We start from the raw sequence: 144,179 nt of genomic DNA on the forward strand, positions 1-144,179 counted from the left end.
CAAACTATGTAAAAGTTGACAATCAAAATACCCAACGTATCAAAATACAGGGAGGAATCACATAGGGTTACGAGTCGTCTCCACTACTCTTTAATGTCTACAGTGAAGCGTTATTTAAAGAAGCGCTCTCAGATTTAATAGAAGGTATATCTATTAAAGAAGAAAAAATTGTGAATAACTTACGTTTTGTAGACGATATTTCACGATACAGTAATAATTATGGATCACAACAATAATTATCAGAACATACTGCTGAACAGTATGCTGTGTTAAATACGATTAAAAATTAAAGTTTTTATATTGTCAGGATATAAGGTTAGAGCTATAATTAAGCATACTCCTGTGTTATGTGTTCTCTATCTTCTTTTTGACTAAAGAGCGTGGACACTAAAACAAGTGCACATAAATAAGCATTTGAATTTTTGGTGTTACAGAAGTATCATAGGTTTAAAGGGTGTCAAACGTGGAAATTAATAATAGGATGTGAAATGGAGCAGAAATAATATTAACTATCAAAAGCGGACAACTTGTGTACATATTACATGTGGTGGGAGGGCATAAACACTTATTATTACAATTTATTGTGAAAGGAAAATTCAAGGAAAGCGAAATATGTAAAGATAAAGAATATCCTGGTTTAAGAATTTGAGGGAAAGGTTTTAAAGTAGTGCATAACTATTTAGAGGGACAGTCAACAGTGTCCGTACAGTCATGTTGAGTTCCAGCCATGGAAACAGTACAGTGTTCGCAGTCATGTTGATTTCCAATCTTTCCTGATAGAAGATGGTACTTAAAGAAGGAAAACTACCTTAAGAAAGTATTTGACAGGGTCAAATTCAAAAGTGTTACCCACTTATTGTATGCAAGAAAGATACCTCTAAGAATAAACAAAACTATCGAAAAGATCTACTAGAACAACACAATAAAAGTTAAAGTGGAAGAAGAATTAACTGACCCAACTAATGCTGGAATTGGGATAAGACAGGGAGTTTTCCTGAGCCCTTTATCGTTAAACCTGATCATGCATGAAATAATAAAAAATTAGAACGAAAAATAGGATACCAAATGGGAGAACAACAAATTAAAACAAATTAAAATACAACGTATGCCAATTTAATCTTCCTTCGGGAGCTGCTGTTCAAATTGGCGTCAACCCAAATGTTTTGTGCCAGTATGTGTGTCTTCTAAACAGTCGGGAATAATTGTCGTCACCAGCAGCTTCCTACCCCTCATTATTCTACAGAACGTGATCGGTCATTAGCAAATATTCTTTGCTAGAACAAAGATATTTGAATATTGTTCATTGTGATATACCGCGCCCAATAGTGTAACAAAATTAATTTTGTAAATTTGTGACATTTATTAGTTTGGTAAGGACTACTTCTTTATAGGTACTATATACTTACTTACTTACTTAGTCCTAAGCCTTTCTACCGTTAGGTGTAAGGCAGGTGGAGTTAAGTTTTGCACTGTTGTCTCCATGCTTTTCGGTCTTGTGTTAGATTTCGTGCACTTTCCCATGTCAGTCCTTTCTTCTTAACTTCTTTTCTGATTTCGTCTACTCAACTAACTCTTGGTCTTCCTCGTTTGTTTTTTCCTTGCACTCTCGTTTCAAACACTCTTTTTGTTTTCTTTCATTCGGCATTCTACACACATGCCCGAACCATCTTAGTTGCCCCTCTACTATTTTTTCGTTTATGGGTTCTAGTTTTAGGTTTTGTCTGATTGTTTCGTTACGTATTTTGTCTGTCCTCTTTCTGTTTGCTATTTTTCTCAGAAACCTCATTTCCATAGCATTGACTCGAGTCTTTACCTTCTCCAGTATTTCTTTTTTCCCCAAAAATGTTGTTTTCATAGTGTTAAATAAGCTTCCTGTTCGTCCCATTCTCTCATTTATTTCCATGTCTTGTTTACCTTTGATTCAATTATTACTCCTAGGTATTTAAAATGTTCCACTTGTTCTAGTTGTTTTTCGTTTAATTGTATTGCGTGTGTCTTTCTCTTTTTTGAAATTACCATTGTTTTTGTTTTCTCTGTATTTATTTTCATATTTATGTTTGACAGTTCTTCTTCTAGGATTTCAACGTTGTTCTGTAGGTCTTCTCTGTTTTCTGCTATCAAAACCATGTCGTCTGCAAATAGAAGCTCTGATAGTTGAGTCTATTTTATTTGCCAGTATCCTAATGTTAGTTTTCTCATTCTTCTCTTGGCTTTCTTTATTGCTTCATCCAGTACCACTGAGAACAGTCTGTTTGACGCCTTGACTTGTAGTAAATTCTTCGGATTCCTCGTTGTTGGTTCTCACCGTATTTGTATTATTATTGTACATATCCTTTATAACATCAATTGTTATCCTGTCAACTACTCTTTTCTTTAATGTCCTCCATACGTCCTTTCTTTGTATTCTGTCAAACGCCTTTTCCAGATCAATAAAGCATATATGTATTTCTCTATTTTTATTGATTACTTTCTCACTTACTTGTCTTATTGTGAATATGTGGTCTTGCGTGCTTCTGTCCTTCCTGAATCCACATTGTGTATCTTCCATAGTTGGTTCTATTTGGGTTTTTATTCTTGTTTCTATTATTTTTGCGAATACCTTTCCAGGAATATTTAATATAGTAATACCTCGGTAATTATTACAGTTTCTCTTGTCGCCCTTTTTGTGTATTGTAGTATAATGTCTTTCTTCCAGTCCTCTGGTATTTCTGCTCTCTTTATGATATCATTAATTAGTTCTTTCATGCTGTCCACTCCATCTATTCCCATGAATTTTATCATTTCCGGGGTGATGTGATCCTTGCCTGGTGCCTTGTCTAATTTAACTCTTTCAATTGCCTTTTCTAGTTCCTCTGTTGTTATGGGTTCTACTTTTTGTTCTTCATTTATTTCTTGTTATCTCCACTATGTTGTCTACGTCTGTCTGAGTTAGCTCTATGAAACGTTCTCTCCATCTTTCCATTATTTGGTTTTCTTCTGTTATTACCTTTCCATTCTTGTCTTTTATATTCGGCATCATGTGTTTTTTTTTGTCTGAGCTGTTTTAATGCGCCATAGAAGAGTTTTTGATTTCTCTATAATTATTTATAGTTGTTTTAGAGCTGTTTTAATGCGCCATAGAAGAGTTTTTGATTATCTCTATAATTATTTATCATTTTTAGTCCAAACTTTTCCCATTACCTTTCTTTTTCTTCTTTCACAGTTATTTTAACCTCTTTTCTTTTTTCTTTATATGCCTCATAATCTTCAGGGCGCTTTGTACTTAGATATCTCTTCCATTTTTCTTTTTTGTTCTTTACTTTCCTTTGTATTTCGTCCGTCCACCATTCAGTTCTCCTCATACTATTATTTGCTATTTTTGTCTTCCCGCAAGTTTCCTCAGCAACTATGAATAAGTTGGTCTTAAGAGTTTCCCACTTTTCTTCTATACTTGTAGTTTTTACCCTACCTTTCAAAATATTGTCTAATTTTTCTTGGAATATCTTCTTATATCTTTCTACTTTTATTTTGTAGCTTTTTACTTTTTCATTTACTACCTTTCTCCTCTTTTCTTCCTTTCCTTTTGCTGTTCTCATTCTCATTATTACTAGATGATGGTCACTGAAAATCTCTGAGCCTCTTTTCACTTTCGTGTCTTGTACTCTTTTCCATTTGTTGCTACTTACCAAAAAGTAATCTATGATTGATTTTTCATTTCTGCTTTCTTGTACTCTCGTGTATTTGTGTACTTTTTTATGTTTAAATTTTGTATTTGTTATAACAAGTTTATTCTCCATACATATTTCTATTATTCTTTTACCATTTTTGTTTAGTATTTCTTCTCCTTCTTTCCCCATGCATTCCTCAATTCCATTGTTATTATTTCCGACTCTACCGTTTAGATCTCCCATTACAATTATAATTTCTTCCCCATTGTCAATTTGCATTTGGAGCTCCTCGAAAAATTTATCCTTCTCTTCCTTTTTTGCACCTTCATTTACTCCGTAGGCTGTTATTATTGTCCATATTTCCTCGTCTATCAGTCATTTTCAGCGATAATATTCTCTGGTTACCATATGTTTCTTCTATAATGTATTGTAGTCTATTCGGTGCAATTATTATCCATACGCCTTCTTTTGCTCTCTCCTTTGCATCAGCTCCTACCCAAAATAACCAATATCCTTTGTGTATCTTCTTAAAACCCCTTCCTATCATTTTCGTTTCTGTTATTCCTAATATTTCTATTTTTTGTCTGATCATTTCTTCTACAAGTTCTACCTATTTTCCATTGATGCTTCTTACGTTCCATGTTCCCATTTTTAACTCTTCTTTTTTCTGCGGTATATCTTTCATCTTCTTCCTATTTTCATCCTTGTTTACCTTTGCATCGTGCTTTTTCCTATCGTTATTCCTATTCGTCGCCTTGGTCGTCATTGTCAGATCCTTTCCGTTGCTTTGGTCGTTATCAATGTTCCTCTTGTGGGTGTCGTTTTCTAGTTTTTTGGATATTTTTCCAGTTCCTTTTTTATTTTGTTCCATCTCCATTCTTCTTGGTTTACTAACACCTTATTGTAACCAAGTTTGACGTCTTTGCCTTTCTCTTTTTCGTTTTTTACAAAATTTCTTAGGTGTTTCTGTTTTTCTTTCTCTTCTCTAGTCAAGTCATCATTGATGAATACTTTCTCTCCTACGACCTTTTTTAGTTTATATTTTTTTGCCATGATCTCGTGTATTTCCTCTGCATTTCTTAGTTCTATTACGCATGTATTCTCGCCTATTTTTATACTGTTGTAGGTGTAATATCAATTTGAAGATGTTTATTAAAAAGTCCTTTTATTCTTTCTTTTAGTCTGCTTGGTTCATTTGTATCCATAGACCATTCATTACAATGTTGTTTTTTCTTCTTTTTTTTTATTATTTCGACTGCTTTTTTTATTTCTGGTAACTATCTCCTTATTTCTGAATTCTCTTTTCTTATATCCTGATTTTCTTTTTTTAATTGTTCGTTTTCTATTGTCAGTTTTAGTAGAGCTTCGTTTGTTTTGTTTTGTTGGTCTTTAATTGCTCTTATTTCAGTTTTTATTTCTTTCTGTTCTTGCTTCATATCATTTTGAGTTGTGTTCATTTTTTTCATCATTATTAATAACCGGTCCAATTTCTCAGATTCAGTTGTTTGGCGTTTTGTAGGAGTTCTTGGTGTTTTTTTGCTGTTTACAAAAAAATCTATATTTTCCCCCTTTTTTTCTACCTTCATCTGTAGAGTATTCGTCGCTGTCCATTCTTACAATATTTTTCTTGGACTTTTCTTGTTGTTTCGCTGTGTATCTCCTTCCCTGTCCTACATCGCGAAAAGTGTCGTCGACTAGTCAACCCGTCGAATCTCCGACCCTTATCGGTGTTTATATGTGGGTCACTTCTACCGAGTTACCTTTCGTTGTAAGTCCCGTTTTCCGAGTTTTCTTACAGCCGAAAATTAAAACGATATTTATTCACCAACGCCACTTTGCCGTCGATTTTAGTGTGTGGTCACCTTTATTATAGCGAACCGTAATTACTGTTTGGCACAAAAACGTTACATACAATATAAAAAGTTAATATGTTAAAGTTGATAATACTTAAAACTTTTACTTTAACTTTAAACAATAATCTAAGAATTTTAAACTTTTCCCTTAATTATATGAATTGAATTATATTTCTGAACCGCCCTCGTCTTCAACTCTTCTTTGCATCTATAGGTATAGCGTCTGCCAGATTTTTAATTTAAATATAAAGTTTACATACCCAAATTCACAATTTTTCCGAGAGAGCACTTAAACCTACTTGCTTGTAACAGGTGACCACACACACCTTCCTATATACTACTAACTACACTACTACGTATACTATATACTATTAGGTCGAAAATACGCTTATCACGGCAGTAAAATATAACTTAAAGGATTTTAAATTGTTAAAAAACTACAAAGATTGATGTTTGATGACGACGAAGGTGACTCATAGGACGATTTTGATGATAAAGAGAATACAGATGCAGAATATGAAGTCGAACCCGTGTGGACGATTCATGTACCGAGCAAAAAGCTAGTGACAATGATGATTACGATGGATCTAACACAGATGATAACAACTTTTTTTGGAAGAGAGAAAAGTATAGGAAAAACTCTCACAAAAAAAAATGGAATACAAATCTCCCATCACAAAGAGTTCGTTTAAAACAATATAATCTTATTTGCAAGTTACCAAGTGTAATAGGTGCTGCAAGAATGGCAAAAGCTCGTTTGGAATGCTGGAGTTGCATTATGGATGACGAAATATTGCGTATTATTGTACAAAAGACCAACCAATAGATAGATATGACAAGCCTATAGACATTGTTGAACTGAAAGAATTTATAGGTCTCTTATACTTTGCTGGTGTTCACAGAAGTAACAGACAGAGTGTGGAAGACCCGTAGGGATCCTACGGGGATGGCATTGAAAAATTCCGACTGGCCATGAACATCATAAGATTTAAGTTCATTACGCGTTGTATGCGATTTGATGGTCGTACTACCAAAAATAAAAAAAAAAATGACAAAATTGCAACAATTCGTGACCCTTTTACAATGTTAGTAAACAATTTACAAAAATTCCATAGTTTAGGATACAACGTTACAATTTATGTGAAATTGGAAGGTTTTCGGATTGAAAATTGGTGGATGTTGTTCTGCGACTTTGCCAACCTATTTATCAGACAGGACGAAATGTTACTGTTGATAACTGGTTCACCATTATTCTATTGATAGACGAGTTACAATGTAAAAATCTTTCTTACGTTGCCACGTTGAAAAAAAATAAAGTCGAAATTTTACCTGAATTCGTTCCAAATAAGACAAGAGCTAATAATAATTTCAGAAACGCAAGATATGTCATACATGCATTGGACAAAGACGTTTGACTAAGTGTAACTGCAAAAAAATGTAAAAAACCTATTTGTCTGATTTACATAGGTAGCTTTTGCAATATTTGCACTCAGATTTTTACACAAATACCACAAGATGACATAAAAATGAGGAAAGGGTGTTATACAGAACTTTATGCTTTTTTACGAGTACTACGTCAAATTTTAGAAAAAGTTATTTAGTTACCTTTTGAGCAAATAATTTGTATTCGAATGTATTTTTAAGTTTTTTATGTACTTACGTATATGGATAATATGTAATAAATGCGTAGTATTAAAATAACTTGTTGTTATTGACAATAAGAGACGTAAACATCCTGGTAATCAATTTGATACACCGCGCCTATTTCTTTTGGTTTGAAGACCGCGCCCGATGGAAGGTTAATGAAACCACTAAAAAACTTAACATGCTAATTTTAGTGATGTAGTTTACATATTAGCCCCCACACTATCTAGCTACAGAAAGCTCGAAACAGAAGTGGAAGAATATCAAGTAAATAGAGCAAACAGAGCAGCAGGATACCTAAATAGAATAATATTGAGAACGTAATGAACGGCAGAATTTACCGAACAGTCATCAAACCAATAATGACGGCCCGAGAAAAAAAAAACAAAAATAGTGCTAGAAACAGCAGAGATGAAAACACTTAAAAACATCGATGGTCGAAGACACGTTGGGACGTGGCTAGAAGTACAGATATAAAATATAGATGCAGAGTGGAGAACATCAAAGATTAGGTAAGACAGAGAAGAATAGAATGGAACGATCTTCTTCTTCTTCTTTAAGTTCCATCTTCTATCGAAGGTTGGAAATCATCATGGCTATGCGGACTCTGTTGATTGCCGCTCTAAAAAGTTCTGCACTATTGCATTCAAACCATTTCCTTAAGTTCTTAAGCCAGGATATTCTTCGTCTTCCCACATTTCGCTTTTCTCGAATTTTGCCTTGCATAATGGAACGATCGTATAAGCCAAATGATAAAAAATAGAGTAGTAAAAACGACAAGAGACGCTTCCGTAATAAACGGACGATCATTGGGAAGACCAGGAAAACGATGGAATAAAAAATTTCTGAAGACACATTGAAAACAGACAGAGCTATGTCTACACAAAAAGAATATTTTGATAGTAAACGAACAAAAATCGGGCATGGTACAGAAAGAAGAAAAAGAAGACAAAAAAGTTTCTAGTATTTTTTTGCTTTTGGTTTACCGGATTTATTTTTTTGTATTTCTTTTATCAAAGTTCTTCTTAATAATTTTCATACTTCTTATATAACTTATAAGTCTTAAAAGTAGTCAGGTATTCGATATTCGAACTACTCGTCTCTTATTTTAAAAAATATATAAAATTTAAAAACATATGTACAGTTATTAGTTTAAAGTAATATCTTTTAGTGTAGGCTGAAGAGATTTTACGCTAATAGCAAAGTGTCAGGAAGTAAATCATCGGAATTCCATCCCTTAATCTCATGCAAGATACCGACTTTTTTCTCCTCCACTGGCCTCATCTATAATCCTTTAATGATGACACATTACTTATTTATACAGCATTTAATGACAAACTCGGTATATTTATTGCCAGAGATGTTTACAGATTGTCACAGTTATTGCATTCTAGTAGACGAACTTTTCAGGAAGGACCGCCCCAACCGGGAGTTTTCAGGGCGGTTCGACTGGAGGTGGGGAGAATATTTGGCTCAGCCTACTAGCTTAAGTCGCTTTTCTTTCAGTTTTTCAATTTCAGCTTTAATGAAAGCGTACGAAGATTTCCCGAAGATAGTAGAGTTCATTTAAATACGATCAGTGTTTGTGTGCTTTGTTTGTGTATTAAGTGAATAAGAAAAACATATCTCACAGCAGGAACTATTGGTTTGTACATTTTTGAATCGACTAAATGTAGTTTTTTTAGTAAAAACATAACATAAAGGTAGAACAGGAACATACTTAAAAGTGTCAATTTATATTTTGAAAATCACACTTTTAATACTTCTAAAATTTTGAGTGTTTCTCTTTTATTTATTATTTTTATTAAAAATTTTTATAGTAATATTTACACAAAACGTATACAGTGTGCGGCAACTTAAAAATATCTCGAGAACTAAAAGTAACTGAATCATGAAAATTGGAATGAAGGGGTTTTGAAGAGTGACCTATTTAATGAAAATAGTTTCATCTATTTGCTACTTCTAGTAATATCAAAAGCTGCTTGTAACTTCGTTTTTTTTTAATAACACACCCTGTACATTTTTTAATTTTAGAAATATTCACCTTATTCTGAACAGTTTTTGTTAATACTTCCCTATATCTTTTAAGAACCGGTTTTGAGTTATAATGGTTTTTATATGATAATTACACTTTTCTACCATGTATATAAAGTTCAATATCCTCTAATATAATTTTAATAAAAGCTTAAATTTCTTATAAACTTATTAACCAGATATAGCATTATCTTTTGCAGTGTAAAATTGCCTTTTACATTATACAGGGTGCTGTCAAAATTAAAATTGGCATAAAACTGGAATCCTAAATTTTCGCTCAATTCCTTTTTTCAAATGGGACACCCTGTATGTGATTCATTATTTCATTTTCATATTGTAAGTTAAACATTGGATACTTAAACGATTCTTTCAAATAAAATAGGCACTAGCTTATTACTGTAATAAATGTTCAAAAGGTTACCCATTAACATCGAATCATTTATGAACTCTTAATATGATTTTAATTAGTAGCTCTTGATATTGATTATTTATCTATTTCGTTAAGAACTTTATTTATTTTAGCTTTCTTAGTAGTGACACATTCAGAGAACACCTTATTTTTAACATATCTTTTAATATAGTAATCTAACGGTGACAACAGGATCTTGGTGACCAGAGAAATAGATCTTTATTAGTTATCCGTCTATCGCTAAATATTTTATCAAGCAATGTGCCGATTTCTCGAATATTGTGAGCCGGTACTCCTTCTTGTTGAAACCAAACCTCGTTAGCTTTGTTATTATATAAATCGTGCAGTGCTGAAACAATTACTTACCGAAAATGTTTCAGTAACGCTCTCCGTTTAAATTTTCCTCATAAATCATGAGAGTGACTTCTTCTTCTTCGCGTGCCATATCAGAATTATCCGAAGTTGGCGATCACTATTGCGAAGGCTTCTCGATCTTCTGCAATATGGAATAATTGTCCTGCATTTGATATCTGTGTCCATTCACAAATGTTTTTTAACCAAGAAACTTGTTTTCTTCTTACACCTTTAAGGATTTTCCTTACTATATATCCCAGATAAGACATTATTCGATGTTTAACAGTCTTTAGCAGTTCTCTATAAGTTCTATCAGCTCTATCAGTCTATAGCAGTTGGTACTTTTTCGTTAGTTTTCCTTGCTGTCCAAGGTATTTTTAGCATTTCACGGCACAAAAACGAAAAGAATGCTTGAAATATACTATCCCACGTGACCTGAGGAATTTCGTCACTCCAGAAGTGACTTTTATGGCGGATAAATATACCATTTTTTGTAAAGTTCGATTCATCACACCAAATAATTTTTTTTGTAAAATTTTAATATTGGAATTTCATTAAAACCGACTCACAAAATTCTACACGTCTTACATAATCTCCAGGATGTAAATATTGAGCTACTGTATACGAATAAAGAGTCCAATGATGTTTTATTATATTATATTTTATTTTTATATGTTTTATTATATTATATTTTCTGTAAATTGTTCAAGTCGATAACTGTAACAATTGCTCACATTACCGTAAGGATGAATTTGGATTCGCTGCAAAATATCTTAGGATATCTATTTGTAAGTCTTTATTATTGAAGTGGGAGCTTTTACTACATAGAACCAGTTTACTATTAAACATTAACAAATGATATTTTTGTCAAAATATTCCATAGGCTACTTGATAGATAAATTTTTGTGACAAAAATGTATAAAGTTAACTTATTTGAAAACTGCAAGAGATATGCATAAGAAATACTAATAAAGATCGATAGTAAAAAACAAATTTTTCTAAAATAATAAATCACATTCAGGGTGTCCCATTTGAAAAAAAAAAGGAATTAGGGCGAAAATTTAGGATGCCGGTTTCATGCCAATTTTGACAGCCCCCTCTATAATAAAAAAGGCAACTTTACACTTTAAACGATAATGCTGTATCTGGTTAATAAGTTTCCAAGGAATTTAAACTTTTATTCAAATTTCATTAGAGGATATTGAACTTTATATACATTGTAGAAGTGTGTAATTTTCATAAAAAAAACATGTAACGGTTTACAATAGGTATAAGGAAGTATTAACAAAAAATGTTCATAATTCTTCTTCTTGATGTGCCTATCCGTTACGAATGTTGGCGATCATTCAGGATGACTTGCAGGATGGCTTGAAGGAGAGCATATCTGGATTCATTTCGCATAATATGTCCGAAGAACTGTAACTTTCGAGATTTAATGGTGGTCAGTACTTCTCAATTCTTATTCATTCTTCTGAGGACCTTCTCATTTGTGAGTCGGTCAGTCCACGGGATCTTAAGCATTCTCCGATATAGCCACATCTCAAATACTTCCAGTTTTCTGCACATACCTTCATTCAAGGTCCAAGATTCAAGAGTGACTCTTGAAGAAGGCCCCCATCCGATTGAAAATGGATTTAGCTTTTCCGATGCGTGCTCTAATTTCCTGGTTGTTAGTCCATTATTCATTTATTATGATGCCGAGTTGGTTGTAGTGCGTCACTCTTTCTACAGGGGATTGGTTGACGTAGAGTTGACCTTCTGTTATTCTTTTCTTGCTAATTATCATAAGCTTTGTCTTCTTAACGTTTATATTGAGTCCATATTGTTGACCATAATACGTGATGTTCATAATAGCGTGAATATTTCTAAAATAAAAAAAATATGCATGTTAGCAAGGACAGGTATAAGTTAATTTCTTAAAAAAGTTAAATAACGTTCTCCTGTTAGATTTTCTTCAAAAAAAAAGGGCCAATGATTCTGTCATTAATGATCCCTGCCCATACATTTACTTTCTCAGGATATTGCGTGTGTGACTCAGTCATCCAATGTGGGTTTTCTTGACTCTAATATCTGCAATTTTGACAATTTAGGGTACCATGTATAAAAAATGTGGCTTCATCGGAAAAAAAAGATTTTGATAAAATGAAAGGCAGATATCGAGCACACTTTTCTTAATTTAATCTTGCCCAAGTACTTTCGCTATCTAAAGCATCATCAGGGGCATTTCGTCAATTTTAAGATATCCAAAAAGTGCAGAATGTAATAAACATAACATTAAATATAAAACTGTACAAACACTACACTAAACAAGGGCAAACAGTTTAAAATAATTTAAACTATTTGTCAGATGTTGTGCAAAAATAAATGAAAACATACAACAGTTATGTACAAATGTCTATAGATTACATGAATAAACCTCACAAAATCACGTGATACAATAGAATTTATTGCATTGAAAGCACCTGCAACGAGAAAAGGGAGTTTTAGTCTGTGCAAATTTTCTACCGTTATCTGCTGAATTTTTTGCGTAACATGTGACACATCTTCTTCTCACCGAACTTTGCATTTCCTGTATATGGAATGTATTGGTTGCTCTGGATTAGTTAGTCTAGAAAAATCTACCAGTTGACAAACCAACTTTACCTTAAAATATGTGATGGACATGTAACTCCTTCTTCTTGCAGTACCGTCTCCTATCGGAGGTTAGCTACCATCACAGCAATCTTTCCTTTGTTGGCTGCAGCTCTGAACAACTGTATTGAACTGCACCCATACCACTCCCTTAAATTTTGCAACCAGCAATATCATATATATCATAAGCAATTAGATCTCTAATTTTATTTTTGCTGATGACTATAAATGTAGTTTTTGATACGTTTACTTGTAGTCCAAATCTTTCACTTACTTCATTTACGTTGTTTATTAGTTGCTGTAAACTGTTACAACTGTTTGCAAAAATAACGGTGTCATCTGCATAGCGGATGTTGTTTAGGCATTCTTCATTAGATAGCCTAGTAGTAATAATTTTTATGAAAACTTTGTATGGATGCTGAAGTAAGATTCTTCATCATTGTCCGTTTTATGTCAACTGCTGAACTTAAGCCTTTTGTAAATAACTCCATTGCATCCGATCTTGGGCACCTTAAATCCAGTTGTGCTGAAGACGCTTAATATCGCCTTCTTGGAGGACCTCTATTACGATAAGAATCGTGTCTAGGTTTTCATTCTGAAGTTTTTTGGTCCCTCTTCCATCTCTGTCTCTGGCAACATGTCCTGCGTAGTTCCATTTTAGCGTCTCAATTCTTTTAGTTGCGTCCGTCACACCACTTTTTCATCTAACTATTTGATTTGAAACTCTGTCTCTGAGGGATATATTCAATATTGACCTCTTCATTGCTCTCTGTGCCACTTGTACCTTATTGATTGTTTTGCTGGTAAGAGTCAATGTTTCTGCTCATACGTTAATACTGGAAATATACATTTATTAAGGATTTTCCTTTTTAAGCACATGGGAATATTTGATCTAAAGACTTCTCTTAGTTTTCTGTAAGCTGCCCATGTTAGTACTATTGTGCTGTTTAACTCTGTTGTTTGATTATCACTTTCTAATTTAATCTCGTGGCCCAGATACTAATAGGTATGAACTTGGTCAATTTACGTTCCATTGGTTAAAATGATTTTAGCCAGTACAAGGTTGGTCATGTGTTGTGTTTTGGAAAAGTTAATTTTAAGGACAACTCGTATACAAGAGCTCTTAAGGTCTTAAAGAAGTTGCCAGGCATGATCTACCTGGTATGTAATAAGGACTATATCGTCTGCAAACCTCAAGTTATCCAGAAACTCCCCATTTATGTTGACTCCAATATTTTCCCAATTATTGTTTCCTGTAGCACTCTGTAGTAAAGTGGTGAATAATTTAAAAGATATGGTGTCTCCTTGCCTAATAACATTTTCCAAGAAAAGTGTATTCGTATCACCATAGTATATATATATATATATATATATATATATATATATATATATATATATATATATATATATATATATATATATATATATCTATATATATATATATATATATATATATATATATATATATTGATATATATATATATATATATATATATATATATATATTGATATATATATATATATATATATATATATATATATATATATATATATATATATCAATAGATTGTTTCACTATTTTATTTTTCTTGTGTAATTCCTTCAAAAATGCAGGTATTGTAAAGGGATTTTAAAGCTTTGTTGTTCTTCATACCTGTTAATGTTAATTTAATTTCCTCTTCGGTTATATCTGAAACTTCCTCTGATTCTTGAATTTGTATTGCTTAACTTTCTACCTCTGGAATGCGAGCATCTCGACTATATAATGGTCTGTAATACTCTTCGATGAATTTTAGGATCTCTTGTTATTTATATATGACATGTCCTTGTTTATTTTTTAACTTAAAAATATTCCTCGTTTCTGTCTTCAACTTTCGTCTTTATGCTTGTTTTGTTTCAGGATATTGGTCATTTATTTATTATCGAGGTTCCTTTTGTCTATATATCGGCTTTTGAAATAGTTTTATTTAATTAATGTCTATTGTAAGTTTTTTATGTTTCCTTGTTTACTTGACTTGGCACTTTTGTGCCTTCTTTAGGGTATCCTCCAACATTTCGTTATGTTGTTCAATATTGTGTTCATTTTAAACGTTTTTCTGTAGTTTAATCTCTATTTCTTTCTGGTATGCCTTGCGTTAGTAATTATAGTGTATGTGACATTAGTCCTTGTTAGCATATTTCTTCTTTACTTCTATACGTTTAAGACAATCTTCGCTCTAACAATTTTATGGTCAGATCTGGTTAAAAATTGAGTGAACAGTTTCGTCTTGGACAGATTCTTTGAGAAAGAAATCTATGAGTTTGACCCTTTTTATTTCTATCGCTACATCCGTGAGGTCCAAGTACTAACTCCGAATCATCCTGCTTGTAGTCTCTTTTGGCGTTTAGTTACCTCTTGTATCGCAGATTTAACGTCATCGTACAACCATTCAACTTCTTAGTCTGTGTGAGCACTCGTTGGTCCGTATACCTGGATGATCTTTAATCGAATGTTTTCGTTTACTTTGTAGATAAGATATATTAGTATATGGGCCAGCGTGGCCTTTTCATTTCTGATATGTCTACCCAAGTGTTTTTTATATACTTTTGGCTGCTAATTACGGATTCCGAGAGTGAATTTCCATCCTTTTGGTCAAAAAGCAATTAAATTTTTATAAGGTTCTAGCTCACAAACTAAAAGAACTAGAAAAAATGTTCAAATTCTTCAAAAATACTGAAGGTATTGTCATTATTTTTCAGGAACGTTATAAAGGAGTTTAATGGAGAATAAGTCACTTGAATACATTAGTGAGATCAATTCTAAGCTAAGAAATGCAATCATATAAGTAAATATTTTATGAGATTTATCTTTAATCATACGAAAGAGTTAATCACTTTATATATTGATAAAATATTTTGTTACTAACTTTATTTTATTCATAGTTATTTAATAGATTATCAAGAAATGATAATATTCATAAGTAGGTAGGTATAACAGATTTAGCTTGGAAATCTGGATAGGTGAATTTATTATCTCATCTAACTATCTTCATAGGTCTCAAAAAAATAAGAAAGAATTCGTTTCTATCCTTTTCATTCCGTGTTACTTTTACCAGACAAATCTTTTAAATATTCTACTATTCAAAAAAGGAAAAAAACACAGTCAGAAAACTACAGAGATATAAACTTTTTAAATGCTACCCTAAAACTTACAACTAATATTTTACAAGTACTAATAAATCAGAGGATAAGTTTAGCAGATGAAGAAAAGGGTTTTCGTAGTGGTAGATCGTGTATAGATGCAATATTTGTTATAAAGGAAATTACTAAAAAATCACTACAGTATAATTCACCAGCGTTTCTGTGTCCGATTGACCTACAGAAAGCGTTTGACAGAGTAAGAATCAAAGATGTAATCCATCTTCTGTATTATAGAGAATATTCCCTAAACATCTACCAAAACAACAAAATGGAAGTCAGAATAGATGGACAACTTACAGAACCTATAGAAATCGGCAGCGGAATAAGACAAGGAGACTTATTGAGCCCCATACTCTTTCATTTAATCATGGATGAAATCATCAAAAACGGTAACAAAGCAAAAGGACACAGAATGCGCAGACGATACAAAGAAGTGAGAGATCAAGTACAAAAAGCAAATAGATTAGCAGGATGCCTTAATAACAACATATAGCGAAACAGACACATTAACACTGACATGAAGTAAAGAATTTGTAAAGCCAGTGTAAGACCAATAATGACATATGCCTCAGAAACAAGACCCGACACAGCCACAACGCAAAGGCTACTGGAAACGGCAGAGATGAGGGTACTGAGAAGAATTACAGGAAATACGCTGAGAGATCGAAAGAGAAGTGAAGTCATTATAAGAAAATGTGTATAAATTAATGGACACAAAATAGAAAAAAAGAATGGAATAACCATATAAGCAGAATGGATGAGACCCGTGTCGTCAAAATAGCAAGTGATAAGTCACCAATCGACAAAAGAAGTATCGGACGACCGCGCAAAAGATGGAGTGACAACCTTCCATAGAGGTATTATTCTACCAATGAACAAGCAGAATTGCTTATAAAGAGGAAAAAGACGAAGAAGAAGAAGAAGAATATTTTAAATGAGTTTTGTCGCAAATTTAACAAGAATGAAACTTCCGACATCAAGTTTTTTCATTGGTTGTTCATTTTCAGTCCAATATATTTCATCAGAGTCAGTAAGCTCCAAATAGCTTAATTCTAAGTCTTCTGAGCTGCTGTTACTGGCAAAATATTTTAGCTTTGTTTAATGCTATTGGGATTAATTTTTTTTTGTAGTCTCCAATTTTTTAAAGGTATGTTTTCTGGCTCTCTTTTTATTATTTTGTTCTTTTTTAATGTCTTTGTAAATCGGCGTAGTTGTCAATACTTTGTAAGATCTGATTTTTCTTTTCCGTGTTTTTTGATCATTTTTTCTGATTTGGGAAAGGTTTTAGGCCTTACCGGCTGATAAACTGCTTAGAGGGGGTATTTTTTAATTTGCTGGTAGACGGTTGTCGTTCTAAATTTAGAGATTCACCGTTAAAGGACTCTGCTGTACGCTGCTACTTTTTCTGCATTAAAAAGTTGTTATTTAAAGCAGTGACGATTACAGTCAAAGGAATAAAATTACTGTCATCGAAAATAAGTTTCTTTTAGGGGAAATATACCCGTCTTTTTAAATCCAGAAACATAATTTTTAAAGGAATATGCTAAGTGGTAAACTTGACCTAATATTTCTGGTATATTATATATTGTACAGCGCTGACTGGGATGATTTGTAAGTCAAGTTTTACATGCAGTATTGTAATGATTTTTAAGTGGACCATAAATGGTTATGTCTAAAGCTTATGACTTAAATGAAGCGAAAAATTAATCAAAACTACATGGTTTTCTTTTGACAGTTTTATTGCTTCCAAAGAAATATGGTTTTTGTGGTTATCGATAACTAAAAGAACTGTTATATCTTTAGACGGATTTGTGTGGGGTATAAAATGATTTAACTATTGCACAATGCACAAATATTTCTGTTAAAATCCATCCAGTGGTGCATCTGCAATACTTCCATTTGAAGCACCCTTAACCCTGGGTTAATCTGGTACTTAGTTTTAGCGACTTATGTCTGATGGGGTCTGGTAGATCCAACTATCTGAAATAGCTCCAAAATTATATTGAAAATTGCATGTTTGTTTTCTTTAATAGAACAATACACTATGAAAAACGTTATGTTTCTAAATAAAAAAATGAAAAACAAGATCAAATTAATCGGTAGCATTATCTATGGCTTGTCCGTTTTTGCAATCGTTACATGTCAAAACAGAATGCGGAATACATATTGTTTTTTACCTTCAACACAAAAATATTGCAATTTTCTATCCCATTTTCGTGGGCACATTTCGCATCGTCGTTTCTTAGGTTTTTCTTTACTGTCTTTAGGCACACCCCTACTGGTGGTACGTTTACATAGTGAATTTCTTCTGATTTCTTGTTGCTCGTCTATTAGCTCCTTTCCAAGTAATTTAATAAAAGCACGCCTTATAATTTTATGATCGTTTTTGTTATTTTAAGCATTATAACGGCAGTATTTAAGAGGGAGAAAAAATTATAAGTGGCCATCTGCGACAATTTCTGGATGCATCATATGTTGCTGATAGCTGATCGACAATGTCTTCACCTCCCTTTGTTAGATTATAAATAGTAACTATAAATGGCTTTTTGTTTGTTCTCCTGTATTCGTATCAATGAATCATCATGGTGGAAAGTGGAAAAAAAATGACGTTTTTGTTTTTGTGCCACATGTAACTCACTACTAACAAATCATTCTGGAAACCAAAGATACTAGATGGATCTTTTGTAAAAAGTAGACGTGGCGGCAACTCCTTGTTTTTTAAATAGTTCCCACCGAAGTCAATCGGTGTTCAAATAAGAGACTTATCATAAGAATGTAGCTTGTAAACTAATTATCAAAGCATAAATTACGACCAGTTCATCACCTTAGTACTACAACTAGGTAACTCGAAATAATACTATTTTGAGTTATCCCATTTAAACAAATCTCCATGAATTACTGTGTTGAATGCTACAACTCGACAACTTCCAACTCAATTATTTGTGACGTAGTGAGCCGGTGCAACAAGCAGGTACATTTCTGAATAGTGTAACGCTGAATGCTACAACTGTATAAGTTATCTAGTTGTGCAGGTAACGGCTCCTCAGTAAGACGAGTTATCTACTTGTGCAACTATTGTGTTAGGTAAACACGATAAACACGTGAACTAAGCTGTTACTTTGTGGACATAATTTTAGTGATAATTATGGGGTCCAGAGGAAACGAAATAGTGGAAGCTTTTCTGAAAGATTTAGGATTTAACAACAATACAAAATTCTCAGATGAAGCACGACTGGATATTTTTCGAAGATATTCCGCATTGGAGACTTATGAAAGAAATCGCGATTTTATTCACTGTAACACAGACCAAATAATAAAAAAGAGTATAAACATGATGGAGTCAAAAAGACAATTCACTGTGAACTTTTATTTACCACTGAGCAACGAAAAGATCTAAGTCTGTAAGACCATGTTTTTGGCTACACTTGGAATTCGTAAAGGTGTTGTTCATATCGCCATGAGAAAGAGAACGGCAAAAAATACGAGTGAACCCAACAAAAGAGGCCGATACGTAAAAAAAGCTACTTCGGTTGAACTCTTAAACGGTGTGAGAAACTATATTAAAAGCTTCGCAGTTGTTGATTCCCATTATTGTCGCTCGGGAACAAAGAGAAAATATTTTGATCCATCGCTTGACATTACAATTATGTATTCCTTGTATAAGTCACTATGCACTGAAACTAATTAAGTCGCGGCTAGCATGTCTATGTATAGAAAATTTTTTACAGAACAGTACAATTTGGGCTTCCATCGCCCAAAGACAGATCAATGTCGCATATGTATGGGATACAATCGTAGTGAAAATAACAGCTGTGAAAATAAAACAAACTATGATCTTCACCTTATAGCAAAAAACAAAGCCCGAGCCGAAAAAAGGAGGGACAAAGAGCAAGCACAAAGCTCGAACGGGACATCTCTGAGCTGATATTTTGATCTGCAACAAGTTTTACTGTCTCCGATGGATCCTACCAACAATGCTCTGTTTTATAAACAAAGATTCAAATCCTTCAATTTCACAATATATGACGTTATTTCAAAAAAAGGCGACTGTTTTTTTTGTGGACCGAAGTAGAAGGAAAAAGAGGTAGTTGTGAGATAGCAAGCTGTCTATATCATTATTTTTCCTCTCTGCCTCCATCAGTGAATAACATTTCCTGTTTCAATGATAGATGTGGAGGGCAGAATCTCAACAAGTTTGTTGCTGCAATGTGCTTGACCGCTGTTTAGGAACTTCCAAACTTAGAATCCATTGATCTGAAATTCCTAGTTGTGGATCATAGTGAAATGGAATGCGACTCTGCATTCTACCATCACAACAAAACAAAAAAGAGTAAGTAAAGTGAACTGGCCTACAGATTGAAACTTATTGCCCGAAGTGCTAGAAGAAAGCGTGATGAGCCATACAACGTTCATGAAATTACTTACGAAAAAATACTAGATTGGAAATTGCACTGGAGCAACACATGGTTATCAGGAAGGAGGACGAAAATCGAAAACCCATTAGCTGGCAAAAAATAAGCTGGTTATATTTTACAAAGAGCAGACCATTAATCATACGATTCAAGGAGCAGTTTGACGAAGAGTTCAAAATACTCGATTGCAACAAAAGAACGAGGGCCAATAAATTATCTTTAGCAGATACAATATAGCCGTTATACAGCTCCGTAATTCCTATTTCAAAGAAAAAATAAGGTAATTTAAATTCCTTATTTGCATTATCCCCTCCAGCACTACCGTTGGAATATCAGTCATTTTATGGAAATTTGTCATACCAGAGAGATACCAAAAGAAATGAACAGCAGGAATCTGAGAGTTCTGAAGATGACTGAGGTACTTATTTTTATTTTCTGAACTTTTCAACTATTACACTTTGTTGAGAATAAAAGTTAATCATATGGGTTTACTTTGCAAATTCAAATATAAATAATTTACATAGTGCAACAACTAGGTGTCTAATTTTTTTCAAAAAACCGACAACATTTCTAAAATTTGATATTCCCACTTCAGAACTACATATTTTTGTAAACCTATAGTAAAACATTGATAATTATAATATACAATGCCGATCAGATATGATTTGTTAATTTTAAAGCAAATTTTAAAACTGGTTTTCTAAAGAATGTCTTTTTCGAGTTACCTAGTTGTAGTACTAAGGTGACGAGTTTTAGTTACTGGCTTAATTAGACATATAACGATGCCGTCACCTCTATTGTTCTGCTAGAAAGGTCTCTCAGGCTGGGTACCGACATATTCCTCCCTGTTTAACCTGTAGAAACATCTAGCATCAAAAAGAGCACTTTCCTCGAAAAGGTTAAAGCTTTCTGTCGATGGTCAAATACACACTTGGTGAAAATGCAGTTTCCAAATTTGATACAAATTGACCAAGTATCTCTCTAATCTATCTTGTTTTTTCGCTAGGCACGACTTTCGATGTCTTCAAAACGTAAGCAGGCTGAGAGAAATTAAAATCTACATAAAGCCATAGTCTTTCTTAAAATCATAACTCCTGTGTCATCAGTTTCCCAAATTCTTGTCCAAATTTTGTCGACGAAAACGATAAAAACCAACTAAATAAAGAAGGAAAGTTAAAGAACGGAATTCTTGATGATTTGTTTCTTTTACTTTATATTTTTTGTTTCTGAGTATGCTAAGGACTTTTACTGAATCTTCTTGTTGGTGTAAATGAGAATTTTACTGATCATATTATCAGTTATAAAATACTTCCAGCACGCTACTGGTGACTTGCCATTTCGATTTTGTGGTCGAACGTATGGCAAATGTGTTACAATATTTTTTTGTCTACATGTCTTGACGTTAGGACGAGATATTGTTTGAGTTTTGTACCACATTCGTCTTATTGTCTCTTCCAAAGTAATATAAAGAACAATGTGCATTCTCATCAATGGATCCATTACCATTAGGTTTATCTGTCTGTGCGCTTTCTACTTCATCCGGTTCAGAATCCACGTCATTTTCTCCGTCTTCTAATAGGTTGTTTTTAAATTCAGAATCATCAGCTTCAGATCCTAAGCTTATTATACCAATATCAGAGTCACATTCTTTATAGAGAACTAAATGCTTGCCTTGTTTATTTTCCTAATCTGCCATTTTATATCTGTAATATAATTTTTGTTATAAAAGTATCAATTATTAGATAAAAAGTAAAAGAGTCAGGGCCATATTCACCAGCAATAAATAAATCTACAAATAACCCTTTCTGAATACTGTTCTAAAGCTAGTTTCTTGTGATATTTTAAAGTAATTACTATTTAGATGGGAATAAGCCACAATTAAAGGTTAAAGTACGTTTATTGACGTTTCGATTTCCACTGCGGAAATCGTTCTCAAAATACCATTAGTTTGAGAGCGATTTCCGAAGTGGAAATTGAAACGTCAATAAACCTATTTTAACTTTTAATTGTGAGTTATTCCCATTTAAATAGTTATTACAAATAACCCCACCAGATGCAAGGGTTAAGCATGTGCTCTTTAAAATCTATTCGCGAAAAAATTAGAAGTGGCAGAACTATGTTACCATTTCCATTAATTAATCCACACAAAGTTACCTAAGTGTCTCTTTCTGTGAAATTTATTTACTCAACTTGCTTTTGACCCTTCATAACTACGACTTTTCCCGCTTCTTCCACCGTGGATATAGCAGTTTTGTCCATGTTGTATATTTTGCTAGAACGAAATATGTACTTTTCCACTATTTGCTTTAAATTGGTGAAAAAATGTTGTACAACAATTTTATTAAAACTTATTGCTTTTCCTACTGAGGTAGTTTTCCCAACTCTAATTGAATGAGTATTTTTTTTTGGAAATTTTGTAAACCAACGTTTATTTGAATTTTTTGACACACCGTTTGTAATTTAGTTTGGGGTATAAAATGCTGCAAAGATGTTGCTTTTACTGTCAACCCATTGTTTTAATGTCATCAAGGACCTTAGAAGTTATCTCAGTAATAGTCTTCTGACGAGGCATTTTGTTCTAAAGCAAAACAAAATTTCATCTAGTTTTACTCATTTAAGACACGCACTCATTTAAAACACCTACAAAACTTTAGAAATCGTGCACTGTGGTGCCCATACAAAAAAACTTTAGTCTTGCAAAAAACTATTTTTGGCTTTCCTTCTTGAGGTGTCGCAGCGAACTGAAACATCAGAAAGCACCTGTTTGGGCGTTGTGTTTCGTTAATTTTGAAACAGGCGGTGCAACGTTTTAGCTCATGTATTCAGAAAAACGGGATGGCCACTGTAGAGACCCTGACCACTCTAGAGCACTCTCCCCTCGTTGATTCAAAAATTTAGTTACTTAACTCCCAATTTTAAAGCAAAATTATATTTTTTCTATTGTTAAAGTAAATGAGTACTCGTATATCCTAAATTATAAAATATGTGTCATTCTTAGGTTTACTTTTGTATTTATTATTATTAAGTGTTGGTAAGTTCTTTTTAGTAACTTCGTTTTGACCCCTTACTGCATGATTTTTTATTTTTTTACAAAAAAAATATATGAATACAAACTTGACTTTTGACAAGCAAAATTACCGTAATCTTGTTTGACGACAAACAGGATTACGGTAAAGATATTAAAAAAATCCAGAACCAATTATCAAAGAAAATTTTGTGATTTATATGTCTTGATACTGTTTGTGTTAGCCGAAGAACTACATTTGAACTCACCCCCAAATCAGAAAAACCATCGGGTACAACATTAGTTTGGCTTCCTGCAAAAATTTCATAATCGTAGGAAAATCCGCTGACTCCACTAAGGACAAACGCCTTGTGGTCCCCTGTGTATTCCCATTTGTGGGGTTTTTGCAGATTATATTGTTTTATCGATGAACGCGCCTTTGTTGGAATTATCTGCTCATCTATGGCTAAAAATTCCTCTTTCGGAACTTTGAGAAACTGATTCCTTAGTTGATTTAGTAGCGGTTGGATTTTAAAAAGTCTATCATGACCAGGATTACCATCGCAGCAATAGCATCGCTATTGTTGGCAAAATGTAAAAAAAGTTTCATTTCTTCCCATCTGTTGCACAACATAACATCTGAGATGAATCGGTGATTCAGGCTGGAATTCCAGTAACTTGTAGCGTTTGGCAATTGCACTATTGACATATAAATATAGGTTCCTATGAACTGTTCTAGCTTATTTTTAGAAAGATTCAAAGGTGTTTGAGGTATTTTTTCCACTGAATGTAATATAGTTTGACAAAGTATAACTTTGATCATCTCATTTGTTAAAAAAATTTAAGAATGCGTAAGAGGAATCCGCATCTTGCAACTCAGGTGGCAGGCCAGTAGAACCGAGAAATTTTATATCATCATCTGACGTCACCAAATTTCCTTCTCTCCAGGTTGGATGATTTATATTTCTATTCTTTATTATATTACGTGGTACTTCATCCAAAGTAATATCATCTTCACTATCCGAACTGTTTTCTAAATCCGATTCTGGAATAATAATATCTGATTCATTATTATCTATTACATCAGCTTCATAGTCTGACTCTGCGGCTAATATAATAGGAGAAATATCATCTTCTGATAGCCCTTCGTCTTCACTACCATCTGGTATGTCCACTACCCCAAGATTCTTACCATAGAAGTTTTTAGGATCCATTTTCTAAAATAAAAAAAAAAAAATAATACCTAGTTCACAACGCATATTGTGCCATATATGAGAGTTTTGCACGACAATGCATAATGTGGCATATATGGCACAAACATATTTTTCATCAAAAAGTACAAAAATATAATGAAATACAGTATTGCCCAAAATAAAAAGTACTGAAACTGAAACATAGATGTCTCTTTGTGCGCGCTGTCATATTTAAATTAACTAGTATAATCCTATCAAGTAATCCTTAAACAATTAATTATTAAGGTCTAATTGTTAAAAATGGTGTTAAGTACAGAGGAGAAAGTGTTTCTTGTGGAGCATTATTTTCGCTCATACGGAATCGGCCGACGTAATAGTGCAAATCTGCAATACGTATGTGATCAATTCACACAACGGTTTAATAAACGTTCTCCAAGAAATTCTGTAATTTTGAAGGTTGTTGAAAAGTTTAGAAATACGGGTAATGTATTGTGCCAACGGAAAGAAAACTCAGTGCGTCCTAGGCCTTAGGAAAATCCGAAAGCCAGCCAGACAAGGATAGCGTTGCATCTTGGCTTAAAACGAACTTCCTTGCAAATAATCCTGAAGAAGCTGGCTGCATTTTCGTGTGTGATTCAGGTACATAAACAATTACATCCCAGGGATTATTACAGTAGAGTGGAATATTGTGCCAGAATTATTGCATTACAGTATGAAAATCCTGAATTTTTGAAAAATGTATGGTGTTCAGACGAAGCACATTTTCTTGTCAGGTCATGTAAATCGTCGCACAAATCGATTTCTGGGCTTTGTCAGACCAGATTAAGTTCAAGAAGTTGCTTTACATAGCGCAACAGTGAGTGTCTGATGTGCAGTTCGGGACACGAAATCATTGGTCCATATTTTAACGAAGAAAATGGTAGGCATGTCACACTTAATCAACAGAGGTACCTACAAAGTTTAACATGCTTTATACCTGATCTACGTCAATTTTGTCGTGCACGTAATTTGGCATTTCGAGACCAATTTTTCCAGCAGGATGGGGCAACTTGCCATACTGCTGTCGCAGTTCGTCAATTTCTTCAGGGACATTTTCCAAACAAATTCATTTCACGACTTACTAACTGCCCCTATCCTGCACATTTTCCAGACTTAACATCTCCAGGCGCATACATTTGAGGCATGGCTAAAACTGCCGTTTTTAAACGGGCACCACAAACCATCAATGAGTTAAAGCATTGATTATAAACCACCCATAGATACCTCACTCTTAGGTGAAAACGAATTCAGTGTTAAACTCCGCCCACTTACACCTCTTGGCTCCTCACGCCTTAGTACTACCTGACTGTATGGTGGCGACATTATTGAAATATTTGCCAAGATTGAAAAATAAATTTGAGTTGCCTGTTTCGGCCATTGTCTAGTGCAATAGACGACAATATAAGGATGGCATTCAGCATTTTCACAAATAATTGAATAATAAAAACGGTAGAGGTTTTAGAAAAATTATTTATTTATCAATACAATACAAAAAATAACAAAATATAAAATACATAATAAAATTAGCAGTGATAAATTACATCTCATTTAAATTACTATTTTGTAACTTTGCAAACAAATTAATTTCCAGAATTGATGCAAACTAAAATATTTCAAGCTAATATACAGAATTTATTTGAAGATTTAGTTTATTCACTCACGGTAAAATATTGCAAAACCTCCTAATTTTAAAGAATCGCTTTATTCGCTGGATTTACTTACATGAAATTTGGCTTACGCCTAGGCAAGATGTCAAAGAAAAAAAGATTATGCTTTTGCACTATGGTTCAGTATCACACCTTCTCAGGAGTGAACAAATATATGTTCAAGATAAGTTCGGAAGTGCCTAAAATCAGTAATTCTAAGCAACTTTTGTTCTATAGAGTTTTTTGACTAAGTCAATACTTTTCGGGTTATTGAAAAATAGGTTCTGATTCGTCAAATTCCATGTTGAATATTTCAACGTGAAATAATAAAAAAATGAAGCACTTTTCGACGAAAACTTATTATAACTTTTTTTAAAGTGTTTAATAAAGGTTTATTTTTGTTAAGTTTCTAGCATCAAAAGTAAGCAAGTTTCAGAAAAGCAAAACCTACATTTTTTTAGGCTTTGTGATTTTTGGTGTCACTAATAAATTAAGTTATTTTGAAAATAAGCATTTTTTTCATAATTAAAAAAAATTGTTAAAAAAATATGCCCTTTGAACAAATAAAACTTACAGATCATTATAAATAATACATTAGTAAAGTAATTTGTGAAGCGGTAACGATTAATTTGATTTAAATGCTAATTGGGGGCTGATTTTCCCGAGTTTTTTGACCAAAAACAGGGACCAACTTTATTTTGAGCGTAACGCTTACTTTTGATGCTAGAAACTTATTAAAAAACAAAAATGAATATTTTTTTGAAAGCTTAAAAAAAGTTGTACTGAGGTTACCATTTTTTGGTTATTTCACGTTGAAATATTCACTTTGAAATTTGACAGATATGAACCTATTTTTCGTTGGTTACAACTTTGCTTCTACTGGGTCTAGAGAGTTCGTACATATACAATTTTTTTTTCTATTTTTTAAAAGCTATATTTTTGCTGAAAACGCTTTTTTTTTCGATAAAATACATACTTACTTTTTGAATTATTTGCACAGAACCATTTAAAAATTTGTTTTTTTTTTGTGTTAAAAAATGAACATATTTACTCGCAAATAACTCGAAAAGTATTAAATTAGTTAAAAAATTCTATATGACAAAAGTTGCTTAGAATTACTTTTCTTCTTTCGTATGTTTTCTATATGTATGCTTTCGGTAGGAGAAGAAACTTCGACAAGAAGAAGAGGATATAAATTTTGTTCTGATAGTAACATTGTACTACAAAAATTGACAATTTATCTATAAATGGCAATATAGAAGTCAATTATATTCTGTGCAAAATAAGAAATTGTATAGAGGTGAACTAAAATCAATATGATCTACTGTTTGATCGCATACTTTTTATATTTAAAAATTTTCTGAGGACTTTCTGGAATTACGTCATCGAGGTTTTAAAAGAAAGTGTTGGTGAGTACCAAATGCAATCGATTTTGACTTTGACAAAATACCACAAATTACAAACGTTAAAAATGAATCATGTAAGTACATATCTTGATAAAATGAGAGGGAATTTCCAACATATAAATAGTTGAGGGCCATCTGCCTAGGAACAATAGGTAAAAGCTGATAAACGGACAGGATTAGAAAGTTTAAAACATCACTAATTAGATCATATTTCAAAACAAAGTAAATAAGTACATTTGAATGTTACTTCTTTTCAAACTAAGATTGTAAAATTAAAATTTTAGGAAAAAAATATTTATTATTTCTTGTTCTCAAGAAGTACTTTCATTATTGACAATATCGAAACATTTTATTATTAAAAGTCGAGAACAATTAAAAACCACGTTCATATTTATATGAAAGTGCTATAAAAATGAAGGTGTATTACTCTTTTTTTAGCAAACTTGGTATACGACTTGTTCACTGAAAGCCGTGTAGACAGTGAACATTATTTCTCTCTTTCTGATTTTCAAAAACTTTAATTTTTTTAAAATATTCTAAACCTGCTTTTAAGTTTTCAGTTGACTTGTTTAAAGTTGACATTGGCTTTCTGTCTGGATTACTATCACTACAATATTTGTTGTTAAGACCATCAAAAATATTATTTATAATTTTCAAAAATATGGCAGTATGAGGAACCGTTTTGGTGTGTAACTGTCCTACAACTATTGCTATTGATATTGCTGAGGCAACTGAGTTGGAAAAAATTTGTACTGCTAACTTTACACGCATTTTTTTAAAATTATTAGGGTTTATATGAACGTCTGTTATTTTCAACAGGCATTGTGCTCTCATATTGGTTCTATCGATGTTGTATGTGTATTCAATATCTTGCTACGATATTTGTTTAGTATCGGCAAAAAACGTCAACTTTTTGTTAAGAAAATTATTTCTTAAACTCTTTAATAAGTGGGGTGTATCAAACACAGTGATATTTCTATTACAGGCTGATCCTTACATGCGCCTAACAGCTTAAATAAAGCTATATTATTAGATGCTTAATCACACACTAACACTTTTGGTATATACCCAATATTTTGTAATTTTGAAACAACTTCAACTACAATGTTTTTTAAGTTGTCGCTATGTATTGGACCAACTATAATAAAATAACAAATCGGAATCTTCCAGTTATGTAGCAAGCCGCGCATCATGAAAACCAAACCTGTGTCGGCAAGTTTGTTTGTGCTCCCTAAAGCACCTTAATCTTAAAACCCTTCTATAATATCATCTAATTTATTGTACTCCAATTGTTTTTTCAAAAAAATTTCATCAAACATTAACACACAAATTTTTTCCCACTCATCCATTGTCTCTGCTTCTTTCTTCAACTTGTCAATTAAAGAAGTGTTTAAACCAGTTTTTAATTTTATAACACGCAACCAAGTTTAAATTGTTTTTACTGAAGGTAATATAAAGTTAAGAGATCTAATTAAAAATTTGTAACAACTAGTTTTCATTATATTATTCTGGCCATTTATCTTTTTCATTGTGACTCCATTTTGAACGAGTTTTGTGTGAAAACTGCATATTAACAAAGTGTGCAGGTATTTGCTTTTATTTTTTAACAGTATCTGTAACATGAATTTGGTTGCCGATATTCTGTTTTTTGTTGTTCTTCTACAAAGCTGACTGTTCTTCTGACGGCACTTCTTCTTTAAAGCATTTACTAGATACCCCAATTTTTAACCTTCTCCGTCAATTCAGTTTCAAGTTTTGTGGGCAAATTAATTTCAAAACTGGAAATATCACTGAGACTACTACTTGATCACTTAGGCGATGGAAGTGACCTAACCATACAATCGCCACTTGTAGATCTTTTACGTTTCGTTCCGCAATAAACGTATCTAGAGCATACTGGTGATGTATCACCTAAAGTAGGTAATCATTGAAATGTATGTGTAATTTTAATTAAAGCAAAACAAGCATCTCCATTATTTCTGGAGTGATACTAACAACGCATTCATATTTAAAATGTCTCTTTTGATTTAATTGTAAAAAAAATATATAAATCACTCAATATCAACTGATTTTATACAAAATATATTTTAATAGTATTATTCTCATTGACAAAGCGCATTAGGTAAACATAAAAATATTTCTAAAGTTGAGTACTCACTTAAATAAGTTGCTAACTGTGTAAATTTTAGAGGAACAGCATTTTTCCTTAATAACTTTCTTTGGCCACTTTGGTAAATATGTTCCACTGCAAAATGATGCTGGCAAATTACCCTCTGTTTCAGGTCACTGATATCCATCAATATAATATCAATATTCCCGCAGTTTTTTTGCCAGCCAAATTTTTGTGCGCTCTACGCAGAGATGGGCATCGACACGTCGACTTTAATTGTCGACACAGACGTGTCGACAATGTCGAGAACGTGTCAACAATGTCGACAATGTCGACAATGTCAGCAACGTGTCCATAATGGAAAAAAGTGAGGTTATGTTATGAAATTATTCAGTTGTAAACTTTGAATGTGATCTGATCTGATCAGAATCAAAATGAGTGGCAGAAAACTGAATAAAAACTATGATATATTATCATTCAAAGTATTAAAGATAGAAGGAAAGCACGCGGCTAAATGTTGTGTATGTGGAAATGTGATAAAAAATACAGCTGCAGCAAGATTGCAAAGTCACAGGTAAGAAGAAATATTTTAATTAATTTTAGCTGGATAGCTATAGAGATTTATTCTCTGAAATTGATATTTGTATCGGCTGATAACTAACCCCGTCCCGTACTTTCATTTTAAGAAACGTCTGCAAGTTAGATCGTGGCAATGGTAATCAATCCAATAATGAAATGTCGCATGTTTCGATATACGAAAATACTGGCTCAGACACAGGTTTTACACCTACAGTTAATCCACAAGTGAGTATATAGGACGTATGTCCTACTACATATTTAGCAGGGGCGGATCTAGAAAAAATTTTGGGGGGAACTTTTTGAAATTACATTTATCTATAATATAAAAATGAATCGTAAAATGTGTTCGGAGCCGCATAACTCAACAACGCATGGATCACAATTTCGGTAGTAGTATATTGGAGAAAACATGGCGTCAAAAACCGTATAGCCATCTAACGGCAAGAAGTGAAAATAACGCACTATATATTATTGTAGATTTCTTGATTACTATTTAATTCGAATTCGGAAGGGGACATAAATTGCATCAGTTTTCACCCCAGAATTTGTATTCTGAGGTTTTCACGTTGTTGCATCTGTCCCATTTAAAAAACACCAAGTTTAGTATTTTACGACAAAAAACGGATTGGCCTATTGAATTAAGTACAAAACGCTGTATCTATGCCAACTTCTGTATACAGGGTGTCCGTAGATCCGCCCTTCATATTTAGTCACCTTAGAGTTTCTTTTTATTTTGAATTTTAGAATACAACGAACGGTAGTTACGAAGTTATGGAAGATGGTTCGCTAGCTATTGTGACTGGAACTTCACCTGAAAACATGCTAGATGGAATTATAGAAAATTCATTAGATACCGATGCCGCCTTATTGGAATTGGAAGAAAACAATGGTGTAGCAATTCAAGGCACTCATAGTATTGTTGAAAATATGATGTTATCAACTACTGATACTGGGAGTAGTAATTTGACTAACTTAAGTACTCCAACTTCCTCCAGCACAAGCTACACAAGCACGAATAAAAGAAATTTATTCGCTACATCTCAAGCTAGACCAGCCAAAAAATCAAAGAAAATCACCGACTATATGGACATATTACAAGAGTATGAAGAGGAGAAGATAAGCACTGCACTAGCCAAATTTATATTCGGCTGTAACTTACCATTTACTGTGGTAGAATCACCTCTCTTTAAAAATTTTATAAAAACGATCCGTCCTGCTTATTTAGACAAAATTCCTGGCCGGAAAAAACTTTGTACATCGCTTTTAAATAAGTGCTATGAAGACTGTATTGAGATTTCACGTAAAAAAGTGGAAACCGAGTCAGTCATTTTGTGTGACGGTTGGAAAAACTCATCTACTAATTCTAAAACGGTTGTGACAATGTTGCATAGTGCAGACGGAAAAAATGCCTTTCTTGATGCTTGGGATTTAACCACGGAGTCTGAGACTGGAGAAAAACTTGCCGAAATAATAACAGAATCTAAAAAAATTGCAATAGAAAAATACGATGTAGATGCGTACGGTATAGTTTCGGATAATGCTAGTGCAATGATTAAAATGGGATCCCTCCTCAAGCACAACATGTGGCACTCTACGTGCAGTAGCCACACCGGCAACCTTTTAGCCAAAGACGTGCTGGATAAAAAGTTAGTCGACAATGTGGTCATTGTCCTCAAAGAATTTAAGCAACCAGATTTAGAAAAAATGATAGTTGATAAGGGAGGGCGCAGAATCAAATTGCCGGCCGAAACAAGATGGTGCTCTTACCGAGATTCTTTCAAAAGTCTCCTAGAAAATCTGGTATATATGAAACAAGTAGCCGCTGTAACGAAAAAAAAGATTAAGCCGAAAGTCAAGGAATTAATCTTCAACGATGAATTTGTGGATGAGATTCAACAGAACATAGAAATTTATGAACCCATTTGTAATCTGATCAATGTTTGTCAGAAATCTGACACATCTGTAGCAGATGCCGTTCATCTGTGGCTCAATTTGAATCTGCCAGATAACCTTAAAGAAAAATTGAAACACAGACAACAAATGGCGTTAAACGTGTACGCATTAACTGCGTACTATCTGCATCCGAAATATGAAAATTCCAAGCTTACGTCAGAGCACACTGGTATAATAACTCAGTTCTTACTCAGAAAGTTGTGCAATCAGGGCATAGAAGAATGGGACAAATTTAACACTAAATCGGGTAAGTCTTTCAGACAAAATTATCGCTCTTTTGATTTTTAATATATTAGGTTTACAATTTCAGGAATATTCTCAACACTTTGGGAAAAAGGAGTTGAAAAGCCTCTAGTATTTTGGCGAGTGGTCAAACTGGAATGCCCAATTCTTGCTAAAATGGCTCTCAGACTTCTAAAAATGCCAGCCTCCTCAGCTCAAATCGAGAGACTCTTTTCAAATTGGGGACACATTCACAGTCTGATAAGAAATAGATTAACGTTCACTAATTCCAAGAAATTGGTACATATTTATGTTTCATTAAAGGGAGAGTATCCTGATAAAAATAGTTATGACCTGGACGAGGAAGAAATTGTAGATATGGACGGGGAAAGTACAACTATTTGATGTATTATTGGTTAAATGTTTTCTTTTGTTAAAAATTAGCAAAACCGCAAAATGTTGTAATGTTTTTATTATGCAGTCTCTGCCAAAGCACGAAGAGATTCAACACTGTTTCAGTAATTATTATACTATAACTATTATAATAAAGAGTTAGTAAAATTTAAAAAAAAGTAAACGAAATGTTAGGAAACAAGGTAAGGTTTCAATGTACTGAGATATGTTTGATTGTGGTTTTGAATCTTACCTCGTTTACTGACGTTTAGGTTTACGTTTCTTTTTAATTTTTTTAAACCTTTCTGTAAATGTTACGAGTTTACGAGTAACGATAGAAAATTAAAAATCTATGAAAATTTGTTTTGCTGGTTTTTTCTGGTTTTGCATCTATATGGTAATTGGTAATATTTTAGATTCATTACATTGCATTACTCTATCATGAGGTTTGCACATAATAAATTGTCTCTATATGATTCTATTTAAAATTCATTTACACTTGAAAAACCTGCAATCAAACAATTATGGAATATCCTATGAATTTGACAATCGCAAGTTAATAGTGAGGTTAAAAGTTTCAAAAGTTTGAGATTATTTGGTCTCTTTGCAACTTGTTGAAACATTAATGCATACTTTTTCAATAAGTCAGCGCAGCCAGATTAACCTAAAATTTCAAATTAGTGCGCACGGAACGTCATTCTGATCGTTTGCTAATTGTCGACATACTCGACATTGTCGACATTGGCAACAACTTTAAATCACTCGACATCGACATGATTGTCGACATGTCGACAATCGAATTGTCGACATGACATTATCGACACCGCCCATCCCTGGCTCTACGTCTTTCAGGAAAAATTTAAAGAAAGATATATTACTATTTGTTCCATCGTTTCTTTCAAAACATCCCGCGTAAACACACTTATGAGTTACAGAGGTCATTTTATCTAAAATGTCCTTTTTTTATAAAATTCCGCTATAAATTGTCATAACACTTGTCACAGATAATACACCTATAGGGTAAGTTCGGCCCTGATATTACTCCTACCTCCTCGCAAGTCAGAGACAGAATAAGAAATCTCGATACGTTTTTCGAGTAACGCCATCTAGTTGTTGATACGTCTTTCGGTTACCACAAGGTGAGCTATCTAGTGGGTGGTTTATAATCAATGGTTAAAGGATGCCGTTAGAGCCTTCTTCGCTGACTTGAGATAAGTTCAGTACTGTTTAATTTGGGCTATACTGTACGTAAAAATACTTATATAAATTCTTTCTTGAAGGTCAATCCTTGATGTGGCTATTTTTTTTTGTTCAGACATATTCAGTAGAAATTTCGATTTTTAAATAACAAATTTCACACTTCTTATGAACAGCTGTCACATTGCGGCCATTTGCAAATTTTCATAAAAGTTCACTTTGCTGCATTGAGATGGCGCTCTATTGCCGGTTATACGAAATATATGCCCTATATTGACATTTCATGCATAAATACTTCAAAATAAGGTTCCATCTCTAACGGTTAGGTATAAAACTAAGTATTGATATATATATATATATATATATATATATATATATATATATATATATATATATATATATATATATATATATATATATATTTATATATATATATATTATATATATAAATATATATATATAAATGTATATTATATATATATATATATATATATATATATATATATATATATGTATATTATATATATATATATATATATATATATATATATATATATATATATGTATATATATGTATATATATATATATATATATATATACATATATATTGATTGATATAATATATGACACACCATGCGGTAAGGGGTGAAATTGGTAAGCAGATCCGATTATATCCCAATGAATGAGTCTGCTTAATTTAGTGAAATCAAATTAGCTTTTATGATCTTTATTTTTTATTACAGCTTTCTGTATAGACTATTGTGTTTTAAGTTCATATATTAATATCAAGCCCTTGTCTATAGTACTATATTGAAGATTTTTGAATATCAACATCCAGCTAGTCGAACTCCGAACTTAACCCACGGTAGATGAATGGCCTATTGTGCTGTTTATTCCGATAAAGACGAAACTAATTTGCCTATACACACACACAAAATCTCCATAGAGACTGGACAGACGGATTTCAATTACACGTAAAATATAAATTATGCAACCATATGCACTAATCAAATCATTATGATTTTGAAGCTATGTTAGCTGCATCAACTACTAGACCAAGTTGTTAAGAGAATATACCGTGTACGTATGCAATTATTTCAGTTAATTGCCATTGATGTTATGTTCTTGTTTGGCATAAGTTGTTCGGAAATAATCAATGTGTATAACAATATAAACTGCAAGGCATAAGTTAGGGATATAGCTGAATATTAAATAAACAATAATATAACAGTTATATAACTGTACAAATCAATTAAGTCACTTATCTATATTAACAATTAATAGTTAGTTAGTTTTTTTTATTCAAAGAAATAAATAATTAAATTAAATTAAATTTATAAGTTGTTACTGGGCGCTATTTTTTTAACTGGAATATCTGGGAGAAGTCAATACAAAATGCTTATTGTCTCATGGTAATCGAAACTTTTACTGCGTTATGACATTTAAGCAAAAAAGTGACTTTTTCGTTCATTTTAATACTGTGAAAAACTACGCCTTCTAGATAAAAACTTTCAACAGACGACTTTCTTGGAAATACTTGCTCTTTAAAATAAGATTTTCTATATTAAAAAATGGTTACAAACAAACAATTGATTACAAATTAAACCCGAAAGTGAGCATATTTTCCAATTATTGTTTGCGATTAAAATAAACAATAAAAACATTTAAAACACATTTCCTATTAAGATTTTTTATGTAGTTACTATATTTGCAACAGATGGGCACAATCGATGAAGGAGTTTGTAAACAATTCTATTTGTTAATCCCATTTAAGAGAACAATGGTCATTTTCAAATAACTGTGCAGGTGGTTTTTCAATATATATAATAGATTTTTTATTGTGATTCTCTTTATAAGGTCTCAAATTTACATGATTTTCAAAAATTATAATAATTTTTAATTGTTTACTTACAAATAATTTATGTAGAATGGAGTACCCTTACCATTATATTGATAATATCCAAATGTTCCGAAAGATTTTCGCGGTGAGTACAATTAAACCTGGAGCTAAGATTAATCCTATTTCAAGAAATAATATTAAACTCAATAGTCTTTTGGGTTCAACCGCGTCGATTATCATTGCGCCGAGATTTCGACATCCTCTTTGATATCTTCTTCAGAACTTTTGAGGTCTCAATCTCCCAAGTCCACAGACACTACTACACTGATCAATAACCAATGCATTATTGCCACTGGGAACAGAGGACGGTTGATTTATACCGTCGATAGTGACGTGGTTAGGGTGGAGGTTGGCGTGGGGGTTAGCGTGGTTATGGGCGTGGAGATTGGTGCGGGAGTTGGCGCGTACATTTCTGACAGTAGGATTTTAATTGGCAGGTGAAGCGCCCGATATTTTCTTTATGAGAGGTCTCCATGTCGAAGGTAACCATTTGCCGTTATCTCTTTTATTGAGACAATTTGATTCTGGAGTTCTATGGCTCTGAAGTTTTCAAAATCAATTTTGTGGCCTGCATGAAGATGGTGTTGATCTATTTTGTCAGTGACTCAGAAAATCGACAAAATTCTAACATCAAGAGGAATAAGGACAATATTTACCCCCTCAACAAAAACTTTTATATCTTGTCCGTTCAATCAAAGACAACATTCGAAATGAATAACAGGTATTTTCTGAAATTCCTTGTGCAGACTGCCCGATCCTATATAGGCCAAACAAATCGTAGAATCCAAAATAAAATTTATGAACATTCCATTTCTGTTCCCTATTTCGACTTAATTTCAGCTCTAGGTCAAATACATCTTTATACAGGTCACAAAATTGATTTTGAAAACTTTAGAACCATAACCTCCATCCACTTCTATAAACCAAGAATTATCCGAGAAAACATAGAAATTGAAAAAAGGCCAAATTGTCTCAATAAAAGAAATGATGGCTCTAGGTTTAATTGTACTAACCGCGGAAGGTATATATATATATATATATATATATATATATATATATATATATATATATATATATATATATATATATATATATATATATATATATATATGTATATATATATATATATATATATATATATATATATATATACTCTTGGCAAGGGCTTTAGTGACTAGGTGATTATTAATATATATAGATATATTGGGTTTTGTAGTCAAATACTGGCCCTTAAGTGAAACCCTTTTAGGTTTGCTAAGCTTTCGAGTTTATTTAACTCTTTCTGAAAACATACCTTGTGAGAATTGTAATATAAAATTAGCAGAATTACATAACATTTGACATACATTATTTGATTTTCTTTTTCTTTCAGTCAAAACTTATTACTATGGTTTCCATGTCTCTTCTATTTTTATCTTGATCTTTTATCTGATGTCTGCAGTCTCTTCTTCGATGAGATAGTTATATATACAATAGTTTTTTGCACACATATTTAGATATATCGAATCCGTATCAATTTCCAACGAGATCGAAATGCACAATATACATATTCAATGAAAATTCGAGCATTTACTGGTTTACTGTTCCTCATAGGTTCTTTGTGATCATCCAGAAAAAAACTTACACAGTTTCTAGGATAATTAAAAGAAAAATGGTCTGGAATCTTGCTACTTATCTATAAGTAAATTTAGGTTTCGCTTCTTGATACGATACTTACGGTTTGACAGTGTTATTGATAGATATAAGCGAAAATCCATTGACAAATTAGCACCAATAAGAGATGTGCTGGAATTACTTTTAAACCATTTTTAAGCTTACTTTTCACCGGGTAAGTACCTCAGTCGATAAACAAGTTCTAGCATTTAGAGGTTGATGCAGATTTAAGCAATACATACCGAGTAAGCTGGCTAAATACGACCTGAAAGTATTTGCTTTAACTGACACTAAGACAGCTTACAAGTTGAATTTGGAAGCCTATGTAGGTAGGCAGCCAGAAGGTCCTTATCAAGTAAGCAACGCGGGAGAAGAAGTTGTGTTGCGTTTATCTAATCAAAATATTACAGGTGATATCTGAGTCACCTTATTCCTCTGGCGAAAAGACTTTTTACAGAAAAAAAACTAACTTACTCCTCTGTATTCGGCTTTCACGAATGCTGCGCTTTGTTGTCTTTTTGTTCGAAAACAAGGCTGTACTGGTTTTATCCACATTCCATTCTACCCATGATATAGATGATTCTACTGGAAATAAAAATTAACCTAACGTCGTGACTTTTTATAAAATGATCAAAGTTGCCGTCGACCTGTCAACCAGCTTTGTCAACACAATAATGTTGCGCGTAACACTAGACGTTGGCCGATGGTACTGTTCTACATCTACAGTCTGGTTAAAATTTCCGCAATAAATAATCTTTGCATTTGCAAATATCACTATCATATGAACAAGAAGATATCACGTGTTCGGTTCTTGGAAAACCTGATTTCGGAGTTGATGAAACTTTAAAAAAAAAGGAAGGTCTTAAAATTCAAACATTTAACCCGTAACTGCTACCGACAGGGTCAGCGTGACCCATCAATAGTTTGAAACCGCCCTACCCATTTAAGTTTGATAGTTGGGAAGCTGTCTGTTTACCTATTCTCTCACCAGTTAGTATTTTATAAAAAGGCAAAGTGAGCAGTTTTGTTGATCGTGTCAAATTCGAAATAATTACGTAGTTGGGTCACGGTGACCCGTCTATAGTATTTAAGTAACATAATATTTTTTGGTTATAAAGGTATGTACCTATTTTTATTATTATATATATATATATATATATATATATATATATATATATATATATGTATTTTATTATGTTAACGGCTTGAATAATTTAAATATTTATATCATTTGCTTAATACACATTTTTTGTTTTAGATAAAATGGCTTCTTCAAGTAAGCATTTAACTTTGTCTGAGATGGAAGACATTCTAAACAGTGAAGAGTTTTGGAAAGATTTGGAAGATGCTGATGAAACGACAGATACTCTCCAAGAAGTAGAAAATAAGGAGCAAGCTGCACATAAATTATTTAACTATTCAGGTGAAAGTGACAGCGATGAAATAGACAATGAAATTTACAGTGAACACGACTCTGATAGTGAATTTGAGGTTGAACTATTGCATGAAAGCACCTTAGACAGAGATGATGCCACGAATCACGCTTCAAGTAACAAAACAGCTACTTTGAACATTTCAAAATTAGCTTGGTATGGAAAAGATTCTACAAAATGGGCAAAATAATCGCCAAAAAGGTCCAAAGTAAAATCTCATAACATTATAAGAGTTTTACCAGGACTGAAAGGTTCTACCCGTCAAAATCCACCACTGTGTCCTAAAGAAGCTTGGAGATTATTAATAACTGATGACATGTTGGGAATTATTGTTGAACATACCAACACAAGAATTGACTAAGTATCCTCAAATTACGCTACATTCAAACGACGTAAAAACTCTCTCAAAATTTGCCCCAACTTTCATTGAAAAAACAGATAAAATTGAGATAGAAGCTTTTATTGGACTTTTATTTATGCAAGGTATATTTAAGTCTAACCATGAAGATTTAAAATCATTATGGGCAACAGATGGTACAGGGAGAGATTTGTTTAGATGTTCGATGTCACTTGCACGATTCTTATTTTTGCTAAGCTGTTTAAGATTCGACAATCATCTTACAAGGTCTGAAAGAGCGAAAACTAATAAATTGGCAGCTATATCCAACCTATTTGAAACTTTTGTAAAAAACTCCCAACAGAACTATGTTCCAGGTCCTCACGTAACAGTAGATGAAATGCTTGTACCATTCAGGGGAAGGTGTGCATTTAAAATGTACATACCTAATAAACCTGGGAAATATGGTATAAAAGTGCAGATCTTAGCCGATTCCCAAACACACTACATGTATAACGCGGAGGTCTTTACAGGAAAAATTCTCCAACAGAAACAAAAATCGCTATTTTCACATCCAACTGAGGTTGTTCTTCGAATGATAAAATGTATTGAAAATTCCATCCGTAATGTCACTGAAAATAACTGGTACACATCAATGGAATTAACCAACGAGTTAAGAAAACGAGGAATTACATATGTAGGTACAGTGAAGAAAAATAAAAGAATGATTCCTCCAGAATTTATGGCCGACAGAAAGAGACCTGCTAGTTCTTCGGAGTTCGGATTTACATCAGACAATACTCTGGTATCATATGTCCCAAAAAAGGGAAAATCTGTTGTTTTAATATCATCAATGCATCACTACAGTACTGTTGATCAGAGCACTGGGAAACCCGAAATAATTATGTTTTATAACCAAACCAAAGCAGGTGTAGATGCTTTGGACGAAAAATGTGCAACATATTCCACTTCTCGAAGGACTTGTCGATGGCCTATGGCAATTTTTCACTGTATTTTAAATGTATCTGGTGTAAACAGCCGAAAAATATATCAGTTTTCCCGAGGAAAAGAAATATCCCGTTACAATTTTTTAAACGAACTAGGCATTGCACTGTACACGCCACATATGAAGAAAAGACTTTACAACGTAAATGTACCCCGGAAACTTCGATGTCTCGCAGCGAATATCCTTGGAGTAGATATAGATGACACACCTGCACCATTGCCAATACAGAATATATCTAAAAGGAAGAGATGCGCAATTTGTCCCGGAAAAAAAGACCGGAAAACAAATACATACTGTTTTGTGTGCAAATTACCTATATGTTTACAATGTGCTCTTAAAATATGCCCAAATTGTAAATAGGAATTTATTTTACATTAAATTAGTTTACCGTTATATAAAAAAGTGTTTATGACTTAAAATAAATGTATAAGCTAATGTTTTTTCTTTATTTCAGAATTTTAAAACTGGGTAACAGTGACCCGTCAATAGCAGCTGCGAGATAACTTTTTGTCGGTAGCAGTTACGGGTTAAAGACAGCTACGACAACATGCAAAACTGATGCTTGACATTGAGGAAGATGAGCAGCCAGCCGAAACTAGAACCGTATCCCAAGAAAGATGTTATGTATGTGAAATCGTTCGGGATAAAACCACTAGAAAATTCTGTTTCAAATGTGGAAAATGGTTTTGTGGTGACCGTTTGAAATAAATCTGTATAAACTGCCATCAAAATGAGGTTATGTGAATGTGTTATCACTTGAAAATATAGTTTTGTTGTAATAAGTTTTTGGTTTTATCTTGATAAATACACTTACGGATTATATTTCCATAAGATCATAGGAAATGATCCTATGGATCCTACGGATATGAAAATATTATTAAGAGGCGTAAACTAGAATCTCTTGGACATATAATCAGAGGACCAAGATATGAGTTCCTTCGGCTAATTCTCAACGGTAAAATCGAAGGAAAGAAATGGATAGGACGGAAGAAACTCTCTTGGTTGAGGAATTTGCGGCAGTGGACAGGTTTGACAGCGGACCAATTGCTACACGTAGCGCAAGACCGAGATCAATATAAAAATATTATAAGCATGGTAGTCGCCGACGTTTCGTAGGGATATGGCACTCTAAGAAGAAGATAGGAAATAAACTAAAAGTCCAAAAAAAAACGGCAAATAAAAAATGGGTGACATTTGTCCTCCACGCCACTAAATATGTCATTCTTAGTCACGCCACTAACGGAGGGTAAAACGAAGCTCCAGAGAAACTACAATAGGTGAAAAGTTGTCGACTAGATATGAACTCAGTATGTAGTACCAATGCTTTGGACTATTTACTAAGAAAGTTGTCGGTTACCAGTATAAACCGATTTCTTCTTTTTTTTTCGTGAATGATCAAACCAAATAACTTCTCCTTTTTAAAATCCTTTTAAAAGGATCTCCAATTTTGAAGTTATATGGATGCTGGTATTGTAAAAACAAATCTTATTCACTTCATTATAATACAAAATATTTTTTTTTGAACATAAATATGCAACTAAAACAGTTGTTGAGGAATATACTTGCTTATAAATATGTTATTAAATTTTTACAATCTGTTTATGTCTTGATGATGTACAGTAGTATTTCATAAATAGCTTTTAGTGCTTTAAATTACCAATAAATTTCTAAAAAGTTTATATTTTCAAGGATCCACGCAACAATTACAACTATTTTCGCTGTACGGATTCGTCAATGAGTATATTTGTTGCTTATGTTGAAAGAAAATAAAATTAACAGTTAAAAAAATTGTTTGTAGAACTGGAGATTTATAGCCTCAGTATTTATTTTGGTTAAATGTAGAAATAAAACTTATCCAAAATATATAAAAACGGTAATAAAATATATTTAAAATATTTTTATCTTCGACATCTGTTTATATTTTCTATAGTATTTTGTTATTGATTACTGAGATAAAATTCCAAACTAATATATTTAGAACAAATTGACTAAATAACTTAGGTTTATGCTTTAAAATGATATAAAAAGAAACTAACTAAAAATCTCAATATGTGCGAATAATTCGAAAAATGAAGAAAAATTGTTAACAATAGCCCTTATAAGTTTAAGAATTAATCGTTAGACGCCCAAGGGTGTGTTAAAAATGTCCACCTAATGCTTATTTTCTTGTAAGATATTTATGTTAAAAAAACGGCCCTTTATCAAATGTTATTTTGATTCTACCGATAATTTTGTTTACAATAGTAAACCTACAATAGGATCACAGACAAGAAGTAAAATGTAGATTAGAGAAGGCTAGGAGTGCATTCAACAACATGGCCAAACTCTTTAAAAGCCACAACCTTAATCTGGAGATAAAAGTAAGACTCTTGCGATGTTATATCTTCTCGATATTATACTACGGAGTTGAATCCTGGACACTCACTGAAGCGATGGAGGAAAAACTTGAAGCCCTCGAGATGTGGCTATACTGAAGAATCCTAATGATATCGTGGACGGGCAAGATAACCAACGAGACTATACTACGAAGAATGGGGAAAGAAAGAGAAGTGATGTATACGATTAAAATAAGAAAGTCAGAATATCTGGGACACATAATGAGAAACGACACTAAATACAGCTTACTGAAAATAATCCTTCAAGGCAAAGTATTCGGAAAGCAACGAATTGGGAGAAGAATAATATCATAGTTAAAAAACCTGAGAAAATGGTTCTCCACAACAACAACTAATCTATTTAAAGCATCAGTTAATAAAATAATTATAGCCACAATGATCGCCAATATTCGAAACAAAAGGACACCAAAAGAAGAAGATAATTTTAAAAATAAAAGTAATATCTTGAGTTAAGTGTGGGTGGACACCAAATTCTGGCAGTTTTTCGACAACAAATGGCATTTTATATTACTCCGGAAACAGTAGTACTTAACACAGACACGGCGTAGCAGTTTTCGTATCTAAGTCTATGATGCAGTCGGTCATTAATTTTACTCCAGTATCAGATCGGCTCTTATTTCTCCAACTACAAACAAACACAAGTAAACTAAATATCATACAGATCTATGCACCTACTGCAGATAAATCCGAGGACGAAATTGAACAATTCTACGAAGAAATCAATCAAGTATTAAAATCGACGAAACCACAAGACATCACCGTAATTCTAGGTGATTTTAACTCAAAAATTGGTAAAGGAAAAAGTGACAAATATGTAGGAGAATACGGACTCAGTAAAAGAAATGAACGAGGTGACAGACTACTTCAATTCTACCAGGAGAATAACATGATTGTATCTAATACATTCTTCAACTTACCAAAGAGAAGACTTTATACGTGGAAATCACCCCAGGATAATGGCGAAAGAATAATTCGAAACCAGATTGATTTTTTACTGATAAACGAACGATACAGAAACTCCTTAAAATCCGTTAAAACTTACCCAGGCGCAGATGTCTTTTCAGGCCATAACCCACTAATAGCGCAAATGAGTATTAAACTAAAAAGATTGGAGCAGAAAAGAAGAACAAATCAGATAGACGTCAGTCATTTATGTAACCTGGAGGTAAAGGAGAAACTGCAAAAATGTATTAATAATAATTTGAAAATACTTCATGAAAAAGAAACATCTCAGCCAATGAACAACATTGATAAAAAACGGCAAAACGTAAAAATGGCGATAACAGGTCCTGCGAAGAAAATTCTGACTAAAGAAAAACCAAAAATAAAGCAAAGGTGGATGACTGATAAGATTCTTCTTCTCATGGACAATCGGAGAATAATGAAAGGAAAAAACAAACAAAGGTATAAACAAATACAAAAAGAAATCAAAATAGAAATCAGAATAGCAAAAGAAGATTTTTATAAAAGAAAATGTGAAGAAATAGAGCAATTGCAGGCAAAACATGATATTTTTAATGTACATAAAAAAGTGAAAGAACTTGCAGGTACACAAAAACGTAAGCAGCCAAATACCCTGTACAATGTCAACGGAAACATAATAACAGAACTAGAAGAACAGTTGAAGACATGGAGAAACTATATTGAAGAACTCTTTGCAGATGATAGACAACAATCTGAGCTAAGTAACATACAAGGAGACGAAGGTCCAGAAATAACCGAAGAGGAAGTAATGTACGCACTAAAAAGAATGAAAAATGGTAAAGCCCCAGGTCCAGATATAATACCAACGAAAATCCTTAAACTAATAGAAAAAGACTCAATTCACATTTTAGTTGAACTTTTCAACAGCATTTATACATCAGGAAAAATACCACAAAAATGGCTTTTATCCACCTTTATTATTATACCAAAAAAGATAAATGCCAAACAATGTAGTGATTACCGTACAATCAATCTGATGAGCCATGTACTGAAAATATTCCTGAAAATTATACACTCTAGAGTACACAGAAAACTGGAAATGGACATCAATAATACCCAGTTTGGATTCCGAAATGGACTTGGAACAAGAGAGGCGTTGTTTGCATTGAACGTTATGTCTCAAAGATGTCTTGACATAAATCAAGATGTATTCATGTGTTTCATAGATTACAACAAGGCCTTTGATAAAGTGCGGCATGATCACCTAATCAGACTCCTGACAGAAAAGAATTTAGATAAACGAGACATCCGACTAATAGCAAATATGTACTACAATCAGAAAGCAGTAGTGAGAGTAGAGAATAATTCCACTGAAGAAATTAAAATAAAGCGAGGTGTGAGACAAGGGTGTATACTGTTACCAACCCTGTTTAATCTCTATTCCGAAGACGTAATGAATAGAACACTCTCTGAGCAATCCGTAGGTATTAAAATAAATGGTGTTAGATTAAACAATCTGAGATTTGCCGACGACACCGTTCTGATGGTAGAAACACTTGAAGAGCTACAGACATTGGTGAATAAGATAGCAGACTGCAGCGAAGAATATGGACTATCTTTGAACATAACGAAAACTAAATTTATGGCAATATCGAAATCAACACAAAATGTCCAAAATTTATATTTACACAATGAAATTATCGATCGAGTTAGCAAATACAAATATTTAGGCACTTTTATAAATGAAGACAATGATAGCTCAGCCGAAATCAAAATAAGAATAGAAAAAGCCAGATCCATGTTCACTAAAATGAAGAGAGTGTTCTGCGGAAGAGATTTGAGCCTTGAAATGAAACTTCGCCTGATGAGATGTTACGTATTTTCTGTGCTGTTCTACGGAATGGAGTCATGGACGTTGAAAAATATTGATACCAAAAAATTAGAGGCATTTGAACTGTGGATGTATAGCAGAATCCTAAGAATACCATGGACCGAGAAAGTCACAAATGTCGAGGTCTTGAGAAGAATTAATAAAGAAAAGGAAGTCATATTTACGATCAAAAAACGAAAACTGCAATACTTGGGACACATTACAAGAGGCGAAAGATATGAACTGCTTCGAATAATTATGCAAGGGAAAATAGCAGGGAAAAGGTCCATAGGAAGAAGACGAAACTCCTGGCTAAAGAATCTACGGGAATGGTATAGCTGTAGCAACAACGAATTGTTTCGGTCAGCAGTTTCGAAAATACGTATAGCCCTGATGATCGCCAACCTTCGAACGAAGATGGCACTTGAAGAAGAAGAAGAAGGACATAAAATATCCACCCTTGGTAAAACTTGTTACTAAAGGTTTCTATATAATTTGTCGTTGGCAGGAATTTGTTTAGAGTTGCCTCCCCTTTTAAAGGAATTGAACCCGTCTCTGTTAGAACTGCAGTTGTCACACGCATCTAAGGCTTTGCTTCTTTATTTTGTAGTAATGTATAAGACCTCTTGGGGCTTGTTTATATGTTGTGTTAGTAAGTAGTGAACGCAATTGATTCAAATTGAGCAAGTATTTGTCAGAGCTCGAGTTGAAATTAGAAATAAAGAAGATACAGGATAGTGCTAGTGATTCAAACATTGAGTATGACGATAATGTTTTAGATATAAGCAAGGTAGAACATTGTATTTTACAACAAAGATTTTAAAATTGGTGATTCTCAGAATGACAATGAAGATGTAAATCCAGTGCATCAGTAAATGAGTAAAATAGGTAGAGCATACTTGGTTTACCCTTCAAGAATTAGTAGACAATCAAAGCAGAACATATTTCGAGAACGAGAAGGTCTTCGTAACGAAGGTGCCGTTCCGTCTAATACAGAGTCACTTTTAAAATTTCTCCACGATCACATAATCGACGTAATTATCCGCCCCACTAATGAGGAGGCTAAAAAGAAGAATGTTGAGAAAATCGACAAATTTTAATTACTGGCTTTTACTGGTATTTTAATTTTATTGGGTGTAAATGCGGATACTAAGCTGAACTGTCATGATTTATGGTCAAACGCATTTGGCAGGGCTATCTAAGTTGCCATGAGCAGAAACAAATTTGTAGATTTGTTAAAAGTTTTGCGATTTAATTATAGAGACAAAGGAAACAATGGCAAAAGCAATAGATTGCTCCACTTAGAAATATCTTTGAATTATTGAACGATACTTTACTCCAGGAATGAATCTCGTTATTGATGAGATGCTGTTCCTGTTTAGTCCTGTCACTGTTCAGAGGCCGGTGTTATTTTAAAGTTTTCATAAACAATAAGCCAGGAAAGTAAGGGATTCTGAGTCGAAGGTTAGCAGATTGTAAATCTAGTTACGTTTATAAATGGAGGTTTATTCTGTAAAGGTGAAGAGTACGACACCAGACCCTAAAAATCCAAAAGGTATTGTGAAGCGTCTAGTTGAACTGATAAAGTATACAGACTGCAACGTTACTACATATTGCTATTACACTTCCATAGAGTTAGCGGCAGTTATACTTCTCTCCTATGTCCCTAGGATAAAGCACACAAAAATACTAATTTTCTTATCTACACAACATGATGATGACGTCGTGGGTATTAATGAAAAGAATTATCTAATATACATCTATCCTATAATGCGACCAAGGGTCGAGTCGTCACAATAGACCAAATGGCGAGGAGATATGGTTCCAAGAGATTTATACGAAGTTGACCATTGCCAACTTTCTTTACATTATTAGACATTGTTTCCTTGAACGCATTTTCTTTATTTTCCCTATTTACACTTAACCAACTACAATGCTCCAGGAGCGAGACATCAAACTAATTAAGGCTATTGTTTAACGAAGTTCTAAAAATCTGAAGGGGTTGAATCTTTACACTATAGTGCGATGAAGAGCGTCTTAAGCCAAAAACTTAAAGGCATAAATGGAGCTAAATATGATGATAGACCTCACACTACAAAATCGTAGTATTTCATTTGCGTCAAAGAAGCTATTGCTAAAAATGAAAATATAAAAAAACTATTAAATTCAACCATAGTGTGTGCGAAGTGCAATACATATATATATATATATATATAAAAAAAAAAAAAAGTACTTGTGACTCGTTTGGAACAAATATATAACTGTTTTGGATGGGTTGGAGTCAATAATATTATTGACTCCAACCCATCCAAAACAGTTATATATATATATATATATATATATATATATATATATATATATATATATATATATATATAATCATATTTTCTTATGTTCCAAACGTCACAAGAAATGTCAGGAATTTTCGTTGTCATCTTGAATGATCTAGAACTATTTCTTCTGTTTCGTCTAGGCACTTTTTCTATATGAAATAACTCTCGCGAAATTGTCGCAATAGGAAGATCTAATGCCACTAAAAATCTAGCGCAGTTTTTCCTTTATTATTACCTATTCCCTTTTCCAACCTCCATGAGCTTTCTCTATTCCGGCTGTTCTTCTATCAATATGTGGGGCGTAGGCACAGATTATGATATTCACATTGGTATTGCCTCTATTCAGTTGGACAATCATTATTTTATCACTTCTTCTGGTTAGACTTACTAGGTGTTGCTTTCACTTGATATTCAAAATAATACCCACTTCATTTATTCGATCACTGTTGGCCAAGATATCCAAGATCTCTTGATTTATTACCTTTCCAACGAGTTTTTTGCACACATCCAGTTTAAAACGAGTTTCTTGTACATTTTGTCCTAATATGTATAATAATCTAAAATTGTTACTTCCACAATCATTTTACTATCCAAAATTATAATTTTTTTTTTAGTAATTAAACTTTAAGTTTAAAATTTTGTTCTTTAAAAGCTTGTCTCTATTGTTTCAATTTTTGTTCTAAATTCCTTTAAATATTTCCTACTAAGACTACATCATCAACATATATTAACCCTGCGGTGCACGGGTTATAATTTGATACACGAAGGAACGGGTTGTGTCTGAGAAGCCCAAAAATTAAACTAAGAATTTTTTATGTTTCATTTTGTAACAACAGGTTTGCGTTGCATATATTAGAACTACTACTAAAGACAACTTACATGTACATAAAAAATGAACTGCTATTATAATATTCAAACTAAAAATATAAAAGAAATTACATACTACAATATGGCAGATGTTTAAAGGACACCTTGTACATAACTTATTCAGTCATTTTATCAATGCATATGCGACAAACAGGTACGGTATGTTCTAAGCAAATAAATTTTTTACAGTAGTGACACATTATAGCGAGTTTTACGATCTGTACAAAAAGCACAACGCCCCTTTTTATTTTGCAATTCCGCAGGTGCTTCTACTGGTCCAACACCACTGAGTTTAGCAGGAAGCTCTCTTATATCTCATGCCAAATGAGGAGATTGAGCTTTTGCTTTTATATTGTCCATCACTAACTAAAGACCTAGTTCTTTTAAAAAAAATCTTCTTCTTTTATTTGTTTTTAGATCCGGTGTGTTACTTCTCTGTAACATCACAAATGCATTTATTGCAGCAACATCAAGCAATGCATGAAAGATGACCATGTGCCAGCGTTTTGTATTTCTTGCGACAGTATAGGAACCTCGAAGTTGATCAACGGTGTCCACACCACCTTTCGTAGAGTTATAGAACATTATTGCTTCAGGTTTACTTTCGTCACCCGTTGTCGGATCGATTTGGTCATCATGGTGTAGGGTTGACAAAAGAACAACATGTTTTTTTGGTTTTGGTATATAGGACAATATTGTCATATCTTTGGTAAATCCAAACATAGTTGATTTTGACGGTCTATTGTTAATTAAAAATTCGGTTGGGATATGCCATTTGTTTTTCCGTAGGGTGCCTACAATTGTTAGACTATGATTCGTCAGTAAGTTTTGTGCGAGTTCAATTGATGTAAACCAATTGTCCATTGTGACATTCCGGTTGGATCTGGAGATTGGTTTGCAAAGCCGCTCAACCACATCGTTGACTGCAGAACTGATAGAATATGGACCTGGTGGTTGTGTACCGGCATATATTTCTAATTGATAAGTATAGAACGTGCGAGAATCCACCAAGGAAAATACCTTCAGACAATGGTATAATATTTTTGAAAATTTTCAACTACATCCTCGAATACGACTCTAACTGCTGCAAGTTTGTCTACTTGTGTCCGTTCGTCCCTTTTACGAATATCATCTAGGCGTAAGCACTTCATAAGAAATCGAAATCTGCGGAGAGCCATCGTTGCCGGAAATATGTCAATGCCCGTACCATATCTTTCGTAAAACTCAAAAATTGAAGTTCTACCTCCACGGTAAACTCCAGCTAAGTAAAGCAGACCAATCAGAGCTTTTAGTTCACATATATTTGTTAGCCTCGCATCGGAACTGTCTTTATATCTCACGGACACACGCACGATATATACATTAGTACTTTCAACGATATGTTTTATAATTTTGTCATTAAAAAACAGTTCCCAGCATTCTTTTTCAGTTTTGCAACTTTTCGCTTCACGAATAACTCTAGGAAGTTTTGTTATGATATTTTCTCGTCTAGTTCTAACATTTCGTGATCCGCATATATTATTCCATTTCATTTCATCTTTGGTATTGTAATAAAGATGTTGGTTTGACTTACCTTGTGGAATACATTCTTGTACGTTTAATTCGGTGTCTGATAAATCCAATTCAGACTCTGAGTTATGATTAGCATCTTCATGTTCTAAGTTGCCAACTATAGACTCATCGGAATCGGAATCTTCATAATTTTCTTCCTCGTCGGTTGCAACTTCCTTGTAGAGACGTTGCAAATGTTTTGCCTCTCTCTCGTAAGAATACATTGTTTTGCTAAGCTCTAAAAACAATCCACTGCAAATTTTGTTTTGTACTTTCATAAAAAAAAAACTTACATTAAGGAAAGGGTTGGGTCTGAAGAACGAAAACAGATATATCATCGACACTATTGCTTCAATGCTCATTCGTAACTGAGGGATTATAGCTAGCTATGCCGACGAAAGGTACCTAGACGCCTAGGACCGTACCTCCAGAGATATTAGAAGAACTGAATGGGCCTGACAGACCCAACCCGTGCACCGCAGGGTTAAGCAGTGGGGAAGAGGGAAGACAATCCGTCAGTTTTCATGTTATCTGATCCGAAACTGATGAGAATAAACAAGGACTTGGCACTGAGCCCTGATGCAATCCTACTTTCACATAAAATAGATCGGTATCACCCACACATGTCTTAATACTAGATGTTGCTTGGTATTTTCCTGGACATAGTCCTCAACTGGAATTCCCAACAGAGGATCAGTTCGTTTCTTATACGATTTACCCAGGAGATGACATCATTTCAGTATAATTGTTGCTATACTAGAGAAGGTCTTTTTATTATTATGGCCTAAAAGATTTTTAGACACTTGATGCATAAGTACCTTCAGGAGTAATGTCTTGCATAATCTGGCCAACACACCAACTTATGCAATCTAAGTGTAGTATTACCCCACACCAGCTTGTATTTTTTCTGTACAGGCTGGAATCCCTACTGTAAGAATTTCCCTGTAAGCCAATGTATTATTTTCCTGCCACTTATATGGGATAAAGCATAAGTAGAACAAAATAAACAAATTGTTGATGTAAAGTGCTAATTTTTGCACATCAAGTAATAAGTTTTTTAAAATTTAACGAAAGCTTAAAATTGGTTTTGTTTAAAACTGTTTATAATGGTTCAGTATATTTTTTATTTAATTGAAAATTAAATAAAATTAATGTATTATACTTTTAAATTTTGTTTCAGATTAAATGTGAACTTGCTCCGATGTCAAAATGTTCCCGCTACCCCAACTGGACCCATGTTCCTGCATTGACCATTACAACGAGTGCGTGACACAGAATCCATTCTTGGCCCAAAGACTCTTTAACCCCTATTTTCCCCAGTTTTGGCTGCCGTTTCCCATTAAGATAACCCAGCCCCGTCCAGAAAAGCCGCCGTATTCCTACATTGCCCTTATTGCGATGGCTATATCGTCGTCACCAAAGCAAAGACTCACCCTTAGTGGAATTTATAGGTAACTTTCTCCTATTTTTAAGGCTTATTGGATGATGAACATACTAAGATAAAGGATTAGCTTTTAATGTATTTGAAAAAAGTTTATTTAACAAAATATAGTATGAATTTATTGAAAATTGTTTTCTTGAGATAACAAAGTCTAGAAGAAATCTGTATATAAATAATAAAAACCTTAAACTAAGACACGTATGAAAATCAGGCAAGACAATTCTCAATAAAACAACTAATACCAAATTGAGAAAGAGATATTTGAGAATATTGATCAAAAAAAAATCTCCTGGGTTCTATCTCATAACAGGCTAAATATTAAAAAATTAACAAGGAATGCTGTCACTAAGCCTACATACCTATTTAATGCATAACATTTTTTATCTACATTATAGAACGTTTTCGGAATAACTATTCCGCCATCAGAGAAATCCTAAAATAAGTATAACCACTTTAATTAAAACAAACGTGAAATTAAAAATTAAAATTAAAATTTTCACCAACGTTATTACAAAAATGTGGTTTAACCCTAGATTGCCACCGTTATCCGGTAGTCGCTTGTTGCCAGTCATACGTAAATTTTACGTGTAATGGTTAAAAATGGGAAACAGTTTGTTTTAAGATTTATTCAAAAAACACGCTAATCTTTATAATATAAAAGACAGTAGGTACCTTAAAAAATAAACAAAGACTTCTTCACAGTTTTTCAACACTGTGGACATCTCTTATTTTGATGCTCAGCACAAATGTGCTTTTTGCATATGATGCATTTTACTTTTGTCATCCTTTTCTTATAATATGTACAAAGATAACAGTACTTTCTAGATGCTTCCGCAGCTTCTTCTGAGGTTGATGGCTGCTGTGTTTTCCTCTGTATGCATCAGTAATGGTTGTTCTCAACTGACGGATTAGAGTTGGAATCGTCAGTGTCTGCTTCTGCCATTGCTGTGTTTAGTTCTTACTTAGCTGTAACATAAATTCAAATCTACGTAAAGACTTGTCATTTTTATTAGCTCGGTAAAAATAATGTACATAAATTACAAAACCATTAATGCATGCAATGTTAAGCATGTTATAAAAGAAACATAGCGGCCATCTTTTAGTTTTTCTATTGCAATTTATATTATGGCACATCTGATCAAATGAGTCTGCTCCTTTTTTTATTGAGTTATAATTCATTACAACTTTTGGCTTTTTAGAGATCTCATTTATTGTTGCTTCGTGATGATAGGAGGAAACCAAAATCACCAGTTTATTTGCTTTTGGCTTATAGGACACTAAGCTCATATTTTGATCAAACAAAATAAAGATGTTCCTGGTTTCCTCTCTTAAAAATGAATATCACAAAATTTGGGGGGTAATTCTTTTTTATTCTTCTCCATAGTGCCAATAACAGTAAGTTTGTAGTTTACAAGTAAGTTTGTTACTGGAGGTACACTACAAAACCAGTTATCCATAGTAACATTACGATTTGATCCCTTTATTGACGATACTAAATTTTCAACAAAGTAGTCTGGTATTGGTTTCCCTAAAACTGTTGCTTGCTTACCAAGATAGGGGATGGCATCAATCATATACTTCGTTGAATACACATCATTACTATTTTAATTCCATAACGATCAGGTGTAGAAGGTATGTACATACGAAAAAGACAGTGACCTCTGAAACCAACTAGGTGACGTACGAGCTGGGTTTATAATTGTCCCTACAATTGATTAATAGCATATACCATATTTTTGAAATAGGTGCAAGTCTTTTCTCTAGCAATCTTTGTTCACGTGTATTTTTGTCGTCAAACCTTAGACAATTTATAAGAAAATTAAACCTTGTTCTCGACATGGTAGCTTTGTATATATCACCGCCATACTCACTGTTAAACAATATTTCGCCGGATAGATGGTAATCTTTTAACGCAGCAGACATTATTAGCAGAATAAATAATGCATCTAATTCTTCTACGCACAGGTCTTTTACAGAAGAGTCTGTGGGATTTTTGTAGTTCATTCTTTGGCGACGAATTTCCTTGTTGGTGTGTAAAACGATTTCGTTTTTTATTTCCGTATTAATAAATAAATTGAAGCACTCACGGATATTGAAAGTATAACTTGTGATTTGTGTGGGTCCTGGCTTTATATGTACAAGCATTACACATAAAAACCTGCATGAAGACAGCAGCCCTAGAAGCTCTTGGAGAAGTGGACCAAAAATACACCCAACAAACTACGAAATTAACCGAAGACACACTAACATGCATAAAAGAGAAAAAAGAACTTCATATAAAATACCTGAACACAAAAAACTATGAGGACTTGGAACTATACAGAAAAAAAATAAAGAAGTGAAAAGAAAAGTAGCAAATGAAAAAAATTAAAGATGGGAAAAAACATGCACAGAGATAGAACAGCACATAGGAGGAACGAGAAATTCAGAGTCATGGCGCATCTTAAAGTCGCTCCAAAGAAATAAGACAGAGAAAATCAAGATCGGTTAAATCAAAGAAAACGAATGGCAAGAATACTATAAAAAATTGCTAACCGAAGACCGCCCCAAATTTAAACAATCAGAAATAGACGGAATAGAAATCTACACACATGACGAAATCGAATTAAGCCTAGCTGAGGTAAAAAGAACGATCAAAACTTTAAAGAACAAAAAAGCAGAAGGCCCCGGCGGAATTCCAAATGAATTGATAAAAAACGGATCGGAAAAGTTATTCCGTATGATACATAAAATGTTTGAGAGAGCACTGAATGGAGAAGACTTACCGGCAGAATGGACCCAAGCATATATGACATCAATATACAAGAAAGGAAATAGAAAAAACTGCGAAAACTATCGGGGAATCAGCATTATATCATCTATAGGCAGACTGTATGGAAAGCCCATAAAGGAAAAATTAGAAATAAAAATACAAGATAAAATCGGAGAAGACCAGGCAGGTTTCACAGCGGGGAAAGCATGCTTAGATCACATTTACACGGTCGAACAACTAATAGAAAAAAGAATGGCCAAAAATAGATCCGTCCATCTGGCTTTTGTTGATCTTAAGAAGGCATATGACTCAATACCTAGAACCAAGCTATGGGAAGCAATGGAAGACATCGAAGTTCCACGAAGATTAATAAACGCGGTAAAAGCACTCTACAAGAATAACGAAGTAGCTATCAAAACGGGCAATAGAATATGCAGGCCATTTAAGACGACAAAGGGACTACTACAGGGTTGCTCCACATCCCCCACCCTGTTCAAAATATTCCTGGAAAAAACCCTGAAACCATGGAAAAGAAAGTGCGAAGGAATGGGTATACCAGTAAGGAACGAATATCTATATACGCTAAGTTTTGCCGACGACCAAATAGTGATCGCACAAGACGAGGATGACCTCAGTTTTATGATGAGAAAACTGGAGCAGGAATATACAAAGAATGGGATGGAAATAAACCTAAAGAAAACTGAATACCTAACAACGGAGAATACAGAAATAAAACAGCTGGAAATAGACGAAGGTAAACAAATCAAAGGAACAGACAAGTATAAGTATTTAGGTTTCATAATATCAAACAAAGGAACAACGGAGGAAGATATAAAAAATAGACTAGGACAAACAAGAGACTGCATACGAAAATTGAACCCGGTACTATGGGATAAGAACATCAGCATGAAAACAAAGGAAAAAATATATAATACCATGGCAAGAAGTATCCTCACTTATGGGTGTGAAAATTGGACAATAAATAAGAAAACCAAAAACAAAATAAGAGCAACAGAGATAAAATTCCTAAGGAGAAGCTGCAGAGTAACAAGAAGAGACAGAATAAATAAGATGGAGATTAAGAGGAGAATGGGAATGAACTCCGACATAATAGACTACATCGAACAGAAGAGATTAACATGGTACGGACATGTCAGAAGAGCAGACCAAAATCGGTGGATAAATAGAATAACAGAGTGGAGCCCGATAGGAAGAAGAAAGAGAGGCAGACCCCGAAGATCTTTCAGAGATGAGGTGGACGAAGCAATGAGTAGAAGAAACCTACAGGAAGGGGACTGGCTAAACAGGAAAAATTGGAGAAAACGGTTGAGTGAAGGAATACAGTGAAAACTGTGGAAATCCTTGTATATATATATGGATGGAGCATCATTTGGTTTAACAAACGGGTCTAGACTTGGGTTTTCTGAATCAGCGTCTTGCGCTGGAGGAGGTGTGACTATTTCTTCCAAACTGAGTTTTGAGCTATTTTGTGTAGACTGGGTTGTATCTATATTGATGATTGTTGTACGGTTGGAGTGTTTAAGGGGTTAGTTGGAAGTATTTGGTAAGGTGTGGATTGCGAAGATGTTTGGGAGTGAGGAGTTTGGTTATAACTTTCAGAAACTGATTCTTGGGTTGTTTTGCAATTTGCTGCAGTATGGCCTTGCCTTTTACATGAAAAACATACCAAGGAATCTTGTGACAAAAAAATCCTATAGTTGTTGTTATCATAATTAATTAATATAGATTCAGGTATTGAGGAAAGTGGCGGTGTGATAAAAATTTGTCGTCTAAAACTATAAACGTGGCTGAATTCCGGCAAACCGGCACTTATCTTGAGAAATAACATGGGAGACATGGGTTTGAGGCCCAGTTTTTCAATTTCTTGAGTTAGTAAAGCATGCGGAATATTGGGACAAACGTTTGACAGAATTAGTCTTTCTGCTGGAGTAATGAGTTTGCGTGCTTGGACTCGTTGATTATTAATTTCGATAAACCCTCCATATTTATTCATAAAATGTTTAACAATGTTTTTGTTTGCAAGGTACATACACACTCTGTCGTTAGAAAGCCGTGAGGAAAATAGAATATTTTTGGGCTCGATCAACATTCCTAGTGGAATCAGGTAATCTTGAAGTTTTAGGTTTTCAATGGCTGGGAATATAATAGCTTGATCTTTGGTAGGGAATTGTTGTTCAATCACAGCAGATGAATAAGTTTTAGTATTGTTTTCCTTTTGGGAGCTTCTGTAGTCAGAAATCCCGTCAGTTGGATTTAACATCTTTTCTTTATAATTTAAAATTAATTTAGACCTGAAATACGGACCTGTTTTACTTGTTTAGAGTTTTTATATGAAGCCGACTTATGATAAATACAATAAATTCCTGTGAAATGACTCTGTTTTATATAATTTTAAATAGTACTTACAAGATGGAAGAGAACACACTCCTATGCACTTATATTGATAAAATAAAAAAAATTTAATCAATAACTACTATATAAATAACTGTTTTTATTTGGAGCTGACAAATTCGCACTAATTAGTATACCTGTCAGGACCGAACTCTCTGATATCTTGTTCTATAAAAGCGAAAAATCCGGATCATTTAAACTGTCATCCAGGTTCTCATCGTCTGAATCTTCTACTGCCACATTATCCTCCTCAAATTTGCTGTCATCGGTTAGTTCTTCTAGCATTTTCCAAAAGAATTCGGGATCAGTATCCGCCGAAATTTTTTTCAATTATTTACTCATAATAATGTAGCACACAAACAAATTGGTATGGTACAGAAAACCTAGAAAACGTACAAAATAAAGACTAAGAAAATAACATATTAAGAAAAAATCCTTACTTTTGCCAGTTATATGCTTTCTCGAAGTTTAAAATGTATCCGCTTATTGCCAGGGCTACATCAAATGAACGTACAAACAAATTTTAAATTTATCACCACTCGACTGGTACGACACACACTCCGTTACGGATCTAAACATACTGACAGGAAGAGGATAGTTCGAAGAGAGCATAGCTAGCAGATGAGCTTAATCAAACAGGCGGCAGAAGTTTTACGCCCTAAATTTGAAATCGTATACGTCAAATTTACGTACACTCGCAATCTAGGGTTAATACTTACTGGATTTACATGTTTAAAGCCACTAAATATGTTAGTAAAAACCCTTTTCCGTCGACCGTCCATTTATGATCAATTTTAACACCCTCAAAATCATTGATTAATGACCCCTATTAATGAATGATTTTCTATTAATGAACGATTTTATTATAGACAACACAACATACTCGTATATTGCTTGCATAAATTAATTAAACGCTCTGTGATTGGCAGTGACCTGTGGTGTAAGCAACCAAACATATACCTATTTATATTCCCACAAAAAATTAATTTAAAATGAAGTAGCCGCTGTTAGTACTATCTGTCATTAGTGTCATTGTATGTCATTATTTACTTTATTGTTTAAAATTCTGACTATTTGAAAAATCAAAGGATGGATATTGACGAAGAGTTTAATTTAACTCCACCAGAATTTCTTCTTCTATCACAGAATTTACAGAGGTCCAAGAAGACTTAAATATAAATTTGTCAAAATGCTATACAGCAGATAATCATTTATCAATATCTTCCTATAATTTCAGTAATTGCACCATTTCGAATATTAATGTTTACTATAATAAAACTACCACTAAGGAAACTTTGAGTAAAGTAAATGAAAGCTGAAAAAATTGTTGTTTATCGTTAAGTAAATAAATATTTAAACTAAGATATCTTTATTTCTGAAAAGTACGGTCGACGGAAAAGTTTTGTAACGAACTCGTGAATTAAAATGGCGATTAACAATCTCGAACATTAACGCGCTCGCTTTGCTCACGCGTTAAAATATCTTAATTGTTAATCGCCCTTATTAATACACTTATTGGTTAAATAACTATTAAATGTAGTTACATTAACTTTGAGTAAATAAAAAATAAAATTAGTCACATGGTAACGTAGGAGTCCACTGGGGTTGCTAGTCCTTAGATGAAGTATCTGTGATGACTTGTTAACAGAAACTAATTAAAATGACATGTTACGATGGAAGTCTCAACAAAGCAGTCAATGTAATCGGAGGTATGTAATGTCAGTATTAAACCACATTTTTGTCATAACTTGGTTCAAATTTTAACTTTCACGTTTGCTTTAATTAAAGTCCTATTAAAAGGCTCTGTCGTGCAGCCCGACAGGGTTTTTATATAAATATGTCTTTTATAAAGAAACTTTTTAAATTAAATTTTTTTGTGATACATGGATTATAGACAACTAGAGAAATTTAGTTTCCTTATGTTATTTAATGCATCATTTATACTAAAGATGTTCCAAAAATGTGGCGGAAGTCATAATGATTAAAAATCCAGGAAAGACGCCAAATGAGGTTTCATCCTTCAGGTATATTTTATTATTATTTGTACTTTCAAAATTATATAAAAAGATCATAATGAAAAGACTAAAGATCATCATCGAAGCAACGAGATTAATAACACCACATCAGTTTGTCTTTAGAGAGACTTATTTAACGAAAGATTAGGTACATAGAATCACCAATATCAATGAAAATGCGCTAAAGAGAAATCAAATCAGTTCAGCTATATTTCTGGATATGACCCAAGCCGTCTATGAGATATGGCATGAAGGCCCTATGTTTTAATTAAATAGTGCACTACCGAGGTGGTATTCATAATAATTATTAGAGTCTTACTCAACTAAGAGACACTTCAGAATAAAGCAGGAGGATAACTACACAGAGATAAAGGGAATCAAGGAGGGAATGCCGCAGGGAAGTGTGCTCGGCTCAGTTCTATACTTATTGTACAGGTAGAAAATGGAACAATCGCAACATTTACGGACGAGAAAGGTGTTCCGGCAGTGAAAAATAATCATGAAGAAACTGCAAGAAAACTACAATCTTCAGTAAACAAAATCGATGATTGGGCCAAAAAATTGAGGATAAAATTTAATGAGATCAAATCAGTGCATGTAAATTTTATTAATATTAAAACGCTATTTGTACCTATAAAAGCCATAGTAAAGCTTACTACCCCAATAAGTGTATCTTTTAGACTTAGATATGTTGTCATCCTTTAGAAAACCACAGAGTTCATAATTATACCCAAAGTAGGACAAGATAACCATGAATTAACATCATACAGGCCAATCTCCTTACTATCCATAATCTCAAAGGTGTTTTAAAAATTTCTATACGAAATTCTACTACGAAGAATTAACCTTATAATAGAACAAAAAATATTACTCTGTCACACCAATTTAGATCTCGTAATAAACACTTTAAGAAAACATTTCCTATACAACTGGTTAAAATATTGCAGTCATACTAACCCCAGTGAACATGAAAAACGAGTACTCTGAGTTAAAGCTAATAAATGGAACTATGGTGGGCCTAAAAAAGAAATTCTAGAAATTTAGAAACGCTCCAAAACCGAATACTGAGGAATGATGTAGGTACTCCTTGGTATTTTCGAACTGACGATTTATATAAAGACCTTAAAGTCGAATTAATTCCAAATGAAATTAGAAAAGTCGCCAGGATACATAAATAGAGGCTCCATAAGCATTCCAACCATGAAGTACTTCAGTTTCTTTTCAACCAACCCCAGATGTGAAGGCTCAAGAGGACTAAACCGTTCGAGCTTGTGTAATGTGTGAAGTTGTGCATGGCTTAGTTAGTGTTGTGCATTGTAGAAACAACAAGGACGTAAGCGGTTAGTGAAAAGCAGAGTCAGTGCTGTGGTGTATACCACAACAAAGAAGTGGGCATTTTATGTAAAAAAAAAGCTAGGATGGACCAGATGACATCTAGCTAACAAATAGGATAACAGAAAAAATGCTGACTACTCTTGTAGATTAGGTGTATTCTTATTGTTGAAAACAAAATCAAATAAATGATACCCAGATCCCTGTTGCAAATACTGCGAAGTACCTGAGTATACATCTTGATGCGAGACTTTGATGGAAGGTCCATATAAAGAAAAAACGAGAGCAAGTTGAACTAAAATACCAAAAATTGTACGGGTTGCTTGAAAGAGACTTAAAGCTCTCCATAGATAATAAATTGTTGATCTATAAACAAATACTTAGACCGGTATGGTCATACTGTGCTTATCTCTAGAGTTGTGCCGACACGAGCAATATTTTAAAGATACAACACTTTCAGAATAAAGTATTAAGTAGAAGTGTCGATGCCGCTTGGTACGTTAAAAACAGCTACAATCACTCATACACAACTTGAAGATGGAAACTTTTAATTAAAGAGAGTAATCATAAGCAAAGATTGCATCATGATGTGAATAGGGAGGCTCTCCAACTCCTGGATAATATAGAGTTAGTAAGAAAACTGAGGAGGGTGAAGCCCTTCGAGTTAGTGTAGTAATTTGTTCAAAAGCAGAATATAGTGCGGCTTAGTGCACACGAGTGCTTGTATAAATAATTCCTCTAAGTAAGAAAGACCCTGTATAGACATTATTGAATATAGCTATAGTTTTAATTATTTATTAGTATTAATTTAGGACGGAACAGAACTACTCATTGGTTTTTCTGATCAGATTACAGTGAAGAAGACACATCTTAAGAAGCGTTTTAATAATAAAAAAATTTTGTTTTTGTACATTCATATCGTAAAGTTGATAATAAATGAGATAATTCAACAATTATGCTTTCTTTCTCTAATGTTTCTGCTTTAACTCGAAAATAGTCGACCGCAGAAAAAAAATTGAAAAAAAATTGTAGGAAATCGCATTTGCAACACTTTCAGTCCCTGCCATTATTGTCGAAAAGTTGAAAATAGCGAAGATATTGAGCAAAAACGTTTCTCCTTTAAATTCAAGAACACCGCAGTAAAATTCAGTTCCCCTTAAGGTTAGAGTAATAAAATATGAAGTAGCTCGCCGGGCAAGGTTAGACCTTTTGTTCGTCTAACCCGACTACAATACATATATATAAAAAAATTTCGAGAACAGATTGAGAAATTACATTGAGGAGATACTAGAAGATACAAAAGCAGTATTTAAATCAAGATCAAGTAAATTACCATATTTTCGTAGTGAGAAGGGTAATAGAAAGAAGATTGGAGGAGTGCGAAGAACTCTTTTTATCCGCTTTAGATCTAAGAACAGCTTTTAATACGGTAAATAGGAAGAAATATGGAGTTACTTAGAGAAGAAAGTCTACCAGTAAAACGTTTAAAGTGAAAATACAAGTACCAGTAAAGATACTAAAGGAATTTTAGATAAAGAAAGGAATAAAACAGGGAGATAGTCCGCTTTTATACATAATTGTAATGAACAACATAATCAAGAGAATATGACAAAATTGAGATAATATTGACACAATTATAGTCTATAGGAAACCACATCCGGCAAAAGTTGCGATCTCTATGCAGACAGAGAGAATAAAAAATTATAATTCATTGTGCGATATACTGCTACATTTTTATATATTTTTGCTTACACAATTTATTAAGTAAATGCCTGCCCTTTTTCATTATCATCTAGTCATCTGCGTCCAAAGTTGAATATAGGCCTCCCCCAATTTCTTCCAGTTGTATCGATTTTGCGCTTCCTGCAGCCAATTTCCAGCTATTATTTTGACGTTGTCTGTCCATCGTGAAGGTAATCTACCTCTGCTTCTTCTGTCTGCTCGTGGTATCCACACTGTAATTTTTTGAGTCAATCGCCCGTCTTTTATTCTGGCCACATGGCTCGCCAAGTTTCACTTCAACCATAACATGCGCTCTATGAAATCTGTGACGTCTAGTCTGTCCTTTTTCTTGTTTCTCTGTTTCTGAGATTCTGAGAAATTTAGTGTATTAATTCTCCAACATAAACTTTAAGGTGATTATTTGTGACTAAATAAGATCACATCACAGGGTTATGCTTCAGTTTTAGTTTTAGTGCAACCTAGTAATAGTTGTTTTTATTTCTTGGTCTCTGTGTTATCCAGCAATTTCTCATAAGCTTGTTCGAACCAATATCTCACTAGAGACGTTAATTAAATGTTATATTGTAGTACTTCTCCTCAAACTTTATATTATCCAAAGAAAATGTTGTTAGACACTAAAGTGAAAACAACAGCAAAATGGCTAAACTCAATTAAAATTTTTTTGGGGAGAACTCATGGAAATGTTAAAAATTAATAACGTATACTTTCCAATGCCTAAAATTGTGGAGGGATGTAATGGGGTAGTGATGCGTAACATATAGACCCTCCCATTAAAAATGTGAACCTAACCTGCTCGTATGGTGATCTAAATCATGGTCATTTGGTGCATCCTGCTAGATAACTAACAAGGCTCTGACATTTAAGTGTTTACCGGGATAAGCAATCCACCCATCTCCTGGCCAACGGCTTCGGGCAGATGAGCTGGTAAGTGGAAGGGCACTCTGTTGTCTTGAGATTGGGAAATTGGTCTCGAAGGCGGAAGAACTAAGAAAGTGGTCAACGGCATCAGAATGCAGAAGAAAACGAGAAACCACTGCATTAAAGGTCACTGGTGACATCTCTAGTAAAGCTATCATGACAAACACAACTATTGTGTAAAGTAAAAAACTTCGAGTTGAACAATGAAATATGTACCTGGATGTAAAAACAATGTATCAGACTGGAAAACTTCATATTGCCATTTAAGAAATGAACACACTTAAAGTCGAAATAATCATATATCCTCAATAACGTCAATATGACATCAAATCTTATACCCGTTCCTGAAAGATTTGTAATAATTTAACTGAATACTACTCCGGTCAAATTAAATATTTTACCAAGTGTATGTCCCAACCAAAGCTATACAGCAGAAGAAGAGGCAGAGCAATTTTACAAGTTGGTGATAACTTTACTAAAATTAAAAAAGAAGATATAACTATATATTAAATATTATTATATTAGGAGATTTCCACAGGCAAAAGACCACTCGGACGTCCCAGAATGCGATAGAGAGATAAAATCCAAGCAGATCTCCGGAAAATGAACATTCCATTTGACCCTAGGTTGATGAAAGACCGAACAAATTGGCAAAAAAAAGTTGTACAGTCAGCCAAGACCCACCCAGGGTTGTAGCGCTACGTGATGATGATATAACTATTATTATGAGTAACTTGAACGTGCACTATGACCTCCTGCATCCTGAGACTAAGGGGAACATTTTTTATTATAGAATCTTAAATGTGCATGCACCTATAGAGGAAAAGGAAGACGATACCAAAGAAAAATTCTATGAAGAACTAGAAGCTGCCCAAAGAATGACATCAAAATTATTTATGGTGATCTTAACGCAAAAATAGGAAAAAAACAACAATACTTACCAACGATAGGTAAGCACAACCTTCATGAGGTATCCAACGACAATGACATCAGACTAATAATCTAGCAACTTCCCTTAACATGGTCATTTCTAGCACATGCTTCCAGCAAAAAAATATTCATAAGGGAACGTGAAGATCTCCAGATGGGGTTACAGTAAACATGATCGATCATGTTATTATTGACTCTAGACATCACTCAGACGTAACAAACGTATGCAGCAGACGAGGGGCAAATGCAGACTCGGATCACTACCTAGTGGAAAGTAGAATAAGAGCCAGAATCTCAAACATTAAAAAAGAAAAGAAAATACACAGAATATATAAAAGAAAGGCTAGAAAACAGACAAAAGCACAAAGATATAAACAGAGAATTTAAAGCGTGTAAAAACATCATACAAGACGCGGCCAAAGAGACCCTGGGTCTATAAAAAAGCTCAAATCAACAAAGGACAGTGGTTCGATGAAGAGTGTCGTAACATACCAGAGAGGAAAAATAATGCATATCAACGACTACAATAACGACATATAACACAAAAGGCAGAGGAGGAATATAGAATGCTAAGGAGGGAAGAGAAGAAAATAAATTGCAGAAAGAAAAGGGAACACATAGAAAAAGAACTCCAAGAAATGGAAGAACCAAATAAACCACCAGAAAACACAAAATTCTACCAAAACAAAAGTAGAAAAGAATTTAAACCAAGAACAATGATGTACAGAGACAAAGAATGAGATATAGTAACTCAACAGAGTGAAATACTACAAAGATAAACAGAATTCTTTAAAGAAAAGTTTGAAAAAAACGAAGATCCACTATTTGATGGAATTATACGGGATCAAACAGATACAAGAGAAACAACCTGCCCTTCAGTAGCTGAAATGCAAGAAGCAGTTACCAGACTGAAAAACAACAAGTCACCTGGATTAGACAACATTAGCGCAGAATTAATAAAGGAAGGCGGAAATTCCCTATTAAATGCAATACACGAACTAATAGTGAACATATGGAATAATAAACAACTGCCACAAGACTGGAATACCGGAGTAATTATTCCACTACATAAAAAGGGAGATCAGCTTCAATGTAAAAACTACCGGGCAATAACGCTACTAACTGTGGCATATAAAATACTGTCAAATATTGTGTATGATCGATTGAGACCATATGCGAAACAAATAGTTGGGGGATATCAATGTGGTTTCTGCAGGCAGAAGTCCAGAATAGATCAGATCTTCGTCTTGAGGCAAATTTTGGAAAAGCCTAGTGAAGTTAATATAGACACAGATCATCTTTTCATTGAGAGTGCCTATGATAGCATCCATCGAGAATTTCTGATCCATGCAATGAAAGAGTTTAATATTCCAACTAAAATCATTGATATGGTAAAAAGAAAACTTAAAGTACAAAGCAAAATTCGAATTCAAAATGCACTAAGAGATACATTAGAGAAAATAATTCAACATCACTTTAGAGAAAATAATAAGTGAGTCAAAAGTCAACACTAGAGGAACAATAATAACAAAAAGTGTACAAATATGTTGATATCATAGCTATAAGCGAAAGGGAGATGATAAAATTATTAAATGCGATAGAAAAAGCGGCACAAAACAATGGCCTAAACATTAACGAAATAAAAACCAAATACATGAAGGCCAGCAAATCGACAAGCCAAAGAAATCTACAGAATCTGACAGCAGGAGACTATAACATCGAAAGCGTAAAAATTTTTATATATCTAGTTTCACTAGTTACCGCAAATAACAATGTCAGTGAAGAAGTTAAGAGAAGAATACATATCGCTAATAAAACATATAATGGACTAATTAAACATCTAAGATCTAACCACATCACAAGAAAAACCAAATGCAAAATATACAAGACCCTGATAAAACCGGTCCTAGTATATGGATCAGAGACATGGACACTGTCGAAAAGCGATGAGAACCTATTAGGTACGTTTGAACGAAAAATCCTTAGACACATATATAAGGGGGTGAAAGAAAATGACATATGGCGCAGAAGATATAATTTTGAACTATACACAGCTTACAATGAACCTGAGGTCATAACATCCATAAAGATCAGACGTCTGCGCTGGATGGGCCATGTTGAACGGATGTTGGAGACTGAAACACCAAAACATATACTGAGGCAAACACCAGTAGGGAGAAGGTCAAAGGGAGGACCCAAACTTAGATACATGGAACAAGTGGAAGAAGATCTAAAAACACTTAAGATTACCAACTGGAAAAACAAAGCTATGATCAGAACAGAATGGCGGAAAATCCTAGAAGAAGCCAAAACCCAGAAAGGATTGTCGAGCTACTGATGATATTGATGAGTGACTTAAACGCGAAAATTTGTAGGGAGAAGTGGCGAATTCATTGTTGATTTTGATCTAGGAAAGAGAAATGAAAAGGGAGAAACATTAAAACTATTGAAAGAGAAAGAAGAATTTTTATACTAAATACGTTCTTCAAACTACAACCAAGACGTTTGTATACTTAGGTCTCTTCGCAAGATTAACTAGGAAACATAATAAGGAATCATATTAATTACATAATGGAGACCAAGACATTCCGTAATGGATGCCTATTAGTTAAAAGTTACCCCGGTGCTGACATATCATCAGATCATATTCCTGTTATTGGTAAATTTGAGAAGACTAAAAGAAAAGGAAACAAAGGACACAGTCTCACGGATTATTTCAAAAAAACTAAGTAACATGGAGCGATCATATAATCCAGAAAAATTACTCCAGAATATATGTAAAACCCTAAACAAGATCAGAGGAGAACATCATCAGGATAGAGTTAAGGCTTTCGACATACTTTGATCACATCATGAGAAACAGCAAAAGATATGGGTTGCTGCAATGAATTCTACAAGGAAAAGTAGAAGGTAAACGAAGACTAGGAAGGCGAAGGAAAAATCTACGTACGTGGTTCAACACAATAACCACAAATCTTTTCAGAGCAGCATTTTGCCATGATGGTCGCCAACATCCGAAACGGATAGTCACTACAGGAAGAAGAAGAAAATTGTAAAATATATATTAAATAATTTAGATTAAGTTGTTATAACAAGCAGGCTTTTTTAATTGCAATGACATAGAAAATACTAAAAAGAAACCACTTATTCTGAAAAAAAGCATCTAATTTGCCATTGGTTCACATGAGATAAATATTAAACCGTTAAATGCTGATGAACATTGATAAGGGCAACTAATTTGTCATTTTTTTTTTGTATCCTTTTGCCGTAATTGTTAGCTTTTATGCATTTATTACCATTTATACTAAAAGTACAGTATAATATATTCCATTATTTAAAAATAGCTTGACTACTAATTTATACTAAAAAAAATCCTCTAACCTTAAAAATAATCCAGAACTACTGTTACAGATTCATCATGGAGAATTTCCCATACTACAGAGAAAACAAGCAAGGTTGGCAGAATTCTATAAGACATAACCTGAGTTTAAATGACTGTTTTGTGAAAGTGCCCAGAGATAAGGTGTCACCTGGGGGTTGTGAGCAGGCCGGAGCGACTGGGGCGGGAGGGAAGGGCAGTTATTGGATGTTGGATCCTAAAGCGGCGAATATGTTCGAAAAAGGAAATTATCGGCGAAGGAAAACGAGACGACAAAGGATTGCCGAATGTACAAGTTTATATCAGGTTAGTGTTTTAAACGTGATCAAATACAAATGAAGGTTAGGTTGAGCTGAATTAACTTACTGGCTCTTATTAGTCTATATATAGAAATATTCTGGTATTTATTTTGGCAGTTTTCAAGTTAGGAAATAGAAACAAATTTAAAAATATTATTAGAGGGGTTGCCAAGACATTTTTGTTGGTATATAATTTGTTTTTTTACTTATGGATAACCAGAACTACAAATACAACAGGTATGATACACAGCATTATACATATATCGCTATTCTAAAAGAATAATGATACATGTTCTAACTGCTAACTTTAAGTCAGTGAAAACAATTACAAAGGTGTATGAAATAGTGTATATTTTTTACCTTTAGATTAACGGACTTGCAGAAAATATGTATTAAGTGTTAACCTTAATTTTAAACCCTTAACACATTAGCTGCAACTATAAGAGAGTTAGGTAAGCTCCCTAGGTACCAGAGTGAAAAATTCTTACAAAACAATATTTTCTTCTTCTTCTTCCTTTTTTTATGTAGGCTTTAAAGCCTGTTTCTTCTTCAATATTAGCCTAATAAATTGTTTAAATTATCGCACCATCTTTTTCTTGGTCTGCCAATACTTCTTCGTCCATTTGGTGACTTATCTCGTGCTTTTCGTATTATCCTATCCTCTGCTATTCTATTATTGTATTCGTTCCACACCTGTTTCCGTTTTGTCACCCATCTATTTATGTCTTCTATATTGCATGCTCTTCTTATGTTTTCGCTTCTCTTCCTATCCAACAGACTTTTCCCTAATATTCGTCGGAGTATTTTCATCTCTGTTATTTCTAGTAGTCGTCCCGTTTTAGATGTGTCAGGTCTTGTCTCCGCCGTGTATGTTAATATAGGTCTAACTGCTGCTTTAGAGATTCTTAATGGCACTGCAGTAACATATTATATTACACACGTATGTGCCACGAGTATTACTGGTGATGGTGAATAACTTAATGCTTTTTAGTGAAACATGTCGCACAGTAAAATGTTTCGCATACATTTGGGTTTCGCATAAGTTTGGTTTTCTTTTGAGCTTCTATACTGCCTTTTGTTGCAACTGTTTTAGTATAACATTGGTTACAACGTTTTTCTCTTCTTCTTATTGTATGTAGTTTTGGCGTCAACTGTAACAAACTTATGCTTAACAGTAGTAATAGATTCAGGCATCGGACTGTAACTGACTAAAGATTAGCATTTCACGAAATGAGATGACTTGCTATTTTGGAGTGTTGAACGAACACACACACACACACACACACACACACGCAGTGATCAACCCTGCCCCTAGGAACATGTGTATACCAATGTAAGAATGGGATCCACATGTCCGAAGATCAAACCGGTCACACTTCGCTAGTCGAAGTGGTACCTATCTGACCCCCAGGCTTTTCCACCACCCCTCCTCATCGTGTGACTTACGTGAGGAGGCTTATGATCTGAAATTTACTTAAGATGCCCTGTGTAATAGGACATCCTCGGTTTTTAGTAAATGTGGTTATGCCACCTAACTGTAGGGGTAGCCACATCTAGGCTTTTCTCCCTATTTACTTTACTAACTCTATTGATTTTACTCTAGCTTTACGTCAGGACTTGAGTCCCTAAAAAAAAGAAAAAAAGAGCGTGTGTTCCGACCATAGAGCCATCAGCCTGAGCTGATGACTCTATGTCCGGAAAAGAGTGTGTGCTCGGTCACTCAGCCGCCGATTTGGCAAAATAAATTTTGTTCTCCTCGCCGGCTGAGCGCCCGAGAGGGGTCCGGCCACCAAGCCCATGTATGCCGCACATGACCTCAGTGCTCGGAAGGCCTGGCGGGCCCCTTCTATATTTGCTGTATAAGGTAAATTTACGTTAAACGGTTTAATGAAACGTATGAATATATCAATATGAATTTACGTTATTTAATCAGAAAACACATTTTTTTTTGTGGACTTCCTTGTGGCTTCGGGACTATAAATCGGTTGAACGAATTATGTATTATTAAACTATTGATGACAGCGGTAATAATAAAACTTTAATTGCAGCTTTATGGTACCAGCGAACAGTTTTTCTCAGAGGTGAGAAATAGCTTGCGAGTTGATTTGACACGTCAACATCATCTTTTTCTTTGTTGTAGTCTATAATTGCTTTAGGTTTAATTATAGCTACACCATCTTTCTTATGTTTACCTGTCTCTTTCAAATCGATTTCATGTCTAGTAATCAAGAAGGGAACATCACGTTTACCGTACCCTTTTGCCTATTACAATTCTATCACGATGTTCCTTTCCAATTATCTCTCCTATTTTCAATTTTGGGGAAAGTATATCTTCTGGAATATATTTTTTGTTTATACATGACTAATAAGTGACTATTAGCATCTAATAATTGTTTTGCCATAGGCACAGACGTGTAGTTTATATCGTTTATTACAACCCTTTTTTTTGTAGATTACAGCCCTATAAAAGAGCCTCGACCTTCCCAAGTCTATTACGCCAGTCAGTTCTATCCATTGCCAACTGTTGCCTGTTTTCTGCGCATATTTTTCTACCATCCTCATTTACACCATCCATTTATCTGAGTTTTGGCCTGCCTACTTCTACATCCCACGGGTTGTGACATAAAGATTCTTCTAGAAGGGTTGTTCTGCTGTGATCTTGCCACATATCCTGCCCATTTTAGTCTTTCTATTTTTATAAGAGATACTACGTCTTTACCACCAAATATATGTTTATATCTGTGATATATCTCGTAGTTGTACCACCTTTTCCAAACACCATTTTCACAGATGCCACCGAATATTCTTTTCAGGATCCTTCGTTCAAATATAAGCCGGAGGTTTTCATCTGCCTTGAAAATGGTCCATATCTCCGATCCATATGTCAACAGTGGTTGTATAAGGGTTTTGTATATGGTTATTTTTCTTTTTTGGCATAAGTTTCTGCTTCTCATATGTCTACTCAGTCCAAAATAGCATTTGTTGGCTAGGATTATTTCAGAGAAATATATAGAAATTTATATAGAAATCAACTCATGGAAAAAGGCAGTATCAAAGAATGTGAAAGTACATGGGCAACGTAGGTAGTATAAGTGCTAAAAAAAGATTGCTGTATTGCGTAGATTATTAACGTGTAAATGCTGTGACACTATATTTCTATACTACGTTTCTTCTAGTATATTTCATTCAAAACCAAGCTCGAGTTCATACCAATCTATAGATGTGTCATGACGTCGCAGTTTGTCATTAATTAGAAATTAATTTCTAAACAATGACAAGCTACTTACAAGAAACCAACTTTAAGGATTCTAGCCATGCATTCAAGTTTCAAAAATACTCAAACTTTTTCAAACACAAACAAAACGCTGATATAGCCAGTGGAGGGGTTGCTATTTACGTCGATAAACAATATGAAGCCCAGCAATTACAAATCAACACACATAGCTTTGAAGCAGTAGCGATTACAGTAAACATGGAACAAACAATCAATATTTGCAACATATATTTACCTCCTGATCAAATTATCAGTGGCGGCTGGTGTGGTAAAATTTTGGGTAGGCCAAGACAGCAAATTACATATAGCTATGTGTAATCAGTGGCGGATCCAGAGGGAGGGTTAACGGGGTCATGGGGTCATGACCCCTCCCCTTAAAAATATTTGAAAACCCACTTATCCTATTGGTGGTATGACTAAAAGTGACCTTGCATCAGAGAAAAGTAATCACCCTCAAGATCCATGAGCTCCCCAAAAAAATTTCTGTAGCTGCCAGTGTGTGTAATACATTTTTTTTTGTGTGAGAATGGGAATCTTCTAAAGACCGTACCAGGCGTGTGTTGGATTCAGAGTAAACGGAGTATATCTGAACGCAGTTCCCTCTGGGGGCCTTACCTTCGGATACATCCGTGTTACAATGCCTACCAACTAAACTTCAGTTCTTCTAGATAATGACGATTCCAATAGTGAAACAACTATGTCCAAATACTCACTATCAACATTACTATTACTGCAACCTGGTAAAGCGTCAGAGAAACTCATTTTTATGTATCACTTATAAAACGATCTCACTATTCCAAGAAAAATTAAAAAAAAAATCGATCGGCCAAACAACTAGTGCAACTAGTAATAATAACAGATAACAGTGAAAATTGAACTATTGCTCGGCGACAGTGTTGCCATATATGAGTTGGATACAATCAGGCGATATAGAAATTATGCAAATGTGATTTTTTTTTCGAATTTTACGAATTTTTTTAAATTTATTTGGGCAACCGTGCACTTGTTTGCAATTGTGTTGTTTGTTTAACAATATGTTTCAATTACAGATTATGTTACATATTTTTTTATCATAATTTAAAACAAAAGTTTATATTACAATCCGATAATTACGTTACAAGTGACAACGATGGTCGATGTAGGCCCGATCGTCTGGTGCCTAAACAGCAAGCATAAACACGACAATATAAATCGTTGTCCGGCAAGCTGCTTAACTTCAAACGCTTTTTGTACGGGGATCTTATGTGAGCTGGGTCGGCCACTTCCGATCGGGCCTATTAATGATATTTAAAATGCCTGAATACGATTCGATGCTTTCTGTGGTAATATAATAACATAGTTGCTTTAACGGACGCTAATGTATTGAGCGATTTAATACATTTAAAAGTTATTTACATGCAATAACATAATTTTTGAATATATGTTTTTCAATTTTAAAGCTCTTAAAATTATTGGGTAGGCCCGGCCTATCCTGCCTACCCCCAAAAACCGCCACTGCAAATTATAGTCCAAGAAGATTTTGATAATCTACTGCAACAAATCCCCAGCCCCCGCATTATTTTAGGCGATTTTAATTCACACAATCCTATGTGGGGTTCAACAAAAACTAACGCTAGAGGCAAGATTGTGGAATTTTGTATGACCTCACAAAATCTTAATTTGTTAAACGATGGTAGACCCACCAGATTTAGCATTCAAACGGGTAGTCAGTCGGCCATCGACATATCTTTATGTGATCCAATGTTATCCCCAACACTAGAATGGGACGTTATCCCGTACCTATACGGAAGTGACCACTATCCCATTAAAATTACGTTTCCACAACAAAAAAATAACAATATTACCACAACCCCATCGAAATGGAATACAAAAAATGCAGACTGGGAGAACTTTACAAAATACATACAAAATGAAATAAACAACATAAAAGATATTACTCTTAATGACATAGATAAAGACCTAGATACCTTCATATCAATAATTAAAAAAGCAGCAGAAAATCATATTGGAAAAACAAAAACACTAAAATATCATAAACCTTTACCATGGTGGACCACAGAATGCAAAGAAGCCGTAAAAACGTATAAAAGAGCCTTCAATAGGTATAATCATCACAAAACTAGTGAAAATATGGTAGAATACAAAAAACGTCGAGCAGAAGCTAGATATATTCTCAAAAAATGCAGGAAAACATCATGGCAAAAATTCGTTGCAAGTATAAATAGTTCTACCCCAGCAAGTAAAGTGTGGCAAAATATAAGGAAAATATCTGGAAAAAAATGTTCAAATAAAATACCTTTCCTGGCAAAAGATAACAAAATTATAAGCGACCGAAAAGAAATTGCGGAGCTATTCGCCGGTGCATTTGGGTCAAATTCAAGTAACGATAACTATTCACCGGAATTTGAGCTCAAGAAACAAAGCATAGAATAAACGAAGTTGGAATACTACTCTCAAGATGATAATATACTAAATGTGCCAATTACAATGCAAGAACTAAGGGATGCCCTAATGTCAACTAAAAACTCCGCTCCAGGTCCAGACGGCATACCATTAATTTTTTTGTTAAACCTACCAGAAAGTGGAATGTCTTGGCTGCTAAAATTATACAATTTTATATGGACAAATCAGGTCTTTCCATCTGTATGGTCGGACAGCATTATAATTCCTCTGCTCAAGCCCAACAAAGACAGAACAAAGGTAGACTCGTACCGTCCTATATCACTCACTAATGTATCCTGCAAAGTTCTAGAAAAAATTATAAACAAAAGACTATTGTGGTACTTAGAACAAGAAAAACATTTAATTCCACAGCAAAGTGGCTTCCGTCAAAATAGATTATGCGTAGATAATCTATTAGATTTAGAATCAGAGATACACGAGGGTTTTGCAACTAATCAAGAAACCATCGCAGTGTTTTTCGATATTACCAAGGCGTACGATACAGTTTGGAGGTTTAACATTATATCAAAATTACACAAATGGGGAATCAGGGGTAATATGCTAAGATTCATAGAAAACTTTCTTCAGTCAAGAGCTTTCTCTGTGCGCGCCGATAATTCCACTTCAACAAAAAGAATTCAGGAAAACGGAACACCTCAGGGATCAGTTATGAGCCCAACTCTCTTTCTTGTCGCTATCAACGATATACTGGATCATTGCTCCCCGCTAGTTAAGGGAAGACTATATGCCGATGATCTGGTTCTATTTGCAAAGGGCAAGAATATAAAAATGTTTCAAAAACACTTACAAGAATCCATTTACAAACTAGAGATATGGTCTACATCAGTAGGTGTACAATTCTCCACACTAAAAACAAGATGCATGATTTTCTCAAGAAGGCACCGGATGCAAAGAACTACACTAAAGCTGTGTGGCAAGCCGCTGGCATTCTCAGACAAAATTAATTTTCTCGGAATGGTATTCGACCAAAAACTAACATGGAAACATCATATTTCAGAAATAAAAAAGTCTTGCCAAAGTGGATTAAACGTAATGAAAACATTATCAAATAAAAAATGGGGAACCGACGAAAACACATTATTAAATATTTATAAGTCACTTGTTAGATCAAAAATAGATTATGGGGCTATTGTATATGACTCGGCTAAAAAACACGTTACCAATCAACTTGAAATCATTCAAAACACAGCACTTCGGATCGCCACAGGTGCATTTAGAACCACACCCGTTAAGAATCTCCAATGTCTTACAGGAGAACCACCTCTGATCCTACGAAGGAAGTATGCCTTTCGTATGCATCTTCAGTTGCCAGTAACAAATTCCACCCAGTGTTTCGAAATACATTTACGGACCGGTATCTAGAAGCTTATAAAAAAAGTAAGTTCGATCCACCTTTCTATGAAAGAGTCCGAAGAAATTTAAAAGATCTGCAACTGCAAATTCCTGACCTCTATCCTTCAAATCTAAAAACTCCCCCTTCCTGGTTAATCATGATTCCCGAGATCAATACGACACTACTCCAATATCACAAATCAGAGACATCACCAAATGTAATCAGACAGTCATTTTTAAAAGAACTCGAGACTTGCGGGGAAAGTTTTTGCATTTATACAGATGCCTCCAAATCTGCAAACGACGTAGGAGCAGCATTTGTCACTCCACATGCATCCTTCCAATTTAAATTAAGGTCGGCCACCTCTATATACTCAGCAGAGTTATATGCAATATTACAAGCCCTTATTCATATCAAAAGTACAAAACAGTCTTCCTCCGTCATTATCTCAGATTCTCTAAACTCGTTAACAACAATTGATCAACTATTCACTAAGAACCCTATAGCCTTACTTATCAAGAAAGAACTTGCAGCCTTACAAGAAACTGGTTCCGAAGTCAAATTTATATGGGTTCCATCTCACATGGGAATACAAGGTAATGAAAAAGCAGACCTCCAAGCACGGGAAGCTTACAAAAACGATCATGCTACAATAGTGTCAAAGACTATTTCCAGTGATATAAAACAGTACGTCAAAGAAAAAGTGATCAGTGCGTGGCAAAATGAGTGGAATTTATCGGAATCTAAACTAAAAGAAATTAAATCGACAGTGAGTCCGTGGCGCCTAGTGAACTTAAAAAGAGCTGATCAAGTCAAAATCTCTCGACTTCGATTAGGTCATACCAACATTACACATAAGTACCTAATGAATAAGGAAGACATTCCAGTGTGTGAATACTGTCAAATCAACATTACTGTTAAACACCTCCTAACAGAATGTGGAAAATATACAGTCAACAGACAAAATAACAATATTTCCAACAATTTAAAAACAGTATTAGGTGAACATTTAAACATCAAAGACTTAATTAATTTTCTTAAAGATACATCTTTATATAATTTAATCTAATGTAAAAACTAATGTCGCTAATGACCCAAGTGGTTGAAGCGACTATTTTCTTTGTAAATAAAAAAAAAAAAAAATGACAAGCTACGACGTCACGACACACGCATCGATGTATGTGAACTCGAGCTTACATTGATTTTAAATAAAGTTTAGTGACTCTTATCCGTTGGCACCTATGGACGAGTTATTACACGTCGCTGAGCGAACTTTTTATATGTCTACCGTGTAGACTTACGATCGAGGTAAAATCCAATTAGTGACCGTTGTAAAACTGCATTTATGAGACGATTTGAAACTTACCGGTACATACGGATGCATTTTTATCTAAAAAACAACCAAAATTACTTTTCAATAACTAATGTACCGTTTTTGCTGTAATCTCACTAACGTTGTGAAAAGTTATCTAAACGATATTATCATACTATCCAGTTCACATGATGAACATTTAAATGCTCTTAAGTCAGCGTTACATAGACTAGATCAGTTTAGTCTTCTGACAAATCGGAAAAAGTGCTCGTTTGATCGCGAAAAAGTGAAATACTTAGCACATTTAATAACTTCGCAAGGGATTTCGGTTAACCGAGGTGGACTATTGCAAACGTATGTACCTGCGGTATTGCCTGTGAGTCACGAGATTTGTGAAGTAGACACTCCTACTGCCCTTGGTGTGTTCCACATATCTGCTCTTACACACTAACCTAAATGACGTTGAAGCACTAACACCTCTGTTCTGTTCTGATAGCCCCTCCTAGAACGAGTTTGATGCCAGAGGAAAGACTTTAACAAACCATACCCTCCACGACGGTGACGACTATGGGGTATGCGGGGATAAAATAGCCTTCTGCGACTTATTAGAAAGTCACATGGTTAGTTTTAATGGGCGAATGTGATCCAGGAACACATATGTTATCTGATACACAGACTTTAATAAAATACAGACAGTATTAGTTATTAGTATTAGTATTAGTTAGTTCGTTTTGAGAGTGAGCCGTGTTATGACATTCAATGAAGCCACACGTATTTATCCATGTTCTTGTAAAAAATCCTAAAATCCCTGAGAATAATTAAGTTCATGCTAAAATATTTTAATACCTTTATATATAACCCCATTATTCGTTATCTTCACAGAATCAAACAAGTACATTTAAGTACAACTAACGTAATTAATGAACTTATTCCTCTAAATTAAACTATTTAAATATTGGCTAAACTACAAAGAAAAGTAATATCTATAATTCAACAGTAGGAAAGTAACAGAAAGGAATTTCCATGCAACACTACTATTAACTTCCTAAATGCTTAAAAGTTTCTGACAGAGAACGATGGAAATGCAGCATTAACATTCTATTATAATTGCAATTAAACTCGATGCTTCCCAAACAGTTTTCATCCCTTAATTATATGCAAATATTTAAGAGAAACTATTAAAAATACATTTTAATCGGGGGTTAAATATACACAGCGAGGCTTGGAACTTCTTGGAATTCTTTAGTTGGACAAAGCCGTAGCATTACTCTTTTCACTAACTTTTAAAGAAGCTTTAAGTAAAGGAAATAAAGTTAATATTTATATAAATAAATTTAGTACAGATATATGTTTTTCATTTACTCCTGCTTTTGAAATTCGGACTATTTAATTAAGTTTAGGACTTAGTCAAATTTCGTAATCTGCTTGAACATATTTTAATAAAATCCAATTGTATACTATTAAAACAATCGTCTAACTATAGTTTGACTTCCTATCCAAAATTCATTGTCAACTTTTCATAATTTTGAGCGTCTGACAACAGGGATGTTCACTAATTTTTAAATATAGTTAAATTCAATTAAATTCAATAGATTATAAAATATATAAAAATATAGTAAACATGAAATTGTTTAAAAATATATATTTTTTAAGATAAATCAATTCTTAATTTTAATTTTGATGGAGGCCAGAAAAACGGCTCCTCGCAGCGAGGCTACGGTGTGTGACGTCAGCAGTCGTATAGACAACTTGTTCTGTATACGTATTTACGAAGTGTAACCAGTTCTTTAAGTATTTATACAGTGATAATGAAGCCAAATAAGTGGTGTTTGCTACAAAGAGAGGGAAAAACTAGAAAAGGCAGTTATTATGCAAGTTAGAAAAAAAAAATAAATGCAAATATCTGTACCTCGGAAGGAATCAACATTATGTTCATTTTTAAAACATTACAGGAGAGCAGTTTTAAACTATTTTTCACCAAAAAGTATTATTGCTGCAGCTATTTATTGAGATATCGAAACAATATTTTAATAGAACATTCTGTTTACTGTTATTTACATAATACATTTGTTATAATTAAAAACAAATTTTTTTCTGTGTTTTTTAACCCTTTTAACGGACATGGTGTTGTATCCATCTAAAAAAGTTATTGTACTGTAAGAATTAGTATGGGGTATTCAATAAAAACTACAATACTATTTGACTTTTACTGATAAAATTTATTTAACCATACAATTTACCTTTACAAATACAAATAATACATCTATGTATTTAACCAAAATGGCATTTTAGGTACAAACACCTCAGTCATCCTCAGTAAGTCTCCTTCTGGATAGTCACTATTAGTATTACTAGTAGGTATGCTTTAAGTTTTGATAAAAATCATGGCAAAATGTAGGAACATATGACAGTAATGCCAATTGATCGTTATACTTTTGTTGTGATATAAGTATTGGACTTTGTGATACCAGTTGCAAATCTTTTGGCAATGTAAGGTGTCGCCTTCGAAACCTAACAAGGTCAATCTCCTGGTTTTCGTCATGAAAATTACTTTTTAAAAACAGAGTTCCAATGATGTTTTATTTAACTTGCAGTTAAACACAGTTTGCCAGAAGAACTTGTTGTTTGTTAATGTCTCTTTTCTATTAATCAAAGGCGGATTTTAAGATGTTTTGACATCATACAAAGACCTTAAATTTTTAAAATCTTTAGTTCCATATTATGTACGGTATATTTCATTGAGGTTTGTCATTTTTATTCTGGCCGTAACATTTGTAAGACCATAGTATGATTTCTTCTATGTTACTGTCAGGAATGACGGTATCTGCCCATTTTGGTAATGCAGATCTTATTTCATTTCCACTACGAATAGTTTATCAGAACTTTTGTCTATATGAGACTGATCTTCGTTATCAAAACTCAAGGCATCTCTAATAATATGCTCTTCATTTAAAACATCATTGCTTGGTGTATTATTTGATTCTGAAATTAAACAAGGCGTATAATATTGGTTGTAAAAGATGTAATAATATTGCTAGTCTAAGGTTGGTATCAAATCACTACATTACCCTTTTGAGGTTATGCTTTTTAATAATTTAAAAATAATGAGCAAAAAGGTAGCTTACCTGTAAACGCAGTAGAAGAATTCGCAGAACTTTTTAGTAGGTACTTCAAGAATCTTTCTCCTACGAGTATTATGGTTCATTGTTCTTATTATTAGTAACAAACCACTGTAAACACACCATAAATGGCAAAAGTATTATTAGATCACTAACAGTCTACCTCTCATCATAGAGATATGCGCGGCGGTAATTCACATGCTTAGAGGGACAAAACATTAAGTCCACATGGTGTTTTATCCCTCTAAGTAAAAATGGCCTTGGTGTTCTTTTAAAGGTCACTTTCTTTATCAGCAAATGGTTTAGGACCTAGTGCTCTATTTCCTTTCCTTTAAAAATGGACATAGTGTTGTATCCCTCCGAGGTACAGATATAAAAACCTGTGGTTTGACAATTTTAAGTGAATATGGTGTTAAATTGTTTGGAACTGTAATAAAAATCTTCTCAGAAATGTTTTTAGATGTATTTAGACACCCAGGAACAAAACACCACTTATTTGGCTTCGTTATCGGTGATTAAATACTTAAAGAACTGGTCACACTTCGTAAATACGTATACAAAACAAGTTGTCGATACGACTGCTGACGTCACACACCGTAGCCTCGCTGCGAGGAGCCGTTTTTCTAGCCTCCATCAGAATAGAAATTAAGAATTGATTTATCTTAAGAAATATATATTTTTAAACAATTTTATGTTTGCTATGTTTTTATATATGTTATAACCTATTGATTTTAACAATATTTAAAAATTAGTGAACATCCCTATTGTATAAGACGCATTGGTGAAGCAAATTGTTGGTCTTGGTGACTGATATTAATAATACAGCGATGTGAATTATTTATTGGATCCAGTTAAAACATATTATATTGCATAAAGGCGATTTTTTTATTTTCTATGAGTTTCAAAGGCAGACACGAATTGAGGACCGAAATGAAATTTTAAGTAAGGGTTTACTTTTATACCTGAAAAAATCGCACGAATTGAGGACCAAGACTTCAAGAAGGTATAAAATATTATTAAAAGTACGAATCCCAATAATCATAGATATTTATTGCCTATTTAAGAAACAATATTTTAAACATAAAGGAGTTACACATATTTACATTTAACATTTATAAAAATAAAAGAGGTACACATATTTACATTTAATATTTATACTTTCGCATCGGAAATACAGGTTGGTAAAGGCGGTTGGATTTGACGTCTCTTGTAATACATATTATTTCTTACGTAGGTAGTGTCTTTTCTTGTCAAAGAATTCATGGCATCACTGTTTTTCCTTATTCCTAACCTAACCTAACTTAACCTGACCTAACCTAACGTAAACAATTTTGCGTTACAACCAGTTAAAACAAAGCATTGTGAGAGCATTATACACTTGGGAATGCACATCCCACCCACCCTTAACCCTACCCCTATTATTTTCACCCAAAATCCCCACTAACAATTTGTTAACTTTAAAGATATAAAAATAGCTGGACACAGATCCACACGTCATTAAAGCCCATCACACAAAGGCCCCTCAGGCATGCCCTTCAGGCAAAACCCTTCAGGAAACAGCCCTTCAGGACCAATTGCCCTAGGCAAACGCGAAACCTGAGCATTGAGGCCGTGTGCGACAAGCACGGGCTTGATGGCCAGACCCATCGATCACTCAGCCGGCAAGGAGACCAAAACTAGTTTTTGCCAAATTGGCGACTATTTGATCGAGCACACAACTTCCGAACAGGGGGCCGTCAGCCTGCTGCCGACTCCCTGATCGGACACACATTTTTTCCGGGACACAGAGCCCACAGTCACACAAAAATTAAACTCAGTAAAGTAAATAGGGAGAAAAGCTACACTAAGCTACTCTACAGTCAGGTGGTCTAACCACAAGTCAAGAAAAACGGAGGGTGTTTTCTTTTCCCAAAATCGCCCGACGTAAAGTTCATAAGCCTTCGCTGCGTATGTCAGACGTAGTGAAGGGGTGGAGGAAAAACCTGGGGGTCAGATAGGTACCGAGCCAAAACGATTAGCTCTTTTGGAACGTGACCGGTCTGATCTTCGGACATGGGGGTTCCACTGACTAGCAGTGGTACACTCATGTTCCTAGGGGTTGGGATGAACTCATGTGTGTGTGTGATTTATTCACCGTACATACCACTTTTAAGCACTTTTTTTTCACGATACTTAATAATCCAACACAAGTAACGAGTTTCCCTTTTCATTTAAGATCAATTTTATTTCACTCATTTTGACTACCTTTCCAGATAGCTCAAAATAAACTAAATCTAAAATAATATTTTATTATTAAATATTTCCTTACTCATTAAAATCTTGTTCGGTCCGTAATTCGGTGCACTTATTTTGGCTGTTCAGGTAGCGGTCCTCAATTCGAGAACACCGGCTTCAAAAGTATAGTAAAAACTTCAAAAACATTTAAGCTATTCAGTAAGGTAAAACTAAAGCTATTTGATGGGACACACAATAATATCGTCTTAATACCTTTTACCTAAACAGAAAAACTATTTTAATTTGTACAACAGATTATTCAGTTCTGAGTATCAATCAATTTATTAAATTTTTTTTCTATAATGCTTAATAAGTCTTAAGGTATTTAATTAATTAATTAATTCAACCAAAAATGACTATAAAAACTAAAAACATGAAACCGTGATTCATAATAAAAGCTTTAGTACTTTTGAAAATTATTATATATATATACACCGGTATTTTAGGCGGTACTCCCTTCTGGTAGGGATCTATGGAGGAGTATCACCGAGTCGCAAGCCCTTATCTGTTGCCGTAATGCTCCACCATAGGCCGATCAGACACCAGCATTCTAGCCTAAGCCGCAGATTCATTCAGAATTTTAAACTGCTGCGTTAGCCTTTTTGTTTTCTGTACACCGAGCTGGGGATCGAACTCACATCCACTGAACCACTCGCAGTGAAGCGAATGAGAACCGGCCGTCCAGCCCGCTTGGCTATCTGACCGACCTGAAAATAACTGATAGCACAAATTTTATTGCACGTGAAATAAAACCCATATAACATCATAAAACAATGACGGAGATTTTCTAAAATAAAATATTCAGCATTATTCTAAAAATGTTTGGATATTACCTAAAATATTTAAACATACCATTGTATTTTAATTCTTGTCTTAAATTTTGTAGTCACTTTACTCAACAAATGAGATAAGTACGTAATCTCTACCGGTACAAAATATTTGCAATTTCCAAAAGGTAGAGGGTCAATTTATAAGCCCTTAACTGACATAGAAAAAATTAAAATTTCCAAGCGACAGAACATGTTTTGCAGATTGTGAATCATTTTAGTTAAGATTAACAGGTTGTGTTTGTAAAGTCTTGTGATTATAACACGCAGAGTTGTTGGTTTTATAATAAAAAATCATAATCAGTGAATTTGTGTAGTAAAACTCTCACAAACGTCTATTTCTTCTTCTTCTTCAAGTGCCCTCTCCGCTACGGAGTTTGGCAATCATCATATATATATATATATATATATATATATATATATATATATATATATATATATATATATATATATATATATATATATATATATATAAATTGTTATGATGTGTTTTTTGTTTGAATGATGAGCAATGAGTATTTTTAATAATATAATATATAGGGTTTTTATCGCGGTTCTCAAAGAATTAGCTTGTAAGTACTTTTTTAAATTATCTTTATTATAACTATTATGAAACACACATATATATCTAACCTAGCCAATGTAAATTTAAAATAAACTATCTTTAAATTGATATTCTTATAAAACTAATTAAATTCTATAGACAATGTAAAATTTAAACAAACTATCTTCAAAATTGAAATTGTTATGACACTAACTAAATTATATTAACAAAATTTTGTACCTTTCTTTCACTGAATGCCTAAATGAACTGTTTTCCACTATATAGATTCTAATCATCACTGAATGTCTTCGTACTTCGGTTATCCTTGTTTTTGTGAAATTACTTTTTCCAATTATCAGCTTCTACCAATTTAAGATATAGTTTTCTTCACCAGCATTTCTACACCACCAAGCAAACCAGCAAACACCATTTATATTTATTCTTCTTTTCAATATACCAATATCCAATTATTATAAGTTGATTTATACTAATCTCCAATCATAATATAATTTTAATTCCTTCCAATGTCCATCCAATATTCTTCTAATATACTTTTATAATCTTCAATAATTATTTGTGTATAATTATAAATGTGCATTAAATATATGCATAATTTTTAATCTTCATTTAACTCACTATATTAAACAATTGGACTATTTGTACTTGATTCACTGACTCCAACTAACTTTCATATTTCTTCCTAAACTTTTCTGACTGACTTCTTGAAAATTCTGAACAATTTACTTCACTAAATGTGTCTACTAACTTTCATAATGAACTGGCCTGACTTCTGACTAAAAACTGCCATCTTGAATCCAAATCACGGGTATTTATATCTTTTTGGATCCTCTAGAATCATCTGGTAAGAGATCATGTTCCATTCGTTCTATTAACTTCTATATAGATGTTCTCGAAAAAAATATCTGTTCGATCCACCGCCATAATCATTATTCCAGAATGTTCGACCGTAAACAATGGTCACACTCTGCACTCTGGAGAATTCGTTAATGTTCCATTAATCATTTTGTTGACATTTAGGCTTTTCAGATCAGAATAAACATTCAAATTAGTAACTAACACTCTAATTTAATAAAATCCACATTTCAAACAATATAACCCCACTTTATATTTCTTATAATTCTTAATTTCTATCTGTCACTTCGAGAGTATTTTTGGTTGCCTATGCACATGGCTCACTTAAATCTATTTACAACATTAAAATACAACTTTTTACAATTATTATATGCTAATTTCTTAAAAATACCCTCACATAAATAATTTTTATTAAATTCTCTAGTATATAACTTATTTAAAACAACCAAATATCTAATATTATGTAGTATATAACTTATAAATTATTTTCTATAAACCCCAATCGTCACAATATATATATATATATATATACCAGGGATTCTAAAGTATTCACTGCCTACACTCGCTCAACCGTTTCTATGTCTGTCTGTTGTCCCATTCTTCATCGTTTAGGCCTCTCTTACTCATGGCGTCGTCTAGTTCGTTCCTCCAGGATTTTTGGGGTCGTCCTCTTTTCCTCCTTTCTATAGGGCTCCATTCGGTTATTCTCTTTATCCATCTGCTGCCGCTTGTTCTTCTTACATGTCCATACCACTTTAGTCCTTTTTTCTATATATGTTAGTATGCCTCTTTCTATTGATGTTCTTTGCTTTATTTGGTCATTACTTTTCCTATCCATTCTTGTTACACTCATGCATCTTCGCAGGTATTTCATCTCTGTTGCTACTATCACTGCTGTTTTTCTTGTTTATGATTGCCAACCTTCTTGTAGTTTCTTTCCTCATGTAGCTGAGGTCGTCTTGGTCTTATGCAATCACTACTTGATCGTCTGCAAAGCTTAACGTATATAGGTATTCGTTCCGTACCGGTATTCCCATGCCTTCGTATTTTCTTTTCCATGTAGTCAAGGCTTTCTCTAATTATATTTTAAATAGGGTTGGAGATGTGGAACAACCCTGCAGGAGCCCTTTTGTTGTGGTGAAGTTTCCTATGATTCTTGTTCCCATTTTAATGGACACTTTATTTTCTATATACAGAGCTTTTGTAGCTTCTATGAGTTCCGTCTGTATTTCCAATTTGTACATTGCCTCCCATAGTTCTGACCTGGGTACAGAGTCATACGCCTTTCTCAGGTCCACAAATGCCAAATTTATATCTCTATTTTTTGCTTTTTTCTTTTCCAACAGTTGTTCCAGTGTGTATATGTGGTCTATGCATGATCTTCCTATCGTGAAGCCTGCCCGATCCTCCCCAATTTTACCTTTTATCGCTTGCTCTATCTTTTCTCGCAGTATCTTCTCATATAATCTTCCTATTGATGATATTACGCTTATTCCTCTGTAGTTTTCGCATCGTTTTCTATTTCCTTTCTTAAATATAGATGTCATATATGCCTCCGTCCATTCCTTTGGAATTTATGGCTGTTCTCCTCCATTTATGGCATTCTGAAATATCCATTGTATCATCCGGTGTAATTTTTTTGATCCGTATTTTATAAGCTCAGGTGAGATGCCTCCAGGTCCCGATGCTTTCTTATTTTTGATTGCTTTTATGGCCGTTCTCATTTCCCTATCTGTTATTTCTATTTCTTGTTGTGGGGATCTGCTTTGTCTTCGCCTGTTTTCTTTTCCAATGAATTGTGGTCTTTGTTTTTTTAACAGTTCCTTGTAATAGTCCTTACATTCTTTGTCCTGTATATTTGCCAATTTAATTTTTTCTTTTGAGTTTTGTTTAAATCCTCTCAGTACTTTCCATGACTCCGAAGTTCTTGTAACTCCTATGTATATTTCAATATTTAAGCAGGTTCTTTCCCATTCCTCTAATTTTACTCCTGTGAAATTAAAGTGTCATTTAACCGTAACAATGAAAACTTTAGTGTTAAATGTACTTAATGCTCTTGTTCATGAATATTTTACAAGTATCATTCGTAGTATAGTTTCTAAGTGTTTAGGTATGACCGGAGTTGTAGAAGCAACTATTTATGGACTTTTAAAGCAAGAAAAGAGTAGAAGTATTACAAAAGAACCTAAAACGTCAATAGGGAGAAAACCTATTTAGATAGAAGATTCTTTGAAACAATCGATTTGAAGAAAAGTTTATTCATTTCATTTACAAAAACAAGATTTCTACTTTGGATAAACTTTTAGCACACATTAATGAAGACGAATCTGTGCCAAAAATTAAAACAGATAAATTGTGGAAACTTTACGTAAATTAGAATTTGTTTAGAACAATAACAATAGTGAATCTGCGCTCATAGAAGAAGAACAAATTATTTGTTGGAGGAGGCAATATTTAAGGGAAATTCGAAAATTAAAAAGAGAAAACAAAAATATTTTTTATTTAGATAAAACGTGGATTAATGAAGGAAATTTTGTAAAAAAAGTTTGGCAACATAGACTGGTTACAAATGCTTGTCAGGCATTTATAGAAAGTTTGTCTCCAGGCTTAAAATTTCCAAATGGTAAAGGTTGCCGTTTAATTATCATTCATATTGGAGGAGATAAAAGATTTGTTGATGTAGGCTAGCTAGATTTTATTTTGAATTCTACGAACGACTACCACGGATAAATAACTGCTGATGTTTTTAAGGAATATTATAGTCAAATGATTGATTTATTTTTGACCAAATCTCTAATAGTCATGGACAATGCCAGTTACCATCTAACATTAAAGGAATCGTTACCTAACACTAAATCGAGAAAGCAAGAACTCTTGTATTGGCTAATAACCAAGAAAGTAGTAGTGCCAGCAGAAGGTTTACTCAAAAAAGGGTAATTGCAGTTATGCAAACAATATTCATCAAAATTTGAAAAGTATAGTGTAGATGGAATAACAAAAGAACATGGCTTGAACATGTTGCGTTGTGTTATCACTGTGAACTTAACCCCATAGAACTAATCTGGGCTCAAATGAAGGGATATGTGGCGAGAAATAATACAACATTTAAACTTCAAGATGTCAAAAAGCTATAAGACGCGTCATAGCTGAGGAAGAAACATTCTGGAAACTCGACATATTAGTAGAGGAAAAAATAGAACCAATTATTATTTCTGCGTAAAATGAAGAAACTGATGATGATGATGATGCCTCTTTATCGAAAGAAGACAACTAATGTATTTAGGTAGGTACGTAATTGTACATTTATTATACTAATTATAAATTAAATACATGTCAACCAAAACACAAAAAGCAAAGCGTAAATAAGAAACAGAATACATGCACTTGCAAGAAAAATAAAAAATAATCACTGGGAACGGTTTTAGAAAGAAATGGAACATTATTTTTATGGTTTTTAAAAGGAAATATGGCGCTTTATAAGAAGTCAAAGAACGGAGGTAAGGGAACTAATCGAAGCAAAACACATAGAAAAGGATAGGTGGATTGACTACCTAAAAAAGCTCTATGCAGAGGAAGAACAAACGGCGCTATAACCCAGAAATTACCGTAAAATGCCAAAGAACAGAAAAGCACCAGGTAAAGACGGGATACCAAACGAATTACTAAAATATTGTGGAGCAGCAATAATAGAACAATTAACAAAATTAATTAATAAAATTATAAAACACAATAAAATACCGGAAGAATGGAGAATGAGCGAACTAATTCTACTATTCAAAAAAGGAGATAAAAACAGCCAGAAAACTACAGACGTATCTTCTTATGGTGCCGTGCACCTATAGTGCGTTGGCGAATTATCTTAAGGTCAGACGTCTGTCTTTTGCGGCATGCAAAAGTTCGCCAGTGTTAGTTACGCCTGTCCAGTTCTTTATATTTCGCAGCCACGACCTTTTTTTGCGACCTACTCCTCTCTTGCCCTCAATCTTTCCTTGGATAATTAGTTGAGGGATTGCGTATTTTTCCCCTCTCAGGATGTGGCCCAGGTATCCAATCTTTCGTGCCTTGATCAAGCTGAGTAATTCTCTCTCAGTATTTGCTCTTCTTAGGACTTCCTCGTTTCTCACCCTATCTGTCCATGGTATGCGGAACATTCTTCGCAAGGTCCACATTTCGAAGGCTTCCAACTTGTTAATGGAAGATATTTTCAACGTCATACAGAGGTATAAACTTGTTAAATACTACCCTAAAACTTACAACTAAAATTTTACACGAACTATTAAATCAGAGGATAAGATTAGCAGATCATCAAAAGCGTTTTTATACTGGAAGATCGTGTACAGATGCAAGAAAGGCTACAAAGAAGAAGAAGAAGAAGAAGGAAATGTCCTAAACCAATATTTAGTATTCTTATAAAAATTAATGTGGGTATGTAATATAGACATTTCAGTTACGTCACTGAAGCTTTCAGTTATTGCTAAATCCCTTAGGGTGTGCTCATTTGCATTTTATGATGTATTGTATTTAAAGTTTGTCGATGTAATCATATTAAAATCGAGTGAAAATTCAGATCAGAAGGTATCAATTATTAGTTTCTTCTGCATTGACCAACCCTGTATTTAGACTTTTGCTATAAAATTTGTGATATCCATCATTTCAAATGTACTAAGTATACCTAACTAGCACAAAGGAAAACAACGGTATGTAAAATATATCGATAATATAATACTGAACGTATACAAACAGACTAAAATTTTTATAAATCAACAAACAGTGGGCAGAAAAAAAAATTGGGAAATGGTATCAGCGAAAATAGAGTATCAACACAATCGACAAAATAGATCAATACAATCGACAAAAAAAAAGAAAATGTTAAAAAAAAAAACAGGCAAAAGTATTACTAAAGAAGAACAGTAAGTGAAAATAAAATTGTAATAAGCAAAATTTTAGAAAAAATTTGGATACAACAATAGTGAATTTAACTTAGTTAATGTTAATTTAACAACATTAAAGAAAACGTTAGAATTTAACATTGAAACCCATCACCTATTCGTCGACTTCAAGACCGCATACGACAGTGTCAAGAGAACAGCATTATATCAATCAATGCGTGAGTTTGGTACACTAGAAAAACTTATCCGATTAACTAGAATGACAATGTCTAACTTAAAAGCCAGCGTTGGGTAACATGGAGAACATTCCCGATCCTTTGAGATCGACTCAAACAAGGGGATGCCCTGGCTTGCCTCCTATTTAACAATGCCTTGAAAAAGGCAGTCCGAGACACACAAATTAAAGACGGCGGTACTATTTACAATAGATCAATATACATCTTAGCATACACTGAAGACATTGACATAATAGGGCGTAGGGGAAACATCATTTGGAAGTCATATCTTTGAACGTGTTGATAGCTTCACATACCTTGGCTCGCTAGTGACTACTATCAATAACCCTTTCAGGTCTGATTTTTTATATTTTGAAATTAAGAATATTATATAAGGTACTCCAAATAAATATTTAAAAAAATCTCAAATGATGGAAAATGGTCATACCCATCATACCTTTTGGCCGATCCATAGGTGGGTTCGATCGACGGAATTTAGACGTATTCGGGCGCAGGTTCTCATCTTGTTCATCAATATCAGTTCTTCTTTTAATGACAGCAGCTCCCACACCTAGATATCTGTCTGCACAGTTTGTTTTAGCGCCTTGGTAAACTTCAAAGTCAATCATCAAATCATCGTGAGTAGTGGCGACAAAAGCTTTTAACCCTTGTGGACGTGGCTTTGTTTTAATAACTTATCTGAAACCACGTGGACATCTCCCACAAAATGGAATTATCTGTTCGTCTATCGAATCAAAACCTTGTTGGTATTCTAATCTGTTGCAAGCATTCTTTACTTGATCAAGTACATGTTGCACTTTCCTGAGTAAATTCTGGTTTCCTGTAGGAGCTTCATCACTTTCCACAACGTGAAAAGCCATACGAAGAACTTTAAAACGATCCATAGAAATCCTGTCAGTAACTAAAGCTAATCGCATTTCTGTCCGCCAATACATTAGAATGCGTGTGTATGCACGCATACAAACTGCAGCATGCTCAAAAAATTTTTCGTCAAAATAGTCTTCAAAATAGGCCAAAGGAGACCTAACCGCTGCTGACGGTCGCTATGGATAGCAGTGTTCCTTCTGGTTGGATGGCATTTGCTTCCAGATCCTTTGGCGACTGTCTTGGCTTTTTGTAGACTTTTCAGAAGCAGTTGCAGACGATGGATCTAAACTTGGAGGTATTTCAGGCTCATCAACATGCATCAACGGCAGAAACGAGTCTTCTTGATCACCCTCGCCATCTTCTACTTCTTCAATTTCAGAATCGTTGCCATCCTTAATCAGCTGAAGCACCAACTCACTCGATAGTTCCGTTCCTAAAAGCAAACAATATTAATATTCTAATTTAACACCGAAAGATGAGTTTGAGAACGTCACGTTCGTGCGAACAAATTTTTGAAAGGTTATGTTTCCTATATAGGACAGACAAACAAGAATACATCTCTGAAATCTGTCAAGAAATAGAAAATCACGGATATCGAAATGAAACCAAAGACCTCTTCCGGAAAGTGAAAATTCTTGCGAGAGAATTTAAACCCAAGAACTATGCAATAGAGGACAAACATGGTATTATCATAAGTGATATCGACAGAGTGTTGGAAACATGGAAAAACTATTGTTCAGAGCTCTACAGGGAAGAACACGTAAATCTAGGCCACACTTCAGCCCTCGAAAACATCGCATACAACCCTGAACCTGAAATTCTGCTGTCCGAGATTGAAGAAGCTGTAACTCACCTCAAGAAGAATAAATCCCCTGGCTGCGATGATATCACGGGAGAGCTCCTTCAGAACATGGGAGACAAAGGATGTTACATAATGTGGAAACTTTGTAATAAAATTTGGAGATGCGGAAAGTGGCCCAGAGAATGGCGCACATCATTGTGCATACCAATCCATAAAAAAGGAACAACTACAAAGTGTAGTAATTATCGTACCATCTCACTGATTTCCCATCCAAGCAAAATATTACTAAGAATCATTAAACGCCGTTTGCAACAATACTTAGACAAACAAATTCCCCAAGAACAAGCAGGCTTTGTCAAAGGGAAGGGTACGAGAGAGCAAATCCTTAATATGCGGCAGCTCATAGAAAAGGCCCGCGAATTTAAAATTCCAATAATAATCTGTTTTCTAGACTACCAAAAGGCATTTGATTGTGTGAAGTGGGAAGTTCTCTGGACAGTTCTTCATGAGATGGGAGTTCCAGATCATTTGGCAATATTAATTAAAAACTTATACGAAGATAACTCAGTTAAAATAAGAATTGAAAACCAGCAATCTGATACCTTCAAAACCAGCAGAGGTGTACGACAAGGGTGCATACTATCTCCAGACCTGTTCAATTTATATGGAGAATACATAATGAGGAACGCACTCGATGGATGGAGAGGCGGCATCTCCATTGCAGGAAAAAAGATCTCAAACTTAAGATTCGCAGACGATACAACACTGATAGCAACATTTGAAGAGGAGATGTCGAAACTGATAAAGAGAGTAGAAACCGAAAGCAACAAGTGTGGGCTCAAGATTAATAATCAGAAAACAAAAATCATGATTGTGGACCACGCGAATATCCTCCAAACAACAGGCGCCCTAAATCAATTCGAGAAAGTAGACGAGTTCACGTATCTAGGATCTTCCTTAAGCAATGCAGCCTCCTCCCATACGGAAATTCGCAGAAGAATAGGGATGGCCAAGAACGCGATGAGTCGACTGTCAAAAATATGGAAGGACCGCTCTTTATCCAAAAAACTCAAAATGAGACTGGTACGGACACTCATTTTTTCAATCTTCAGTTACGGTGCCGAAACATGGACAATAAAATCAGAGGATAGGAAAAGGATTGACGCATTCGAAATGTGGTGCTGGAGACGAATACTACGCGTCTCGTGGACGGAGCACAGATCCAATCAGTCGATTCTCGAAGAGCTAAACATTCAGACCAGACTCTCCTCTCAGTGTCTTGCAAATGTTTTAAAGTTTTTTGGCCACATTGCGAGAAGAGACAATGACAACTTAGAAAGACTAATTATATGCGGAAACGTAGAAGGACGTAGAGGCAGAGGACGCTCACCTATCCGATGGTCAGATCAAGTACAGAAAGCCACTGGAGAGACGTTTTCCGAGTCCATGAGAGCAGCCCAAAATCGCAAGAGATGGAGAGAATTGACAGCCCGCATTGTAGGAAATCACGATCCTCAGCAATGAGGAAACGACAAGAGAGAGAGAGTTTCCTATATAAAGTCAATGATGCCAAAAATATTTTTCACCCAATTACATTATTAGCTAAACAAAACATTAAAAGCAAAATTCAAGTCAAATGTCGAATACATAATAAAATACTTACATTTACCAGTATCTTCAACAAAATACACCGACATCTTATCAAAAAGATCAACCAACACTATATTTAGTACCGTCTACTATACTTAGTACTTAGTACCGTTATACCGTCTTAGTCACACGTCCGTGTTTAAATCATAAACATACTTGTGCAGTATCGTTCTCTACCGTTCTGGGCCCGCAAGAGGCAGGAATTTTTTGAAATAAAGTGCACGATCGTGTGCGCTCGTCTTGAACGGGATAAAACAAGCGATGAAATTAAAAGACAAATAAACTTTATAAATAGGACATACTATGGACTCACGTTGCCAGAAACCGAACAGAATGGCGACTAATCTTAGAGCAGGCCAGGATCCACAGAGGTTTGTCAAGATGATGATGATAATGATGATGATGCTGTTTTCACCCATTTGTGGATTATTGTAATATGTGTTACCAAAAAGTTACATATTTCTTGTGACTTATACGGAAGGGATCGAAAGAGAACTAAACATAACTTACAAGACAAAAGAAGCAAAAGAACAAAAGAGCAAAAGACCTATAATTAAAACTGTCCTAATTTTTTAAATGCGTTCAGATTAGAATGTTGCTGGAAAACTTGCTTCATCAAAGAAAACATCAAGTATAAATAGAAATAAATATATTGAGAGATACATAATTTATATCATAATGTTCAAAACTATCTGTAAAAGGGTTCCTATATGAACGCCAAAGTACCAAGAATAAAAAGTTTAAATTTTTAAATAGAGATTAAAATACCAGTTAAAATATTTCATCCTGCTTGAATATTCTACGCTAATGCTGTATTGAGAGCACTTTGGCTTCGTGTTTTGTTTTTAATTATCAGAACTCCCAGAATCTCACAAAACAAAGCTAATTAAAAATGTTAACTGTTGGGATTAAAACTTCTAAAAATCGTTGAACCTGCATTTAACCTTAGAAGCATTCAACAGCTTTAATGAGCGCAAGATGGACGGTTTTATTATGCGAGTTAAAGGATACTTTTTGGCACAAAACAGGTAGATGTTTGGGCAATATCGATGTAAAATCATTTAAACTTTGTTATTAAATAACGAACATGTGATAATGATACAGGTCTGCGAAATTTAAATGTTAAAGGAATATTTTTAATTTACGAACTAATATATATTATTTGCTGCATTGCTAATTAGACCACGGTGGATCGGTTTTGAGGTGGATGTGAGAGGTGGCATTCGGATTTTTGCAGAAGTAGTTAGGTGATAACTTTAGTAATATTAAATGACTCGTCCTATGTCTTAAATAGGCCAAAAACATTATTAAAAAACATTAAAATATTTAAAAATCACTAAAAACATCGTTTTTTCTACTTTCCTTGCTTATTACTGTAAAACGATTTGTTTTGGAACAAAGTCCTAATAAAATAAAATAGCGACAATCAAATTTTCTATAGGAAATAGCTAGATAATAATGTTTTAGTTTATTATCCTTGCTGCAAAATAGCAATAAACACCAAAAATGAGGAAGAGACTAGCCTTTTATTATTTAACGTTTTTCAACCACATATATATTGCACATAAGACCTTCCTAATTTGTCCGAAAAATCTTTACAACATAATAAAGTAGCCCAGTAAACTTCATGAAAATATATTTAATAGATTACGCATATTAATTTTGCAATCTAAATTTTCTTTTTAAATTGAATTTGTTTAAAATCTTAGACAACAAAAACTAGACCATAGTATGGTTGTCTAAGATTTTAAACAAATTCAATTTAACCCAGATAACCCTGACATAAGAAATTGTATTAAAACTGCAATTTTTTGTTATTAATATCTTTTATTTAGAACACCTAAGTACATTACTGAAATAATATTTTAAAAAAGGGTAACGTACACAAAAAAAATTACCGTCCTACATCTAGGACGTCAGAACCAAGCATTACCATTTGTGTGGTAACTCACAAAGCAGCGTACATAGACACCAACATCACATTTTTGACACCTTGTAGTGGTTTTTTTATGGCAGTAGCGACATTTTGTTTGTTTTTCTTGGTCAATCATATAATGGTGCATTCCATCGAAACGAAAATCGGCATTTTCTCTTCGACTTGGCCGTCCACAAGAAGATGAACTCGCTTTTGTATAAAGTTCAAGAAGTGAACCTAGAGAGAGTTCTAACTTTACTGCATTTGTCAGAATGGTCCAAATTATTATTATTGGCAATATGCAGAACACTCATTATCAAATCAAACCTATCCCTAGAAAGTGCCCCAGAAACTAGGGAATTACAAACATATCTATCCTTTTCCCAATACATCTTTTTTCTTGGGTACTGAGCGTAACCACTAAGAATAAGAATTCCTACAAATGCTTTCATTTCTGGGATACATATAGGCTTATTTTTCATACTTGCATATCTATTGGATTCGACAACCAGTAAATCGAAAATGTCTTCATCAAACAACTTCATGAACCAGTCTATGCGAGCATTTTCTGTATCATTATTGAAATCATTATCCTTTCACCAATCATCAAGTATTTCTGCTTCATCTGAGATGTTTGCTACTTCAGACCACTAGTATTGTCGCCGAATTTTCAAAACTTTCTCAGGTTTAACCAAATTGGTTGGAGTGAGGAGTTGGAGTGGAGGTTGGTGATATTGGAATATTATCATCCGAGTCAGAGTCAACCGAACGAGGCACATGGATTTCAGCTACAGTTCTCAACATGTTTGAAGGCAAATTATCCGGAGACACGTTTTCTTCTTCACCAGAATCCTCATCTGTTGCAGCGATATTTATTCAAATTTATCATTTTCGTGCCATAATAGTGCATAATCCTGACGGCCTTCATGTAGGACGGTCAAATTTATCACTATCTGGTAGCCATGTGGCAAACATTTTGCATAAAATTATTTCACCATTTGGATAAATGAACATTTATGTATAAATAACATCATAAAAAAGTACATTTTACCAAAAGTATAATATTCATTTCTTACCTTGCAATTCTGATTCCATGCTCAGCCATATTTTACGTTTTTTGCAACTGCAACACAAGTAGACGTTTCAAGCGATACGGACAAACTAAACGATAGTGGGACAATTCGTCCTTAAGTAACAATTTGTGATAGACGGCGTTATCAGATTTAATCCAGGGCCACGTTCAGAAATTATTGAAATTAGGGTTCTACATGTAGAACATCAGGGTTATTTGGGTTAAAAAGAAAATTTAGATTGCAAAATTAATATGCGAAATCTATTAAATATATTTTCATGAAGTTTACTGGGCTACTTTATTATGTTATAAAGATTTTTCGGACAAATTAGGAAGGTCTTATATGTGCAATATATATGTGGTTGAAAAACGTTAAATAATAAAAGGCTAGTCTCTTCCTCATTTTTGGTGTTTATTGCTATTTTGCAGCAGGGATAATAAACTAAAACATTATTATCTAGCTATTTCCTATAGAAAATTTGATTGTCGCTATTTTATTTTATTAGGACTTTTGTTCCAAAACAAATCGTTTTACAGTAATAAGCAAGGAAAGTAGAAAAAACGATGTTTTTAGTGATTTTTAAATATTTTAATGTTTTTTAATAATGTTTTTGGCCTATTTAAGACATAGGACGAGTCATTTATTATTACTAAAGTTATCACCCAACTACTTCTGCAAAAATCCGAATGCCACATATAGAAGTTTGCCAATTTTTCTACTTATAAAAACGCACTTAACCTAACTAACCTACTTTATTAAATTGAAAAATCGGGTTATTTGGACAGCCTTAGGAATAATTTAAAATTATAAACAACTTTTTGGCTTAGAAACAAATGGAATATATCGGTAATAGTAGCTTAAATTAAATTCAGAAAACGGCATTTTGAATGAAAAAAAATGAGGAGGCTTTGTACTGAAAGTTACTTTGGATACACTGAGTAACGGGACATCCTCTGTTTTACTTTATGTGGTTAAGCCACCTGATTTTAGGGAAAGCTAGAATAGCTTTTTTCCCTATGAATAACTGAAGTTAATTTTTACATGACTTTGGACTTGTGTCTCAAAATGTATGTTCCGGATAGCGAGTCACCAACCTAAGTCGGTGACTCCTCGCCCGGATTGTGTGTGCTCGGTCACTTAGCCACCAAATTGGCAACATAATTTTTGTTCTCCTCGTCGGCTTAACACCCGAAGGGTCTGGCCATCGAGCCCACGTTTGTCGGGACGAGACCTCGATGCTCAAGTTCTGCGAACTTGGTCCTTTTGACCTTTTTAGGGGCTTTTACCTGAACGGCTTTTCTTCCTGTGTTGCTGATCAGCATTCACTCTACTTGTTTTGTATTGTAATGGCGCTGCATGGCTGCTGTAACAGAAGGTTATAAGTATTAAAAATAAAAATACCTAAATAAAAGAAATTAAATATAAGGATAAAGTATTTTTTAGGTCTTCTGTTACTGCGTTATTTCAACTACTGCACGACTATCATTTCTTCACTGCTCTTCTGGGTCTTTATATCCAGCTAGTTGCTGTCTGGGCCGCCTATGTACTGTCATTTGGTTTTCGTCATAGTCTGTCAACTCTCTTAACAGTCTACTAGGATGGTTCCTGAGATCGTTGAAAGTCACCTGTGCTTTTTCGTTCATTTTTTTCAGAATTTTTTTTTATTTCGAGTCCCTAAATAATTACATTAATGAAACGTACTTAGATATATTCAAAGCCTCTCTGATCATATGGTTCTGGACTATTTGTATTTTGTTTCTGTTCTATTTGCAAGTGCGTCCTCATGCAACCGAGGCGTATATTCGTGTTGGTAAAATTATACAGTTTGCCATCCTAATCTTTGTTTTAAATCTTAGTTTATTCTTCCGACCTATTAATGATGAGAGTTGACTTCTAATTATATTAGCTTTCTAGACCGTTTGTTTCACGTGTTTTGTAAAGGTCCGCTTTTTGTTCAACTTTATACCTAGATATTTGGCTTGATTTAACCATTTGATATGCATATCGAATAGCGATATCATCATCTTGGTGCTACAGCCCTTAGAGGGCCTCGACCTTCTCAAGCTTTCTACGCCATTCTATTCTGTCCCTCGCTTGCATTTTCCAGTTGCCGACTCCGATCTTCTCGGCATCTTGTGTTACCCCGTCCATCCACCTTAGCTTTGGTCTACCCCGTCTTCTCATTCCTACGGGTTGCGCTGTTAGAATCTTTTTTGCGAATAGCGATAGAAGCCCATTTAATCCGCCTCTTCTTTTTTGGTACATGACGGCTGGTTTTTTGTCATTATTGACAGCTATCTTTCACTGTACATACTAATCTTGTAGTTCGTTAAGTGCCCTTTGTAGGTGGCTTGTTGCTAGATTTCGGTTGGTACTGTTAACAGCTATCGCTGTATCGTCTGCGTATAGACTTTTTAGTTGGCCGGCATTTGCGACGAAGTTATAAAAAGTAGGATAATAATCTTTAAATCCTACCTTTTTTAGTGGTTATGTAATGTAAAATTGTGGTTCTATTCGAAAAGCGTATCGCGCACTACGTCTATTTTATGGTCAACATAATATTCCATCAGAGCAAGTAATTTGATTAACCATGGAACGTTTTTTCACCACGTTTAGTCTAACTGATAATATGCATCCACAGAGACGTCGGACAGTGCGTACAGAAGAAGTTATTACTGCTATAGAGCGTAGCATACAGGGAGACCAAAATCTGTCTATCTGCCATCATGCACAGCAGTTGGACACGTGTCCATTCACTTAATGGAAGATTTTGAGCAAACTACCTGCTTTGCGTGCTTAAAAAATCAAACTCATGCAAGAATTAAAGGTACATCATCACCTATTTAGCAAGGCTTAGATTCGTAGATTAGGTGAGTGAGTCCAAAGCTCTTCTTCTTGATGTACCTATCCGTTACGAATGTTGGCGATCATCATGGCAATCTTTATCTTATCTGCAGCAACGCGGAAAAGCTGCACTGATGTTGTATTGAACCATATTCTGAGGTTCTTTAACCAAGATGTTCTTGTTCTTCCTGGACCTCGTTTTCCAAATATTTTTCCTTGCAGGATGGCTTAAAGGAGAGCATATCTGGATTTATTTCGCATAATATGTCCGAAGAACTGTAACTTTCGAGATTTGATGGTGGTCAGTACCTCTCGATTCTTATTCATTCGTCTGAAGATCTCCTCATTTGTGACTCAGTCAGTCCACGGGATCTTAAGCATTCTCTGATATAGCCACATCATAAATGCTTCCAGTTTTCTGGACATATCTTCGTTCAAGGTCCACGATTTAACACCATAAAAAAGGACAGAGAAGACGTAGCATCGCAGCATTCTTACTTTTATATCAAGAGAGAGGTTGTGACTCTTAAAGAAGCATCAGATTGAAGGCGAATCTAGCTTTACCAATGCGTGCTCTAATCTCCTGGTTGTTGGTCCATTCTTTATTTATTATGATGCCGAGGTAGTTGTAGTGCGTCACTCTTTCTACAGGGGATTGGTTGACGTAGAGTTGACCTTATGTTATTCTTTTCTTCTATTTATCATAAGCTTTGTCTTCTTAACGTTTATATTGAGTCCATATTGTTGACGGTAATACGTGATTTTGTTCATAAGAACTTATAGGTCTTCTAGATTGTCCGCAAATACTATGGTGTCATCTGCATATCTGATGTTGTTTAGCCGGTAACCATTTAGTAGAATACCTTTTTCAGTTTCATGCAAAGCTTTGATAAATATTCTTTCATAGTACAGATTGAAGATTAAAGGAGATAAAATACAGCCTTGCCTCACTCCACGCATGATTTTTACATAGTCAGTGTATTCACCTTCAACTCTGAGATTTGCTTTTTGATTTCAGTAGAGACTTCTAATTATTTTCAGATCTTGGTTGTTAATTACTGTATCTTTTAGTATTTTCATCATCTTGGCGTGCTGTACTCGATCAAACGCTTTCTCTTAATTAACCAGACATGCGTATACGTCGCAGTTGACGTCTCTGTATCTCTAGAATAAGACTTGTACTGAGAAGTTGATGCTCACTTTTGGTAAAATGGCTACGTCAGTAAACAAAACTGCCCTAGTAGGAGTTAAGATAATCCTCAAATGTATGTTGAGAAACTTTAGCATCCAGAAAAACTGACTCTTTGGTGTGCTTTATGATCTGGTGAAATCATTTGACCGTACCTCTTCAAAAACTATGTTGGTCAGAACGTTACAGTCAATAGTGACCGCTAGAAAGCCATGATTGCTGCATTTTTTATTTCTCAATTGAACAACCATGACTTGCAGGAGCTGTCGTTTTATAAGATGCCGAAATATATCACACAGCTCGTGCCACAATTGATTTATTGAAAGAAACGTTTGACAACCGCATAGATTCCGCACTATTTTATGTGTGGATATGTGAAGGTGCAAGTCTACGCTGATAAGCATGAAACGATTGACCAGTTGAAGGACAACATTCGCCGCGTTATTGTCGATATATGGCGACAAATATTTTAAGAAGCGATCGAAAATTGGACTTCCAGTTTAGACTACGTCAGAGCCAACCATAGAGGTCATATGCCAGAAATTATATTAAAATTATAATGCCAAAAGATTCATCATCATCATCATCATCAGTGGCGTTACAGCTCTTTATGAGCCAAAGCCTTCTTCAGAACAATCCTCCATTCGCCCCTGTCTCTGGCAACTCTTCTCCATGCTCTAATTCCGATAGACTTCAAATCATTTTCTAGGTTGTCTTGGTACCTAAGTCTCGGTCTTCCTCTTCTTCTTTGTCCGATCGGCCACCTTCGGTCAAAAACTTTTCTGACTATGGCATCTTCCTCTCGTCTGATTACATGACCTATTCATCTGAGGCGTGCTACCTTAATGAATTTTACAACGTCAGGTTCTCCAAATCTTCTATACAACTTAAAATTGTAACACCTGCGCCACAAACCTTGTTCTTTTATGCCTCCATATATTCGTCTTAGTATTTTTCGCTCAAAACGTTTGAGCAATTGTTGGTCATTCTGTGTTAGTGTCCAAGTTTCTGAACCATATGTTAGCACTGGTCTTATTAGTGTTTTGTATACAGTCAGTTTAATTTTTCTGGCATTTTTGAGGCCATCTGTCTTCTTAAGCCATAGTAAAACTTATTGGCGAGCACTATTCTTCTTTTGATTTCTTCACTGACGTTGTTATCTTTGGTTAGCAGCGACCCTAAGTATATGAAGGTGTCAACACCTTCCAGTTCTAGGTCATCAATTATTATTCGTGTAGATGTCGGGTTGCTTGACCTAGTGCAACACATATATTTGGTCTTTTGAACATTTATATTTAGTCCCATTCTGTGTGCAGATGCTCTTAACGACCGAAATGCTTCAGTCAGAGATTCTGTGGACCTACCTATGATGTCTATGTCATCTGCGTATCCGACAATTTGTACTGATTTGTTAAAGATATTACCATTCGTAGTAATCTGCGACTCTCGAATTATTTTTTCTAATGCCAGGTTAAATAAGAGACACGATAGTCCATCACCCTGTTTTAGTCCATTTTTGCAATGGAAGGGTCTTGAGAGATCGTTTTGGATTTTTACCATGCTCTCTGCACCTGTGAGTGTAAGTTCAGTTAACCGGACAAGATGCCAAAAGATTATCTTTTGAATAAAGTCCATTTTGTCAATTTAAAAAAATCAACTTTATTTTATTCCACTTCTATACCTCTCAAAAAACACTCTTTATTTTAATAACAAAAAACATCGTATTGCGCTTGAAAAATACCAAAAAAATTACCAAATACCAGAGATGCTTTAGTTTAGTTATAAATAAATTTATTTATTTATACTCCAGTCGCCAGAGACGAAAATGCCACTGAACCTCTAAAAATCATATGAACTAGCTAAACTTTTCTGAAAATGTTAATTTTAGGACCTCAAAAAGTATGCAAAAAAGTTTCTTATTCCTACCCTCCGGCTTCCCCCTAAAACCACCCCTGCCTTCTAGGGGAAAATCGGAAAAAATCGGTTTATCAAGGATATCGTGCCTTGTAGAAAAAAATTGTTCAAATAAAAAATATAGATAGCCGAAACAATTTTGAACAAAAATTTTTATTTCACTTTTTCTTTGGGTCACCTCAAACGTCTTATCTTTATATTTTACTCCTTTTTTTGTTTGAGGTGCAAAGTATTTCAATCTCTGGGGGGGGGGGGGATTTCTGTGTCCATATTTCTTTTATAGGAATGTATTGGGCTCCTACAGGATGTATTGGAGATCTATTCCAGGTGATTTGTTTTTGGTTAGGTTTTTAGCTGCGTCTTTAACTTCAAGAATCGTTAGTGGTTCTCCTTCCTTGTAGTCTATTCCAGTTACTTCATCTCTTTAGTCTTCTAGGTTTTTTCCTTCTTCCTCTACATTAAATACCTGGTTTAAGTATTCTGCTCGTCTATTCAATACATCTCTTCTTATTGATAATAGGTCACCATTCACCAAGTCACCAAGTCACCAAGGTTAAAGTAAGTTTATTGACATTTCAATTTCCGCTTTGAAAATCGTTCTAATAATAAAACGTTTTTAAGGTTTGTAATTTTGAGAACGATTTCCGAAGTGGAAAATAAAACGTCAATAAACTTAGCTTAACCTTTAATTGTGGCTTATTCCCAATAAAATAGTAATTAAATTTTATTGTTATTGTCCTTTTGTATGCTCTCCTGGTTCTGCTTCTTTTTTTATGACTTCTTTTAGCTTTTTAGGAATTATTAGCTCTATTATTACTGGAATATTATTTGTCATATACCTACAAGATTGTTTGTCAACACAACAGCCCACTATGAAAAAAATCATGTACAAATACTATATACCTTAAAACGAATGGTATGCTATCACCAAAAACAAAAATAGAGAATGGTATTCCTCAAGGATCAGTTTTAAGCCCTACATTTTTTTAGTAGCAATAAATAATGTCCTAGCCAATATGAACTCACCACTGAAAGGTCTTTTATACGCAGACGACCTTGTTATCTATGCGAGAAGCCAAAATATGGAAAACATCACAAGTATGCTACAAACGTTTTTGCATCAACTAGAGGAATGGTCGCAAAATTGTGGATTTCAATTTTCTACAGAAAAAACACAATGTATATTATTCACAAAGAAAAGCTACCCTAATCACTCTTCACTCTCACTATTTAACAAGCCTCTAGTTCGAAAAAATAATGTAAAATTTTTAGGAATGACATTCGACCAATATCTAAATTGGAAAGAACATATTAAAAAATTGGCAATCGAATGCCAAGCAAGACTTAAATCCTTAAATCACTATCTAAAAAAGACTGGGGGCAGATAGACAAACTATCAAGCTCTCTCTCTACAGAACTCTAATCAGATCTAAATTAGACTATGGCGCGATAGCATATTCATCGGCTACTGAGTCTTCCCTTAAAATTTTAGATTCAATACACAATACTGCACTCCGCATTGTCTTGGGAGCTTACAGAACCACACCAATACAAAGCCTGTATTCTGAAGCAGCTGAACCATTACTATATCACAGAAGAATGTACTTAAAGTTAACCTATGCAATTAAATCAAATGCAAATCCTAACAACCACACCTTCAAATATGATCACCTTAGCCGAATATCAATATGTTTCTCCAATAAACCACGTCTACATAAACCTTTCTACCACCGAATCAAAATGGATCTCTCATCTCTGAGCACCACCTTACCTCCTTGCTTTCCCGTTAGTTTTGAACCTGCTGCACCATGGACTTTGGGAGTACCTAAAATAATAACTACCCTAACATCATTGGACAAACACACTACTAACCATAGTGTAATACATTAAAATCTGCAAAACTTATTATCAAAGTATACAAATTTCTCTCAAATTTATACAGATGCTTCAAAATCAACAGATGGCGTGGGAGCAGCAGTTATATCCTTTAATATGTGTCAAAAATATAAGTTGCCAATACACTATAGTACTCTTAATGCAGAATTATATGCGATATACGAGGCACTCAGATATATTATATCCCCACCAAATCAGAAATATATAATTTTGACTAATTCACTAAACTCACTACAATCTATAGGAAGAATATACCCAGAGAATCATATTCTTGAAAAAATAAAAAACAAAATCTGATAGAGATAGAAAATTGTAATAAGGAGGTAATCTTTATTTGGATTCCATCACATAATGGTATTAGAGGTAATGAAGAAGCAGAAAAGTGTGCGCGTGAAGCCGTCAATTCAGCTGACTCTATTACCGTGAAATACGTGATAGCTAGTGATGTTTCAAGTGTTATCAAATCGCGGATCCTAAGTGAGCGGCAAAACCGGTGGGAATTTTCAGTGTCCAATCTTCGGAATATTAAACCGGACATTAAACCGTGGAGATGTTTCCCCAATAAAAGAAGGGATCAAGTCACAATAACTCATCTTAGATTAGGTCATACCAGTGCCACGCACAAGTTCTTAATTACTAAAGAATCCGAACCAAAATGTGAGCAGTGTAACGCTAAACTCTCGGTGAAACATGTTGTTGTAGGCTGTCCAGTTTTCTCCACAGCAAGAATCAATTATGGTATCTCAATAAACTTAGAGAAAGCACTTGGTGCAAATTGTTCATTCACAAATATGTTAAACTACTTAAAAGCTATTAATTTTGTTAATATATAATATATTTAATATTGTAAATCCGATTCTCGCTAATAACCTTCGGGTTGATGCGAATTTGTATATAAAAAAAATACTACCGTAAATAAGGGTTATTTTGGTCCTAGAGTCCTACTTTGGCCCAAATTAAAAATAAAATAAAACGTTTTCAAAGTATCTCGAAAGAGTAGATTTTAAGCCGATGTCGGTAGTTTCCGATGAAGTGCAGACCTGCGCAACTCGTAACGACCTTCAAATATTACACGTATCGCCTCCTATAACAGCATGAGTGCTTTTGATGTGTGTGCAACAAGTGATTTTTTAATGTCTCAAACTTTTACCTGCAAAAACCGTTTTACGCCTGTTATAATATTCGTAAGTACTTTTTTAACATCAGAATTTAATACTTAATGCAGTGGAATGGTTATAATTTGCATTATTCTCAGCTTTTTTTATTTTAAAATCCAATAATAAAACCAGTTCAGATAACCTCAAAAATATGACCTTTGACCCAACTTATATTTGGGCCAAAGTAGGTCTGACGTTTATTTTATTTTTTTTTATTATTACCTACCTACTGCTTTAAATCAACATTCTGGGTGTTCTTCTATTGAATAAATTTATTTTTAGATTACGGAAGATGCCCTATAACTACAAACGCCAACCAGGAAGCCGGAGTTATGCCGACTACAGTCAAGATCATCTCCAAACCTGTTTGGAAGCAATCAGATCTGGTGAAATGACACAAAGGAAAGCCGCAGATATTTTTAAAATACCACGAAGCACTATTAAAAACAAACTAAAAAATCTGTTTTCGAGCTCACCTGGTCATCCCAAAGTCTTTACCCAGGAAGAGGAGTTAGCATTTGCTAGTCACATCGACAAAATGTGTGAATTCGGATTTCCAATAATTGATAAACTGGATTTGAGATATATTGTAAAAAGTTATGTCACAAGACAAGGAAAGACAATACAGTGTTTTTGCAATAATTTGCCTGGGCGTGACTGGACCAAATCTTTCTTAAAAAGACATCCTCAGCTGACAGTCAGGTTTGCATCAAATATAAAAAGAAATCGTGCTCAGATTGATAGAAAAATAATCTCAGATTACTTCGATCACTTAAAAGAAGTAGTTGAGAATGTACCGCCTCAGAACATTTATAACTATGACGAAACATGCATGTCTGACGATCCAGGCAGGAAGAAAGTAATCTGTCGTAGGGGTTCAAAGTATCCAGAGCGTATCATGAATTCGACTAAGTCCAACATTAGTGTTATGTTTTGTGGTAATACCAATGGTACCTCTGTGCCACCTTATATTATTTATTAGGCTGAACATTTGTGGACCACTTGGTTGGAAGGTGACCCCGAAGGAGTGCATTATAACAGGACAAAACAAGGTTGGATCGATGGAGCAACATTTGATGATTGGTTTGCTGGAACATCTTCTTCCAATCTTAAAAAAACAAGATGGTAAAAAAGTAGTTATCGGTGATAATCTTAGCTCACATGTAAGCTTAAACGTGGTCAGGCTTTGCGAAGAGAACAATATCCAATTCGTATGCTTGCCTCCAAACTCCTCACAGCTAACACAACCACTTGATGTGACCTATTTTAGGCCACCCAAAAGTAAGTGGCGACAGATTCTTACCGAATGGAAACAATCTGATAGTGGCAAAACTGTTGCTACATTACCAAAAGATATTTTTCCAAGATTGTTGAAAAAATCTTTGGATGACTTACAGCTTCATCAAAAAGAAAACTTAAAGTCTGGTTTTAAAAAGGCCGGCATACATCCCTTAGACAAAAAAGAAGTATTGAAGCGCTTGCCTTCCAACAATGTGACAGTTAATTTGGAATTGGTAGGACAAACATTTATCCGCCATTTGGAACAGAAATGGTCAGAAGTTGTTAAACCTCGATTAATAAAACGAAAAAAAAAATAGACGTTCCTGCTGGTAAAAGCATAACAGTTAACGATATTATTCAGTATCAAGAACACCAAATGAATCAAAAAGGTCAAAAGAAGAATGAAAAGAAGATGGAAAACGAGAAGAAAAAAGAAGAAAAAAAAAGGAAAAACTAGAAAAAAAGCGACAGACGGCTTTAGAAAAGAAACAAGAAGTTAAGAGACAAAAGAGAAAAATGAATAAAAAAGACATGGAACTTTCGACTTCGGAAGATGATAGTGACAATTAGAGCATCGTTTCTTTCGGTCATAGTGACATGGTTCTTTTAACGGACGGAGAAGAGGAAATTAACACAATCAGTGTTAATGGAAAATCACCCAAATGTCGATCCAGTTGAATCTTCTTTCAGTGACATAAAACCTTAGGAACAAAACAAAGAAGAAGAATCAAAGTCAAATCTGCAAACAGGAAACTTCGTTGTTGTTGAATGGAATAAGCTACAGTTCCCTGATACAGCTGTTAATGTGTCAGAAGAAGATGCTGTTGTTGAATGCATGGAACGTACCAACAAGTGTTGGAAGTGAAAAAAAAAGGACTCTTTGTTTTACAAGTGGAGCGCTATTAAGAAAAAAATCCAACCTCCAAAACAGTTAAAAAGAGGACTATTTTCTGTCAGCAATTTGTAAAAAAAATATATTGGTTGCTAAAACTTCAGTTTTGTACCTTTTTTAAAAAAACATAATTCGAAATATATTTTTCTGTCATATAAATATACTGAATAAATAAACTCATGTCTTTCTTTGTCCCTAACTATTTATATAATGCTTTAAAGTAGGTAATATCTTATTGGGCCAATGTTATTCTTATGTTAGGGTTACTGGGTAAAAAGTTTAAAAAAGTTATATATTTTTTTAAAAAACACTAAAATGCTTTATGCATGTTATTTAAGATAGTTTAATTATGTAAAACAGGTGAACACAGCTTAGTAGTAGAAAAATGTTAAGATTTATTGAGAGTTGATTTAAAAGGTTTTAATAAATGGGCCAAAGTAGCCCGAGTTTACGGTATATAATTATATAACTTTCCACTAATATGTACAATGATCGAAACAATCAAATCATGTACCAAAATATATCTAATGGTAACTTTGAGCTGTCTATTTAAACTCACCTACATACTATTTGTTTTAAGTCTATAAAAGTCATTTCGATAAATATTTTAAATTTGAATTATATCTAAGCCGGTGTTTGTGTTGACTCAAAATGCTTAAGCCAGTGTTCACCTACATAAAGCAGATGTTCCACCATTCGATTTTATTTCGACTCGCACTTGTTTGGAATGTCATAAAATTTAAAATTACGGTCTTCTAATTTCCGAACTGAATAAACAACGTATCAGCTGAATGAAGTTTCTGTGATATACAAAGAGTTAATTTATCTTGGATTTAGTTGAGTGTTTGAGCAGAAAATGTTTTATGCTACGCCATAATTGCAGTGTTGATTACCTAGTCTTAATAAAACTTAGCCGACACTAAACATTGATATATCTACGCATACAGTAGTTGTCAACTAACTGATTATAATTAAATATAAAAATTGACACGATTTTCACATATTATCTAGGAACAAAAATTAAAGAAAATTATCTACATAGGCAAAGATTTTTTATTAAAAAGGCAGAAATCTTATATATAGGAAATATATTATAGGCAATATAGGCAAATAATTTATTATTTGATATAAGGTTAACCCTACAGCAGGCGCGCCGACTACCGTTTCATAACCGGGCGCGCTGTGTATTTTGTACACAAAACACATTTTAGTTGATTTTACCAAATTTAGTGCGTTTTAACAAAATGACAACCACGATTTACAAAAATAGTTTATTGTTACATAAAATAATAAAAATAAAACATGTACCTACGGGTTACTTCACTCGATTTCTTCTGATTGCTGCCATTCATTGTTCTTACATTTTACGCAGGTAATTGTGGTTTCTGAATGCATTTTACATACAAATATTCTACATAGCCCACATCTAACTGTTGTGCTGGAATTTTTTGAGCCTGGACATATGGCACAACGTCCACGTTTTCTAGAGCTTTGCACTTCTGTTCTAGTAGGTTCTTCATATGATTTATATTTCATTAGAAAACCTTGAATATCCTGAGGAAGATATCGCATTGTCGCTCTTTCTGAAAGATGTACTTTCATTAAACTCAAGCTTAAATTCTTTAGAAAAATTCCGCGACATATTTTGGGATTTGTTTTATTGGCACAAAACAACACCTGCGCGTTGTTACCCGTCATATCCATTAGAGAAAAAAATATAATTAGTGGCCATCTTCTGGTTATTCTTTTTACAGAATATGATGCACACATTTGGTCAATAGTATCCACACCGCCTTTTGTGGCATTATAATCTAGAATAATTTCTGGTTTTTTAGTTTCGACGTCTACGGTGGCAGTGTCATGCATAGTGGATAAAAGTATGACCGACTTACTTTTTTTTGGAACAAATGAAACCAAAGTGACATTTTTCTGGAATCCAAAGAGTGACGTTCCCACTTCTTTTTGTTTTTGGGGTAAAAATTCCATTTTGTTTTTTCTCAAAGTGCCAATTGTAGTTATTTTATTTTCCAAAAGGGAGATAGCTAAAGGATAACTGGTATACCAATTATCGGTTGTCAAATTGCGATTTGAACCTTTTATATAATCAATAAGCCTATCTACAATATCACTGGAAGAGTTTGATACAGCATAAGGCCCCTCAGGTTGCCGTCTACAATAAACCTCTAAATTTCCAACAAAGTAAGTTTGCCCAAAATGAACAGCTTGATACCGTATTTTGCTGGTTTATTTGGTAAACACTGGATGAAACTACAACGTCCTCTGAATCCCTCTAGTTTTTCGTCTATTGTAACAAATTCACCAAGACTATAGGAATTTTTACAGTTACTAACAAATGCGTCCAATATTTTTCTAATTGGTGCAAGTTTGTCATATATTTTCCGTTTATGTCTTGTGGTTTTGTCATCAAAGCGCATTGAGCGTAACAAAAATAAAAATCTTTTGTAACTCATTACAGCTCTAAGAATTTCTATACCTATTCCATCAGATGTCCAAAGTTCAAGTGCGTTAGTATGGTTAGCCTTTTTAGTGCCTAGGAGGTAAAGCACCCCCAGTAACGCCATTATTTCACTTTTTGAAGTTTGTTTCATATCTCGTTCTCTTTTATATTGAACAGATTCTTTTTTACTATCAATGTACAAATTAGTAAATTGTACGATGTTTTCTAATATATCAGAATCTATAATTTTTTAAAAGCTGAAAGTTCTGAGGTCTTACGCCATGCAGTTTTTTTATCTTTACCTTGAAAATATTCGAAAGCAGTCGTACTTACTGCAGTATTATCCTCGAAGTTACTGGCTCTGTCGTGGTCATTCTGTTCTTGTTCAGATTCAAAATTGTGGTCATCATGGTGTATAGTTTCTTCATCTGTCTCAGATTCATCGGAATATTCTATTTCACTAGTTTCTGTTTCTGGGTCTTCATTAAGAATTTTTTATAACTCAGCCTCAGTTAAAAACTTCTTTCTAGCCCTGCAAAAATAAAAAAAAAGTAACACACAAATAATATAACAATGCAACTAAATTCTTACATGATATTCTCTCAGCGTAGCCGTTATATTCCTTCTCAATTATGTTACAATATCCTGTTCCACCTAAAATAAAGTAAAACTGAAGTTAATTTGACTTTAATTTCGAATTACAACTTTTTATAATGTAAAATAACTAATGGATAAAATACTTACACTAGAAGGCGCGCCGTGTATTATGTACACAAAACCATCACACTCTCTTATCTCTAAGAATTCTCACAAAACTCAGCTGCAACAAAAAATATTACTCAACTATTCGAACGACAGATCTCTACTGGACCAATAGACGCGACGATATCGCCAGATTGAGGACACTTCTATTTTTAGACGACTTTTTCTATTGGACGTGTACAAAATACACGGGCGCGCCCGCTCGAGGGTTAAATGCTTGAATAAATCAACTTTGATAAAATGAAAGGCAGATATTGAGTAGTTTATTAATTAAATCTTGCCCAAGTACTTTCGCTTCCTAGAGCATCTTCAGGGGCATCTGAAATAAGCGAAGAAACGTTTTTTAACCAAAGAAAATTAATTAACTTCGATAAAAAACTCGAAATCGATGGTTGATAAAAGTTTTTATGTGATTAACGTTTTGGACTTACTTCGTCAATTTTGGCGTAGCCATCAATCATAGAATGTCATAAACATAAAATTGTACATTACACTATACTACACAAGGACAAACAGTTTAAAATTTTTAAAATCGGCGAAGTTACATTATGGTTGGCATCAGGAGAGAGAATGGCTCCTGGTCTTAACGGAAATGTTAAGGTGACATGTGACATATGACAGCTTGGATGGGCAGTCACAATCATGGAGATGTGATCTGCACATTTCAAAATTCTATAGAACTAAGCATTGACCAAAGGTCCAACTGACACTACTATAGGAAATCAACTGATGAAATATGAAATTATATAGAATATTTTAAGTAGATTGCATAATCCAGATCTCACACTCAAACCTGTCTATAATAATTAAGGTGTTAGTTTGAGGGCAAATGAAGTGGACGTAAAGTATGAATGCAAGAAATAGACTAAACAATCTATTAGACAGTGGGTGATTGACTACAATAAAAAGGTCTACCAAGAACTATCAATACTGTAGAAAAGAAGAAATCTAACTATGAAATTAATTTACTCAAAATTAAAAATCAAAATTGAAAGCAGGGTGTATAAATGGGGTATAATCCAAGTAGTTTAGTTAAACCCACAATAAGAGAACTAACTATAAAATTAATATGTCAAAGCATTACTCAAGACCAACTGACCAACAGTGGAAGATGTTGAAATATACAACTATGGAGATGGTATATCTTAATGACGCAGAGGTATGGAGAATGTAATTAACGCCAACTATAGGTCAATTGAACCTGAGCAAGCTAGTTTTGTAAGTTATTGAAGAATAAAATAGTAATGTTGATCAAAGTATGAAATTAATAAATTCTTAATAAGTATACCCAGTGCAGGAAGTCTAAACAGCCGAGCTGATAATTAGCAGTGGGATCTCCATTATCACCTTTTCCAGCTGATATTTTTTTAGACAGCTGAGAACAGAAATTTGTTAACAACAATAACGAAATAGTTTTTTGGTCAAAATATGTTGATGATTGTATGGCCCTCATACAAGAAATCCAAGATGATCCTTTACAGATTCTGGATGATCTTAATAACCTCCATCCTAACATTTCTTTTATACTGGAACCAGAAGCTGACAATTAGTTGAACTTTGTGGATATGACTATATCTCGCAATAAAGATTCTCTAGAGTACAATATTTACAGAAAACCTACCAAAACAGATCATGTTATACATGAAAAATCTAATCATCCAACCCAACATAAAATGTCTGCTTTCAACAGTTATATTCAAAGGTTACTCAAATTTCCACTTTCTAATGATACCTTTAATTTAGAACTTAATACTCTCAAGATAATTGCTTTCAATAATGGTTATGAAACTAACATTATCCATAAGCTTCTAAATAGAGCTAAACTCATAAAAGCAATATAATAAAAGAAGCAAACATTTTTGGTCTTCTCATAAATGAGGAAAAGACAAAATACATAATAATGGGTGAAACAGATAAAGAAAAAGAAGACAATTCCACATTGAAGGTATAGGGAGAAAATTCATGCGCGTTTAAAAGAGTTTCAGAATTTACTTACCTGGGTGTAAAAGTAGATGAAAAGAGACATGGGGAAGGGGAGATAAAAGCATGAATAGCAAAAGCAAACGAAAAGTATGAAGCATTGCGTCCATTAATGAAATGTCTCAAGAAAAACAAAAATAAGAACCTACAAAATAGTTATCAGACCTACAACTACATATGCATGTAAAACATGGGTGCCTAAAAAATCAGAAACAGACCTTTTAAAAAGATGGGAGAGGAAAATATAAGGAGCAATATATGGACGCGTGAAAATAGATGAACAATGAAGAAGAAGAAATAATAATGAACTTGAATAACTATATAATGAACCAAAAATAATGACGGCAATCAAAGCACAGAGAATCCGATAGGACACATCGAAAGAATGGGAAAGCCGAGGATGTCAAAGATGGTTCTATTACGTAAACCAATACAAAAAAGAAGAATAGGAAGACTAAGAAGGAGATGGAAGGACAGCGTATATAAAGACTTAAAAGTAATATTGTAAACTAGAAAGAAAAAGCTTTGGACAGAAAACAATGGAAGGAAGTGGTGAAGACATGTATGGAAAGACTATAAGGAATATTAAGTTTAGTATTAAGTGTTTTATATTATAAACAAATGTAATTTTGTATATATTATAGTAGTATAGGATATAGCATTATATATAATATATAATAGTAATTGCAAGGAAAACATTAAATCTTTCAGCCCGAGGCCTTCAAGGCCTGTTGAGCTTTAAAAAAAACCTTTGATGGTCTACCCATTGCAACGAGGTATTAATTTATTAGGAACGGTAAGACGATCAATATTACCTAATTGTAAGCTACCTTCTCACCAGCAACTCAAAAAAGAACCCAGAGGATCTTCTCATAAATTTATATGTGGTATTGATTGTGTTAAGGTATCTCTAGTATTTGGCTGGATAAGAAACCTGTTACATTCCTATCAACATATAAATGTAAAACACTACTAAGTGAGGCCAAATGTTGGGACACAAAACAACATAAGTATGTCACCATTGAATGTCCAAGTTTGGTTCTTGAACAAATATATTGGTCATTATAAGATAAAGGATGCGGATAAAAAAATAGTATATCCGGTCATTTTATCACCTCTTGAACATGACTATTGTCAACAGTTGGCTCCTCTATAGAAGATGTTATGTACTTCAAAATAAGAAATGTTTAACTCAGCCCGAATTTTGTGCTGAGATAGCCCAATATTTATACAAGGCTAACAGTTTTAATTTTTTATTGAAACTAGAAAAACCTTCTCATCAAAGCATTGAGAAAATGTTGCAAAAAAAATGTAGAAAATCGGCAAATGTAGGTTTTGTAACTCCAAAAGTTATAAGGACTGACTCCATTGGTCACTGGCCTAGATATAACAAATCCAGACAAAGGTGTAAATTTCCAACCTGTAAGTCAGTCCCCTTTACTTCATAAAATGTTCTAAATGTGGTGTACATCTTTGTTTAAACAAAAATAATAACTGCTTTGTCAATTTTCACGAGAACTGAATTTGTCTCTTTGATGCGAAATGTAACATCTGCCACAACATTTTTGGATATATTAAACTATTTTTGCAAAAATTTTTGAAGTTATACTTCTATACGCGCGCTCTACGTTGGAAATTTGTATGGGAGTGAATCTGTGAAATCATTACATATGTAAGATAATGAGTAAGAGAGAGACAAAAGATATATTTTCTCTCTCTTCCTCTCTCGAATATAAAAATGTTCCTTTTGTATATATAATTTAATATTATATATATATATATATATTGTATAAAGATATATACACATATAATATTATATATATAATAAAATATTTATTAATATTATTATTTATGTGATATGTTTTGTATTATTTATTAAATGTTCATAATTATATTAGTCTTTTGTATTTCAAAATAATAATCTCAATAAATCACTGTATGATTCAGAACTGTCAATTTTGAAATACATTTGTGTCATGTCCTCGGTAGTGTAGTAGTCAGTATCCCTGCCTGTCACGCGGGAGACCGGGGTTCGATTCCCAGTCGGGGAGGACTTTTTTATTAATATTATTACATGGTAAATGTATAATGGTAAAACATATATGCGTCAGTAGAAAAGTTATGTATATTATTGTCATTTTTAAATACTTATGAATATTGAATTTTAATTTGTATTGTATTATTATATTAATAACAAAATAAACAATGAATTTTACTGCAGAGTATGTGTAAAAAAATTTTTGCGTTCAACTTCTTTCATACATATATGAAAATAAAAATATACATTTTCATCAAAATATTGATTCAATCCTTCATTTACTTATTACAGGTCAAAAGTTGTTTATTAATTGTTAGTAAGTTGTTATTAATTCTGTTTCTCTTTCTGCTATGTCTTACCTATAGCATTACATATGTAATGATTGTGCAGATTGACTCCCAAATAAATTTGTAACGGCGAATGCGTGTATAGAAGTGTAACTTCCACCGGCAGTCCCACTGGACTGCCACACTCGTTTTTTTTAATGTTTTTCTTGTTTTGTGGACACAATTACATTATCCAGATTCTTTTGGAAACGAAATAATTTATTGCGCAGTGTAGGATTAATAGGTAAATAATTGTTAATTAATAATTAAACATTGTAACTGCTTAAAATTTTATCATTATCATCTATAATTAAATACTTTTCTTTAAATTTTTTTGTCTTACAACTAGGTTTTTGATCAATTAAACTTAATTTGTACATTGAAAATGCACATTCTAGATCGACAGACGTGATTGGAGCATATTTCAGGGAGGGTAATAAATCTAGCTTAATTTCTAATTCCTGGGAAAATGTTCCACTCAAAACTTTCGAATATTAGATAAAAACAAAAAACTTCATTCTTGTGAAAACCATTTTTTTTGCAATTAATTGACCATTGCTTCCAGGTGTAAATTTAATTTTTAACTTTAAATTATCCACAATTTTACAGGCTCATAGATGAGTGTTTCAGTGCCATACTTGCCTAACCCACAACTTTTCATATTTCGCGCTTTTGTGCTCATTTGCTTCAAAATCATCATATCTATATATGCCAAAGTTGCCTATCCCGATATTTTACATTAAACAAGGTTGCAAGGAGCACTATGTTCTAGTAGTGCCTGTTTGACTGGTCGATTCAGTCGGTTTTCCCTATCTTTATCTTCCTGGTTTCTTGTTCTTCTGGTTCTGTTCTTTTCTCTTATTATTTCTTTTATTTCCTGAATAATAACTCCAAGTTTTCCCATGTGAATTTTAGATTATTCTTCGGTAGTGATATTTCTTAGTCCCTTTTTATGATGTTTTTGAACTTTAGGAGTATTTTTTATGATTCTTGTGGATTGTCAATAATTTTAGGTGTACAAAAAGGGTGAACATATGTGAAATTATGAATATAATTTCAGTTAATGAGGACTATATTACATAGGGCTGGTTCAAATAAATTGGGATATGTGGTAAAAGGTTATACAGATTATAGCGAATTAAGTTTATATAAAGTCTTACCAATTCTTCTGCTACACACACACACACGATATTGACAGGCTACACTCGTGGTTGTTTTTCATACGCGGAATCTGCCCGGGTACCGGTTTCTGAACACGTGTTTCGGGGTACTAACACTGAGATCACGATATATAGCACATTTGCGTCTGTATACGATTTAAAATAGTATTTGCGGTATTTTTCGCGTAACTATATGCGAGCGAGTTAGAGTGGAGAAAACGAGCGGTAAGTCGGTACGAAATGATGGGTAGCGATAGAGAGATTATACGTCTGTCTAGCGAGACTCAGCAGATGAAAGAGCGAACGACTGTCCCTAGCAACAGTCAGCAATCAAGAGAGAAAGAGTCTTTCTTCCTTGCTATCTTACAACTGTCTGTATTTCCAATGGAGTTGGGTTAAAATGTAAGACGGAAGGGTTGGAGAACGGGAAATAATTATAAAATTATGGTAGAATGGTAGTTACTAATACAGCGAAAAAATGAAATGATTTTTCGCAAGTGAAAAAATTGAACAGTAGGAAAGTTTCCAATTCGTATGCACACTAGTCATTTGAAGTTGGACCACTTCGTTTTCTTTTTTTTTTCCTAGGCTCATAGGCCCAATTGCTATGGTATCTTCGTTGTTCACTATATGATTATTTAATATCTTTCTGTGTCTGTTTTGTAAATTTATCGTTCCAATTATACATAGAAGTTCCTTCTATGTTGAATGCATCTAGGTCGTCGTTGTTGAAAACATCTGTAGGTCTGACATATGCCGAATTCTTATGCCACCTTCTATTGTTGTTGCTTCCATAGTGTTTAGGGGTGGCGTCTGTTGTAATGTATAATTTATTCCTTTTCGCAGTAGTATAGCCGTTTTCCTAAATTTGCTCTGTAGGCGCTCTTGTAGAGATCGTATCCTGGAAACTTGATGTTAATAGTACGAGTTAGTTTAGTTTCTTGTAATGCTACGATATCTATTTCATATCTATTTATTAGTCCGCCCAAGTACGTTTGCATTTGTTCTTATGCCACTTGAGTTCGAGGAGCCTATCTTCAGTTGTCCCCTAAATTTGTACCTTAGTTCAGTAATATCTTTACATTTGTGATCGCTTAGTTTATCGCTTTTAAAACTAGTCCCTCTGGCATCGTGGACAGTCCATTTTGTTGTTGTTTTGAGATTAGTATGTTCGAGTCATAGGAACTTATGTATACTAGTATTGATTTCTCGATAATAACTGAAATTTGTAAGCCCGTGCGGTAATCTCTCTGTCCGCTAACTGGTACGCTTTGTTAGAATTTTGGACCTGCGTACATAACACTAGCTAAGACATTATATTTGAATCGGCTCTTCTTATAATTACCCGCTACGTTAAATACTCCCTACAACCCCTAATATTGTTCTTCTTTTTATGTAGACATAACTGACTGTAAGTTGTCGTTCCATCGTTTTCGTGGTCTTCCTACTGATCGTCTTCCTATTGGGGAATCATCTCTTGCCGTCTTTACTCTTCTATTTCTTACCCAGTTCTTGATGTTCTCCACCTTGCATCTACGTCATATATTTGTACTTCTGTGTTTTCGTCTCTGCTTTTTATAACATATTTTTTGTCCTCTCTGTGTCAGGTTGTGTTTCTGCCGCGTATGTCATTATTGGTCTGATGACTGCCTTTCATTTCTTTCCCGATATTTTTATTTCTCCTTATTGTTTTATTCAGGCTACCTGGGGCTCTATTGGCTCTATTCACTTGATCTTCCACTTCAGTTTCGTGCTTTGCGTAGCTAGATAACGTGATGCCTAGATATTTAAACTCCATCTATGCATTTTGCCTTTTTTGGGGAAATTAACATGTTAAATCTTCTAGAGGTTATATTAAATTGGTACAGGATACGTTGTAAATCGTTTTCACTTTTAGAGAGTAGTATTGCGTCGTCTGCATAGCAGCATATTTTAAGTTGTTTTCCTCCAATTTGGTATGCTTTTTAGTTCTTACTTTTTTTATTTTATCCATAATTAGGTTGAACATTAAAGAACTCAGGCAATCTCCCTGTCTTATTTTATCTCCAGCTTCGATAAGATCGGTTAGTTCTTTTTCCACTTTTACTTTTATTATATTGTTTTGGTAGATATTTTCGATCGTTTTGATTATTCCTAGAGGATCTCTCTTGCGTACAATAAGTGGATAACGTCCTTTAATTTGACACGGTTAAATGCCTTCTTAAGGTCCACGAGACATATGCCAGTTTGTTGTATTCTAGTGATTTCTCTAGCACTTGTTTCATTATAAATATAGCGTCGGTACATGTTCTTTCCGACCTAAAACCTTGTTGTTCTTTTGCTAGTGTTATAATTTCATTCAGTTTATTTGTTATCACTTTGGTTGTTAATTTTAGTGTTGTGTTTAATAAATTATTTCCTCTGTAATTTTCCAGGTCCAATTTGTCTCCCTTTTTGAAGGGAAGTATTAGGAGGCTTGATCTCCATTTTTGAGGAATTCTGCTTTGTTCTATTATTTTTTAGATTAGTTTTAAAAGGTGTTTGTTCAGATCTGGTTCTACGTACTTTGGGAGTTCGTTTGGTATTCTGTCCTCTCCTGGTGATTTTCTGTTTTTAAAGTTTCTTTATGCTTCCTTAATTTCTTTCTTTAGTCGACTTTACACATGAAAATCCCCCGCTGACTCACCTGACAACATCATAAGGAATCAGATAGATTATATAGCAGTACCAACAAGATATAAAAACATGATAAAATCATCAAAAACGTACCCAGGTGCCGATGTTCCTACGGACCACAATCTGTTGGTATGCAGAATGGTCATGAGAGTAACACGGCTCGAGAAAAGATCTAATTTAAACACAATTGATATTAAGAAACTCACTAACTCAGAAACCGAAATAAAAGTACGAGAACAACTAGGAAAGAAAATAAACGACAATAACAGAACACGTCGGACATAATACAGAGATGGGATAAATCGAGGGAAGCAATCCAAATAACGCGACTCTATTAAAGCGTGACAGACGGAAGAAGAAAGAATGGATGTCTGATAAGATAATGGATATGATGGATGAAAGACGTAAATTTAAGAATAAAAATGCAGAAAAATACCGGCAGATCCACAAAATCATAAGAACGAAAATTCGAGAAGCCAAAGATGAATGATTTTCCAACGAATGCAGGGAAATAGAACAATACGAACGAAAATACGACAGTTACAATATGCACAAAAAATAAAATCAATGACAAACAAGAGGAAATTCAATAAGTCACCCAACAGCATAAAAGATGGCGATGGAAATCTTATCTCGGAGCCATCAACGATCTTAGAAACATGGAAATCATACATAGAAAAATTATTTGCATCTGACAGCACTGATGATCACGTATATGGAGAAGGAGAAACAGGACCTTCAATCCTTAAATCGGAGATAGAAGATGCCATTGCAGCACTAAAAAACAATAAGTCAGCAGGTCCGGACAATGTACCCTGCGAAATAATAAAGATCCTATGTAAATCAGACAAACAGTTTCTTGATAATCTAGTTGAACTTTTTAACAACATATATAATAGCGGTAAAATCCCGGAGAACTGGCTGCAGTCAACATTTATTACAATCCCGAAGAAACCAAATGCCCAGATCTTTGATGACTACCGGCTTATAAGCTTAATCAATCATGTCACTAAAGCGTTAACTAAGATCATTCATAGAAGAATATAATATGATAAATGTGAGTCAAATATTGATAGATCGCAGTTTGGCTTTCGGAAAGCACTGGGAACTAGAGAAGCAATTTTCGCTTTCCAAGTGCTTATACAGCGGTGTTGAGACGTTGATAAGGACGTTTATTTGTGCTTTGTGGATTTTAGAAAAGCATTTGACAATGTCAATCATGAACAATTGATAGATATTCTGCGAAAGACAGGTATTGACGACAAGGACATTCGAATTGTGGCAAACCAATGGGGTCAAACAGCAAGAGCAAAAATTGGCAACGAACTCACTGAAAGTGTGCAGATCAAAAAAGGTGTCCGTCAGGGGTGTATATTATCCCCACTCCTATTCAATATTTATTCCGAAGAAATATTTAACAAATGTATGGAAAATGCAAATGAAGGCATAAAAATAAACGGCGAGTTAAAGAACAATATAAGATATGCCGACGACACGGTGATCCTTGCCAGTACCATAGACGAATTACACCAGGTAATGGAAAGAGTTTATTCATTTAGTGAGGAATACAGCCTAAGCCTCAACTTCAAGAAGACAAAGTGGATGCTGATAAGCAGGAAGCAACAGCCTGCTCGACAGTTACGGATAAGTAACATACTAATTGACCATGTAGAATCTTATGTGTACCTTGGCACCAATGTAAATGCAAAATGGGAACAGGCCACAGAAATTAAGGCGAGAATAGAACGAGCTAGAGCAGCATTTAGCAATATGAAAAAGCTCCTCATAAGCAGGAATTTGTCTCTTCCCCTAAAACTACGTCTAGTTAAATGCTACATTTTTCCGATCTTACTGTATGGTGTGGAGGCCTGGACGCTGACGGAGACGCTCACGAGAAAACTAGAAGCATTCGAAATGTGGGTGTACCGACGCATTCTTCGTATATCCTGGACCGAACATGTCACCAACATAGAGATAATCCAAAGAATCGGAAAGGAGAAAGAAATCGTGAATACAATTAAACAAAGAAAGCTTGAATATCTAGGCCACATATTGAGACACTATAAGTACCGTCTACTGCAATTGATTTTCCAGGAAAAAATAGACAGTAAGCGAGGGCCAGGCAGGAGAGAAGAGAATTGCCATGTTGGTGATTGGTGTTGATCACCTTTAGCAAATAGGCGTAATATTGTTAGGGACATATATTTTTTTAACAACAGTTGACCTAACGTGTTAATAGGTACTTTAAAAAACAATATTTACAAAAAAAAAATATCAAAAAAAAGCTTAGTAGTTAAAAATATTTCCTATTATACTATTTCCAATATTACTTATTAATTTAGATTTAGTTTATTAAAAAATATCTTTAGTGATAAAAAAATGCGCAACACATATACTTAATTACTAAAAGAATAATCTAATTCTAATGCTTTGTAATTTTTTTCAGGAACAAGCGTTACCTTTAGTTTCCAAATCACACCACCTTCAAACCAGCGTCGAGGAAAGCAATGCGGAATCAACGAGGAGTAAAAATTCCAGCCTATTTACTATAGAAAATCTAATCAAAACTAATGATTCCAGAAACAGAACTACTTAAATAAATACCGAGTTTTGTATGTTTGTCTAAAAGTTATCAAATTATTGTGATTTCTTTTATTTATATTTACTATCAAACGATTCACAATAAACAGAAATTTTATAGCGAATCTCTTGATGTTTATAAGTTTTAAAGTTAAAATAAGTAATTGTTTATGACTGTTATAGAGAAGTAAGTAATAAATATGTTTTTGGTACCTGCGTCGACACGTTTCATTTATTCCTAAATTAAATTTCTATTTGAATGACATTAATTTTATATCGCATGAGGAGATACACAATAAATGGAAATATGTGTCACCCCCATATAATGTGGGTTTTTGTGAACTGATTATCAAAGAAATTTACAAAGCAGTTTCTTATATTAGGTCAGTTTTAACCTCAACGTGATACTAGTACATAAAATAAAATTTCCCTTAACGCAGTTATATCTTTTGGATTACATGAATAAATAGTTAACTATAAACTATAATTATAAAAATGAAAACAATATACGCGCTAACACAGTATATTATACACTCTCTAAGCTGCATAACGCTAGAGCATCTGTAACTTTTCTAAGAGTCAAAGTGATAGTTTTGGAATGGAGAAAGCTGTATATTAATTAGAATAAAAACAAAATAAAAATTTAACAAAACTTGGCAAAACATTAGAAAATAAATAATATTTCAATGATATTTTGAATCGATTCGTCTATTTTTACTACACCGAGCTTTCGACATCCTACCCAATGTCTTTTTCAGGGCTAGACTACTACTGCTGGTGACAGCGTATTGTTTATTATACCCTAGATGATGACGTGGTTTACTGACGTGTCAATTAGATGGGGTTTGGCGCGAAGATTGTTGACGGCGGAATTTTAATTGATAGGTGGACCTAACGATGTTTTCGTTAGGAAAGATCTATATTTCGAAGGAAAGCGGGTGCTGCTATCTCTTTTATATACGGACGCCTTTGATCTATGAAAAAAAAAGCTTTCGTATGGGAGCGGGTATGAGTGGGAAGTTTGAGCGGGATATTGATGCCTGTGGGTTTTCCAATTGATGTGATTTTCGTTGTAGCTATTTTAGATGAGAGCTTGTCTTAAAGAAGAGAGCTCAGTTTTGCATCATGGCAAAGACGTATTGATTTAGAGACAAGAGTATTAATGACTGAATTAATTTGTGAAGGTGGGTGGTGAGAGTTGGCATGCAATCAGTGATTGGTATGCGTGGGTGTTGGGTAAACAAAGTAATGAAAACATTGGGATTCGTTTTTCCTTATTAGAACGTCGAGATTAATCAGTTTCCAGTTTCATTGTGAACTATATACTAGGAAAGATACCATTTAGATGGATTTTAAAGGATGGATACTGTTTCGGTTTCAAAGTCTTCCATAAAGGTATTGACAATTACTGGGTCGGGAAAGTGAGGAGCCCATTGGAGTTTCGTTTATTTGTCTATAGAATTGATTTTGAAAGATGAAATAAGTGTTGGACATACAATGAGAGATAAGTGGTCTTGCTGGATACTGTATTTAGTTTCAAAAAGAATGTTTAGGGTATCGTCTATAGGAATGTTTGTAAAATGAAAAAAAAATGTTGACAAAGAAAGAAGCACTTTTCATGAAAATTTAAAGTTTGTTTGTTTTAAGTCAACCGAAAAAAAAGTTTTACTAATGAGGGATTTTGTAATTTTTTCTAAATCTAGGCAGCTCTCTTATCTATATCTTATCTAAGCTACCTTTTTTAACCATTTTTCGTATACACTCAGATGCAAAAAATTTGATCAATGACATATTTGCCATATACGGTGAGTTTAAAATTTTATGACTTATTAGATGGCATTTATAAATTTAGGGAAACCCTTGAATAAGTATAATTATTAATTTCTGGATATTTCATTGTTGACAGTTTGACAAGTTGTTGTGCCGTTTAAAGAGAAAAGCGGCAACTACAATAGAAGTTCAGATTCGATTTGATTTTGCAAGAGAACATGAAAATTGAAATTACGCATATTGGACTAATGTTTTGTTCTCGGATGAGTAAAGGTCTTGCTTTATGTCACCAGAAGACTCAGTTATAGTTTAGACTGGTATAAGTTCCGATGCGCGTACATCAGGAGCAAGGTATGCAAAAACCATTGTAGATGAGCATGTGGTACCTTTTGTACAATTTCTAGAATCTAATTTTCCTTTTATGTAGGGGTATGTAGTTATCACGTCCCCACCGTGATGGAATCGTCAATGAATACGTCAATGAAAAGACGTCGGAATTGTTCATATGAATTGGCCAGCTTCCTGCCCCGACCTCAATGCAATCGAACATCGATGGGTCACATTGCGAAGATGAATTCAGATTTAACTACCCTATCCAAACAACTTGCCTAAGCTTAGTGCGGCTCTTCAGACAATATAGGACAAATTCCAACTTCATGTTCAAAATTTAATTACCGCAATAAAAAAGACGTACGTAGGTTGTTATAAGGGACCGAGCAAGAAATACTAGGTATTAGCCCATTTGAACCTACTGTCCTTTATTAAGGTCGGAAGATTTCTTGTAGTGCATTACAAACTTCAAACTTTCAAATGGAGATGCCGCATTAGGTTTACAATCTTAAATTATCATATTACCGATCGAATACTACTATAAATAATTTGATAAATAATTTTCAGTGTGTTAGGAAGTTTTTGTTTAGGAGTAATTTAGGCTACTTGAAATGGATAAAGCTAGGTAAGCTATTACTGTTTTGTTTATAATTAGTGATGTCGGATCGTAATAAAATTTAATGCTAAGAGACTAAGTAGTTATTTAACGAACTACAAAAGAATTTTTTGTCGGTTATAATAAATCATAACACGTGCTTAAACTATCATCTTTTTTTAAAAGGGCAGTAGGACAATTAGCGTCTATAGTGTGCTGTATTACTAGATATTTTTTTTTCAGTCGTTCATACTAGAAAAAGCCCCTTACACTAGCGGAGCTTCTTGAAGAAATAGAAAAAGAAGATATTGACGTTCTGGATAGAATTGCAATTTTGCCTCTTAAAAATGTTAACACCCACGAAAGCCAAGACCACGAAAACGGTGGAACGACAACTTACTGGAGGCACATTGAACAACAGACAGTTATGTCTATATAAAAAGAAGAAGAAGAAGAAGAAGAAGAAAAAATGTTAACAGTGACGTTACCGGTAAGGATTAAGGTGAAGAAAATAATATGGGTATTGAAAATTTACCTGATAACAAAAACGACAAATACTGACGGACATTTAAACTTCCGATAACATTTCTTGCTTTCCACAAGAAAAATGAATTCCTGTAGCTAGCTGTATACCATGAATCACAATTCGTGATTCGGGCCCACGCATACTACTGATTTATCGACGACCAAACAGTTTAGTCAAATCGTGACGGTATTGCGATTTGTTCTTGACTAAACTATTAAGTTATGTATGGTGCGCATACAGTTGATAGTTGCATTGGAGATTTCAGTGTGTCACCATGTCGTATAATAAAAGAGTACTTGATTGTGCATTACTTTAGATGGAAGATAATAAAAAAGGAAAAGAAATGTATGTGCACATCCCATACTAAGTGTGACACTAAATACAATGACATGTATTTAGTGGCTTCAAACATGTAAACCTAGAAAGCACTGATGATGGAATCGCCATTCCGAAAACGTTCTTTGATGTAGCCTGATACGGTTTTTATATTAATATACCTTTTATATAGGATTTTTTTAAATAAAAATTTTTGTAATTCGTAGTATACAGCCAGCTATAAAAACGTTGTCCTTGTGGAGAGGAAGAAATGTTATCGGAGGTTTAAATGTCTGTCGGTACTTGCCGTTTTATTTTGTTTTCCCAAAAGGGTCTGTTCAGTGGCAAAACTAATAGGTTTAAAGAACTTTTATGATGTATTATCGGTAACTAACATCCAAACACTCTTTCTAATAACGATCGTCAGACAACTGTTTAGTTCAGTGTATGCGCGAATCCATTGAATACCATGGAAATTGAGTTGCTTATAGCTTTTTTGGGATTTTTAAGTCCAAAAGCGATCAAGTAGGTTTTATGACTATTCTGTTTAGCAACCATTTAGAATGCGAGCCTCCATTTAATACAGTAGTCTTTTAAAAAACAACTAAATAGTTCTATGATTTATAGATATATAGTTCACAAACGACTGGAATCTCGCCAGAACAATGATTAGTAAAGAAAAGGTAAAATGAACTATACTGTGCTTCACCCCTGTCAAATCACAAGGGTTTGACAACATATATCCAGACCTACTACGGTGGGGACTGGATATCCTTCTACCGCACCTTTTGGAAATATTCAGAGCCTCTTTAGCTCCAAGAAATATGAAGTTGAAGGGATGAAGTTCTGGTCCATAATCCACTTAACCCAAATCAGCATGCATATAATTTGGGAAGATCTACCGATTCTGCACTGCATCATTTAGTCGGAAGAATTGAAAGATCGCTGAACAATAAAGAATCCACCCTAGGTATATTTATAGATATTAAGGGAACATTTGATAAAACCTAACAGCTAACATCACCTAACAGCTCAACATCAGGAATGGTCCTCTGGACGTAAGCGAATGGATATTCAGTATGCTCTCTAATAGAGCAATAAGCATAAATGTAAAAGACGTTTCTGTTAGAGGTTACAAGGAAGTGTCCATAGGGAGGGTGGTATCACCACTCCTCTGGAACATAGTTCCAGACACCCTGGTTAACAAACTCAGCAGCAACGGGTTCTACACAATAGTCTATGCAGACAATATTGCTGTCCTGCAAAGTGGTAAGTTTAAGAACACACTATGTGAGAGATTACAAGTTGCTCTCCGACTAATAGAAACCTGGTGCAAGCAACACTCACTATCTATAAATCCTTAGAAGACAGAGATGGTCCTCTTTACCAGGAAAAGAAGAATCACGGGCTTAATACCCCCAAGGATTCTAAAATACTGGGTAGAGCTAAAAGAGCATATATTGCATATGAGCAATATTTACGGAGAGTCAGACGCACCTGGGGCTTTTCGCCCAGGGTGATCGCCTGGGTCTACACTACTGTCATTAGGCCAATGCTCACTTACGGAGCTATTGCTTAGGTAGCAAAAGTGCTATAGGTAACAGCGATTAACAAACTAAACCGTATTCAGCGGATGGCATACATAGTGCTATAGGTAACAGCGATTAACAAACTAAACCGTATTCAGCGGATGGCATGCATAAATATAACAGGTGCCATGGAAACAACACAAGATGCTGCAATGGAGTTGATCATTGGCATCACGCCTTTAGACACATATGTCAAAGAGGTGGCGCTGATGACAACGATGTGACTGCGATCAGCTGGTACAAACCTTGATGTTGGAATTGGACAATTGAGAAATCGTTTCTGGCGGGGAAAGCTAAATGCGCTACCCCTGCTACAGACAGGCTGCGACTCAATAGAACCAAAGTTTGTCTTTGACAAACCCTACAAAATCGAAACAAGACAGTATAGGGAGACAAACGTGGCAAAAGACCTGGGGATCCTTTTGGTTGGTCAACTACAACAAAAAGATAAGAAGAAGAGCAAGGATGTAGACTTGCCAGGGTAACACTAAGTAACCTTGAAAAGTCAGTATCAAAGAAGTACTTCGGAATGACCAGGAACAATCTACGCTTGACAGTTGGTTTTTAACTTGTCATTGTCAACCAAGCAAACACCTCCACACACTGGGGCTAGTAGACACACGTCTATGTAGGAAGTGTGAACGAGAAGACGAAATTATGGAGCATGTCTTGTATGGATGCCCGTAGTTATGGTTAATACGAGAGTATGCTTTCGACGAGTCCTGGCCCACACCTGCCCATATAAAGGAGATGTCTCCTGGTGACTTGTCCTAGAAATGGGAAGATAAACAATGAACTAAGGACGACAGCTCCCTGGAAGGATGCAGAATGGGTCAATTTTGGAATAAGTGCTGTGGAACTTAACTTGCCCTCCCTACTCAATAGACACAGATAGTTCTATGATTAAAAATTAATAGTATGCGGGAGCCCTAAAAGCAGAGTCTCAAGCTACTGTACTAAATCAATCTGATTCAGATGATGATAATTAATTATTAGCGGACTTTGTTGAACAGAAATCTAAAAAATTTTAAGAAATTTTTAAAAATTCAAGTAATCAAAACGAAATTTACAATTTACTTTCCTTATATCGAATCCAATTTAATCCGTAAACAAACAGCGCTCACCAGCAACAGTATTTAAATTGTTTATGGTTGATATAGGTGATCAGATTACGGAATATAGTAATACTCATTCCCATACAATAATTCCGTAGGTAATATATGTAGGGATGAAATGTTCTGCTTTATTGGTGTATTATTGCTTAGTGGTTGGTGCTCTGTTGCTAGAAATAAAATTTATTGGCAAACTTGTGATGATACAAATAATAAAGTAGTTTGTCCAGCCATATCTAGAGATCGGTTTCAATATACCATGACAAATATTTATTGCAATGATAACACCCAACTAAATAATCATGATAAGTTCTCTAAAATGAGATCAATCTTCGAATCTCTTAATAAAAAATTCTTCGAATATGGTCCAATAGAAGAAAACCACAGTATAGATGAAGCTATGGTGCCCTATTTTAGATGCCACGGTTGCAAACAATTTATACGAGGAAAGCCCATTCATTGGAGCTACAAGTTTTGGGTTTGAGCAACAAGACTTTGGTGTGTATTAGTTATTTTAATCCACATCAGGAATCATCTTTAAGTTGTTCTTAAATACGCAGATGTTTTACAGAAAATACTATTTGCGTCATTTCATTTGTTTTTCGATAACTACTTCACAATCTTTGTCCCTCCTGAAAGAAGTGATGTTCGAAAACATAAAAGGTACAGGTGCCACAGAGAAGTAAACAGAATTCCAGAATGTGGCCTAAAAACAATAAAAATATAAGAGAACTGAAAAGAGGTGCTTTTGACTATTCGATGATAGATGATGATAGTATAATATACAATTGGAATGATAATAGTGTAGGTACTTTGGCATCGAACGTGTCTTCAGTTTTTCCTCTTAATAAAGTAAAACGATTTTCACTATCCGAGAAGAAGTAGATTATACATAAATCAGCCTAAACTCATACAGCCGTACAATGAAAACATGGGTGTAGTTGGTAGAAGCGACCAGAATATTGCTCAGTATCGAACAACTAGACGAGGAAACAAGTGGTACTTTCCTTTGATAATACATTGTGTCGATATGGCAGTTTAGAATTCATATCACATGCAAAAACAGGATGGTGTAAAACTTGACCAGTTATCACTCCCAAAGGCTATTGCACTTACGCTGTTAGAAACCCACAAGCAAACTACCAAAAGGGGCTCTTCAGAGGCAACAGGCAATTAACAAGAACACTCACGTTATGATAGGTTGGATCATTTAGTAACCTCTTAAGTACAGCAACAAAAATGCGTACACTGCCATAAAAAGGCAAATTTTATTTGTAATAAGTGTAACGTTGTCTTTCATTCTAAAGAATATTTGTTTATAATTATTACACTCAATCAATATAAATTGTACTTACTAATAAATATAATTTTGGAAAATAAATGTAGTCATTTAAAGTAACTTAGAGTCCTACTGTCCTTTTAAAAGAACACCAAATTGTGGCCAATATAGATGTCCGATATTTTTTTATTCATTTTTCTCTGACTTTTGAAGCCTTTTTAATCTCTAGTCAAAGTATATAATATTCATATTTAAACATGAATACATACCTGAAACAAAAAGTTTTAGGACCAAATGAGTTAATAACACATGACATAAACATTATTTTTTTTTTAAATTGTCGAATAATGCCATATTATGTTTTTATAAATAAATATTTTTTTGCATAAATTGTCTTTCTTATTTATATTTAATGTCGCTCCTTAAATCTATGCCCAATCTATGAGTGGCATCTCCAAAAATCTGTAGTTTTTTTGCACCCATGTATATTTGTATAAATCGCCTTATTTCCTAAATCTAGGGTCATTTACCGCTCCTGTTGCATTCTAAAGCCAAAAATTTTCTTAAGTATAGCGTCTTTTCTTTGATTTTTATGCTTTTACTTGCTAATTACAAAATATGAATTCCTATATTTACCCTCTATATCGTTTTTGTAAGCCTAATAAAACACTACATACGTAAAACAGTAAACTGCTTTTATACTTCGTCATCTCCGAAAGTTTCACAGAAACCTCTCTAGATGACGCTACATGTAACATAAAGGAATTTTCTACTAATTATATTTCTACGCTTGGAATAACAATATCTAGAATTTTTTTTCTACCACACAAATAAATCCAAATAAAATATAAATGCTTAAAAATTAAGATTTTAAATATTTAAATGCTGATATTACCGGCATGAAAGCAAACCAATGAATAGAATTATTAAATAGGTAGGTATACATAAAACTACAATACAAATTATAAATGATGTTCGCATTAAGTTCGAAGCATATACTACCACCTACAATCGTCGGAGTACCTATATTCCTTTTAGTACATGCGTAGTGCAAGCATAGCATGTATCATAAAAAACATTCGAAAAATCATAATATTCTTTGGATATAGGTACTTCAAAGAACATTCTCGGACCGAATATACCTACCGTAAAACGGGGTCAATAGAAACACTTTTTTGAGGTTTTTAGGCTTTGTAGTTAGGTTTCTATTTATCTAATCTGCCACGAAAAATATACAAAATGTATGTCACGGCTAATAGGTTTAGGGACCTATTGAGCACATTTGAAGTAGTGTTTTTCTATTCACCTTTCAAACGGGGTGAAAGGAAACAATGCTTTGTTTTGCATTAGTTTGGCTTATACACCATTCCAGAGGTCAATAGAGACATTTAAAAATGTATTAGTAATATGTGCAATTGATTTTTTTAGTAAAAAAATTTAATAAACATACAAATTTGGAATTTATATCGTATATTAAGTATGAAAATATAGAAAAATATACGACTTTCTTTCTTTGGGGAACACAAAAGACCCTGTTGCGTTGCATTAATTCTCACAGCATAACTTTGTACTATTATAACTAAATATAGGGACAAAAATTACATGTTTTTTTTTTATTTTTTTTTATATAACGAGTTTATTACAGCTGCCGCCGTTTCTCGCAACCTAGCCTCCAACGCTTGCGATCGTTCCAGTCATCTACTTGTAGACCCCTATCTTCCATTGCATCTTTTACTTCTTGTCTCCACGATCTTCTTGGTCTTCCCTTTTTCCTGCGGTTGGTGGCCATCGTTGATCATTCATCCTTTCTACATGGCCATACCATTTCAGCCTTTTGCATTCTATAGTTTCCAGGACGTCAATGTCTATGCCCATACGCTCTCTGATTTCAGTATTCCTTACTCTATCTCTTCTAGTGAGTTGGCAACATCTTCTCCAATCATTCATTTCCATTGCTTTTATTTTGGATGCGTCATTTTTATTTATCAAATTACATGTGTAGGTATAAATAAAAAAAAAATTTAACTTGAATCTAGATTTGCTGCGTTAATTTTCGCAACAGAATCTTCGTAAAAATAACAGATTGCATTAATTAAGTTCATTTTGGTTGATGAGAAATTTAAGAATCTCCCTATTTGAACTGCTTGCCAGCTCGGAGTTATCAGATGGATGAATTTGACCAACAAATTGGTCAAAAGAGAAATAGCAAACGTCTGGTTTCGTGGGAAATCCATAAATAAACCCTGAGGATTGCCTGGTTTGGCGGTGCCTCTAAAAAGTTCGGTAAATGTCATCGTTTTCGTTCTCAACAATTTTCCAATATATTTTTTTTTTTTCAACCAGTTTTTTCCTAAAATTGGTTGAAAACGCAACTAGCAGCCAATCTGATAGTTAGAGGGATAAACCTGTTTAAAAATTCTACATTTGTAGGAAACACTAGGAACACAAATACTTGTCTGTCCACGTTTTTGATTTTCAGCAATCTGTCTTAAAGAAATATTCATCTCATCATCATCTGATTCGACCTCCCCTCCACTTCTGTTAAGGACCTTTTCATCTTCAATCGAGTATATTTTTTCTATATTTTTGTAGTTTTGCGCATTTGAATCAAGCTGTTCGTCTTCACTTTCTTCTTCTCTAAAGTCTGCTCCAGTTACACATTTACCAGCTACTACGGCGACTTCCTTTCTCTTTCGTCATTTCGTCGTATCAAAATATCTCATGGATTTCAGCATATTAACCACTACATTGCTTACATGTTCTTCTACTTCTTGAACATTTGCAGTGTTGGCACTAGGTAGTCGATTTAGGATTTCATCACGGTCTAATGGTAGATCCCACATTTTCTAAAACCAGACTTAATATTTTTATCTTGGTTGGGTCTGATGCTGTCCATCAGCTCTCTAATAAAATGAGAAAAACGATCTTTGGGTATTTTAGCTGCCCTTCTTCCTTCACCAATTTTCCACTTTTTAAGCATGTTTCGCCATTCTTTTTTAAAGGGCGAAACAAAGCCACATCAAGGGACTGGATCATATGTGTAGAATTTGACGACAAACAAATGAATGAGATATCATATTCTAAGCACTCGGTTACAGTTTTGGGACTAAAGTGGCTTGAGAGGTTGAGGCCGATTAGAATTTTTTTTCCTGGCAAGTGCTGGAATTGCCAGTTTGGTGACCCAATCACCGAAGCTTATAGCATTAAACCAGCCGCTAGGGCTACGATTGTATCTCGCACCTTTTACCCCGTCAACTTTCCACGATTTGTACATGTTTTGAGCCTTATACACGGTGCTGTTATACACGGTGTACGGAGGTAGCACCTTGCCATCAGAAGTTGCCGCAAACATGACGGACGTGCGACTTGACCGAGTTGTACACTCGTTCAAGGTAACGATATCCTCGTTTTGTAAATATTCGTTTCTTCCCGGAATCGTCAGATAAATTCGTCTCATCGTGTTCGTAGTCGTGTCTTATGTTGCTTCAAAATCCCATGTACAAAATCTTTTTCCGGTAAGTTGTTGTTAAACTTAGGTACATTTTTACCCCGATTTTTAGGTATGTTTTTATCATTACTGTAAGATTGTATTTATCTAAGGGATAGCCCCAATCAGCACAGGTTATACCTTAGGCGTTTTTAATACTAATGCTCTGAAAGAGGTAAAATATATAATTTTGTATTAAAATGTTTTTTTTATGTATTTTAGTGTGTTGCAGTAGTCTTAAAACTAAGTGTACTCTTATTCTTATTATAATAGTTTGACAAATAGTTGACATTTTAAAAATTCCTCACTTAATAACTATTCTGATGTTTTGGCAACGCTGTGGGGTTCTGACGTCGTAAATCTTGAATGACGTGCACGCATTTTTATATGAAAAATACTATATCTAAATTATTTTTCTATTATAATATAGATGACTCAGTTACTTTAAAATATATTTATTATCTCATAACTTGATTCAGTCTTCACCATCGATAACCGATGTTATTGTCGAACTTTTGTTTTTATACAAGCCTTCTGTCTTGCCGGTGTAAAGTTGTCTGAAGTCGATATTTATTGTGTTTTGCGTTTGAACTAATTTGTGACTTATTTTCATATTATTATATTGTTTGGTAAGTAAATTTTGCATATAATAATCGGTGGGTTATAGTAATGTGTATATTTTTTATTTTACTAAATTTAAAAATAAATAAATCTAAAATACCATATTGAAATCAGATTTTTCTTTATTGTAATCTATTTTGTTTTTATTTCAATAAAACTGCTTGGAAATGAATGACAGTGAATCAAAATACGCAAATCTACTACTATTTACCTATACAAAAAGAGTGCGTATATTATTAGTATATGTATGAAAATAAAAATAAATATTTCGCCTGAACCCCTAGGAAAAGTAAAGGTTTTACGCTACTGAAAATATATTTTTTATTCAATTATAACCAAAACAAAACATTAAAATAAAATCGATCATTTTTTGACCATAATTTAAAAATTAATGTGTACGTTAAGTAAACATAATGGGTTCGAGCGGTCTTGACTACGTCACACTCCTGGGCCAGCTGTCAAATGTCATGCGCAATATCATACCTTGTATTCATTGTACCAAGGTCGACAGCAGTTGTTTAGTTGTTGTTAGTTCAAATCTAACACTCTAGCGATCGCGTTCGTCGGAGCTCTAGAAAAAATCTAACTACGCGAGTGTGGGCGTGTGTTAATTTTTAGAGAGATCACTTAAGAAAAGTTATAATATTATCATAAAAGATAAGATTATTAGTGAAATACCTATAGATTGTTGAACATCTGTTATTATAAGCGCTATTTTGGTTTATTGCTGGTAAATATGGACAAGAAAATGGAAAACCAGTTACTAAAATGGTATGAAGAGATAGACAGCGATGTGGAACCACTAGATTCTGATAAGGACTTAAGTGAGTGTTCGTTCTGAACACAATATACACAATACAGATAAAATACTTGCTGGGGTAAAGAGAGTGCAACATTTAAATACTGATGAACTCTGGAAATTAGATGGCACAGCTCCAGATATTTTTGCAGCTACTATGTCTAAGAAAAGATTTCACCAAATAATTCAAGATATAAGATTTGACGACGCCACTAAAAGGCAAGAAAATTCGGCAGTTGATAATCTTGTAACCATGCGAGAAATATATGAAATGTTTATCACTAACTGTTTATTTGCATACACTCCTGGATTCTATGTGACCATATATGTAATGTTGGAAGCGTTCCGTGGTCGATGCAATGTTAGGCAGTATATAACCAATAAGCCAGCGAAATACGGAATCAAGATTTATGCCTTGGTGGACGCTAGAACCTTTTTCACACAAAATCTCGACCATATCAACTACCCAACGATGCATCTAGTGTAGTAAAAAGATTTATATGACGCATAAGTGGAACCGGTCAAAATGTAACTACGGATAATTACTTTTCCTCTGTACCCTTAGCAAAACTCTTTATTGAACGATCATTGATGACAACGATGGGTAATTTGCGTAAAAACAAACAACAAATTTCTTCTGAGTTAACAAACGTAAAAGGAAGACCTTTATGTAGAAGCATGTTTGCATGTGGTGACGATGGAAACAAGTGTGTACTTGTATTATATGTGCCAAAAAAAAAAAATAAGAATGTACTACTACTTTCAACACTACACAGCGATGGTTTCATTGATGAAAACACCAAAGAGCATACCATGAAGCCAGAGATTATTACTGATTACAACCTCACAAACTGAGAGTTGGTCTGTGTCGTTTTAACTGACAAGAACCACGTGTTAAAAACCAAGCAGGGAGACATGTAGCTCCTCAAGTATTAAATTTTATCCAATGCCATCGACCTAGAGTCACCATATAATTTAATTTTGGAAAGATGTAAACCCATATATGGATGTCAAAATGCCAAAATTCATTGTTAGCTTCAACTACATAAGGCGCTAAGGATGATCTGATTAAATTTTAAGATTTTGGGCGTCTGGGGGCTCTGTCATAGTCTATAGCATGCTATCTCTGAGTGTGTCAATAAATTTTTAGCCATCAACCCATCCATGACCAAATTCCACAAGAGAGGAGATAAAACTCACCCTGGTGAGTCGAGTCAAGGTCGAGGTTTTTAAAAGATCTATTACTACGATGATAATGATGTGGTTGCTATTTTATTCCTTAATTCTTAGGTATATATTTTTTGACACTACCATTAGTTCTTTTTAGTTAGTAGCGCTACAGTGCGGTTAGTGTATTTAAGAAGTCAATATTGTAGCCATTGGGTTTTATTTTAATTTTTCGTGGGAGTGCGTTTGAGAGAATAAAATAAATTTGAGTATACAGGATATTGAGGGTTAGATGATATTCGAGTTGCACATTTTAGTGACAAGTGTTGACGTAAGTGTGAAGGTTATTATTCTTGTTCTCGTATTTAAGGTTATAAAAAAGACTCTTTAGCTGATATTAACTGTTCATGCAGAGTTCACGAAACCCTTGTTTGTTATTATCTAGGAAATTGACATACTTATCTTGATTTATGTTAAGGCCTTCTAAAGTATGTATGCATGCATCTAAGGTCTCTTCAGTTTTATGCTCGTTGCATGCAATTTATTACAAAAATTTAATATTGTAAGATTTAAATATGCTCCAATCAATATTGAGTCATCTATAGTCGTAGCATGTTATAGGATAACATGCATATCTAATTTAGCCTCGTCGGGCGGGAATATGGAATATATTTACTCGAAAGTTCCACCTTAATTCAGCGATTTGCAATTTCAATTGCGCCACATTCCGTTAAGTACTGCCTGTGTACGAGGTTTATCTTCCAAAGATAATATATTCACTGAAATGGCTGTATAAGACAGTTTTAGTTTTCTACTCTTATATACGCTGCCGGAATTAACACAAAATTTCTTGCTTCTAGTGAGTGCCTCAGTGTAATCCACTTTAGTTTTCAGAGAAAGAGAGAATATTTGAAGCGGATTTAGTACGAGAAATAATTTAATTTCGTTTGAGATTGTTTTTCCTTCAGCATTAAGCAATCTTCGTACGGGTATAAATTAATTTTGTAATAAAAAATGTAAAGAATGGTAAAATTAAGTGGCAACATATAATTTCCATATTTTTAGCATAGGTAAAGCAAACAAGCAATTAGATTAACCTAGTCTGAGAGACTTGCATACCCCTTAGAATAACATTCGGTGATTTTTTCCACTCTCCTTCAGCAGTAACGCATCGTACTTCTCTTGCAGACACCGACAATACATTTATTTTTAAATTAACTATATGTAACTTAATCTTTAAACTTATCTCCAAATCTGCTGCCTTGAACGCTTATATTATATAAGTTTTCTAAAAAACTGTCGAATAAGTTCCAGTTGAAAATCTGCAAGCGGAATTGTTTGTTGGGTAGCTTTTTTATATAAAACGTGTGCATTCAGAACACATAAATCAAGATCATCAAAAACATTTTAAGAACTATTTTCACGTATCAGTTTTATCCACTGTCCCCATGTTCTTATGATAGTTAAGTAAACATTCACACACACACACACACACACGCAGTGATCAACCCTGCCCCTAGGAACATGTGTATACCAATGTAAGAATGGGATCCACATGTCCGAAGATCAAACCGGTCACACCTCGCTAGTCGAAGTGGTACCTATCTGACCCCCAGGCTTTTCCACCACCCCACCTCATCGTGTGACTTACGTGAGGAGGCTTATGATCTGAAATTTACTTAAGATGCCCTGGGTAATAGGACATCCTCGGTTTTTAGTGAATGTGGTTATGCCACCTAACTGTAGGGGTAGCCACATCTAGGCTTTTCTCCCTATTTACTTTACTGACTCAATTAATTTTACTCTAGCTTTACGTCGGGACTTGAGTCCCTAAAAAAAAAAAAAGAAAAAAGAGCGCGTGTTCCGACCATAGAGCCATCAGCCTGAGCTGATGACTCTATGTCCGGAAAAGAGTGTGTGCTCGGTCACTCAGCCGCCGATTTGGCAAAATAAATTTTGTTCTCCTCGCCGGCTGAGCACCCGAGAGGGGTCCGGCCACCAAGCCCATGCATGCTGCACATGACCTCAGTGCTCGGATTTCGCGAGTAGATCTTTCATTTCGATCTGCCTTAAGGGCCTAGTCCGCGGAGCGGTATATAGAAGGCCTGGCGGGCCCCTTCTATATTTGCTATATAAGGTAAATTTACGTTAAACGGTTTAATGAAAAGTATGAATGTATCAATATGAATTTACGTTATTTAATCAGAAAACACATTTTTTTTTTTTTGTGGACTTCCTTGTGGCGTCGGGACTATAAAATGCCTGGGCAACAATTCTTTCCTTTTTTCCTTAATCCTATATGTGTGCGTGTATTGGGGTGTGCATTCCCAAGTGTATAATGCTCTCACACACCCCGGTATATATTGGACTTATAATTACCTAAAAACCTAAAAACCTAAAAAAGAAAAGCTTACCCTCTCGCCAGAGTTTTTTTTTGGTGTGTTTTCTGATTGACTGCATTTCTTTGTTCGTTCTTCTTGCAACCATCTCATTCTTTATTTATTCGTTCGGGTTCTCCCTATATCGAGCTATCTGTTGTTTTGGTCTTCTGTGTACCGTCCTTGTGTTTTCATTGTAGTTAGTCAGCTCTCTTAACATTCTGCTGGGGTGGTTTCTTAGTCCGTTAAAAATTTCATATGCTCTCTCGTCTAGCGTGCGTAGGATTCTTGTTTGTCCTGAGTCTCTGTATACATATCTCAAGGGTACGTACCTTGGTAAGGGCATCTCTGACTATTTGATTTTGAGTAGTCTGTATCTTTTTCCTGTTTGTTTTACAGGTGTGTCCCCACGCAGCGGATGCATATGTAAGGACTAGCAGGATAATACTATTCGCAACCCTGATTTTGGTTTTAAATCGTAGTTTACTTTTCCTTCCAATAAGTGTTGAGAGCTGACTTTTCAACGCTTTGGCTTTGCGTATTTGCTGATTGATGTGCTCAGTGAACGTTAGCTTCTTATCTAGATGTACCCCTAGGTATTTAGCCTGGTTGGTCCAGTCTACTGGGGTGTTTTCGATTGTAATTTCGCGATTTGGTACACTTCTTCTGTGACTAAACATTACAGCCTGTGTTTTATCTGGATTTAGGGCTATTTTCCATTTTATGCACCATCTTTGGAATCTGTTTAGTGCTCTTTGCAGATGATTAGCTGCATGATCCGGGTTTCTCCAGCTAACAGCTATTGCTGTGTCGTCAGCGTAAAGACTCAACAGAGAGCCTGGCTCTTTTGGCGTGTCGGCCGTATAGATGGTGTACAGGTACGGCGACAGCACCGCTCCCTGAGGCACACCCGCCTCCAGGGTCCCGACTTCGGATAGGGTTGCCCCTATTCGAACTATGAACCTTCTGTTGGCAAGATATGACGCAAGGAGGCATGTCATCGCCTCACTGTAACCAAATTCATTCATTTTATAGATGAGTCCATGGTGCCAGACTCTGTCGAAGGCTTTGCTGACGTCCAGAAAAGCTGTAGCTGTGTACATTTTTTCATTAAATCCTTTGGTGATGAATTCTGTAAGTCGTAGTACCTGTAATTCACAGGATTGTTCGCTTCTGAACCCGAATTGAGCCTCTGGTATGGTTCCTAGCATTTGTGATTCTTCATTGAGTCTTTTTAGTATGACTCTTTCCGCTATCTTGCTTATAGATGATAATAAGCTGATAGGTCTGTAATTTTGCGGAAATGTGCCGTTTTTACCAGGTTTTGCAATCATTATTACGTGTGCCTCTTTCCACCTATCTGGGAAATATCGTAGTTTTAGCATGTTGTTTATTATGTTAGTGATATAAACAATAGCTTTCGTTGGTAGATTTTTCAGCGCCCTATTTGTGATGTTGTCGGGGCCTGGGGCTTTTTTGGTATTTGTCATTTTTATAAGTTCCTTTATTTCTTCGGGAGATGTATGTGTAATACCTATTCTGCCCTTTTTCCTTCTAAGTCTTCTCGCTGTTCTTTCTACCTCTTCTTCAAAGTCTATGTCATCGTCGGGGTCTTCGTTGTTTCTACACGCCCTTTCTAGTTCGTCCTTCATGACTTCGGCTTTGTCGATTTCCGTATGGACAATCCCGTTTACTACGTGTAGGGGAGGTATGGGTTTCTTGTCCTTTCGGAGGATTTTAGATAACTTCCAGAAGGCGGATTTGTTAGGATTTAGCTCATCGATATAGGAGTCCCAGCTTTCATTTCTATGATTTTGAAGTTGTTTTTTCACTTCCCTGTCTAGCTCATTTGCAATCCTTTTGTCTTCTACCGCTCTTGTGCGGTAGGCTCTTCTTCTTTTCCGGTTTTTCTCTTTGATTAGGTTTTGAAGTTCTATACTTATATCCCTGAATCTTCCTTTTTGTCTTGTGATTGTTTCGGTTTTGGAGCTGGCATCGATAGCATTGTTTATTGCTTGTTCTAGTTTTATTACACTGTCTTCTAGTTCTGTAATATTATTAATTGTTGGGATGTTACCGATGTTCTCTCACAATTCTTCTAAAGTTTGGCCAACTTGTTTTCTTTCTGTTGTGGGGCTGCAAATAGTTCAATTCTGTTGCGCCCAGGGTCAGGACGATTAGGTTATGTGTCGAATCGCCTTCATTTAGAGAGTGTATCTCGTATTGTTGACCCACGTTGTGTAGGATTGCCATGTCGAGATACGTAGGGAGTTCTCCGTGGAAACATGTCGGTTCTGTTGGTCCGATGACATATGTGTTCGGTCTGTTCTCGAGATGGTTGCAGAGATATCTTCCGTTTCGGTTGGTCGTCCTGTCAAACCAATTGGGAGATCTAGCATTTAGGTCTCCAATAATTATAGTTGGCTCTTCTGAGTTCAGTATATCTTCGTTGAAAATCGGATCATGTGGTCTAACGTAAGCTGACACTATTTTTAGTGTTTCGTTGTTGGCCTTAAGTCGAATAATTGTGGCTTCCATTGTCACCAGTCCGTCTGGTGTTGGGATGTGCTCGTGTTCGAGTCCCCTTTTGACTAATATAGCTGTTCCTCCTGATAATGCTCTATGATCCGTTCTATAGATATCGTAGCCTGGAAATTTTGTTTTTTTCCTTTCCACTAGTTTGGTTTCTTGAAGGGCTACGATATCGAGCTCTAATCTGTTTATTATTTCATCCAGAAGGTTGATCTTTTTGAATATTCCGCCGGAATTCCATGACCCAATGCGTAGATCTTCGTTTTGGTTTGCTAACATTTTCGGACGGCTTCTCCAAATGCAGTCATCATTTTTGTTGCTTTGTCCATCATGGACATCATTTCCATCATTTTGTTATTATACTCTGTATGGAAGTTTGCGATGAGGGTAGCTGCGTCCTGTACCGACACTTCTTGTGGTTGTGCTGGAGATTCTGAGGTGGTTTCAGCGGATTTTTTTCGCTGCCTGTGCGTAGCTGACTCCTTTGTTGATTGGAGGGCTGTTTATGGGTCTTCCTACCGGTCTTGTTGGGGCAGGTGTTTTCTTTTTGGGGGCCTTAGAGCATCCTCTATAATTTGCTGTGTGCGCTTCACCACAGTTTGCACATTTGGGGTCGGTTTCCCGGCTTTTCCCACAGTCGTTACTGATGTGGTTTTCTCCGCATTTTACACATCTGGATCCGCAATGGCAAGCCTTTGAGCTGTGATAGAACCCTTGACAGTTATAACACTGTAGGGTGTCTTTTGTGATTTTGAATTCATCCTCCACATAGATGCGCATGTAGCATATATCAGATATTTTTTTAATTTTTGCAACGTCTTCCTCTTTGAGGGTGACGATGAAATGTGGCAGTACTTTTTTATCAGCTTTTTTGGAGATCATATTGATCACCCTTGTTGCTTCTATTCCTTTATTGTATAGTTCGTCTTTAATTGCTACTGTGCTAGTAGTAGCAGATAGCCATTTTATAATGACTCTTTTTAGTTTATCGCTATCTATGGGATATGCGATGAATTCTACTTTTGGACTGTGTTCTTCTAGGATGTGTACCATTCCTAGGTAATCTTTTCTGGTTTTTGTGTTAATAACAATCGATCTGCCTGATCGTGCAAACTTATTGACTGATATTATGCCTTGGTTGGCTGCTCTCTGCAGGATTTTTTGGTGTTCTCCTACAGTTTTTAGGATTATTGCCGGTGGTTTCGGCCCTTTTACTATAGGCTCCTCGCTTGTTTGCGGTGAGTCTTTTGGTACGTCGTTTTCTTTTTCAACTTGGCTATTTTTGCTCAAGTTATTTTGGGCAGTTTTCTTTTTCTGGCTTCTGTCATGAGCCTCTTTCGCAGACTTGTTAAATTCGATTTCTTTCCGCTGATTTATTATCTGCGTCTGCTTTTCGGCGACGCTTATTTTTGTTTTCACACTACTGTCTGATTTCTCAGTAGTGGTGCCTGTCTTTTTTCCTTTTTTGTTTTGGACTTGTGTCCAACCTGCATATTCTTTGGTTGTTATGATTCTTTCCGGCTCTTTAGGCTTGCCTTTGCTACCGGATGGCTTTACGGGGGGAGGTGAACCGATTCCTAGTTCCACTAGCTTTACAACGTGATTATCGAGTAAGTAAACATTCTGGCTTATAAATTGGTTGTCCAGATTTTTCATCAATTTTTTTTGTAAGATTCATGGATACTATGCATTTATAGTTAGTAGTAAGCTTATAAATTTTTATCTAATAATAAAACACTGAAAAACTTTTAACACTTTTCCAAAATTTATTTTAAACTATTATTATACAGCTGTTTCGGTCAAATTGCCTTTCTCAAGTGATATTTTTTTGGTATGTGTTTACACTTTATAGTCTTTAGCTGAACAAGTAAGGAGGGGAGAACTGTTTGTCTCAAATTGGTTATTCAGAATTATGTCTGTATTTTTTAATGTGTTGATACACTAGTCAATGAATTGATACAAATATATCTAAAAGAAAAATATTAAAATAAAACACAAAGTTAACAAATGAAGAAAATCAAAACAAATTTGAATAAACTAATTATTTATGGAAAAATATCAAGTGCAATATAATTTGGTCCGTGAGTGCTCAAGACTCAAGTAAAATGTAATCGCGTGATTTTATTCCTATTGGTTCTTGATAGCACAAAAACTTTACTTAAGCATAGAAACAAAGTGGTTCCGTAGCGTTTTTATACGACTCGCGAAATAAGGGCACTAAAAAAAATTTGGAATAGATCGGGCTTGCCTAACGAAACCGCTAAACCTGATTCCAGAAACAACAGTAAAGACAAAGATAACGCTTGTAAAAACCAATTGAAATTGAAATTTTATTTTATTTAAAAGGAAAGATAGTAAGCATAGGGAAAAAGGCAAAAAAGCAATAAAGAAATGTCTAATTACACACAACGGGAAAAACAGAATAACAATAATATTAGGCCACAATATAACAAGGGACGCAGAAAAGAGAACGAAAATAAAGTGAAAAACCATAGTCATGAACATACAGGCTCTTCACTTAAAATGGATTAGTCAAGGCTGCGATTCGAACTCTCACCATTTAGGCTGTGGCAGCAGAGATAACAACGCTCGACGTAAGGCTCTTTATGACTATATTACTAGAAAAGACTGCCTTTATTAATTTTCGTAGCGGAACAGTCATAGATATCACGCTGGTAATAGCTCAACGCAAAATATCGAATAAAATTTCAGAACTGGCAGGTATCGGAGGATACCTCTATGTCTGACCACCGCTGGCTAACCTATATTAGTCTGAAAAAAAGCCTTATCAAATCGCGAGACCCTAGGAGGACGGATGTAAAACTCTACAACTGACTCTTAGAAGATGCTCTGCGGAATGAAGGGCTTCAACTCCAGGAACGAATACAGAATTGGAAAGGTATACGGTATCTATCCAAAAGAAAATAAGCTATGCTTATAAAAAATCCTGTCCAATAAGGATGGTCCAGGATCAGAATACTTTAGGAAGATAGCAAGAACAGCTTTTAATAGAGCGTAAACGTACCACTTTCAAAGAAGATTGGGATTCTTATCAATTAAACCTCAGAGAGTTTAAAAAAGTCTGCAGACAAAGACAAAGAGCTGCTTGGAGAACCTGCTGTGAGGAAATCAAAGATTTCCCGCAGGCTTCCAGGCTAGAAAAAGCGCTCTCAAAGGACCCACATCGGCATGTCGGCATATTAACGAAGGAAGATGGACACAAAACTTCCAACCTTTGCGAAAAAGCTGAGGTCCTGATGAAAACACACTTTCCCAGTTCTAGTGTCTCAACAGCACCAAACTGGATGGAAGAAGCAATCACACCCTCAATAAACGACTGGCACCTCCCCATAACAATGACAAATGCCTATTGTATATACCCCGATGGCTTAAAAATGAACGAAGGCTCAGGATGCGGAATATGCTCCAGATCACTGAACCTAAGAATAAAGTGGGGTATGAGCAAAATTGCTAACTTAGTTCAGACAGAACTGACTGGTATCTCCATAGCCGCAAAAGTGATAACCCAAAAAGGTATAGCAGGGAAAACTATAATGATCTGCACAGATAGCGGACAAGCACTACTAACCTTGAATAGACCACGTGTCACATCAGGGTCAGTAATGGAGTGTCACGAGTCACTAACTCAAGCTTCGGATGGTAAAACCATCATCCTGAGGTGGGTTAAAGGACACAATATGAATAAAGGTAACCGATTTGCCTACCAATTATCTAGGAAGGCGGCAGGCCTAAGACTCTTGGGGCATTGGATTCTTTTTGGTTGGTCAACTACAACAATCGCGGGTATTGTCAAATGTCACTTCCATACGCAAACCGTAAAAAGATGGGAAGAAGGGCAAGGATGTAAACTTGCCAGAGTCACACTAAGTAACCTTGAAGAGTCAGCATCAAAGAAGTACATGGAAATGACCAGGAAAAACATACGTTTGACAGTTGGTTTTTTAACTAGTCATTGTCAACTTAGCAAACACCTCCATACACTGGGGCTAGCAGACACACCTCTATGTAGGAAGTGTAAACGAAAAAACGAAACTGTAGAGCATGTCCTATGTGAATGCACGGAGTTATCGTTAATACGAGAGTACGCATTCGGCGAGTCCTGGCCCACACCTGCTCACATAAGAGAGATGTCTCCTGGTGACTTGTCCACCTTCCTATAAATGGCAGGATGGACAATGAGCTAAGGGTGACAGCTCCCTGGGAGAATGCACAAAGGGTCAATTGTGGTCTAAGTGCTGTGAAACTTAACTCGCCCTCCCTACTCTACAGCTACAGATAGAGATGGATTATTCACACGGCAAGCAGCGAGTAAAAAATTATAAAACGGAATATTCCAACTTACCTCAAAATAGGATAAAATGGGATTTTTTAAACTTCCTTGCCCTAGAAATAATACTAAAGACTTTTATTATGATCATTTTGATGCCCATATTTTGTGCGACTCTTGAAAAAAGCTCCTTTAAGTTCTTGATCAATTTAAATCAAAATTACTTATATTCTAGATTGAAATAAGACTGCTATTTGGAAAATAACTAAAGGCCTAAAACAAAAAAAAATAAAAATTCTTACTAGTTGCATCCCAATCAACAAATTTTCCTGTACTATCTCCGGTTTTTCATCAAAAAGAAACGTTATAGCCGCATTGCATGTATGCAGGTCCCATGTTACAAGTGTCAGAAAATCATATATTTTACAAATAATCGGGAGGCCCTAAAGGCGGGCGGTGTGTGGTACGGTTACGTGTCATTCAGACGAAAAGTGCCTAAGAAAGCCCGTACCAACCTGTACAAATGTTTGTTTGGCCTGTAATTAGCTTCGGGAGGTGCTTAATTTGTTTGACTCGCTGTTGATTCTGGAGAATAATTCATGTTCCTCGCTTTTAAAGTGGATATCACGCTTCTTTATGGAGTTTATGGTAAGCTGACGATTTTGACAGCGGCGTGCGAGGTTCAGATATGTGTGATGGAATTTAAGAATTTCTAAATATTCTATTTTTGCAATTTTTAAATTTTCTGTTAGATTCTAAATGTAAATTTATTAAATAGATGCTTTCGTGTATTCAAAAAAACTAATTGCAAAAAGTCTTCTTCTTGTAGTACCTATCCATTTCGGATGTTGGCGACCATCATGGCAATCTGTATTTTGCAAACTGTGGCTCTGAATAGATTTTTGGTTATTGTGTTAGTAAAGGGGCTATGAGAGTTCTGGCTATTTTCCCATGTTAAATCCCATAAGAAATCGCTGTCTATTCTGGTCATTTTTTGATCTTTTTGTGGTGGGGTTAAAACGGCTCATCAGATCGTGACGTGTGAGGTATCGTTGGAAAATGAAGGGAGTAACGGATATGTTAACACAAAAAACAAAGATGTCGGCATTGACAAAAGGACAATAAACTTGTAACGTCTAAACGGCTCAACGTACAATAACGTGCAAGGTATCGATGGAAAGGGGAGGGGCCAGCAAATACGTAGACACAGAAAAAAAAAACATGGTGACATATTGCCAAAAGGACACTAAGCTTGTAACGTCTAAACGGCTCAACGTTCAACAATGTGCAAGGTATCGGTGGAAAGGGGAGGTGGTAGTGAATATGTTAGGACAAAAAACAAACGCAAAGACTTTGCCAAAACGGCACTATATCGTATCTATGTTGTTATTGGTTAGATTACTACGCGCA

The 144,179-nt window shown here is 34.4% G+C and overlaps 2 protein-coding genes across 2 annotated transcripts; both read left to right on the top strand.

Moving 5' to 3' along the window:
- Positions 1-8,665: 8,665 nt before the first annotated feature.
- On the top strand, positions 8,666-120,197 carry LOC140446764 (fork head domain-containing protein L1-like). The gene is made up of 4 exons (XM_072539356.1): positions 8,666-8,789; positions 51,358-51,628; positions 67,132-67,405; positions 119,848-120,197. Exons 2-4 carry the CDS (start codon positions 51,387-51,389, stop codon positions 119,995-119,997), a joined length of 666 nt encoding a protein of 221 aa, XP_072395457.1. The 5' UTR covers positions 8,666-8,789; positions 51,358-51,386; the 3' UTR covers positions 119,998-120,197.
- LOC140446379 (uncharacterized) lies at positions 29,997-32,721 on the top strand. Its single transcript, XM_072538924.1, has 4 exons — positions 29,997-30,136; positions 30,249-30,366; positions 30,886-32,341; positions 32,405-32,721. The coding sequence occupies exons 1-4, from the start codon at positions 29,997-29,999 to the stop codon at positions 32,719-32,721; spliced, it is 2,031 nt and encodes a 676-aa protein (XP_072395025.1).
- Positions 120,198-144,179: the final 23,982 nt, after the last annotated feature.

Source organism: Diabrotica undecimpunctata, chromosome 7, assembly GCF_040954645.1.
Source record: "Diabrotica undecimpunctata isolate CICGRU chromosome 7, icDiaUnde3, whole genome shotgun sequence".
Classification (NCBI taxonomy): Eukaryota; Metazoa; Arthropoda; class Insecta; order Coleoptera; family Chrysomelidae; genus Diabrotica; species Diabrotica undecimpunctata.

Coding starts and splice junctions, on each gene's coding strand:
- LOC140446379 (XM_072538924.1), top strand. CDS start 29,997: ATGAGTGGCAGAAAACTGAATAAAAACTATGATATATTATCATTCAAA. Junction 30,137..30,248: donor GCAAGATTGCAAAGTCACAG/GTAAGAAGAAAT, acceptor TTTCATTTTAAG/AAACGTCTGCAAGTTAGATC. Junction 30,367..30,885: donor CACCTACAGTTAATCCACAA/GTGAGTATATAG, acceptor TTTGAATTTTAG/AATACAACGAACGGTAGTTA.
- LOC140446764 (XM_072539356.1), top strand. CDS start 51,387: ATGTTCCCGCTACCCCAACTGGACCCATGTTCCTGCATTGACCATTAC. Junction 51,629..67,131: donor ACCCTTAGTGGAATTTATAG/GTAACTTTCTCC, acceptor CTACTGTTACAG/ATTCATCATGGAGAATTTCC. Junction 67,406..119,847: donor AATGTACAAGTTTATATCAG/GTTAGTGTTTTA, acceptor AATTTTTTTCAG/GAACAAGCGTTACCTTTAGT.